This window comes from Colletotrichum jinshuiense, chromosome 4 (genome assembly GCF_051148585.1).
Source record: "Colletotrichum jinshuiense chromosome 4, complete sequence".
In the NCBI taxonomy this organism is placed as follows: Eukaryota; Fungi; Ascomycota; class Sordariomycetes; order Glomerellales; family Glomerellaceae; genus Colletotrichum; species Colletotrichum jinshuiense.
In genome coordinates, this window is record NC_139311.1 from 334,726 (window position 1) to 443,073 (window position 108,348).

The 108,348-nt window shown below is 52.6% G+C and overlaps 27 protein-coding genes across 27 annotated transcripts; 10 read left to right on the forward strand and 17 right to left on the reverse strand.

The window, feature by feature from the left end:
* Positions 1 to 1,077: 1,077 nt before the first annotated feature.
* On the forward strand, positions 1,078 to 2,337 carry EsH8_IV_000093 (glycoside hydrolase superfamily; the record flags this gene model as incomplete). Its single annotated transcript, XM_083264983.1, has 1 exon — positions 1,078 to 2,337. One exon carries the CDS (start codon positions 1,078 to 1,080, stop codon positions 2,335 to 2,337), a length of 1,260 nt encoding a protein of 419 aa, XP_083123878.1.
* Positions 2,338 to 8,451: 6,114 nt separating this feature from the next.
* On the reverse strand, positions 8,452 to 9,776 carry EsH8_IV_000094 (glycoside hydrolase family 28 protein; the record flags this gene model as incomplete). The annotated part of the gene is made up of 4 exons (XM_083264984.1): positions 8,452 to 9,196; positions 9,259 to 9,404; positions 9,469 to 9,621; positions 9,699 to 9,776. 4 exons carry the CDS (start codon positions 9,774 to 9,776, stop codon positions 8,452 to 8,454), a joined length of 1,122 nt encoding a protein of 373 aa, XP_083123879.1.
* A 2,140-nt stretch (positions 9,777 to 11,916) lies between these two features.
* EsH8_IV_000095 (zinc-dependent alcohol dehydrogenase family protein) lies at positions 11,917 to 13,095 on the reverse strand (the record flags this gene model as incomplete). The annotated part of the gene is made up of 3 exons (XM_083264985.1): positions 11,917 to 12,834; positions 12,885 to 12,904; positions 12,972 to 13,095. 3 exons carry the CDS (start codon positions 13,093 to 13,095, stop codon positions 11,917 to 11,919), a joined length of 1,062 nt encoding a protein of 353 aa, XP_083123880.1.
* Positions 13,096 to 15,858: 2,763 nt separating this feature from the next.
* Positions 15,859 to 18,072, reverse strand: EsH8_IV_000096 (M3 family metallopeptidase; the record flags this gene model as incomplete). The annotated part of the gene is made up of 3 exons (XM_083264986.1): positions 15,859 to 16,042; positions 16,102 to 16,305; positions 16,364 to 18,072. The coding sequence occupies 3 exons, from the start codon at positions 18,070 to 18,072 to the stop codon at positions 15,859 to 15,861; spliced, it is 2,097 nt and encodes a 698-aa protein (XP_083123881.1).
* A 3,914-nt stretch (positions 18,073 to 21,986) lies between these two features.
* On the reverse strand, positions 21,987 to 22,679 carry EsH8_IV_000097 (uncharacterized protein; the record flags this gene model as incomplete). Its single annotated transcript, XM_083264987.1, has 1 exon — positions 21,987 to 22,679. One exon carries the CDS (start codon positions 22,677 to 22,679, stop codon positions 21,987 to 21,989), a length of 693 nt encoding a protein of 230 aa, XP_083123882.1.
* A 2,832-nt stretch (positions 22,680 to 25,511) lies between these two features.
* Positions 25,512 to 27,367, forward strand: EsH8_IV_000098 (pepsin-like aspartic protease; the record flags this gene model as incomplete). Its single annotated transcript, XM_083264988.1, has 3 exons — positions 25,512 to 25,992; positions 26,066 to 26,974; positions 27,033 to 27,367. The coding sequence occupies 3 exons, from the start codon at positions 25,512 to 25,514 to the stop codon at positions 27,365 to 27,367; spliced, it is 1,725 nt and encodes a 574-aa protein (XP_083123883.1).
* Positions 27,368 to 27,743: 376 nt separating this feature from the next.
* Positions 27,744 to 29,745, reverse strand: EsH8_IV_000099 (HET domain-containing protein; the record flags this gene model as incomplete). Its single annotated transcript, XM_083264989.1, has 2 exons — positions 27,744 to 29,208; positions 29,330 to 29,745. The coding sequence occupies 2 exons, from the start codon at positions 29,743 to 29,745 to the stop codon at positions 27,744 to 27,746; spliced, it is 1,881 nt and encodes a 626-aa protein (XP_083123884.1).
* A 674-nt stretch (positions 29,746 to 30,419) lies between these two features.
* On the reverse strand, positions 30,420 to 34,108 carry EsH8_IV_000100 (DEAD/DEAH box helicase; the record flags this gene model as incomplete). The annotated part of the gene is made up of 10 exons (XM_083264990.1): positions 30,420 to 30,518; positions 30,580 to 30,730; positions 30,818 to 31,003; positions 31,061 to 32,015; positions 32,068 to 32,246; positions 32,305 to 32,338; positions 32,405 to 32,631; positions 32,682 to 32,783; positions 32,855 to 33,495; positions 33,593 to 34,108. The coding sequence occupies 10 exons, from the start codon at positions 34,106 to 34,108 to the stop codon at positions 30,420 to 30,422; spliced, it is 3,090 nt and encodes a 1,029-aa protein (XP_083123885.1).
* Positions 34,109 to 35,730: 1,622 nt separating this feature from the next.
* Positions 35,731 to 39,456, forward strand: EsH8_IV_000101 (C2H2-type zinc finger protein; the record flags this gene model as incomplete). Its single annotated transcript, XM_083264991.1, has 6 exons — positions 35,731 to 36,057; positions 36,165 to 36,363; positions 36,441 to 37,628; positions 37,691 to 37,802; positions 37,982 to 38,257; positions 38,394 to 39,456. The coding sequence occupies 6 exons, from the start codon at positions 35,731 to 35,733 to the stop codon at positions 39,454 to 39,456; spliced, it is 3,165 nt and encodes a 1,054-aa protein (XP_083123886.1).
* A 10,084-nt stretch (positions 39,457 to 49,540) lies between these two features.
* EsH8_IV_000102 (uncharacterized protein) lies at positions 49,541 to 50,037 on the forward strand (the record flags this gene model as incomplete). The annotated part of the gene is made up of 2 exons (XM_083264992.1): positions 49,541 to 49,607; positions 49,790 to 50,037. 2 exons carry the CDS (start codon positions 49,541 to 49,543, stop codon positions 50,035 to 50,037), a joined length of 315 nt encoding a protein of 104 aa, XP_083123887.1.
* Positions 50,038 to 52,126: 2,089 nt separating this feature from the next.
* EsH8_IV_000103 (uncharacterized protein) lies at positions 52,127 to 55,895 on the forward strand (the record flags this gene model as incomplete). The annotated part of the gene is made up of 3 exons (XM_083264993.1): positions 52,127 to 52,253; positions 52,444 to 55,761; positions 55,810 to 55,895. The coding sequence occupies 3 exons, from the start codon at positions 52,127 to 52,129 to the stop codon at positions 55,893 to 55,895; spliced, it is 3,531 nt and encodes a 1,176-aa protein (XP_083123888.1).
* Positions 55,896 to 58,701: 2,806 nt separating this feature from the next.
* On the reverse strand, positions 58,702 to 59,055 carry EsH8_IV_000104 (uncharacterized protein; the record flags this gene model as incomplete). The annotated part of the gene is made up of 1 exon (XM_083264994.1): positions 58,702 to 59,055. The coding sequence occupies one exon, from the start codon at positions 59,053 to 59,055 to the stop codon at positions 58,702 to 58,704; it is 354 nt and encodes a 117-aa protein (XP_083123889.1).
* A 3,671-nt stretch (positions 59,056 to 62,726) lies between these two features.
* EsH8_IV_000105 (anthrone oxygenase family protein) lies at positions 62,727 to 63,236 on the forward strand (the record flags this gene model as incomplete). The annotated part of the gene is made up of 1 exon (XM_083264995.1): positions 62,727 to 63,236. The coding sequence occupies one exon, from the start codon at positions 62,727 to 62,729 to the stop codon at positions 63,234 to 63,236; it is 510 nt and encodes a 169-aa protein (XP_083123890.1).
* A 248-nt stretch (positions 63,237 to 63,484) lies between these two features.
* EsH8_IV_000106 (amino acid permease/ SLC12A domain-containing protein) lies at positions 63,485 to 65,089 on the reverse strand (the record flags this gene model as incomplete). Its single annotated transcript, XM_083264996.1, has 2 exons — positions 63,485 to 64,884; positions 64,948 to 65,089. The coding sequence occupies 2 exons, from the start codon at positions 65,087 to 65,089 to the stop codon at positions 63,485 to 63,487; spliced, it is 1,542 nt and encodes a 513-aa protein (XP_083123891.1).
* Positions 65,090 to 70,080: 4,991 nt separating this feature from the next.
* Positions 70,081 to 71,106, forward strand: EsH8_IV_000107 (NAD(P)-dependent oxidoreductase; the record flags this gene model as incomplete). Its single annotated transcript, XM_083264997.1, has 2 exons — positions 70,081 to 70,196; positions 70,269 to 71,106. 2 exons carry the CDS (start codon positions 70,081 to 70,083, stop codon positions 71,104 to 71,106), a joined length of 954 nt encoding a protein of 317 aa, XP_083123892.1.
* Positions 71,107 to 71,397: 291 nt separating this feature from the next.
* EsH8_IV_000108 (uncharacterized protein) lies at positions 71,398 to 71,812 on the reverse strand (the record flags this gene model as incomplete). Its single annotated transcript, XM_083264998.1, has 2 exons — positions 71,398 to 71,490; positions 71,549 to 71,812. 2 exons carry the CDS (start codon positions 71,810 to 71,812, stop codon positions 71,398 to 71,400), a joined length of 357 nt encoding a protein of 118 aa, XP_083123893.1.
* Positions 71,813 to 72,591: 779 nt separating this feature from the next.
* On the reverse strand, positions 72,592 to 73,527 carry EsH8_IV_000109 (uncharacterized protein; the record flags this gene model as incomplete). The annotated part of the gene is made up of 3 exons (XM_083264999.1): positions 72,592 to 73,188; positions 73,322 to 73,339; positions 73,402 to 73,527. 3 exons carry the CDS (start codon positions 73,525 to 73,527, stop codon positions 72,592 to 72,594), a joined length of 741 nt encoding a protein of 246 aa, XP_083123894.1.
* A 1,965-nt stretch (positions 73,528 to 75,492) lies between these two features.
* Positions 75,493 to 78,074, reverse strand: EsH8_IV_000110 (uncharacterized protein; the record flags this gene model as incomplete). Its single annotated transcript, XM_083265000.1, has 5 exons — positions 75,493 to 75,755; positions 75,810 to 76,336; positions 76,394 to 77,299; positions 77,366 to 77,983; positions 78,031 to 78,074. The coding sequence occupies 5 exons, from the start codon at positions 78,072 to 78,074 to the stop codon at positions 75,493 to 75,495; spliced, it is 2,358 nt and encodes a 785-aa protein (XP_083123895.1).
* A 2,344-nt stretch (positions 78,075 to 80,418) lies between these two features.
* EsH8_IV_000111 (fungal chitosanase of glycosyl hydrolase group 75-domain-containing protein) lies at positions 80,419 to 81,385 on the forward strand (the record flags this gene model as incomplete). The annotated part of the gene is made up of 3 exons (XM_083265001.1): positions 80,419 to 80,587; positions 80,645 to 80,976; positions 81,038 to 81,385. 3 exons carry the CDS (start codon positions 80,419 to 80,421, stop codon positions 81,383 to 81,385), a joined length of 849 nt encoding a protein of 282 aa, XP_083123896.1.
* A 2,755-nt stretch (positions 81,386 to 84,140) lies between these two features.
* EsH8_IV_000112 (SDR family NAD(P)-dependent oxidoreductase) lies at positions 84,141 to 84,941 on the forward strand (the record flags this gene model as incomplete). The annotated part of the gene is made up of 2 exons (XM_083265002.1): positions 84,141 to 84,709; positions 84,761 to 84,941. 2 exons carry the CDS (start codon positions 84,141 to 84,143, stop codon positions 84,939 to 84,941), a joined length of 750 nt encoding a protein of 249 aa, XP_083123897.1.
* Positions 84,942 to 85,295: 354 nt separating this feature from the next.
* On the reverse strand, positions 85,296 to 85,625 carry EsH8_IV_000113 (uncharacterized protein; the record flags this gene model as incomplete). The annotated part of the gene is made up of 1 exon (XM_083265003.1): positions 85,296 to 85,625. The coding sequence occupies one exon, from the start codon at positions 85,623 to 85,625 to the stop codon at positions 85,296 to 85,298; it is 330 nt and encodes a 109-aa protein (XP_083123898.1).
* A 1,006-nt stretch (positions 85,626 to 86,631) lies between these two features.
* EsH8_IV_000114 (glycoside hydrolase family 43 protein) lies at positions 86,632 to 88,086 on the reverse strand (the record flags this gene model as incomplete). Its single annotated transcript, XM_083265004.1, has 1 exon — positions 86,632 to 88,086. The coding sequence occupies one exon, from the start codon at positions 88,084 to 88,086 to the stop codon at positions 86,632 to 86,634; it is 1,455 nt and encodes a 484-aa protein (XP_083123899.1).
* Positions 88,087 to 88,915: 829 nt separating this feature from the next.
* On the reverse strand, positions 88,916 to 90,201 carry EsH8_IV_000115 (uncharacterized protein; the record flags this gene model as incomplete). The annotated part of the gene is made up of 3 exons (XM_083265005.1): positions 88,916 to 89,396; positions 89,457 to 89,956; positions 90,028 to 90,201. The coding sequence occupies 3 exons, from the start codon at positions 90,199 to 90,201 to the stop codon at positions 88,916 to 88,918; spliced, it is 1,155 nt and encodes a 384-aa protein (XP_083123900.1).
* Positions 90,202 to 95,342: 5,141 nt separating this feature from the next.
* Positions 95,343 to 96,326, forward strand: EsH8_IV_000116 (uncharacterized protein; the record flags this gene model as incomplete). The annotated part of the gene is made up of 2 exons (XM_083265006.1): positions 95,343 to 95,648; positions 95,706 to 96,326. 2 exons carry the CDS (start codon positions 95,343 to 95,345, stop codon positions 96,324 to 96,326), a joined length of 927 nt encoding a protein of 308 aa, XP_083123901.1.
* A 1,196-nt stretch (positions 96,327 to 97,522) lies between these two features.
* Positions 97,523 to 99,004, reverse strand: EsH8_IV_000117 (glycoside hydrolase family 10 protein; the record flags this gene model as incomplete). The annotated part of the gene is made up of 1 exon (XM_083265007.1): positions 97,523 to 99,004. One exon carries the CDS (start codon positions 99,002 to 99,004, stop codon positions 97,523 to 97,525), a length of 1,482 nt encoding a protein of 493 aa, XP_083123902.1.
* A 1,320-nt stretch (positions 99,005 to 100,324) lies between these two features.
* On the reverse strand, positions 100,325 to 101,325 carry EsH8_IV_000118 (uncharacterized protein; the record flags this gene model as incomplete). The annotated part of the gene is made up of 3 exons (XM_083265008.1): positions 100,325 to 100,621; positions 100,680 to 101,024; positions 101,080 to 101,325. 3 exons carry the CDS (start codon positions 101,323 to 101,325, stop codon positions 100,325 to 100,327), a joined length of 888 nt encoding a protein of 295 aa, XP_083123903.1.
* Positions 101,326 to 105,645: 4,320 nt separating this feature from the next.
* EsH8_IV_000119 (uncharacterized protein) lies at positions 105,646 to 107,365 on the reverse strand (the record flags this gene model as incomplete). Its single annotated transcript, XM_083265009.1, has 2 exons — positions 105,646 to 105,917; positions 106,012 to 107,365. The coding sequence occupies 2 exons, from the start codon at positions 107,363 to 107,365 to the stop codon at positions 105,646 to 105,648; spliced, it is 1,626 nt and encodes a 541-aa protein (XP_083123904.1).
* Positions 107,366 to 108,348: the final 983 nt, after the last annotated feature.

A 108,348-nucleotide genomic window follows, 5' to 3' on the forward strand; every position in this document is an offset into this window, starting at 1 on the left:
AATGTTGGCCGTGGAGCGAAGGCGTTTGGTCCCTCCCCAAGCTACACTAATTGGTGTAGTGCACGTCTGAGGCCAACACATCGCACATGTCCGTGGAGAGGGGCATTGGCTGGGCTGGATGGGAGAGACACCATGTCTCCGATGGTCGACTGCAGCTGCAGACGCAGATCCGGCATTGGGCAGAAGCCAAACCCACAAATGCGCGCACACACACACATGCACAGCCTGGGGAGTGCGGACGAGATGACGGGTACGAGAGATGGGACGACATGTGTCTGTCAATGCAGCGTCCGTTCCCCTGCGTCAGCGGGTGTGGGCGTGAGCTCGATGCATTGGTCAAGACGGCACCAAGGCCAAGAGACGGCAGCTGCATGGGACGGAGCACTGCAAGGTACGAATATGTATTCATTCGCAGGCACGGGTGTCAGTAGCATCCATTATATTCGTATCGCGTGTAATTCGCAGCATACACATACACAAGCGGTGGCCGATCTTCAGAGACCTTCCAGCACAAGTGGAGCGGCCCCAGCGCCTTCATGTTCAGCCCCGGAAAACAAACTTGGACAGGACGGCCTGGGCGCTGCTTGAGAGAGGAGAGCACCCCCCAGGGGACTCCCCAGGGCCCCCCGTCTGTCGCACGTGACCCCGCACGCCCCCGTCGAGACGCCCCGTCGAGTCTCGACACGCCCCCTGGCCCGGCTCTCCTTAATTTCGAGGCGTGCCAATACGACGGCCGTCATTGTTTCCTTCTTCTTTGCCCATGCTGAATCCACTCCCTACTCCTTGTGTTTAATAGTCACCTTTGTCCCGCCGTTTGTCGAACCGTTGGACCTGGACACTCTCTTTCACTTTCCAGTCATTCTTTTTTTTGGTCCTCGACAAACACCAACCCAGTACACTCTTTTTTTATTTATTAGTCACAGCCAAAAACTGTCTCCGAACAGACGCTTCCCAGTTCACTGTTAATTAACCGCCTGGGAGCTCTTCTATATCTGTCGCACCAGCCAGCAAGAGCCCGAACGAAAAACGCACGATTCTTTACTTCCCCGGCCCGATAAACGCATAATCCCATCCAAAATGAAGTACTCCATCTCCCTCGCCGCCCTCAGCGCGCTCGCCGCCACCGCCGAGGCCCAGAACTACCTGGGTTTCAACTCGGGTGCCACCAAGGCCGACCGTACCGCCAAGTTCAAGGCCGACTTCGCCGCCGAGTTCAAGACGGCCCAGGGCCTCGTCGGCGCCCCCGGCGACTTCAACGCCGTCCGCCTGTACACCAACATCCAGGCCTACTCCACCCAGGACCCCATCGAGGCCTTCGAGGCCGCCATTGACACCAAGACGTACATCCTGCTCGGCGTCTGGACCTCGGGCACCGACAACATCGACAAGGAGATCAACGCCCTGAAGACGGCCGTCACCAAGTACGGCACCAAGCTCACCGACCTTATCATCGGCGCCTCCATCGGCTCTGAGGACCTGTACCGCAACTCCGTCACCGGCGTCAAGAACAAGTCCGGCGTCGGTGCCGACCCCAAGACTATTGTCGGCTTCATCAACGACTTCAAGACGGCCTTCAAGGACACTCCCCTCTCCAAGGTCTCCATCGGCCACGTCGACACCTGGGACGTCTGGGGAAACGCCACCAACAAGCCCGTTCTCGACGCCATTGACTGGGTCGGCGTCGACGAGTACCCCTACTACGAGAACGACAAGGGCAACGACATCAAGAACGCCGGCTCGCTCTTCGACAAGGCCTACGATGCCACCGTCGCCACCGCCGGCGGCAAGCCCGTCTGGGTGACGGAGACCGGCTGGCCCGTCACCGGCGAGACCTGGGACGAGGCCGTCCCCAGCGCCGCCAACGCTAAGAAGTACTGGGACGAGATCGGCTGCCGCAAGCTCTTCAACAAGGTCCCCACCTTCTGGTACAACCTCCGCGACTCCAACCCCGACAACTCGATGAAGTTCGCCATCACCAAGGACCTGTCCACCACCCCCCTGTTCAACCTCACCTGCCCTACCACCTTCGACACCCCCAGCAGCACCGCCTCCGCCTCTGCTTCCGGTACCGCCACCGTCAAGCCCAGCGCCAGCGCCAGCTCGAGCTCCAGCTCCGGCTCCGGCTCCGGCTCTGACTCTGATTCCGACTCCGGCTCTGGAACCAACACCACCGTCACCACCGGCTCCCCCTCGGCCACCGCGGGCAGCGACTCCTCCGCGACCACGGGTGCCGGCAGCTCGCCCACCACCGTCGACGCCAACGGTGCCGCGAGCATGCAGATCTTCTCCACCGGCGCCCTGGCCGTCGTTGCCGGCGTCTTCGCTCTCCTGTACTAGACGGGCCCGCATCTCTCGGGGGATGATGAAATTTTAGCGCATTGGCACGGTGTCTTTTGATTCTCGCTCTGGACATTTTTTTGTTTCTGGTATCATAATGATGGATAGACCGAGTATAGACTGAAGGAGAACAAGAAATATGTGATTAATCCATACACTCATTCAACCAAAGAAAAAAAAGCCATTCAATTCATCCCACCGCATCCTATCCCTATCGCATTCTGAAGACTGAGAGTGATGGCCGATGATGATGATGCCCCGGCCGTGCGTGTGGCCGGGCCGGGCTTGCTTGCGCAGATCACGTCACCGACGCCTTGAATCGCAGCCGTTCTTGTTTACAACACGGAGTACTCACTAATCGAAAAAACACTGGCTGACTCGGCGTGGCTCTGCGTCCCCGTCCATGGCCTCGACTCTGCATTCCAATTGGGCGGCGTGCGGCGTCCTTCCCTCTCGCGGGACTCGGAGATGAGGGCGCGCCGATCACCCCACTTGGGGAGGCCGCGCTGGGCCAGTACGAGTTCTGGGCCGCCGGTGGCTCGTGTCTCCTTTGGGCTTTCGTATTCTTCGTCGCCCAGGGAAGGACCCGGGGGTGGCGCTCGCACACACACGCACATGGAGTAGGTACGCTGAGAGATGGCATAGTGGGCAGTAGTGCAGGTAGTGTACACAATAGAGCGCGAGAGAGAGGCAGACAGAGAGAGGCGTCGGCACCACAAAACCGGGCGCAGTGCGAGCTAATTTTAGAGCTTGGACCCCGGGTCGCGTCGCCGTTCGTGCCGGGTGGGAGCCGCATACTCGGCACATGTTTTGCGCGCCGTCGGCCAGTCAGTCAGTCAGTCATTCAATCATGCAATCATTCAGTCGGCGGCCTGGTTTCTTTGTGGGAGTGTTCATACACTACAGCCGGGTCGAAGTTGGACGCCTGCCTGGTTGGGTCGAGCAAGGAGAGGGGCGAGGCGAAGAATCGAACCATGGAAAAGAGTCCGTCCCGAGACAGTTGCAAGCGACGACGGCGACGGGCGACGCCCCATTACGTACTAAATGTCTTGTCCTCATGCCGTCAACGGGGGTGGGGCGTGGTGGTGGTGGTGTGGAAGTCAGGTACGCGACGAATCACGTCGCTTCTGTGCCTGAAGCTAAAGCCGGGCGGAAGAGGGGGAGCTGCATAGCGGCGCAGGAACACAAAAGGGAAGGAAAAACAACGGTACAACCCAACCCACCTGCATGGACTATTCTTGACCATTTGGGGGTTCGAGTCGAGAGTTGGCTGGTGTGCAACTGCAAACTGCACACTGCACATGGTAAGCTTGGGTTGGAGATAGAGACGGGTGGAGATCGACACGACGTCGTTTAGACTTTTTTCCCTCTCTCTCTCTCTTTCTTTCTGTGCCGACTGCACTGACACACCCCCTATTTTCCCACTCCCCTGAACTTATTTTTATTTTTTATTCCTACATGTTCGTCCCATAGTTTCCCCCGTCCGAACCGCCCCCGGTCATTGGACGACGGCGGAAGAAGGAACGGACGAGGAAAATAAAATACATGGTTAAAATTAAGGAAAAAACTTGGCTCTCTCCCTCTCCCTCTCTCGCTTGCAAGGAGCTGGTGGGTTTATGTCTCGTGTGGCTTCCTTGCCGGTGATCATCTTCTCTTTTTTTCTTTCTCTTTTCTTTTTTTGTACTTGCTTTTATTGGACGGTGGGCCGCTGTCATTAGTGCATCTGGCCCGCCCCCTTCACCCACTCGCTCGCTCACCCGCTCGCTCTCGCCCTGGCCATCCATCCAATACTTTGATACGTGATTTCCACGGCTTATTTTTGGGAGATAATGACGTTCTCTGTTTTGATTTCCGCCCGCCAGCCCTCGCGGGAAGGGGTGTGGAGAATACAGGTTCACGGGGGAAATCCCCAAAATGAAATGGGAAAAGAAAAAGAAAAGATAAAACAGGACCCGGGATGCATTCCCCAGCCGGGGATAAATTCCCGGGAGGCTCTGCGGTGTAGCAGTGCAGCAGCGTGTACCCGTATGTATGCGTGCGCGTGTGTAAACAAAGTTGACTTTGGTTTACTTGGCGTCCCTTCGGCCTGCCGGCACGGGTAGGTAGTGATCATGCTGTTTCTCCCCCCGTGTGTATGTACGTGTGTGTACGTGTATGTCTCAGCCGCATTCTTCCGCGGACCGTTCCTCGACCGCTTCGAGAACCTCCAAGAGTCGGGTCTCCGAATCATGACGAGCTACCTGCATATGCCCGCTGCCGACGTTGCTCAAGCACCCTCGCCTGCCCGGGCTCCGCGGGGCCAGGCCCGGGAGGTTGTTAATCTCTGGGACGACAGGCCGCCTGCTCGCCAATCTTTCCTTTGTCGTCTGCGGCGCCGGCGAATCCCACCGCAGACGCTGGAGGGCGGCCTCGCCTTCATTTGCAGGGTCTCACTCATGCCCGGGCTCCCGGGACTCGAAATCTGGTTCTGCATACTAATCCCCGCCGGGTTCCATAGCGCGGACATGCACTAGAGAGGGCCTGGGACGGTAGGGGGGCCGCGGGCGCGACCTTCAGCTCCCCCCAAAATTCCCAATCTCCTCCCAGCCCCGTAGCCCTAAACCCGCCCACACCACACTCCCCTTTCCCCTTCGCCGGTCGGGCATATCAGAATCTTCCCCGGCCCTTTGCAGCATCCGCATCCGGTTCCGACGATCCCTCCGAGGAACCGTCTTCCGGGAGGGTGGCCGAGTTGGTTATGGCGCCAGGTTAAGGTCAGCTTAACATCTGTTTCCTGGTGGGGCAACCCGCGCGAGTTCGAGTCTCGTCCCTCTCATTTTTGTCTTTTTTGTCCTTCTCTCGGTGCTTTTATTCATCTATTTATTTAAAATCCCAAGTTATTAACAACGACCAAATGAGGGAACAAACAGGTTGGTCCTGTGAGCACGTCTCTTGCCATGGGAGATGTCTCGGGCTGATTGTATCGCATCTCCTGTTTTTGGACATCTCTTCGCACCAATCCCTTATGTCTTCTTTGTTTGGAGCGGCTTGACTTGTAAGAGATTTAGCCGGGAGATGCTGGAAAGCCTCAGCTGTCGCTCACTCACTGAGACGTTCGCTGGTTGATATGCCTCGTCTGTAGAACGGCCTTGATTGTTGATATAATGTGCCACAGAGAACTTGTCGGGTCGCCTGTATTACCGAGTCCTTGGACGGATCTATGTAGTTGCATGCCGTGCATATCTAGCCCGTACTTAGCTTTGGCGCTGCGTTATTTTTTCCTACGCGTGGCTGCCGCCTTTCAAACAGTCGCCTCTGTGTTGCCCTTGGATTCGTTGGTCGGGCAAGACCATCCCCATGACGGTTGTCGAGTTTAGTACCGAGTTGACGGCTGGCAATTCCTTGCCAGACTTCCCTCACGTGGCGAGAAGACTTGGCTGCAAGCGTTGGTTTGTTGCCACCCATGATAGAACCCTTGACGGCGAAGAGTACTTCTCTGTTTTAAGTAGTTATTGCCCCGCAAGAGACAGAAACTCCCAAAACGGACGGAAGGTTGTAGAGGAACCCCTGGGAAGACAACATGGCCATCCGGCCTCAATGACTTGAGCTTTGTATCTCAGGTCTGGATATAAGAGCTACAACATCAATAACAAGCAATAGCAGCGCATACGCAGCGTTCGGATGTGGGAAATTAAGACATTCGTGCCCAGCAGCAGCGGGTGCGCCCCAGAACGAGCAGACGAGATCCAGGTCCTACAACAATAGAGAGACTAGGACATTCCGGTAATAGACTTGCATAACACCTATCTTCTACGACGGAGATACTGAGCTCTGCGCTCCGCTTTCACAGCGTTGGAATACCGGCTACGGGGTTCAAAACACAATCTCCGTTAAGAAGGTAGAGATGATCAAGGTCCAAGCGAGGCGGTCAGAACCGCTGGAAATACCCAGCGCGGTTATTGGCATATACCTGTAGTTTGACTTTCATCGTTTTGTTCAACAACACTCTCTCATCAGAGACTAGCCCCTTTTCTTTCTTTCCCGCAGCCCCTCATCTTTGATCTCATCTCCAAACGCCTCGAACATTCGCCCCAGATTGAAACCCTTCATCCCTGGATCTATGAACTAGAATATGAGGACCTAAAGCAAAAGAAATCTCGAATAGAGGAGATGATACTTGCCCCCACGCGAGCCTATTTCGACTGGGCTGACGAGTCAGCCTGAAGGAGAGCGCTGCTCCGTCGAAAACAAAAGAGTGCCGAGGTAAATGGCACGAAGTCAAAGTGGTAGTGACCCCGAAAGGTACAGGAAACGTGACAGGTTGAAAAAAACCTTGTACAAGGCATATATGTGAAGATGAAGACCGGGGTGGTTGAAGCTGCTGGCGTCCTAAACTTTGATGCTCGTTGTAAGTAATCAAAAGGCGAGGAGCATGGCAGTGCATTGCTAACAAGTATCTGGCTCCGCTATGTCATTTGTTTTTGAAAGAGCGACAGCGGCGAACGCAGCGCTATGGTTTCTACATAACCTCAGTGAGTTGGCTGATGATCACCGAGTTTGGTAAGGTTTCTTGGTTAAGTAAAACGAAACTAGTCCGCTGCCACTGTATCGTCTGAACGATCAAGCTTATTGTCAATATGAGAAGTCGCCTTTCGTCAGAGGTTCAACACTGCAATACTAAGATCGGCGGCATAGCAGCGTGTATGTAAAGACGTAGATCAAGGATTAAGAGTTTTGAACGTCACCAATACAGATACAAGAAAGACAAGCTGTCCCAAAACCAAGCAGAGGAAGCGGATTTCAGCGATAGTCTTACACGACACCTGCCTACGAGGTCGAGGCTACTGTGACCGTCACTCTGCTTACAGCCCCACTGACACCTTTCGTCCCCCAGTGTCTTGAAGAGTTGCGGTCCAGCGTATTGGACTTGATTTTCGAGCTGCGGAGCCTGCTTCGTATGATGGAATTGTACAAGTACTAGGGGATCAGTTGAGTCACCCCTTCTGTGGCTCTCAACGAAAATATCGAATGTGTTCTCCTCCTCTTCTCGGTCTTGCAACATAGCCACCACTGAGAGTTGTAAGAAACTAAACTATAATCATCTACACCAAGGATGTAAGGCCCTGGAGCAGTGGGAGACGAAGCGAAGGGAGGGCGAAGTTGCTTGAGCCGAGGAATGGCGCCTTTAGGATCGCCCAACTCTCTTCGTCTTAGAAGTTTCCGCCTTAAATTACTGTATGTACGGAGTTATAGTAATCGTTGGTCACACAGAAAAGTAGGCAGATCGGTGCAAGGTACTGTACAGTCGTGCAGCAGAGGACGGTGTGTAGCTGTTATATCACACGAGTATCTTTCTGCCGTCTCAGTTTGAGAGTGTACGGGCCCAGAGGCCTCATCATCTGCTCAAATAGAGGTGAAACAATTGCCCTGTACCGAAAGACTCAAAGATCTTTTCACTTGGCGATGTCAGTCATATACCTAGAAGCAAGGGGCGCTGATTCTGTGTATTTGGCGGGATGGCACTTGAGAGGCCATACAGGGCAGTGAGCATATTCGCGGTCCAGCACCGGAGACAAAAAGCGGCACCTAAAACATTATGACACAGTGTTATACCTGGCCCCATGATGCGGTTCCATTCCAAACTCCTTGTCGAATAACGGGTCGGCTCGGCGGGCCAAGAACTTCCCCAGTCTTGGCAGCGGCCTTGACGAAAGTACCGTTCCCCCACGTAGCAAGGGTTATAGCAGGAGCTCGCAGCGATGCTCGTGCTACAGTGGAGTTTCGCTGTTTTTCTGCAGCCTCTCTCTCTCCTCTTTGTTGGTGGTTTTACCTCCCGCCGGGCACTGTTGCTTGCTGACTAGTGTCGAGAGCAATGTAAATAGAAAGAAGCTGTCGGTCTTGATAGGGTACTACTGAGCTAGGGGCACAACAAAGCAAAACCGTCGATGACGAATTGATATAGGGAACGAAACGCTGATGGTATTCATGGCAAGTTCTATGTACTTGGCTTTTGACTGATCTATATATACCAGCCTCTCCTGACCAAGGGAGCATGGCTCATTCTGACATCATGCATGTACGCTTTCATAAAATATTTACGGAGAGAAAATGAAAAGGGGAACGAAAATTATGCGCCTAGGCCGGGCACCCGCTGGCCGGGAAGTTGCAGCTGCCGCCCTTGCCGCCTCCGGTGATCTTGGTGTTCTCGAAGGTGATGTCGGAGCAGCTGCCGTCGCCGCAGAGGATGTAGTAGTTGTAGGCGTCGCTGGTGGCGGTGCCGGTGACGTCGATGAAGTGGACGCCGGCGATCTTGACGCCGTTTGTGGGCTCGCCGGTGGGGCCGCCGTTGAGGTAGTCCTGCTGGACGTCGATGCCGTAGGTGTCGATGTCGGTGAGGGTGATGTTCTTGTAGGTGACGTTGGAGACGGAGCCGGTGGTGTTCGAGTTGGACTTGATGCGGCAGCCGTTGGAGCTGTTGACGATCTGGGAGTTGGAGAAGGTGACGGTGTCGACCGTGTTGTTGCTCTTGCCGCCGATGGAGCCGATGCTCAGGCCGTGGCCGCCGTAGCAGTACAGGTTGTTCACGGTGATCTTGGTGCCGCTGGTGACGGCGACGCAGTCGTCCTGGTTGTGGACCTTGATGTTCTCCAGCAGGACGTTGTCGCTGGACGAGAGGTCGAAGCCGTCGCTGTTGTGGGCCGCGGCCTTGCCGCCGCTCTTGTCGTTGGGCGCATCGCCGGCCGAGTTGTCGAGGACGAGGCCGGAGAGCGTGAGGCCCTGGTTGCCGGTCATGGAGAAGCAGTGGACGGGCCAGTTCTTGATGTTGAGGTTGGTGATCTTGGCGTTGGTCGTCTTCTTGACGACGACGAAGTGGTTAGGCCTGATTTCGTATGTTAGTCACGGTTGTGCGCGCGCGAGTACGCCGCGGGCGCGACTGCTTACTTGGCACCACCGCCGTTGGATCCCAGGCCGTCCCAGTAGGCGGCGCCATTGCCCTCAATGACATGGCCAGCGGAGCCGGTAATCGTGATGTCGGTTCCGGAGATGATGATGGGGTCAAAGTTCGAGTCGAGGGTGGTGGCGAAGGTCTGGGCGTCAAGTCAGTACAATCATCGACGCAGTGCGGACTCGGGGGGGAAAAAAAGAACATACAGTTGTGCCGTCGAACGTGACGGTGGTGCCCTTCTGGAGCTTCTGCAGGTCGATGGTGCTGTTTGCGGGCGCGGCGATGTTGGAGAGAGTGATGTCGGTGCAGGTCTTGACCGCGTTGGCGATATCCTCGAACTTGGTAACGGTGCAACCGGTCTAGAATGGGCGAATCGCGGGTCAGTCTGGGCGCCGTTCCTTGGCAGATCGGATGGACCCGAAGGGGGCTGACTTACAGCGTTGGAGGCAGTAGGGGCGGCCGCTACCAGAACGGCGGGCAGCAGAGCCGCAACAGGGGCGAGAAACTTGGCCATCTTGGCGTGGGTAAAGAATGTGGTACTGGAGAATCGAATGGGGGTAAAGAACGATGAGGAGACTGGCCGGGAATATTTGCCAAGTCGGTGCCAAGGGAATGTTTTATATATCTTTCAGATCCAATATGCGAAAATGTAACACACAGAGAGTTTGGCCCCAGTGATTGGAGGACCTTTGCAGACCCTCCTCCGTCCGAACGGGTGATCGAGATATTAGGGGAGGCGACTGGCATGGACCAGCAGCGTGGGGGAGTGGACCTTGCTCGCTCTTTTCGGCCATATCCCATTCGGAATCGACGGGCTGCGCTGCGATGATACCTCCCGAATCGACCAACACCACCGGTGAGGGTTTGCGTACATGGTGCGCGGGCGGTTGCGTGGGTTGTTGACATATTCCCGCCGGCATTCGCTCTGGACAAAGAACGGCTTTGTGGGGATGTGGGCCCGTGTCTCTCAAATGACAGCGTTTCATCTCAATCAAGAAACCGTTTTCGATCACCAACAGGCCTTGGAGTCCGAGTTGATTTGCGGAGGAATTATTGTCTCCTGTCCATTAGAGCACACCCCTTGGTTATCTCCGTCCCCACCGACTAATCTCTTTGAGTCAGGCGCGCGTTTCTCCCGTAGCTCGGGGGATGCAGGGTACCCCCATCCGATGCCACGAATCCGCAATCAACATGACACTCGCTACAGGCCGCCGTGCCGAAGTCTGTATTTCGTGAGCCATATCGAGAAAATGCCTGCGTAACTGGCCCATCGTGTGTGCACGTGTGTTCGAGCAGGTCGCCTCACTGTTGACGAAATCGGTCGTCCAAAGAAGTCTGCGCCGAACTTTTCAGAGTTTGCTGTGCATGGCGCTTGGAAGGTATCGGAATGTCCAACGTCCGAGTTATTTCCACAACGATTGGTTGAGAAGTGCATTGACTTCCCAGCTAGACACGCGCACCACCTCACCTTCGTCCGGTCATGGTCTCTTCTCATCAGACCTTACTGTGTTTGTTTCGTTTGGCCGGGAGGCATGACGATCCGTTCTTCATGCTAGCTAACACCGAGCGCCAGCTGATTCTTTGCAGCCAGCTCGGACGAATGAGTTATTGGCCGTATTCGGAATCCCTGAAAAGCTGTCAGGTCGCCAGATTAGGCAGGCTTTACGATCATTGAAAGCGGGCTCGTCCTCGACGTGGGGAGCAATGCGGCCTTTGAGACTGCGGAACGATACCAATAGGAGGTGCAGGAGTTGACACAACCTGAACCTCAATGGCGCAAAGGCCCACGGCAGATAGAGAAACTTTGAGAATTGATTTGAAGTCGCTCCAGATTGATACAGGAGAGCAAGAGAAAAAACGTTTTTTCGCTGACCACAAGATTGAGTTTGGAGCTAAGGCGCGTGGTCTGCATGAACTCTACTTTTATTCAAAACAAAATGAATGCTTTTAGTTCTGTGGCTAGAATGACAGCCATCTAATAGACTTTGTCCGATTGCGGGGAGGCTCTTCTAAGAAGAAGCTTAGACTTTGTCCAACCCTTCTGTCGGCGTATCCGGTGTTAGGCAGTCTTAAATAAGTTAAAAATGTCATGGAAAGACCGACAGCGTTGGGAATTTTCCAATTGCGGCGTGCGAACGATGAATGCCATTGAAACTCATACGATAAAAATAATGAGATTAACTCTGCCCAGACGGGGGTTTTTTCCTTTTTTCTTTTTCTTTTTTCGTAGGTCATAATACATGTTGAACCAAGTTACGTGAACTTTAATCAAGCCAAGCTCAATTGCAGACTTGAGTAGAACACTCAGTCTTCAACATTTTCAGGATCACAAGTCTCCAAAATTTCGATGATTCCGAGAACTAGCTTAACCCAGACGGATTCTTGTAATTGCTGTGTGATCCACATTATCACTCACACTGAATTATCTCATAATTCAAGGAAGCCCGAAGAGTCTACAGTTGTGCTCGCAATACATATCATGTTAAGAAGTAGGCATCTTCCCTAGTTCACTCCGATATTACCTTTTGAGCAATATAGCCCAAAGAGACATCTACCCACTTTATCCACCCTCAACGTATTTTTGCTGTAGAAGTCGCGGAAGCCGCGGAGATTTCTCCAATGTCTCTCCAATGTTTCCAATAATTACACCGCAGTCAGTCAATCTCAATCCCAACTTTGCCCTGGTGTTTTCCCGACTCCAGATACTCGTATGCTTCCTTGAGTTGCTCCAGCTTGAAGATTTTGGGATCGATCACAGGACGCAGTTTGTCCAAGTTGGCCTCGATGGCCCTGCACATGTCCTCCAATTGAAGCCGGCTGCCAGTCCAGATTCCCCGGACCGTGACGAGGTTCAGCCAGGCATCAAGAAACGTAGGCATGTCCAGCCCTTGCGTCGTTCCGCCGGCAATCCCGGCCGTTACGATGGCGCCGTCAAGCCTGACGCTGGCTAGACTCTGTCCCATCGTTGTTGGCCCCGCAACCTCGACAACGACGTCGACGCCCACGCCTCCGGTCAGCTTCTTGGCCTCTACCCCCCATTCTTTCGTCTCGCGGTAGTTGATGATGTGGTCGACGCCGAGCTTCTCGAGAAGCTTCGCCTTCTCGCTGGAACTGGTCGTGGCGATGACTCTCGCCCCCACGATTTTGGCAAACTGAATGGCAAAGATGCTCACCCCGCCGGTGCCCTGCGTGAGAACCCACTGGCCGGCCGAGACTTGCTTGCCGGGCAGCCCGAAGAGCGCGTTCCACGCAGTCACTCCGGCGCAGGTCAACGAGGCAGCTTCGACGAAGCTCAAGCCCTCGGGCATCGCTACGAGCCCTTGCTCATCAAAGGCTCCGACGGTGCGCAGGGTGCCGTCTATCCCGGCTCCAAGGCCGCATTTTGGGGTTTGTGGACTGACGAGTCCCGCGATGTGTGTGTGGTGGATTGCCGTGACGACCTTGTCACCTGGCTTGAATCGGGTGACGTGCTTGCCGACCGCTATGACTGTCCCAGCTCCATCGGACCCCGGAATTACGTTCGGTTTAACATCCCAAAAGTACTTGCCCCGGGAGATGGCGGTGTCACGAAACTAGAGACAATGTTACCAAATGAAGCGCTTCTTGTTTTTACGAGTCTAACATTGAGGGCGGCTCCCTGCACTGCCGACAAGTTTAGTGTCAGTCAAAGGCTCTTAACAGGTCTTGGCGGGATGATTAACAGACTCACACTTTACCAGGGCTTGGTTATCGCCTATTTCAGGCACTTCTTGTTCCGTGAACTTGAGGGAGTCGAATCCATCCTGACCGATCACACTCCACTGTTTGACGGTCTTCGGGATTGCCTGAGCCATGGTAAAAGTAATACCGTTTGCCCAAAAAAGTTTCGTACGGCGGCGATACTATGCGGCTTCTTGCCGTTTGAAGTGAAATTCCTGGTTACGACTATATTATCGGGCCGACCCCTTCAAAGGACTGAGAATTTACTTATCATTGCTTTTATATGGGTTCATCCCATGCAGGCGGCGGGAAACAATCACTTGAGAAGTTCATTGATTCGTAAGCTCAACTGCCGGATTTATGCCGCGGCAATGATGATTACGCTCACGCTTACTTAAGGTACTATAACGTTATACTATCGACTGCAAGTTACACCAACACCAAAGATCAACTAGCATAGCTTTCCCCGCACAAGTCAGCCTTATAAAAATTTCTATTAGCAAGAGACATAGTTATAACCTTGTTAATTTAGTTTAGCCTGGTAGCTACTCAGGTGCCTGATGCCAATGGGAATTTTACAGCCAGAGTGACAATGAAGAGGACAGACAATAAATTCAAAGATGATATCGAAGTTTTCGGGCGACGAATAGCACCGTCGCCTAAAGGGCTGGACTTGGAGTTGACTTGAGAAGAAGAAGCAGAAGACAAACATGACCTGTTTCATTACTGCAAAATGCTAACATCAAAGATTGTTTGTCAGGTTACCGGTCGGTGTTGGGAGTGTATTTTGGTGATTTACTGCATGCGCTGTTGAATTTGATAACTGCGTCAAGCCCACAATAGCGGCATGTATGAAGTCGATGTCAACACAACGATTCAGTCAGCAATTTTCGAGAGCCTTTTAACTCCAGCCAACCCCCCTAAAATACTTCTTAAAAATGGAATGGAGTATAAAAACGGCTCCGAGGGCATCGCGAGGTGTGTGCCACAGCGACCCGGCCACTGAAACCACATTTGCACCCCTGCGAAGACAGCAAACCTCTCTAGTTTAGGAATAGCCTGAAAAATATCCATAAACGCATAGGAAATTTCACTCAACGCCTTTGAATCCTGTACAAATTGAATACGAGTTTGAAATGTTGTTTGGAGCCCCGAAAGGTGTTGTAGAATGTCACACTAGACTTGAAGACAAACGATGCCAAAGCCCGCAGCCCTGAGGCAAGGCGCCTGGTTCCAGTCATCAGTGTCAATTGTTTTACGACGTATGTGGCGGGACTATATTGGTGACATGATTTTCGTTGCGGAACTCAGGTTGTCCGAGACATATCCCGTTGCGTACAGTTGCGTGTTGGAGAACGTTACAGTGCAGGTGAGGCGTAGTCATAGCCCAAGACCCAACAATACTCAAAGGGGAATGGTCGAACGTGTATCCACAGCATCCTTCTGTGCGCCAAGGAGGCGTATTGTGTTGAAAGTCCATCTTGTGATTGAATAAATCTTGTTTAGGCTGCGTGCGTCGTAATAAGGATTGCGGGGGATCAGTACCAAGACGGAAGATTATTACCAAGACGGAAGATCTTAAGAAAACAAGATACAAAGAGAAATGGCACTAGATGACAACATATAACAACTATAAACGATGACAACATACTACAAAAAATGACAACATAAAACAACTATAAAGAGTTGCGGTTTCTCTTTCATTTATTTCCTCATCAGCAAGCACCCGCAAGCACCGGCAAGAAACAATACTTGACCTGTCCGTTCAGCATACAAGCCACGAAGCAGTAACTCGAGTTCTTCTATCAACATGAAGTTCAGCATTTTGACCGTTGTTGCCACCTTGGCTTTCCATTCTACGGCCCTGCCTACTGACCCAAACTTTGACGGAGGCAAGTTTTCTCTTAGAACACCTAGAAAGAAGAGCGTGGTATCACTAACTAGGCGTAGCGGTTGCCTCGGCTGAAGCAAAGCTTAGCAACCTCGCCTGCGACAACGGCTGCTACACGCAGTGCTACACGGACTGGTGCATAACCCCTGACCCATTCGGCAACCTTATCTGCATTATTGCTTGTATGGATGTTTGTGGCTGTCTTTGAAGTTACTATGAACCAAGAACACGGCCATGCCCCTGGCACATGGACGAAGTCACGGGAATACACGGGGCACTGAAAATTGGTCAAGAATCCTACAAACTAAAGCAAGGATCAGCGTGGAGTAAGAGGAGCGCAAGGAACGAGCATCGCTTCCATATGCTCATAGTGCTTCCAGAGGGGATACTACACAAGGATGCTCATTTATCCAGATAGCCATTCTTTACCTAAAAACTTCACATTGTTCTTTGTAAAAGTTACCGTTGTGCCCTTCCAGTCTTGGGCTGAAACCAGGTCTCTCTAGGAACGTTCTATTATAGTTGCACGTTGCACATAGCATCTACTAGGTCTTTGTTATCCATGGTAACTTTCGATTCTACTCGAAACGACGCAAGTCGGACGTTATATATACCGGCCAGTTCCTTTAGACTAGGCTTTCAACTAAGGCCAGGCCTTGTTGATGCAATGATTGTAACCTCAATTGTAAAGCTCGGATCTTGCTCGCCTGTTGATGATAAAAAGCCAACCATGCTTTGCTAGACATCTAAACTATTCAGCACCAAGGATGGTTTTATTCACATTTTGTCAGACTGTTCTGAATACGTAGAAACTTGGGTCCCTTTTCAGTATCATAGAGGCAACGGGCAGTCCTGAACATTTACGAAATCCACAGAGAGGATAGTGCGAATAATTAACTAGGCAGCTTGTTGACAAGATTTGGAAACACCTCAAGACCATTGATTGTTGCTATAAGAGGTCTTTTTGACACTGTGATGGTGTCACGGTACAATGACTCTAACTTGCTCACAAATTCCGGAACAAATACTCGGAACAGGGGCGATGCCCAAGAAACTCCTCCAACATAACCATTTCATCACGGCTTCCGCCGTATTCAAGTATACCGCGACGGTATTTTTCCCACGCCGTTTGGCTGCGGGCGTCTTGGGCAAATGTGTTCTGGTAAATATCTGCTGCGAAGACGGCCGCGCTGTTGATGTGCCCCTCAGTTATCAGAGCCGGAAAAGAATCTGAGAGCACCGAACATACCACAGATAGGAATAGTAACCAGCATCCATACCGGAAACCAAATGGTGAAAGTCAGCCTGGGGATGACCTTGATCTTCAGGCTTAGGGTTAGGTAGCAGTCGTAGTGTCTCCATGAACTCGTTGAATACTTTTCCGGGATCCATCTTCAAACCTTCTTCGGGGGTTGACAGATTGTGAACAGCCATGTCAAACCGAGCAAATGCCCTACACACGTCCGAATGAGAAAACATGACTCGATGGCCACAGGTAAAGAGATGCTTACAGTTGTCTAAGAAACCATAAAGCCCTATTCAAGCTTCGGCTTCTTACCAGAGGATCCAGCAGTTCGTCCGGAATTCTCTCAGACGGGTCGCTTTGTCCAGGATTTATTCGGCGCCATTCTGCTAAATATTCGGTACTGAGCTTTGTGTAGTGGCAACTCATCTGCCTCAATTCATTCTTGGACCAGCACCAGTTCTCAAGCATGACACTGGGAACTTCAAAAAAGTCGGGAGGCATCCTGTGTCCATGGAACCGAACCGTAGCAGTCTGTGAGACAAGGTCGTGCATACCATGCCCCAGTTCGTGGAAAAGGGATACGATCTCGCTGTGTTTGAGTAGCGCGCAACAAGAGGCTGTCGGACGGGGGAAGCTGCACATGAGAACAGTAGCGGGATATACCCTTGTGCCATCGCTTTTCAGGTAGCCGCATTGGAGGTTGACATTCTGCGAGCCTTGGTGCTTGTTGGGTCTCCAAAGCAGGTCCGCAAATAGGTAGCCAATAAAGTCGCCCTTCGAGGCCTCCCTCTCATCCCAAACACTCCATACCTGAACATCTTCATGCCAATTCGAGTGAGCGTCAATTTCTGTGCTAAGTGGGATGAATTGTAGTTGAAGGCAAGCGGCAAAGATGTCAAGCATAGCGGAGACTGTATGTTGTAACGGGAAGTATTCGGAAATCCGGGTGTGCTTAACGTTGAAATCTTCCAAAGCCAGGCGATTGTAGAATTCGTAGTCCCATGGAGGCATCGAGCTACCGCTGTCCGAGACGTCGAGGTTCCGTCTCTCTAGGAGCACCTGCATTTCTTGTTTCCCATGCTGAAGGAGAACTTGTTCCAGTTCGTCCAAGAAGCTGCTTACCCAGCTTGTGGACTTGGCAACACGATTCTCCAATCTGAAGGAAGCGTGGCTAGCATAGCCAAGCAAGCGTGCATTTTCATCCCTCAACATGATGATCTTCTTGAACAAGTCCACATTCTGCGATAGCTTGTTTTCGTTGGCGACATACATTTTTTTGCGCATAGCCGCACTTTTCGCGTGCTGCATGACAGCATTGATGTCAGCTCTCGTGAAACGAACAAATCTCATGTCCTTTCTGTTGGGGTCATCGGTGTTGTGGTTTTGCGCAAACCGAGCGAGATCCAGAGGTGGCACTCCGCCCAATTCCTCAAGAGACAGCCACAGACCACCTTCGTCGTTCCTAATGTTGCGATTGTACTGGCGTCGCAAGTCATCGATTTGGTTCCTCTTCTCCAAGTAGAGCCGTATTTCGACTTCACTGAGACGTCCGTGCCCGCTTCGAGTGAAATCCTTCACAAGGCTGTCCAGGTACTTGGTATACTCAAAGTGAAGATCCTCGGCCTTTTCTTTGACAGCTTGGATTAGAAGATAGAGATCATTTCTTCCCGTTATGTCCGAACCGGACTTGCGCATGTACATGATGGCCTCGTCCGATGCCTCGCGAGCTGCACGGTCGGGGGAGGCATAGCGCAACATAGCAATGACAGCAATTTGCCCCTGGATTCGATTTTCCACCTCGATGAGAGGTTTGACGACGTTATCGAAACATGCAATGGAAGGATGTACAGTTTTGACCACGTGGTTGAAGACAGCTTCTTGGTCCTTGAGGAGTTTTTTCATGATTGGGACAACCTCTTCTGCGGGCATGATTCGAGGCAATGCTTGCGGCGGTGTTCGTCTTGATGCTTCCATGGTCGATTGTTCAAGATTGTTGAAGTGAGAAGATGATGCGCGCACGATAAAGTGAAGAGAATTCTTTTCTTTCTCTAGTGCTGGAATCACAGGGTATCTGTTGTATACAATAGGACTGTCCGTATGGGCTGGAGCTCGCCGAATATCAATATGGTATATTCGGAAGTTGTATATCGGTATGTAGAAGAGAAAGTAAGAGGTTGGCAGCAGCGGCAGCGGAAGCGTAGATATAGCTGTTGGCAGCCCGGAGACGTAATCTCCGGGCTCCGCTGCTGCGCTCAAGGTTGAAAGCTCTAACGATACTCAAAGCACCGACACCAGCTTGCAGGATATAGAGCAACCTCCACACAGCATCGTGGCAGGGTAGAAGACGCTATCGACCAACATACCTATTGTGTAAGCGCTGTCGTTGGTTCCGCTGTGATCATGCCTGCAAGGGATCCGGCTATGACGGATGCATGTGTCGGCTAGACCCCACTGCGTACTATGGCAGTGTAGTGGCTCCGTATGCGACCCCCCTCCCCCCCTTCGTCCGAGTCACGCCAGCATCATGATCAACGAAGAAACAAGCACTTAGTAAGAGTACCCGATGTAAGCTTATCTCTACACAAGCAAAATACCTGGCTGTAACATACGGGCATCAAAGAAGCCCCCGGGGCGGATGGGCAGCTGCCGGCCTAGGCGAGGGTATATTTAGGGCTTTGATGTTCATCACATACGCACCAGGGTCATCGAACAACGGTAAGAGCCCCTCTCCAACAAATCAGCTCCATCAATCGATTAACCATTGATACCGAGCCACCAGATCTTTCAGTTCCTGGAGTCGTTCGGGACTCATTGGTCGGGCCTGATTCTCATCCGGATGCTCGTTTAGGGATTGACGACGCTTCTCCCTCAGGTAATCTGGGTCTAGTTGGACGGGAACTGGGACTTTGACACGGAGGTGGTCAGAAATACCAGGCCAAGTGTCAAGTCCATCGGCACCAGGGGTGACTGTTCTCGGAGGATATTAAGTTTGTTAACTAAAGCCTTCCTCGTATATCGCATTTGCATCTATTCTTCACCTTCATGAAGCTGCATCATACTTTTAAATGGGGCACGACCGATCTGGTCCTTGTAAATGCTGGGTGGGACCGAACAGTTTGAACGAATCGTTATAGGGGACAATTCGAGGGATGACTGTAAGAGCTGTGGCCGAAAAGAACTTCCTGTCTTTAAATTTGACCCGTAGGTTAGCCACCGGGGCCAGCTGGTATTCCTCCATAAAGCCTGAATTGTTAACCCTAATGTTGGTAGGAAGGTAATCCTGGTGGAAAATAATACATCGATATGGAAGTGTTTGGGTAGGTAGGTAAGGGTAGTTGGGCAGGCCCAGGTATAAACGTCATCAAGCATCAGAACTGCTGAAGTAGCAACGGTTTGATTGCGAATACTTCCGGACCCATTCGGCATAGTCATCCTCGACCCAGGCCAAGAAAGGGGGGTGATCTCCATGCAGGCCGCGCGACCTTAGTGCGGCGGGTGAGCCGACCACACCTGAGTAAGATCGAGGCAAAGGCAAAGACATATGTAAGTAACGCAAGAATACCCGTACGGGTGGTAGCTTGGCGGATAATCTCTGTATTCGAAAGCTGCGATCTGGTAGAAGAAAACGATGGAAAGGTAGACAGCGGAAGCAGTGATTGGTTGTGTTCTACATAGTAAGTAAGAGGTACACAGCGGAATATGTACGGGCCAAGGGGCTTGGTAACAGGCTTGGTAGAAGTGTTCCACTGCCACGCGCGCCTCACACCACGCCACAGCCCTCCGGAGCGGTCGTGACAACCACTCAGCATCTTTCTCCCGGAGCACCTACACTCTTCGAGTGGTCCAGGTTCCGTAGTTGAAATACAGAATACGGGCCACTCTTGGAATACGCTAGAGAAGCAAAAGAGCCAGGGATAGCGTGACGAAGACAGAGGTAATAAAACAGATCACAGTCACAGACAACAGGAAGAAACGTACTAGACACAAGAGATCTATTGATATAATAGATCTACTTGGTTAAGTATATAACCGCCAATTTATATGTGGCGGCCAAAATGCCGACCAAAAACACCGCTAAGAATAAACAAATGCCAAAAAAGGCCGCTCCCACCTCGAAATGGACTTGGGCCTCCACCCCCTTGTTGACATCGACCTTGCCACCGCCTGCCCAGGCCATAATGATCCACCTCGCCGCGCCCCCATTGCTTGGGTCCGTACCACCTCTGCCAGAGGTCGCCGCCCTCCCTGCGTTTCTCTTCCTCTTGGAAGGTCGAGGTCTACATGGGCATACATATTAGCGGGGTTTAAATGGAACAGTATACAACGTTTGTCGAGATGGAATACTTACGTGTTGACACGCAGAGAGGACGCCTGCTGGCCAGAGGGGCCGGTGCCCTCGCTCTGGGCTTGCTTTGAGGTTTCACCGGGCGAGGCGGGCGTCGATGGGAGTGGAGAGCCCCGGAGCGAAAGACTGAAGAGGCTGCAATGGAATACGTCAGAAAAGCCGGAATACTCAAACGACAGGGGAGAATACTCACATAGCCATACTGAGATGGATGTTTGATTATTGATAAATAATCAAATGATTGAATGATATTGGTTATTGTGTTTGGGTGAATAACCAAAAAAACGAGTGGTGGGATGAATGGTGGGGAGAGAAGACGGACAACGAGGGAGACTCGAGACGGGGAGATAAAGGACGTTGACGGAGACGCTAATTTTTCGTTCATGACTTCCATCTAAGTGTACTTGCACAATCCAGACCGGTTACGGAAGGAGTTGACATTTTCTCAAGGAAAGAATTAAGAGGGCGAGGGCGTGTAAGTCGCAATTGCGGCAAGGGGAGTCTACTTCGGCACAAGGTGTTTTCTGTCCTGAAGTCCAGGTGCCGGAAGTGTCTCCCTGAGAGATCCCAACTTCCTCCGAAATCACCATCGATAGCACATTTTCCGACTGTCCTTGGGTTGGCAGTTGCGTGGCTGCCTCGCACATGCTACGGTACTGGGGCAGGCGACGACCTCGTTTTGGAGGGTTGAAGTCTACACCGAGCCTGCCCTAAAGACCCAGGCCACGGTTCTGGCATTACCTACCCACGGCCAAGTTACGAAAAGAGGCAGTGTTTGGTCAACTGAAGGATGCTTATTTGATTCCCTTCCGCTGAAATCCGCTTGATGATCATGTCACTTTCTAGAATACGGGGCTGAGGCAGTACAGCGACGGGCCTGTGGCAATTTCCGGTTAGTATCTGCTAGTTCTGAGCCTTTTCCTGCGCAATTCAATGATGATCTGGTGCCCCGTGTGAGATTGCTCGATCGCAAGCTGTGCAGGCTGTGAGAGAAGCAGTGGCTGGCTGCACCTTGGATTTGCGTTGAAGGAAATGCGTCCTACCCAACACGCAACAAGCTTGCCGTCTAAAATTAAATTTGGTCTCTCTGATTCTACTCAGTTTTTATTGTGATCCTCTGGGCCTGGAGGCTGAACCCTATGGATTTTTTTCTATGATGGGGGATGGGAGTCGAGGTTTGTTATTTTGTTATGACATGCCATATGGTTTGGAAGTGTGGAAATATGGCTAGTCCGTCTCATCGAGGAAAAGCGGTGAACAACATTTGACTGATATTGAGAGTGCCGGGAAGATGTCCAGTCATGGTATCGCAATGTCTTTGAGATATCGGTACCATCGCTATCATCCCGGACGGCGGCGTGATCATTGTTTAATGAAACGTGTAATCTTTGTCATGGAGTCATAAGTCCACAAGTAGGACGACTATAATGAGACCACACAAAGGTGAACACTTGACGTGAAGTATGGACCAGGTGTATACGTGTTGAATTCTGCTGCCTAGTTATGTTGATAGGTATTATTTGCCTGCCCTGGGCTCCATTGTTTAACTCCCACCTGCCCTTCCAAACTCCAACAAGGTATCGTCATCGCGTTTGGGCCACGGCCACCACCCATCCAGCGCCATGTCGCCGTAGATGGCATTGAAGTTTTCCTCCGGCTCGTCACAATCCCAGTCATAAAGCCACTGCGTGCTGTCATTCTGTCCAGATTTCCTCCATGCAATCGCCCAGCTCATCAAATCCGGTGTCAGGTCGGTGATTTTGAACTTTGACAAGATGCCAGTGTTCTGGGCACAGACGACTAGATTTGCGACCCAGAGAGGGTCGTCGCCCAGGTCCGATAGGAAGAAGTTGCGGGAGCATGTCCAGCCAGACGTTCTTATGTCTTCTTCCTCGCAGCTAAGATCCGTCTGGATGTAGGTAGCCTCGAAGTCGAAATTGGCTGCGGTCCAGTGAAAACCTTCTCGCATGAGGCGTGGCAAGTCGCGGGCCTTGACACGAAGTCTGGCTTCCCACCCCAATTCCGTGTCGTCGTCGTCGTCGTCGTCGTCGTCATCGTCATCATCGGGCAACGTCGAGTAAAACACGAAGCAGGCGTTGGGTTCAAGGTCCTGCCATTCCGGCGAGTCGTAATGTTGCACGCGATGCACATGTGAGATGGAGTCATACTGAGGAGGTGCGGCTTGCTCTGGTGTAGCACCCGGTGCCCCAGAGATGACGACGCAGGCACCGCTCATTGTTCCAGCTGCTGTTTCGAGTTACGGGCAAGGCGGTGCTGAGGGAAGGAAGGTAGATGTGGCCGGGTTTCTTATCTCGCGATGGGTCTTGAGGTGCGTCTGGGTCAAAAAGAAGGAGCCGGGATTCTGTCCGGTGATTACTGAGGTGCGTGATTCTGGGCGCGTTGGAAGAAGTTCCAGAACACGAAAGAATTAAATGTTGCAGTCCTGGCCAACCGGAGAAAGGATGTGGTTGACTCTTTCCCGTAGAACCTCATGGACAAGGAAGGTTTAAGGGAGCCCTGGGGATAGAAGGCATCTCCGAGAAGTCACAGGAGTTGGATCTCTTGCTTTCTGCCTGAGTCCATGGAAGAGCAGGTTCAGAAGCGACTGCCCATTGAGGAAGATATCGGATAAGAAGAAAGCTTCACTTGAGATATTGAGATGATTCAGGAGCAGAGGTGCATGAATGCTTCATGCACCCACATCATTTGTTGAAATGGGCTTGCTGTTTCCCGAGGTAAAGGCTTATGTGGTTGACGCGTAGGACACATTTTCAATGATCAACTCATTGTGAGCTCTTCAATGATGCCCCGCCTGTTCTCCCTCAGCCACCCTCGGTCAGCCCGCTCACTTGACGCATCACCTCATCGTTTAAAAGCGGCCATAATAAGATGAGCAACTAAGTAAATGAATTATAGTTGGAGAGACATAGTTTCTCGCAATTTTGTAGTGAACTTGAACCATGGGCACCTTCTTTTACAACGCTTTTGTTTTGTAGGAAAAAAGTCGAATCTCACTTGTATGGTTATGTTTTCACCCGGGTCGTGGTCAGATTAGTGTGTGAATCAGAAAAGAGCACCTCTTGAACGGTTATAACAGCACGGCTTTCCCAGGTAAACATAAATATCAGTCCGAGCGTTATGTGGCTGGCGCGCAGGCATCACGCTCACATCCAAGTGGGGTTAGGCTATTGTAAGTAGGTTAGCTGTGGATACCTTCCGGAGAATTCCAGCTTGGCTTTCAAGCTATGGCAGATCAAACCATAGAGCCGTATTGGCAAACAAGACTTAAGAATACAACTCTGAGATGCCCGATGGCTGATTGTAGCGACCACTCATTTGGATCATTCCTCATGAAACCCGTCCCTGTTGAAGCTCATGATTTCTAGCCGAAATCTGGGGAGATTCTGCTCGGCACGGACTACGACGGGCACGGGGCATGAACAATATCTGAAGAATGAAAATGAAGTACGTACCAGGTCTGAGTCTTGTACCTGTCACAAGCGGCACGCAGCAAAGAGGGGCTTTAGAGTTCGTTGGCAATTCATGTCACGATTGACCTGCATTTAGATTTAGCAACAGCTGGTAATTCCCAATCTCTTGGTTTCTTGGCCCCCTCAAAAAATGTGGCTTTTCGGGCCTATGGGCTAAGGACACTACATCTATGGCTTTGATCATTCGATGCACCGGAGCAATTTCAATGCTGTCCCTGCTTCAGGCCGGACTCCACGGGCTAGGGATCTCTGGCACCGGATTGGCCAGCAGCAGCATTAAGCGTATTCGACAAGCAGCCTCAAGATTCTCAGATCCTCGATGTGCTGCTCTAGGGCTCCTGGGCCGAGTGCAATTGGACCGGACCCCATCGGCTCTGATCTCTCCCGCCCCCTCGGTCGCAGATATTCGACCGCCTGGGTTCCTTTCCCTCGTCGAGGGCTTCTGAAGAGGCTCACGGCGCACCATCTGGGCTTAGCGGCGTCGATTCTCGCACCACCAGCGTCCACTTTCGTCTCAGGGGTTTGTCTGATCTACGATTTCCCACCCCGGCTCGCCTGCGACCCCTAGCCAAATCTGCGACGCCAGGCCTGAGGTCACTGTTTGAAGTGTCCCTCGCGGCCACTCACAGGCCCTCTCTCGTCGTTCGAAGTGGCCAAGGCCGAGCTGCCAAGTTTTGCCAGTTTGCCTTCCTTCGCGAGGGTGAGACGAAGCAAGACTTTGGATGGAATGCCGCGCCACCCAAAGACGCTGTTGTTTCCGCCTCCGAGAACGAGAAAACCGCCCCAGACAGCAGCCATTACACTTTGCTGCTGCAGCATTCCGCAGGCTGTTTTTCCAAATTTGGATTTTGACTCGGCAGCACGCGCCAAGCGGGAAAACGTTCGACAGGGTTGCCAAGACTTCGACAGGGGAGTTTAAAGGGATTTGTGAGGAATAAACGTGCGAACCATGCAACTTTGAGACAGCCTGGTTCCTCATCCCCGCTGTCGTCCCCCCTTCCTTGGCGTTGACAGCTGGGACAGGGCGTTGGCCGATTCAGTCGTCTCCTCTTAGCCTTTCGCTCTCTCTTTTGGTCGATCTATTCCCGTTCCTGTTCCCAATCCCTATTCTTGTCACAGTCCTTTTTTTTTCGTCGTCTCTATTATCAATCTTCAATTCGTTCCCAATCGTTGTCTGTGTCGACGGTGGAGTCTGCTTCTATTCTTCTCTTTCCTTTAGCTAAGGCGTGTTTTGCATTGCGTTGCGTTCGTTCGCCGTTTGGGAGGGATCTTCTCTTCATCAGCTTGCGACCGGATCGTCATTCTGTTCATCGTCAACAACTTACCGGCTTCCTTTCTTTTTGATTCATCTTCGGCTACTTTTCTTTTGTCCTACGCAATCGGTCTTCGAGCCGGCTGCCCATTAATCCACAACTCGTTCGGCGCCTAGGAGCAAAAACTGAGATCGATTCTCATATCCCCCGCCATCATCAACGAGTCGGGTGCCTTATCACCAACCCGCCCGAGCGCCGTTCCACCCAGACAGTTCCCATGTGGCGACGACCGCGATAACACCCTCACCCTCTCCAGCGCCAGAAATGGCGCTCCTCTCCTCCGCTCTGCTGGCTCTCTCGCTGCTCACAAGCACTCGAGCATGGCCTCAACTACCGACCGACGACGGCGACTTCGGCGCGCTCATGACACTTCCCGTGATCCCTTACACTACGCAAAACAATGTCGAGGTTGCCCCGCGTGGCTTTTCTCTCCCTGTCGACGATGACTCCGACGTTATGGTTATGACTCTTCCTGTGACCTCAAAGTTGAGGAGGACACGGCGCACGCGCTCAAGGCGAAAGGTGCTTCTCGACGATATCCTCGGCGAGGACTTGGACGCCCTGCCTGCTGTTATCCCGCAAGTCAAGCCCCCAGTCTCGATGCGGGACTTGCCGGTCGACGACGATGCCAATGTGAACGCCTTTGTCACACTGCCCGTCATCCATTCCACCAAGCGCGGCGTCTTCAGTCGACAGGTCGAGGCGAAGCTTGCCAACCGTTCAGATGTGGCATACTACGCCCAACGTGAGCACCGCCCCTCTGTTTTCCAGCCACAGTGCCAGCCAAGAACCAACATCTCCAACTAACATTGTTTCAGTCAACATTGGCACGCCACCTCAAACAGTCTACGCCCAGCTCGACACAGGGTCATTCGAGCTCTGGGTGAACCCGGACTGCACTGTCCTAAGCGCCTCTGACCAACGTTTCTGCGAAGCTGTAGGCTTCTATGATACCACCCGGTCTTCCACCGCTGTCGCCCTCCAGACGACCAAAACTCTCCGCTACGGCATCGGTGCCGCAAACATCACCTACGTCCGTGACAGTCTCGCCCTCGCCGGCTCCCGTACAACAATGCAGCAAGTCCAGTTCGGCGTTGCCAGCAGTTCCGAGGACCAGTTCGCCGGTATCCTCGGCATCGGCTACGGCGAAGGCGTCAACACCCGATACAAGAACCTCATCGACGAGCTCGCCGCCCAGGGCGTCACTCGCACCAAGGCTTTCAGTATTGGATTGGGCTCGAAGGACGAGCAAGAAGGCGCCATCATCTTTGGCGGCATCGACACGAACAAGTTTTCCGGCGCCCTGGCACGTCTGCCCATCGTCCCCGCCGACCAGTCCCCCGACGGAGTCGCCCGGTACTGGGTGAACATGAACTCCCTCAGTCTGACCCCGCCGAGCCGCCGCACGCGTGTGTACCCCAACAGCTCGATGCCTGTCTTCCTCGATAGCGGCGCCACCCTGACCCTGCTCCCCGAGAGCCTCGCCAGTACGGTTGCAAGCGACTTTGGCTCACCGGGCCTCGACGCCAACGGATTCTACCCTGTCTCGTGCACGTTGGTCAACCTCAACGGCACCGTCGACTTCGACTTTGACGGCATGAAGATCCAGGTCCCTTACAAGGAGATGATCCGCGAGCTGCACACGACCCCGCCGACGTGCTACTTGGGTATCGTCCCGAATGCGGACTTCACGTTGTTGGGCGATACCTTTCTGCGCTCAGCATATGGTGCGTTTGCTACCTGCTTTGTTTTCTCGAGTGAAGTAAATGCTAACCGTTCTGGCAGCCGTGTTTGACCTCGACACCAACGTCGCTTACCTGGCACAGTACGCCAACTGTGGCTCGCGCACAATGGCCATCAACCGTCCGGAAGACATCACGGCCATTCGGGGCCTGTGCCCGGGTGCCGCCGGATCTGTCGCCACGCCGCCGGCAACCAACACCACTATCACCTCGCCGGGATCAGGTTCAGGCACGGGGTCTGGATCGAGTCTCCCAACCGGCCTCCCTCCGGGAATGTCGGGCGTTCCGGCATCGGACGCCGTGTCAGCGGCCTCAGTAGCAGGACCCAGCATTGTGGCCTTGTTCGCAAGCATGCTATTGGCGGTGAACCTCGTGTAAAAAGTTACGGTTGGGATGGGCATGTGTTCTTGTGAAAACGGGCTCCGGGCGTCTTTAGCGGGATAGGTGTTGAAAAACATGTGGCGTTTGTTGCAGCGGGACCTCAAAATTTTCGATTCTTGCGTATGACAAGGGAGGAGGAGTCTTATTTACTCGGCGCATGGAGTGCAGCGAGCATTGGCAAACCACCTTTGAATAGATGTTTAATGCAGCCGGCCATAACAGTGGCTATTGAATACGTATGTGCTTTGTTTTGCGTCCCGCATCAGTGAATCCCACCATCTGGGCAGTCTTGTCTTGCTCTTGTGTACGAAGCGAAACCAACTTGCCACACTCGTACGCAATATGGGCATCACAGCTACCCGTTCCAGAGTCATTATTGAAGTTTTATGTTTCGATGCCCGATGTCCTTCCAAGCATCTACGTCTTGAAACGTCGCCAAACCAACCCGTTGATAGAACCCTCCGGGCGCCTCAACCGCCATGAGCGCAACTCCAAAGCCCCTTTTGATGGTCCCCAATAGCAGATACTGTACAGACCTCTCCCCAGCCTCGTCCACGCTTTCATCTAGATCGTAGCACTCGTCCAACCACTTGTCTTCTCCCTCTTCCTCGTCGAATTTACTCGGGTCAATATCCTCATCCCTAAGAACTCTGCATGACAGCACAACATGCCTCGACACCCGTGCCTCCAGCAGATTCGCATCCTGTATTGCGGCATCCACTCTCTCAAACATCTCGGTATACCTTATCCTGCCATTCAACGACGCCCATGACCAGCTGGGCGCCCGCCTCTCCCTCTTCATCTCCCATTCCCCATCGCAATCCCTTTTCGACCATGCGAGCAGCTCAACAAACCATCTTGTCCACAGCCCAAATTTGTTGCTATCACGCCACAGCGTCTCCAGTTCCCTCGTTATCCCCTTGAGCGCGTTGAGCCTGTCATCCTTGACGCCCAGATCGCGATGGGTATACTGCTGGACAATCGTCTTCCAAATGTACCGCTTCTCCGTGTCCTCGTTCCCGAAATTGGACTCCGTCGCCTCGTCCCCGAGATTCGACTCCGCGTCCTCGTTGAACACCTTCCAGGGGAGGCCTTCCAGAGGCTGCAGGTACTCGAGGCTGCTGTCCGTGACGCCGCGCAGCTCCACCCCCTTGCATTGCCAGAGCAGCTCGTACTCGGAGAAGACGAGCATCCGCGACGACAGGAGGAACTCTTGGAGCACCCAGCCCCGCTCGTCGAGCGCATGCTTGGGGATGTGCGCTCCCGCTCTGAGGTATACCGCCCCCTTCTCCCCGTTTGACAAGGGCACGACGAACCTGTCTTTCGGCAAATACGTCTTCTCCATGTCAAGAAACCCGTCCCCCGCCCGCACCGCCGTCCCCGCCGCGAGAGTCATCGCGGCGTTCTTGTAAATTTTGGCCATCTTCGAAATCTCCTTCTCCTTATCGCTAGAGCAGTCCTGGATGATGCAAAGAGCGTCGACCCAGAGGTACCTGAAGCCCAGCCTTCTCGTCACCGCGACCGCGTCCCTGACCGTCCTCTGCAGGCTCTCGGGCCTGATGTCGCTGGTCATGCTGGTCAGCGTCCCCCTCCTCAGCAGGCTCTTCTGGGGACCGCCCCAGCAGTAGCTGAGCGCGAGGTACTCCCCGTGCTCCTCGGTGCTGTTGACGAAGAGCCTCAGCGTGGGGGATTGGACGGTGCCGACGTCGAGGACGCGGGACGGCAGGACGGTGTCTCGCGAGTAGCGGCACTGGGCGTGCGACTTCTTGCACTCCGAGAAGAGCCGGCGTGCCGCGGAGAGTATCCTTTTGCTCTTCACGTCCCGTTGAAGAGGCCTTCTATGTATCAGTGCGGCGAATGGATTACCTATGTCGCCCCTCGTCAGAGCTTCCTCAAAAGTGGGCAGCCGCCGGGGCTGGCTCTCAAGCAGGAAAACACAACGAACCTTCCTCAGCGTACGGATAAATGGTTATCACAACCACGCCGGATGGGAGGCGGCCTTCGAGGGTGTCTATAAACGAAGGCGGAGAATCGGCAATCTTCCCACTCGGACGATTCCAAAACGTCAGGGTATCGTCGCCGGCCCAGTCATGTTCATTTCTCTTCTCAATTGTGTCGATAATAAAGATGCATACTTCACAGCCCTTACTGGCAGACGCGGCACACTCTGCGTATGTGAGATGCCCGAACCCGGCGACTGAGCTGAGCGCTTTCAATCCATTCTCCGAGAACATCAGACGGCACCGGGAGCAGCACACCTCGCCGGGGGCCCTCTCCCGGTTCCTCTTGGGGCCCGAGGTGGCATCGTCGAGATCCGTCTCGGATAGGCGCCGGCGATGTGCGGGCCTCCTGGGCAGAGTTACGTTGTCGGCCATGCTGGCGTTGGGCCACGCTATTTCGAAGGAGAGACAACAAAAGTCATGAGATTTTCACGTAATACTTCCTTGAAGCGGGAAGGTGGCTAACAGCCGGCTCTAGTCAGCCTGACAAGGCTCTGGGGTGCACACTTATGTGCTGTCTGATGGGCGAAAGGGGGGAGGGGGGGCTGATGAAGGCCCATGTGGCTGAGCCTGCATGGAGGCAACCGAACTAGACATGCAGTGTTCCCAAACAAGGCGAGCAGGCAGACTTCCGGGGCTTGCCGTGTCACTCTGACTTGCCCTGCAACCAACCGAAGCCGCCTGTGGCTGTCTGCTGCTTTTCTGCTCTTTTCTTCAGAAACCGAGGTCACGCATATGCCGATTTCGTGCGGGGAGGGACATCAGAAAGCAAAATGCGAGAAGTGAGTTGTCATTGGGTATTAGTTTAATGGTGCACAGTCGAAGCTCAGCTTCCAGACTCGGCTTTTTTTACGTCTCGGAGAATCGTGGGCATGATGTGCTCATGCCGGCGTTGCAGGCTCGCTGCGTTGGCCCCAAAAATTAGTCTTTTCCCTGCCGTGAACCTCCCTCCCCCGTCGTCGTCGTCGTCGTCGCCGCCGTCCCAGTAATCCGCGAGAAAATGCAATTGCGCCCCCCCTCCTGCAAACCAGCTCGCCTCCCCCCCCGACCTAGCGGTGTGATTGATCCATGTAATCCGTCGAGCAAGGCTGCTCGTCGAAGCCAATCGCTGCGAGAGCCTTCTTCACGTTCTGCTGCGATCTCATTTCCTGTGAAAGGCTGGTCAGCGAGAAATGTACCTCCATGGAGCCCAGATCATGGGAAACGAACCTCTTCGACAGTGTCCTTGATGACATATCTGGTGACTAGCACCTTCTTGCCCTGGCCGAATCGAATAGCTCGGGCAATGGCCTGGTTTTCGACGCTGGGATTCCATTGCAGCTCGACGATGAAGACGCGGTTGGCGCAGGTGAGGTTAAGACTACGCGGAAGTAACAATGTCAGAACGTGATGGTCCGAGACGAAAGGTTTTCTCTTGCCAAATAGCACACAAAGAGACAAGACATACCCGAAAGCTCCAGTGCCGGTCGTCATGATGAGCACCCGCGTGTCTTCTTTTTTGGAGAATTGCTCGAGCATCTGCTGCCTCTTCAACAGGGCGCAGTCGCCGTCGATTTGGAGATGAGGAATGCCGGCCTCATGCAGGTGCTTGGACACTAGGTGCAGTGTTCTCGTCCAACAAGAAAAGATGATGCTGAGATGGTCAGTAAGGCCGAACAGCCCTGGCCGAGTAACATCGTCCGTGACATACCTCTTTGTGGTCCAAATGTCCTCCTTGACGTCGCGAATCAGTGCCTCCATCTTGGTAGAGTGCCCTACCGGGCTGAAGTAATCCTCGTCGTCCTCGGCCGAAAAAGTCCTGGCCGGCGCATCGGGCATGTCGACATCGCCCGACGCGCCGGGGCCGTCGACCCTTACCGATGGAAGCCCCGGCCCCGGCGCCAGCACACGCTGCTGCGCCTTGGGCAGCTTCATCCAGTTCTCGCATACAGGGCAGTGGCGCCTCTGAGAGCCGAACGTCGACATATCAGAGTCCTCGAGGCACTCGGAGCAGAAGACGTGCATGCACTGCTCCTCGAACTCGTTGCGGAGCCTGCTCGACCCGAGGATGGGCATGGGCTGGTGGCAGCCGTTGCAGGTGATCTCGGCGTTCTGCCCGAGGGCGGAGACGGCGGCCTCGCGCTCGTCGAGGGTGAGGCGGTAGCTCCGCCGGTGCCACGAGAAGGGCTTCTGGAACGTGCCGTGGTTGCACAGGATCCTCATCTGCAGGTTCGCCTGGAACAGCCCAAACTTGGAGCTCTTCTCGACCTCGCCGACCTTTTGCTTGATGATGCGCATGAGGATCTTCTTGGTCTTGTCGTACTGGTCGCGCTCCGCCGGGGTGAACTCGAGCTCCTTGACGCGCTCCTCGAGGCCGGGGAGCTCGAGCAGGTCCTTTGTCCGCCGCAGGCAGAGGGACTCGAGGAGCATGATGAGGCGTTCCTTTACCTTTTCCGGGTTGTCGCTGTGCTGCTCGAACGGGACTTCGATGTAGCGGCGGAAGGTGGCGGGTTCGTCAAAGGGCTTCGCGCGGACGAAGGCGAAGAGGGCGCCAATGTCGGCCAGCTTGTTCTGGATGGGGGTTCCCGTAAGGCACCAGCGGGAGTTTGCATGCAGTTCCCTGCAGGCGTGGTAGAACGTCGTGGCCGGGCGTCGAATGATGTGCGCTGGGATGCTTAAGCTGTGGTTCTCAATGCAACCGAGACGGGGAACACTTACCTTCATCGAGCACCACCCGATACCAGCCAATCTTATGCAGAATGGAAGACTTCCTCTCAAACTCCGCCGACAGGGTGTTGTAGGTCGTCACAACGATGTGGGAGTTTTTGATCTTATCAAGATCTTTCTCACGACCTGGGCCGTGGTACTTGACATGCGCTAAGCTTCCGTCTACGTGTCTGTGAATCGTTAGATTTCTTCTTCCCACTGTTGAATGGGAGGAAAGGCGTTGCTCACTTTTCGACCTCATTCATCCAGTTGTAGATCAGGACTTTGATGAGTTAGCTTCGCTCCGACGGCCCCGCAGAACCTGTCACCGCAATTCTTCATCACTTACGAGCAGACGACACGACTACCAGAGTCGAGCCAGAATAGTGCAGCTCCTTGTTGTTCTCATTGTTCTGCTCCTCCTGCTCAGCCCACTGCTGACCGTTTTCCAGAGTCTTGACAATGAGCGACAGGATGGACAGAGATTTTCCCATGCCCATCTCGTCGGCGAGGATGCCGCCTCCTCTCTCGTCTGGACGGGTCCGCTGCTTAACATGTGTGATCCTATGGCGAAACCTGGTACCGTTAGCAAAGCCTCTTGGAATCACAGCACCTGCAGAACCCACCATTCCTGGCCGTCATACGTGACCGGGTGCCAGAGACGATATGCTAGGTCGATGTTGCCGGACTCCCTCTCTAGCATGAAGGCGAGCGCCTCTTGTTGATGCCTGTAGAAAAGACGCGTAAGCCTACACCCTGACGATGCTCTCACTGCCGACAGATATACGTATAAACCTACCACAGCAAGTCGTTCTTGAGCCGGTTGTCGCCGAGCTCTCGGTTGAGCTGCCGCTTGTTCTTGATCGAGTCGTAAACCTCAATCATCATGCGCCGCAGCTTCTCCTCGCGCGGCTGTTTCCCGGCTGCCGGCGCCCCGCTGTTGACGTCCCGCACGACCTCGTCGGGCATATCCTCGCCGCCCCGGATCCGTAACACGTGCGGGTTCTCATAGTGGACGCCCCGCCGCGCGTGGTCCGACTTCTGCAGCCAGAGCTTGCCCTCGGACAGCTTCCTCCCGACCTCCTGCGCCGCGTTCCGCGGCCCGTAGACGTTGATGTCGACCTTCACCATGGCCTCGACGGGCTTCTTTGCCCGGGCAATGGTTTCCCTCAGGGCAATGGTCGGAGCGATGGGCTCGAACTCGATCTGGTTCTGGTTCAGTAGTTTCGAAAGGGTCTTGCCGGGGCCGGAGCGGAGGTATCCGAACTCGGTAGCAGTGTCGTCTCTGAAGGCCAGGAGGACGTGTTCTTGCTGCTCGCTGAGGACGAAGCGCTGATACGTTGTCCTCCCGGCCGGGAACATGGATGCTTGGTGGAAGTCGCGGATCTTGGTGTCGATGGCGCCCATGTCGCCTATCAATTTGACGTCTACATTGTAGAGCTACTGCTTATGAGTCGATCCGTGTCTAGGCCGCTGGGAGGGTGGGGAAAACAAAAAAGGAATTGGAACGGCAAAGAAGGAAAGTCGAGCAACTAACCATCCCGTAGCAGACCTTGTCCGTCTCATCATCTCCTACCGACGAGTACGTATCTGAGCCCGTGACACTGGACTCGGGCACGAGCGAAGGCGAGTGCGTCACGGGCAGGGAGTCTTGCGATGACCCAGAGCCGGGGGATGGCTGGGGAGAACTATAGAGCCCGGAAGCCGGTGACACGGCGGTGATGTTGCGGCCCCACGTTTCCAGGTCAGTTTCCAGGTCGTACGGCGCCCCCTCGGTGCCGTCCCCGAAATTGAAAGCCCCCAGCTGATCATCAGCGGTAAAGTCGAAAAGGATTCTGTTAAAGACCTCGTTTAATGACGAGACGTCTTCCAGAACGGGGGTTTCTTGTGGAAAGTCCGGGCTCTGGAAATGGGGCTGGCGTGGGTAGGATCCGGAGTAATCTTGGGCGCCCTTGTAGGTTGGCGGAATGGAGCCGTACGAGGACACAGACGACGGGTCGGGATAGTGGAGTTCGTCGTCGTCCTCGTTGAGAAGCCTCTTGAGGGACGACATTGTGGGGGTGAAGAAGGGCGATCGGCGGTGTGATTGCGAGTCGGGGGCCGGGTTTCCGGAGTTGTTGTTCGTCTGGCCCTTTCACTAGACAAACCTCGAGATGTTCGTTCGGGTCCTGTCTCGTCTCGTCTCTCGCGGATTGCGACAATGTTCCTTGAGCAGCCAGTGCTTGAGGAGCATGCATAATGAGGCTCGGCGGCAGGAAAAGGCGCCGGGCGAACCATTTTTGACCACATGATGGACGGTGACGTGAGGCATCAGAAAGGCGGCCATTTGCTGTGCAGTTGTCCCTCCCTCGTGGCGCAGTTGGCGGCCGACGTTGAAGGCAATCGTCATCCCGCCCGTGGTTCGCACTTCGCCGAAGCTTAGAGCTGCACTCAGGTGGTTTTTCCACTTGGTCAGTGACACTAGTGTTGTTTTTTGCACCCGCTTTGCACCGCCCCCCGATGCCCCCGGGACCCCGGTACACACCGACGGGTGCTCCGCCTCAACGTGCGCTCGGTGTCCTCCGGCCGGGGGATTTCCAAGAGCCTCACTAGCCATAACGAGGCAAAAAACATGGGGAATTCCCACCTGCCGATGCTTGTCTCGTGAGCTTTCGCCGGAGCCCTCTCCGACGGGGGCTGCGGGTGACGTAGATTGACGATGTTCGTGGAATCCGATATTGTGAGTCTTGTGATGCGGCATTTCCAGGGCTGCTGTGGACACAACACGTCGCCCTATGGCACCAGTTTACCCAGCGCCTTTGGGGGGGACGCGCAAATGCTCGAGTTACACGGGATGCAGAGGAGAGACCCCTGACACCGGCAGCGAACAATGTGTCGACTCGCCTCCAACGCATTCCCATACAATGACGAGACAGCCTAACGGCCCTAGAAAGGGACACTGCAGATACAATCGAGCGACTGAGCAAGACAACCACCCCCTCCTCGCGGTGCCCCTCACGAGGCGTCCGGCGGGAGGCGGGAATCCGACATCAGCCTGCGTGTCGAGTGGACGCGGGACTCGTCGCGGTTGGTCGACTGTCAGGGGTCGAAAAATGCACTGCATACCAATGCAGGTCGAGTGGCTTTGGTGGGCAGAGGCCACACCCAGAGAGGACCGCAAGGCCACATAGATACCCGTATCCAATACCCTACCAGCATACCCAGCCCGCCAGCCAGCCAGCACATGGCGAGGATGGAGAGGATGGAGAACGAGAGTGTGGCAGTGCTTGGGCTGCCTAGCGCCTCATGCATCCCATGTTCCCCCCCCTTGTGTGCCGGGGCGGGCCAGCGTCGACAACTCCATTGGCGTTCCTGTCTGTAGGTGGAGGGCAAGGTTCGTGCCGAACAGGGTAGCATTTTGATATACGCCTGGCTGCCTCTTTTTTGCTGTGCATTGCGGGTGCATCAGCCTCAACGTCGACTGCTGGTGTGCAAGTGGACGTTCCCATCTTCTCCAGACACTTCGTTTCCTGTTTAGCTCTTTGAATCCATCGTCTTCCTCCGGCCCCAATTGCCTTTTTTTGCGTCTTGTTGCGAAGGGCCCGGCGAACTCGACAGTCCCTAACCCGCAAAACCCACAGCGGGTGCAGCTCAACCACCCCCGTTTCCGGCCGCCTGGAGCCCATCGCCAGAGCCATGGCCCAAGGTTTCGGCGCCTCCCGGGCCCCGGACCTCCACATGGACGTGGAAGCGGCCATCGAGAAGAGCGCCAAAGACTTCAAGGCCCTCTTGAACACGAATCATGCCGAGGAATTCGAGAGTAGCACCGCCCACGAGGTCTACAGGGACCTCCGCGCCATCCAGTTCCAGCAGCAGGAGAAGCGGACCCTGATGAACCTCAACCGGGTCCAGATGTTCCTCGACGGCATGGACGCGCTGCAGAACGTTTTCGAGGACCTGAACTTTGGAGATGTGCACGGCATCATGGCTTGCATCTGGGGGCCCATGAAGTTTCTTTTGAAGGTGTGCATGTCCCGTCCATGATAGAGCCCAAATAGCGTTGAATGCTTGGCCTTGTGACTTGAGTTGTTGGTCTTTGACTGACACCGTCCCTCTCTCCTCCCCACCAGACCACAAATGTCAACGACAGGGCCTTCGATCACCTCCTCGAGGTATATCAGTGTCTGGGGATTAACATCCCGCCTCTGTCGGACTACAAGGAGTTTTTTGCAAAGTCGTCGGATGCCAAAAAATGCCTTCTGCACCTTTACCGCGACATCCTCGAGTTCCACAGGCTAGCATACAAGCTCTTCTCTCTCCGTAGTTCATGTAAGTCCGCATCCCTCCACACCACCGCCGTCTACACACAAAAAAGCAAAGCTGACAGCGCGCCCACCCTCCTCCAGTATGGGCCAAGCTGCACAGGGCGACATGGAAAGACCTGGACGCGACCTTCCACCATCTCGCATGCAGCCTGAGACTCCACGACGACTTCATCCGAACCTACGGCCGCCCCCACCGCGACCACGGCGCCTTTCGCGGCGTCGACTCGGGCTTCGACTCGCCTCCCAGCAACCCACCCTTCGAAGACGTCAATGAGGTCCGCCGCAGGTTCTACGAGTACGAATACAACTACGACTCCAAATGGACCAGGTTTCGGAGCGACGAGGAGGAGCGCAAGCGCAAGCAAAAGGACAAGATCCTCAAATGGATCGCCGCGCCCAACAAGACGGAGATGCTCCACGACACCTTTGTCAAGAAGCGGGACATCTGCCCGGAGAACGGCCGCTGGCTCTACAAGCGCTACGACCCGGTGTCGAACTGGATGCGCGAGGACCCGCCGCAGGACTCGACCATATGGGTCCACGGGCAGAAGGGGATGGGCAAGACGATCCTGTCGTCCCTGGTCATCACCCGCCTGCAGGAGCTGGCGGCCGAGGGGCGCATACCGCGCGACGTGCAGGTTTGCTACTTCTACTGCCAGGAGGGCGACCAGGAGATGGCCACGTACTTGGGGATCCTGAGGGGCATCCTCAACCAGCTCGTCTGCGCCGCCGACATATTGACCCCCGAGCCCTCCGACGACGAAGTCGGCGGCCATGCGTCCCGCGCCAGGAACAACAACGCCACGATCCTCCCCCTCTGCGACGACAAAATCACAAACAACGGCGGCTCGACCCTTTCGAGCCCCGAAGCCGCCATCCCGCTGATCGAAGCCTTCTTCGACATCAACCCACGGCAGTACGTCGTCGTGGACGGCCTGGACGAGTGCGCCGCGGCCACCGAGATCCAGCAGACGGTCGCGTTCCTGACGGCGCAGGTCATGCGGTGCGAGGACATCAACCAGGGCCAACTACGCGTGCTGTTCATGGGCCAGTCCGGGGTCGAGTTGCGGAGGGCCATGCTCAAGTACGGCATCCCCGGCGAGGGCGGACGGGAGGTCGGGCTTGATTGGAAGGACAATGCGCAGGATATCCGTAACTATGTGAAGAAGAGGATGGAGCCCGAGGAGCTGCAGAAGGTTGGCAAGAGGTTCAACCTGACGGACGAGAATGTGCAGGGCATTGAGGATAAGATTGCGGATCAGAGCGAAGGTTCGCCGACCCCCCGAACTGAAATGCTCCTTTTGTCACCCGGGACTGACGCAAGACTGCAGGCCTGTTTCTGTACGCCGAGCTCGCCATGGAGTATCTCGTCAAGCAGACCACCAAGGCGGATCTTCTCGAAAAGGTCAGACCAGGAATGCTCCCCGACGGTATATCCAACATGTACGTGCCTCTTTCCCCCCGTACTGTCTCCCCGATCTCCTCTTCGAGTCTCGTTCTGTATCTTGCTTCTCAATCCATTTATCCCTTCCATTCTCTCAGCTCTCCTGCCGCCTCTCCTTCCAGCGAAGCTCGCAACCCATCTGCCATCGCACATGCTCGTGTAGTAACACCCCTCGCAGGTATGACAAGCTCCTGGGTACCCTCAAGGACAACCTCACCCGAGAATCCCCCGCCCACTGGGAAAAGGCCAAGCTCCTCCTCGGCTGGCTAGTCTGCGCCCACCGACCCCTGAAGTGGCACGAGATCCAGGCCATCCTCGCGTTCGACCCGGTCAACCAGGTTGTCGACTTCGACCTGCGCATGATTCGCTCCGACAACATCTCGGACCTCCTCGGCTCCCTGGTCCAGGTCTTGCCCGGGGATAACATCCGCCTCATCCACTCGTCGGCAAAACAGTGCGTCCCCTCCCCCTCTCTCTTCTAGCAGAGCCCCCCTTCTGTCTTTTTCGCGTGTCGTGCTCTCGCTGGGACTACCGGCGTGGCATTGGGCGAGCTAAATGTCCGGTTGCTGACAAGCCAACCCCCCTTTCAGGCATCTCGTCCTCACGCAACACATCAACTCGAAATTCGTCCAGTGCGACCTTGCGATTCTCTGCCTCCGCTACCTCTCCCTCCGCTGCTTCGCCGCTGCCGACTACACCGAGGCCGAGCGCCGCGACCACATCCTCCAGGGCTACTTCTCCTTCCAGGACTACGCCATGTCGCAGTGGTACAAGCACATCGACACCGTCATCGCGGACTGCCGAGACGTCTTCCCGTTCCCGTCGCCGTACCCGTCCCCGGCCCCCTCCTCCTCCTCCGACACACGCCAACTCGCCCCGGAGGCAAGCGCGGCGCAGGAGGTCTGGCGCGACTACTACACCGCGTCCTTCTCCTCCGCCCTCTCAGCCTTCGTCTCCGCCTACGACTTGGACCTCAAACCCCCCGCGGAGACCCACCCGGACCTCCCGCTCGACTCCCTCTCGGCGTACGCCAACCTCCCGTTTCACGCCCACCTCGGCCGCCTCTGGAACCACATCTTCACCCACCAAAAGTCCCCCGTCGACGAGCGCAACAAGCCCGGCATCCGCCGCCTCGAGTCCGCCCTCGAGTCCCACCGCGCCGCCATCGAGAACGACTTCAGGCCCTCCATGGGCACCGTGGGCGACGACACCATGGAGCACTACTACGGCCCGAACCTCTTCAAGTGCCAGCGCACGCTGTGCAAGTTCTTCCACCAGGGCTTCGACAACCGCAAGGACCGCGACGCCCACCACAACCGCCACGACCGGCCCTACCCCTGCCCCCTGGAGACGTGCGGCTTCGCGCCCGTGGGCTTCTCCTCCAACAAGGACAAGGAGAGGCACGTCCGCAACTACCACCCGGAGCTGAGCGACGCGCCGTCGGCCTTCCTGCAGATGAGCAGGAGGGTCGAGACGGCAAAGTTCGAGTGCAAGATCTGCAAGAAGACGTTTACGCGCAACATCAACCTCAAGGGGCACGAGAGGAGCCATTTCGGCGAGAGGCCTTACGCGTGCTCCAACTGCGGCAAGGCGTTTGCGAGGTTGAATGACTGCCGCCGCCATGAGCGGATTCATACCAGGAAAGGGATGTAAGTGGCTTGCACTGGGGGTTTTTTATTTTTAAACTTTTATGGCTTTGGCATTGGCGTTCGGAGCTCACGGAAGGGGGGAGGCACGGTGATATTGTAGGTTATGTACATAATGGTGAAGAGAAGCTTGAACATATATCAAGCAGTCCTTCGTCTCCGATAGAGAATCGGCTTGGTCTACCATCGAGTACATACCAAATGGTCACAGGATCCAGATGGAAAGATATAAAAACATAATCACAGAAACCAATACCCTTCAGCATAACGTGGCCGGTATGGAATGCTCAGGCGAGCGGTTCACAATTGGCATCAGTAGTGCCAATACGAGGGAGATGGTCCTACATGATCAATTTCCCATGCACCGGGGCCTGGGTGCGAAGCAAGAATTGAGATTTCCATCACCTCGAACTTTCGTAGCGTGCCTGCGTAGTTTCACAAAGGATTAAAAGGCTTCAGTGACGTAGCACTGCCGCTCAAATTGACCATGGACTGCCGTTGCACAGTCGTTGTGCAGTCAGACGATCACGACAGCGATCGGCGAGTGGCCAGACCAATCCAGGAGATTATCGAACTCCCAACTACCGATAACCTCCGGGGATCAACTGAACCAAGATGCCAGATCAATTCGAAAAGCGACCCTGGTAAGTCGCCTCGCCCGCGCCACACTGACCATGCTACATACGGTACTGCTATGGCTGCATACGAAGCCGTGCATCGCATACTGCGTTAACGCTGTGGTGCCGAGCCTGTTCCAAGAAACACGCGGCAACGATCGGCAGCGATCGACAAACCCGAGGGACGGCCGGTGAAAGTGTTCACGGCCTGGGAGCATGGCCGACCTGCTCCTCCTACCGGTAGTGCAGCCGTCCAGCTGCCCGACTCCCTTTCGGTCGTAGCCAGCTGGGACAAACGAGACCGAATCACAGAAGAGCGTGGTAATGCGATCCCGGGAATTAGGAACCGTAGAGGTTGGCAAATGGACACATGGAGGGTACGGGATTCAAGCTTCACATTGCGGCGAGCAGTTCAGAGGTTATGGGCAGACAGCGATGGTCGGTCCGTTGTTGAGCAACTTGGCGGCTCCGCAGGCAAAACTGGGCGGTGCGGCGGCAGATGCTAGTTTGCGGGATATTATCGATCCCCTGAAGGACGGTTTCTCAGGGCTCGAAGAGCAGAACAAAGGACGGGTCACTATGACCCGATGTGGCGTGGTTCAAGCGGACGCTGAGAGGTGGTCAATTCCAGGAACGGCAGTTCGCGGGCCACCAATGATGAAGATGGCGCGGAAAGCATGGCCAGCGGCGGCCTTCTAGAGCCTGCACCAGGCCGGCTTGGTCGAGCGATATCGAAAGGGTGACACTCTTCTTCTGCATAATACCCGACCTTGTCGTTAGTGACGCTGCCTAGCAGCGGCAAAGAACAATTATCCGCGACATGGAACGATGGCCAGAGACTGTGACTGCATCCTCTTTGTGTGGGTGTGTGGGCCTAACGGCATAATGAAGCCACGGCGGGTTTTGTTTGAGCCAAGCGCAGCTGGCAACATAACCAATCATGTTTTTTGTGGCGAAAAGGGGATTATCAACGCTGCGTTGTTTTAACCGATGTAGGTAGTGTGGCAAGTGCAGCTCAACGAAATGCGGATTGAAGAATTTGCGGTCGATCCCACTGTACGGTTGAGTTGTGACGAAGACCAACCTTTGGCCTCAAGTGAGTTAATTAGTACCTCGCTGTATGCGGTGGCGCACCACAGCAGCTGGATGTCATCTGGCGAATGACGCCGACGACAAGACCAAGCTGCCGGTACAAGTGGGAGCAAATGGTGTGTGGTGTGGTGTGTAGGTGGTTGTGACGATGGGCCAAGTCGATTCCTCCATCGGATAAGCAGGATCATCAGAAGCTCGACTTATTCCCGAGCTACATGACACCGGCGGCTTCCTTCCCACTTTCCGAAGGTGTCTCTCTCGGCGGCCGCTCGAGTCCCAGAAAACACCTTTACAATCAGACGTACAACGCAGTTCCCGTTGCAACGGAGACGGCATCCAGATTGCTCGGCGAATGGGCCCCAGCCTGACGAAGGCGGAACAGACGGCAAGATGATCAGCAATGCCCCGTGGTGACCGCCGGCAGCCGTGCTTCGGCTCCAGATTTCGGATTTCTGATGCCAATCAAGCACCCGGCGCAGCTCCCACACAGTGACAAAGGGCGCGGTGGGAGTCGTCGGGCTTGGCATTGGTGCGACAGTCAGTTGGTTTCGTCGCAGCTGCGGAGGAGGCTGAGCCCGACGGGATGCTTTTTGGGGACTTGACTTGGCGTGTCGGTAAACCAGGCAGGGAGTTGAAAGGTGTGACGAAACTTTTATTTCGGTTTCCGCTGCTTCTCAGTAGGCAATTCCACGGATTTGGATGGATAAGCCCTGACAAACCAGAGGCGAAACATAGCTGCGACCCCGATGGTGATGGTTAAGCCCACAGCTCCGGGGCGAACCCGGGGCACCTACGTCACCGGCACGAAACCCAGCGCACGTTACACACGCAGGGCTTTTGGCATAAGCAGCATGAAGCATGCAGGCTGGCGGCGTCAACAGCACGCACAGTAGTAGCATGTTCGGGTACGCGAGCTTCAAGGCCACGCAGTAACGGACTGCCGGGTAACGCCCTCAGGAGGTGGTATCATGTCCTAGCCCTTTTCCGTGGTGCACACCAAACCTCTAGCATCGAAATGTAGGCCCAATTGGCCAATATGGCTGGAGCAATAACTGGAAGGAAAGGACTGATCGGCAAGCAAGAACGAGCCAGAGATTACTTTACCCAATGCTCCGAAGATGCTTGCAAGGCGTGGTTGGTCTGAGAGCAGACAGAAAAGTCCGGGGTAGACAGGGATAGCACCCAGCCGGGGCCATTGCCAGGGGTGTCAGGTGCGCACGCTCGGGGATGGCGGCCGGCTACTTTTGAAGGGAACAAAGGAGCTTTGGTCCATTTCAGTTTGATGGCGTTGATCCGAGTTGCTAGACCGGTCGATTTGGGGTAGTAGTTGGAGACTGGATGCTGGCTCGGTTGGAGAACCGTCCTCGAGCAGCTTGCTTGCTTGATACTTGTCGTACTGTGCGAGTCTCTCACGTTGGAAATGGGCCAATGAGCAAGCTTGGATAATATGGAAGGCCGATGCTTTCATCCTACCCACCCATCCATCCTGAAAGTGTGAGCGGATTTGGGGTCAATGTGCGTGGCCCTAGTTGTCATGCAGGGTTCGATAAACGTGGAGGTAGGACGTGGGCCCAGGAACGCTGCTTATTGTCACTGATGCCCGAGAAGCGTTAATATTTGAGACGGCCGATGAGAGATGGCATGGTAAAACTGCGGGACGTGACGACCAAAGGCAACGCCGGCGGGTAAACGGCAGAGGACCGGCTTCTTGCCCTCTCCGTTGTTCAACCAGGGAAAAGCCGACGGGCTATCAGAGGGATGGGATGGGTGGATGGATGGATGGATGTCCATTTGCACAGCCTCAAAGGCGACCCTGATTCTGGGTGGTAGGCCAGGCCCAAGACCTGTGTGGATCGGCAACGTTCATCGACCAAGACGAATGAAATGGCGGCTCATCTTCAAGCGGCTGTACTAGGTATGCGGCACTCCGTTGCTGTCGACGTGTGGGCCCCTGGGCCTCGGCGCACCTGATGCATTGCAATTTTGCATTGCTGCGTTGGCCGAAGTCCAAAGGTGGCCGGAGATACGCACCATTAGGAGCAACCCTCGTAGGCCTGTTACGTCCTTTCCAATGGACCACGGTGGGTCGTTCTGCAGGTTGACGCAACGAGACTCGATAGCAGTTGGAAATTCCAGCCCAGGGGGAGGGAGGTCTCCTTGATCACTGGGGTACGGTTGCAGTAAGCACTTGCAGTAAGCAGCAGTAGCATCTCCAGCATGCGGCTAGGACACAGTCCGCTTTCCCTCGATTACCTAGAGTGGGTTGGGGAAAAGTTGGAGAAGCTTTGCAGCCCGGCGAAGGGTGACAGTGCCGAGCAGCGAAGCTATGTCGTACAGGCGGACAATTCAATGAAGCGCTTTCTGCCGGAGCAAATCAGATTCTCCTGCAGTCCTATTCTCCGTGTTCCCAAACAAGCTCAAATCAAGCAATCAACAGCTTGCGCGGTTTTCGCTCCAACCCATGCCTGGTGCTTGGGCTTTTGAGGTGCCGCGAAACTTTTACTTGAATGTCTCTGGCAGTTGGGGGAATAAAAAATCGTAGTGGCGTGCAAGGCACTGGTGGAACGATATCGGAAGGTGCAGAGCTTGCAGCGTTAAGCAGCGTTGAGCAAAGATCCGCTGTTGGCCAGGCTTCGTGATTTATCATGCGGAAGCTCCGCATGCTGCCTGTCAGGGGATTTGTCGAGGCCTTGCGTGGAACTGCCACCACACCACATGCCACCTGCTGCTGTCCCACCGCCCTTGGGAAGAGGATAGTGCGTGGTAGGTGCTGAAATGGCTAATGATTGTCTCCCGTCGAGGTCAGGCACAAGAGACGCAAGATGCACATCACCCTGCTCGCGACAACGTGCGAGAACTCTTTGCATTGCGGCGGGCTTTTCATCAATGGCCCTCGAGATCAATAAAGTTCGACGCCGAGGATAAAAACCTACTGCAGTATACTTGACGTGTGACGGGGAAGCTAAATTGCCCTCGGTGTGCACAAATGAAATTCACTTGACCGTGGTGACGCTGTCCGACAAGTCGTCGCGGAGTGTGGCATCTAGTCTCAAGCATCCAGACTATTGGTATCCGTTCCTGGCACAGCACCGACGAGTCACCATCATTTGTGTGGCGGTTAAATAAGCCATGCTAATCCTCGATGCCTTCGCGTGGCATGTCAAGACATTTGCTCACCGTCTTGTGAGAAACCCTGGACCTGGTCTTTCGATAAAGGTGGTGTCTGAGATAGAAGAGCAGAAACGGCACCGATATCCCGTGACCAGTGCCGTGGAAACACTTTGGGAACTAGTGTAGCGCGCCGCCGAGGTAGGTAGCCAGGCAGCTAAAACAGTTTGCGTGCATCCGTGCTACAGCTGCATGCTTGGTCACTTCCAAGGATGGCAAAAATGCATTGAATCCTTAGGTAAGCAGGTGTTTAACCTCGAATCCCTGAGATGTCAAGTTGCTGGAAGGTGTCACAAGGACAGCAGACGGGGGTGTGGGACAAGGGTGGCATGCTAAGCCGTTGATACCCCATATCGCTAGGCTCGCCGCGGTGCCCTGACCGGTCCGGGCGTCGCCGTGGGAAAAGGCGGTTGTGGCATGGGCGCTGTCAAGGTGTTGGCGGCTTTGCCGGCGTCTACACTAATACTGCCCAGCCGTTTGTTGCTGGGATGGCAAGAAGATTCGTTTCAACATTGTGGGCTGGACAGCGCAGAGTAATGGGTCCTTCATTTTGTAATCAGGCAAGGCGGTCGAGATAACCGAGCTCGGAGAGAGTTTCGACAATGTTTGGTTTTATCGGAAAGCGCGCGTGAGCGAGCCCTGCCAGCATAAGTCTGGATACTGACGGGCTTTCTTTCCGGCATGACCTGTCGTTAACAGGAGGTTGTTACGAGGGTTCCTAAGGGACCACAGAAGCCCACCCGGGCGATTCGCTGTTGGACAACCAAGGCGGATAGCCAAGCGTCTCTACCCATTGACTTGCAGATAGGGATGATTGCGCTTTTCCCGTTGCTCAATTCTCGTCTGCAACCTCTGAGCTCCACCGACGTAACAGCAGCGTGTGAAGGTGTGCAGGCATGGCCCCCGACCCATGTCGACGACGCACAGTGAGTATCGATAACGAAGACACTGTCAGAGGTACACGACAGGCGGGAGGCTGTCAGTACCTGAGGTCCTCTTCTTGCGTCTCCGGGATCAAGGCGGCTGGATAAGATCATCGGGTGTGTATGGGTCTCGAATTGTCGCTCTGGTGTTGGCGTCGATATTAATAGAGTACTGATCGGAGGTTTTTTTCTTGCCCGAGAAGCACGACACGCAATGTTTAATGTAAGACGGCCGATACCCGTGCCTGGATGCCAACGCGGCTTGCACCCCGCGGACGCTTTTGCGGTTGGCAAGACTGCGAGAGATGCCGGAATACACGCCGGCTTCCGCAATGGGTTGATAGTGCAGCAACTCCGGGCAATATAGAGGATTTCGGTGAGTGGAAAGGCAAGGAAGGGTGCGTGGGAAGGTTCGTGACCCACTAAAGACGCATCCAAGACGATGCGATCTCGTGTGTCGCCTACTGGGCGCGACAAAGGTACTTGAGCGGCGGGAGGTAGTTTAGCTCCCACTGGCAGAGGATATTGATGCTTAGTTTCACCGGCCGCGACTGTTCTGGAAATGCAAGAGATGAATGGAGGCTCTCCCGAAACCAGATGACCACGGGAGCCAGCTGAAGCCGGCGTCAACCCTGGGCAGTCCGTCTCAGTGTATCTGCTTCTCTCTATTCCGCTCTTCAACGGTGGCTCGGCAAGGGCCTTGTGCAAGCATGCATTTATTCATGTGAAAAGATCCGATGCTGCAACGGGGCTCGTGGCGGACCGGATGGATCTGAATCGCAGGTACCACTGGCAGGCCCTGTTAGTGCAGTTCCGTGTGACTCTTCTTCTCGCGATTGAGGCCCTTTGGGTTTTTGTCGGTCCCTCTGGCTGGGCATCTGTCTGTGCCATTGGCGCATATCACGGGCGGCGGGCACATGTGGGCACCTGCACCTGGGCGGAGATAAGTGGCATCAGTGTCTCGCGTCCCCTAGTCTGTCCATTGATAGCGAGACAAAACCGTCATTGTGTGCGAAGGGGTTGAATAATACGATTGTGACGAGAGGCCGCCGCTGGCGAAGTAAGGGGACCGACGAGAGAATGACGAGCTGGCAGTTCGGGTACCAATACCGGAGAAGTGACGGTTGCAGGAGGATTGGGGATCGAGTGTGGCAACGACTTGCGAGCAGTGTACCTGGTAACGGCGAGGCGATCCAGCGGGGACGGTAACAGAGAGGCCAATCAACCGAGCGAAAGGAGGCAGCGTTATTACAGCGAGCTTGGGCTGTTTTCATTTGGAGGTTTCGTCGTCGTCTGATTGTTGTTTACTGCTGGCGTATGACTGCCCCTTCGCCAAGTGATGTAATGCTAGTTGAGGTGAAGTCAATGTGTGGTACGGTGCATAGGACGACCTGTTATAGGCGGTGCTCCGTGCTCGGAAGCCTTGCACAGATGCATATCCGTCCCCCCAGAGGTATGGAGTCGGAACGGCTGGCTGGTTGGGTAGGTCTCGCCCGCAAAACATTTGGATAGGCTCTCTGCTCTGCACGATATTACAGAGTGCCCTGCCTTGTGGTGTGCCCGCCGGCCCCTTGCTAGATGCAGGGAAGCAGAGCTCAACTCGGACGGGAATTAGTGCAAGATAGACCAAAGCTGGAAGCTTCTTTGCAGTGGGCTGATTGGGTCTGGGCAGGTTGGGGTTGGCCTTTCTGTTGAAGAACTGGTGGTGGTAGTGGCGACGATGGATGGAGATGGCGACAGGGACCTGCGGCGAGATGTGGATCGAGGTTGGTGTTGGGCCGTGTGAGTGAAGACATGGACTTTGATGTCAAGGGCGCGTGAAAAAGGGCTTTTGTGAGCCCGGCGCGAAGTGACATCGCAGTCAGTCGGCTGTGGTGTGTGGAGTGGAGTGGAGTGGATCGCAGTGGAGACTGGAGAGAGCCCCAGTCCCCAGTCTGGAGACGGGTGAGAAGGAAGGCCCGAGAAACAAGGCAACAGGGGTCCTGCGCTTGTTACAATTGAGGTGAGGTGGTGGGCGCTCCTTCTTGCCCTTCCGTGCAGTCATCGTGGTTGTGGCTGCTCTGTTCAGTGGTTGAGCAGCAGCAGCGGCTGCGGCAGCAACAACCCGGGTCGAGAGGAAGCCACGCCTCCACACTGTGCTCGGTGAGAAGGTGTTGGGACAGGCCGTATCTACACCACCATACATATACATATGCACATATACAGCTACATACATACATATATACCACGTAGTTATTAGCAGTGCAGGCTTGGTTGGTCTGCTGCGGCTGGTGGTGGTGCCGTTCATCTCGAACACCACCACCACAATGGCAACCACAACCACCACCACCACCACCACCACGACTACTGCTCCTGCACATGGCCCTGTCTGGCCTGCACCTGCCTTGCCTTGGGTAGCTGCACTTGCACTTGGGTTGCAGCTTTCTGAAGCGGCGCTAAGGTACAAGAGGCAGGGCGCCGTCTTCTCACGCAGCCAGTCAGGAAACAGCTCGCGACAACGCCCCTGCAACAGCGGCGGGCTCGCAAATCGATCGGCTCATTCTGATTACGGCATGTTCCCATATTTCTCCCGTCTGGCCTTGTCAGACCCTCGCGGTCCAGCCCAGCCACTCGCTACTGTATCATCCAAGGTATCCATATCCGCAGTGTGCAGAGTAATGTCATGTCTGTCGAGATCCCTTTACCTGGCCTTGCCTCCAAGCACGAACCAGAAGGCGCCTGCCCTGCCTGCCCTTGCGCCTGCTGCGCGTTATTATTGACCCAATATGCCCGTATGCAAAAGCCGGAGCCAGAGACAGAGCCAGCAGCGCCCGCGCCAAATCGGCGTTGAGCAACGAAGCCATGTGGGCCTTCTTGACGTCGGCTGGACCATCAGATACCCGACGCACTGATGCAGTTGTCTGCGTTGCTGCAGCATGCGAACAGAAACGGGCCAGGTGCAGCAACGAGCAGACGCAAGCAATCCGAGCATGGGCTGCGCTGCCTCCCTGAGCCCTCACCTTGCCTCCCGTACCTTGCAAAGCTACGGAGCTGCACTAGAGGAAGATATACGGATACCATCAGCATCCCGCAGACCAGACCTCGTCTCTTCAGCCCGGCCTGGCCACTGCCCCGTTCTCCACGACGTGTGACTCCGTCGACGGGCAGCGCGCCTTCGCAGTTTGCATGAGCCATCGTACCGAGACACGAACCACGGGCCTGACCTGACCTGGCCTGACCTGCCCTCACCTTGCCGCTTCAATGATACCTCACCATCTCTGCTGCACTGCAGGTAGTAGAGCTTCGTTGCTCTGGATTGGTCAAGGAACAGACCCCTACCTCACATTACCTGCTGGCTGGCTGGCGGCCTACAACCCTACTGCATCTACGACGACAGAGACTTTGGTACCTGTTCTACCCGAGGAGTCCATTCGCGTGGCCCGAGGTACAAGCCATCCATCTCTAGCCTCTGCAGAGAACAAAGTATCCATACCTACCTAACTACCTACCTGCCTACCTGCTGCCCCCCCAAGCCCGGGTGACCACGACCTCGACAACGACCGCCGCCGCCACGAGGGCACCGTGCTGGATACGGAGAACCCTGATCGGCGTCATTCGGTACGTATCCAAGTACCCAAGTACCTCCCTCCCAGACGTGCCAGTTGCAGCCACTGGAATTGGCCGTTTCTTTTTCCTGGCATGGACTGCTTCTTCGTCCCCCCCAGACTCCCTCAGGTCATCAATCCCAGGCCAGGGCCGCCGTTTCTGCCTCCGGCTATCGGTCTTCATCTGCCTCGGAGCTGGTTGCCATTGGCTGGAGTCGATCGCCGCAATTGTCAGCACGCAGGCCCGAGAGAGCGACTGCGGCCAGAGCTAGTCACTCTTGTTTCGCAATTCCACGCAATTGCACCGGTGTGGATTGGCGGCCAATTGCCAGTAATGCCTTCCGAGCAGCCGCAGTTGTGATTTATACAGCACCACCACACAATTCAATGCCGAGCAGACCGAACCAAGTCCAAGAAATCAGAACCCAAAAAACCAAAAACCAAAAAAGTGTGTTACCTGGGGGTCGTACGTACCCGCCATGCCACGCCACCCCAGGCAAGTGACGCTACGCAGTACAGAGCATACGTTTGTGTGCGACACTCGGTTCACACTTGGCTTAGCTTAGCACTCAATACTCACCGACCGGGCTTTCACACACCGTCTTTGCTTCGGATCATGTCCCAGCTTAGCACCAGTGGGAAACTCAATTTCACAGCGGACTCTGGCCCGAGCCAGGCTTGACCTGGCACTGGAACAACCCCGGGCTATGAGCGACCAGACGGGACCCTCCATCCAATCCACCCTCCCGCTGAGCCAGCCAACGAACTGGCTAGGTATGTCGAGTGATGCGACTGGGCGCGGGCTACCTTACTTTACTAAGGTAGGCCGCGGGTACAGATACTTTGGGCTCCGTGCGGATACCGGAAACGACGTCTCAGAGCTTGAGGTACTGGCAGACGCTCTATTTATGAATTCCTCTTTTGCATGCGGGCCGTGAAGAGACATCGCACAACAGCAGCATCAACCTACTTATGCGGCGACTTCTTGGGCGAGCCGACCAACCACGGCGGCGGCGTTAACAAAAGACGCGCCGAGCCTCGAATGACAGTGACGGCCGGGCTCGACGACGGCGGTGACGACGATTACTGGGCCGAGAATACTCGTCATCTTCTGTGCACTCCGGAAGGCTGGGGTGGCCGGTTGACATTTAATAGGAACGGCTTCGTGCCGACCATGGCGGGCAAAGGTGGTCTGTCCATCTGATTCCCCTTTATGCCCTGCCTCATTTCCTCTCATTGTCATCGGCGAAATAAGCTCCTGAAGACTCACGCATCGGGCCCAGGTCCGCCTTGGTGCCGAGCTGTCCGACACGCACGATACAGCTGTCGCACGTCTATCTCGCAATCGGCCAGTGCGATAAGCTACGGCACAGACAGAGGGGCCCTGTCTGCGGTTGGACGAGATGCCTTGGAGCCACTTGCCAACCCCAGCATTAACCACCAGCCAGCCAGTACGGCAACGGCAAGACAGAGAACAGACGTCGCTGCGCACGGGACATACTCCCCAGACCCGATTGCGTAGGTATATTGGAACACAAGACCGAGTTCATGCCCATGCCCATGTCCCGGCCCCATTTAGATTCAGGCTTCAGACGCCTGGTTCCGCGCTGCTCCAGCCAGTGTTGAAGACTGGAGCGTGGTTGTAGTGCACGTATTAGCGCAAGTATGCTGCTTTCAGCCTGCAACGGTTCCCCCCAACCAGCCTCCCCTTGTCCTCTCTAGACTCTGTCACCCCCCTGACCAGTCTCTTCTGGGGGTTAGCCCGGCCGGGACTGTAGCCTTGTAACATGAAAGCGGGAATGAAGAGCAGCAGACCCAAAGCAATAGGCACAAAAGACAGGGAGTTGCAGGCGAGAAGGAGGAAAGTATGATATTTTCAGACAAGATGGAACGCAGGACCATTACACTACTTTGGCGGACGGAGGTGGTAGACAGACAGGTAGGTCAAGTGACTTGTCTTTGAAGCGCGGGAAAGATCAATCAGCGTGCTGCTCCCGTATGTATTGTATGTATTGCATGTATGTATGTGCTTCTGGTCTGTTCATGCCACACAGCCTGCCTGTGCTTGCTTGCTTGTTCCCATGCCCTGGCATGCACCGGCACGCCGTTCTTGCCCTCGCCCTGTTTTCCCTCTGCACACAGATAGTAATTGTGTCCGGAATACCTGGGGGGCTCTTTCCCTCTGCATCACCTTACCGGCGATCCTCCAACCCAAGCCGTGAGCCTCGATGCCCGTCTAGCAAGTTTCGCCGTGCCATCTCCAAGGACAAGGTGCCTTCCCCCACCCTCCCATAATTACGACACGACGCTCATTGGTGACGGGCCATCAGCACTGAGAGCAAGGGAAGCAAAAAGAGGGAAGGAAGCAGCTAGGACGGAAGGAAGGGAGGTACCTGGGCCTGCTCGGTCAAGTCAGCCCGCCACACTGTGCTGGGGATGCTCCTGTCATGTACATCTGACCTTGCCGTACCGAGCTAAGCAGACAACGTACCCACCCTGCCTCACCACACCTTGCCTCCTCGCTCTTGCCTCGCTCACTACGCTACGCTACTCTCTCTCTCTCTCTCGCTCTTTCCCGTCAATCTCCCATGCCACCGAGTGACCCTGCTTCTTTCTGTGGGCTACTTGCACCTGCCCTGTCGGTCTGCGCACAGTGAAAAGCGACCGAGGAACCTCCCTGGACGTACCCATCCCATCCTCGAAGGTACCTCGCACTAGGTACCCGCCCACACGCCCACACACACACACACGCACACACGCACAACGCACACACACACACTCTCTCTCGCTCTCTCTCTCTCTTACTTTCGCCCACACACAACGCACCAGATGCGTCGGGCTGGGCTGCGACCACACTTTACCTAAGAAGTACCTCAACTTCCCCTTCCCACCACTGCTTTGCTCCCCTCCTTCCCTTCTCTTCCTGTTTCCTCAAGCAACTGCTTCGACCGGTGGGAATTGTTTGTTCGACGAAAGCCTCAAGGCTCCAACCAAATACTGCTGCTCTTTCCTCGACTGTTCTCTTCCTTGGAAATAGCATGCGAGATTCGGCTTCAGACAACAACCTCTCCCTCTTGTCTTCTTTTCCCTCCTACTAAACGCCGCTCCCCAACCCGGGCACTTCCCGTCCAATTCCACCCCGCCATCCCTCCTTTCTCGCTTCCCACTCTTGCGCTCTCCCGACCGCCGAGCTGCACCCAACCAACCCAACATCTCCTTCCACCCCCCCAACCACCCCTCCTTCTTTACGATCACGACCGACGACGACGACAACGACAACGAACGAGACGACGATGGCAATGAACGACAGCGAGGTCAAGGTCGAAAAAAACACAAGCATGACTACATCCGCCCCTTCCTCCACCCCGGCCGCCGCCGCCGCTGCTGCCAATAGCGCTGCTCCGGCCACTGAAGATAGCGGTATGAGTCGCACCTTCCTGCACTGCACACCCCTCCAAAAATGCCCCTCATGTTCCCACCTGCGTGTCCCGTCCCGCCATTCGATCCAAATCCATATCCCAATCCCAATTCCAATCCCGCCCTTGGCTTCCCGAGGAATGCACACGCTGGGCTGAGCTGAGCTGAGCTAACCTCGCATTGCACCTAACAGCAGCTTCTACCATTACCGTCAACACGAAGACTCCTGCCACTTTTCCTCCCCCCAAGACCGACAAGCCCCGCCCCCATGTCTGCGCGACTTGCCAGCGCTCCTTCGCCCGCTTGGAGCACCTGAAGCGTCACGAGCGCTCCCACACCAAGGAGAAGCCCTTTGAGTGTCCCGAATGCACGAGATGCTTCGCTCGTCGCGATCTGCTGCTGAGACACCAGCAGAAGCTGCACCAGACCACCACTCCGTCCTCGCGTCCTCGCAATCGCCGTGAGAGCGCCAGCAGTGCTGCGCCTGGAGCAAGTCGGGCCCGCAAGAACAGTGTCGCCGGCCCCAATGCCGCCGCGGCTGCAAATGCCGCTGCCTCGATGCGCCCGAGGGCCAATACCATTAGCCATGTGGACGGAAACGCCATGCAGATGATCGCGGCCGCCAACGCCCAGGCAGCGCGGGGCATGCCGCCCGGCACACATAGTCGCCATCCTAGTCTCGCCGGGCTGCCCGTGCACAACATGGATTTTGGTGGCATGTCGTCCGCCATGGGCCAGAGGGGCATGTCTCACGGGCTGCCAAAGCTGGAGACCCATAGCATCAACAACATGGACTTCAGCGGCTTGCGGACCGCTCCTCCCATGGCCGTTTTCAATCCAGACTTCGACTTCGAGGGCCTGCTGTTCGGGCCCGGCTCCACCATCAACCCTAACGCTCTCCACTACAACGACTCGCCGCAGTCCATGGCTCTGGACCAGGCCTCGCCGTTCCAACATGGCCTGACAGGCGACATGTCTGCAACGCAGCTGGACGACAGCTTCGACTGGCTGACCGGTTTTGAGCACCAGATGTCGTTCCAGGGTGCCGAGAACGCCGTAGACGGATCCAGCCCCTCGGCCATTAGCACCACCAGTCAGAGTGGCATTAGCGATGTCATGGTGGACGGCTCCAATCACCATGCCCCCGCAGGCACCAGCTCAATGTGGCAACCGGCCGTGATGGGTCCTCCCCAGGTCCCGAACCCGTTTGCCATGGATCTAAATGGTTCGGTCTTCCCAGATCTCTTAAACGGAGCTCCCGTCTCACCACAACCTGCTGCGCAGAAAATGAACGATGCCTATTTCTCGACGCCGCCTCCCTCTCTTAGCTCCCTTAGTCCGTCGATGGTTTCCGGACTCAACACGCATAACCTCAACCAAGCGCTCAATTTCAATGCAGGACCAGAGACCCCTTCGTCTCTCAATGGCGGGAACCACGGTGTGTCGCCCGTCTCCACCATCACGGATACGACCCGGGGCGCCATTGTCGGTGCGCTTTCGCAGTGCTCTCCATTTGGTGGACGGAGATACTCATTTGCGACCCCAAGCTCGCCGCTGTCGCCGGGCTTTCAGAACACGGCCAACAGTGTTCCAGACCATGTAAAGAATTTACCTAGCACTCAAGACTTACAACGATATGTTGGCGCTTACCTTCGTTACTTCCACCCTCATCTGCCGTTTTTGCACATTCCCACTTTGACTTTTGAGATGCCGCCCTCCGCTGCCAACCGATCCAACAGCGTCGGTGGGAGTGGGTGTCTCATCCTTTCCATGTCTGCCATTGGAGCCTTGTACGAAATGGACCATGTCCAATCCCGGGAACTGTTTGAGATGGCCAAAAAAATGATTCAACTGTACCTTGAGGAAAGGCGAAAAGCCGACGTGAGGAAGGCAGACTTGCGCAGAACTCCAGCAGCTGAGTCGAACTCTCACACCCAGGAATCCTCCGTTCATACCCCGGTCTGGTTGGTGCAGGCCATGCTTCTGAACGTCGTCTATGGCCATAATTGTGGAGATAAGACGGCCAGCGACATTGCCTCGACTCACTGCGCTGCCCTCGTCAGCTTAGCCCAAGCCGCCGACCTCCTCCGCCCCATTCGCGTGGAGCACAGTGAGGCCCGCGATACCCACATGCATGACGATATTACCTGGAGCGGCCTTAAGTCGGATTCTGAGGAGCAAGCAGAGTGGCTCCAGTGGAAGGCGATGGAAGAGCGCAAGCGCACCCTCTATGGCGTTTTCACCCTCTCAAGTCTCCTGGTAGCTGCGTACAACCACACGCCGGCACTGACGAACTCTGAAATCTTGCTCGACCTGCCTTGCGACGAGCAGTTCTTTGCTGCCGAGAGCAGTACGGCATTCGCGGCCAAGGGCGGTGTCCGCGCCGCCAACCACAACCGAATGACTTTTCACGAGGCCCTGGGAGACCTGCTCAGGACGAATGAAAGACAGCAGAAGCAGTTTGCCTTCCAAAATGGACAGCAGGGGTTTGGCCCCGGCGGTAACATGAATGAGCTCCCAAAGAGCGATCTTAAACCGTCGACGCTCGGGTGTCTGATACTGATTAACGCGTTGCACAACTACATTTGGGAGACGCGTCAGCGCCATCACAACAAGGTCTGGACAAACGAGGAAACAGAGAAGATGCACCGGCACATTGAACCAGCCCTGAAAGCCTGGCAGGCTGCCTGGGCAAGCAATCCGAACCACAGCCTGGAACGACCGAACCCCTTCGGCTTGGGCCCATTATCCGCTGACGCCATCCCGCTGCTGGACCTGGCGTACGTGCGACTCTTTGTGAATCTCGCCCGCTCAAAGGAAAAGTTCTGGCAACGCGACTGGGACGCCATGGCGGAGGAGCTATCCCGAGGTAGCGAGATAGTCCAGCACGCGGAGCATTCACCTGCCTCCAATACGGAATCGACCGGTACGGATCACTCGGACAACTCTGTTTCAAGTTCCGTGTTCGCCGAATCGCCAGAAACCCAGTCGTCGTCTCCCGAATTCTCCGCTGCCAAATTTCCAGCTCAGGCTGCCCAGTCCAACCCGAACCGGTCAACCTCGCGCAGAGAGAAGCATCTTCGCAAGGCCGCTTTCTATGCGGCGGACTCGCTCGCCATGTCCGACAAACTAGGCGTTACCTTTGCGGATTTTTCCAGTCGGGAGTTGCCTCTTCAGTCAGCCATGTGCGCCTTCGATTGTGCTCAGGTCTTGGCGGAGTGGGTGGCGACCTTGCAAGATCGGGTTGGCCGATACCTGGGAATCCTCGGGCAAGACGATGTGGATCTGTCACAGGTTCCTGCGATCATGTTGCTGGAGGAAGAAGACGTCAAGTTGCTCGGAAAGGTTCAGGAAGTCTTGGCATCTGCAGAGATGAAGATGAACCTGGAGCTTGTTCAGACCAGCGTCGCTGGCGTTGACACTAGGATGCAGATGGACGACCACGCAGGCTATTCGGCGAAGATTCTTCGGGTTACAGCTTACATGCTTGATAAAGCTGCTGTGTGGCCAGGTAAGTATTGGTGTAACAAAACTTTGACCGGCGACTGACTCTGTACAGTCACCCATCTGATGGCCCGATGTCTCGAGACTCACGCAACTCACATGCGAGCCCGAGCCGAAAAATCTGTGATCACCTGCGAGTAAAATGGACACCACCAGAACGATGTGTGGGCTGCGGCTCGATATGAGGGTATTGCCCGAAGTCTCCGATCTCCTTTATTTCGAGAAACAACGATTGAGGATCGCCGGCGATTACTCTTAATCGCTGGGGTGAGGGTGGGGTTTATCTCAATGAGCACCAAGAAAAACAAAATGGGAAAACACCTAGGAATTGCACAAAAAATTTGGCAGGATGCCGAAAAAGGAAAATCACGACACACGGAAGCGATAGCAAAAATACCCCGACACGCTTATAGGAAAGAAGCAAAAAGTTTTCAAACGACGTTACGACATGTCTTCCGACGAAGGAAACATTCAAAGGACGGCACAAAAAGGAGCCGCCATTATTTACGTTAACGCCGTTGTTGAAGCGATCCGGACAACAGACGGAGATGCGAAGCGGCGGTTTTAACAGTGTACATCAACATGCCAGAACGAATCGGCGGGCTTCTCCGAGATGACCCGAAGCCTGGTTTCACAGTCGCAGCATTGCAGGTCAGAAGCAAGAATTTGTTTCAAGCCAAATCGCGCGTGAAAGAACTTTTTTTTATTAGGTAGTCAAGGTCCTGGCGGGCGGGGAGTTATTTGAATTTGGATGGGGGATGTATGGGAAATGGCGTCGCTTATTGCTTAGTTCAATTCTTGCACGAGTTTGTGTCCTGGCTATTATCTAGCTGCCCCAGCGGGGTTCTCATGAACCTCTATGCGGAAGTCTTTGGTAATCCGAGGATATGACATTCGCGCGCTCCACCGGTCTTGGTCCATGACATCGCCTCACTCACTATGGCAACTCAACCTACGATTGCTTCTTGCAACTGTCGTGGTCCAAAATCTGTCCTTCAAACAGGCCTGACTCAACGACGTAAGGGCACTCAATCGACTGATGGCCTTTATGTTGGCGAGCGGCTCTTTCTGTCATTTCGAACTTGGTCAAAAAGCTTTGGTGTCGGGAGGAGATCGAGGTCGAGACGGGGCGGTCCATTTGAGGTCACTGCGCAGGGAATACGGTGCCTGCTCGGGTATGAGACACCGGATTGGAGAGTTACTGGAGAGCATTGATTGCTGTTGTCGGTCTCGTCTGACTTGGCAAGCAGGATACAGAAGAAGGGGGGCTGTGGTTGAGTCTTTGGACTGAGATACCGGCAGAGACGGACTACAATGGACTGGGAGAGGGGGTTGGCCCTGATGAGGTGGTTGTACCAATTAAAGAATCAAGATGAAAAAATCCCCAGATGCGGTGTCACACGCGTGTAAACTTTGCGGAATTTGTATAAGCCCCGTCAATGCCGGTGCCATATGTTTTCCTCGGTTGTGTCAGGAAAAACCATCGGGCAGAATTCTCATCCAATGGTATCATCAAGTGGAAGATTTCGGCTCAGTAATCAAATTAGCAGCACGCGTATGTGGACATATGGAGATAATGCCGTCCCTCTCTCTCTCTTTCCCTCTCTCTCTCTTTCCCTCTCTCTCTCTCTCTGTGTGTGTCTACGCTCTACGGGAGTGGGTGTGCTTGCAGTTAGTTGGTCGTGCGCGTGGTTTTTCGTTTCTGGATAGTTATTACGCAGGGCGGTGGGCATCCCGGGAGTTAGCCCCCCCCCCCCATGAGAACTGGAGCATTTCGGGCGGCGTATTGGCCATGCTTGATGGAGCATACTCTTTTGGCACGGCATGCCCGTCTCGTTAGAGTCTCGGGCGAAGATGGGTCGTCTTCCTCTCCGGAGCGGTGTGTACCCGCGCCGATATGGCTGCCGCTGTCGCCGCGCTCGTGGCGGGTGTTCTGTGCGTGTGTTCACCGCTGTGCGCGGCAGTCTTGGTCGGTGGGGCAGGATGTTGGTTGCGGAAGGCATGCCACTCCCCCATTTAATTCGCCTGCTGAGAAGCAGCCGGGTGGTGTTTTCGGTATCAGTCGTAAGCTGTGTGCTGGTTGTCTGGCGCTTCACCCTACCTAAGTGAACGGTATCGATGGTGCAAACGTCTCGATTGCCCTGGCTTTGGCACGGAGTTTTGCCTTACAGCGCTAGCGAGCGTACATGGGACAAGTGCCTACCAGAAAGTCTGAAAACACCTCCTAATTGCCCCGCCACATGAGCGGTGTTTTCCAACTTTCAGGTGGGCACTGTACCGTCCGCGCAGCCGGGACTTCACATCTAAAAAGGAGCAGACATCGATTAGATGAAGCCCATGTTGGCGCCCAATTTCATGGAAATATTCCACATATTTGCCCCCTTGGGCACCCGTCCCGTCTAAATTGGATAGTTACTGCATATGACTAGTCATGGAGAAAAAACTGAAAAACTTACAACCTCCTCTTGTGCTGCCCTTCGCCTCCAGAGCCTTAGCTTAAACATTGAATATTCACAGGAGGTTTCAGAACATCAAAGAGATGGTAACCATACATCATGATCTGTCGCCAAAGCGCTCGTTATTTAGACTTTGTGATGCCCGCGTAACAGGATACAGTTGGCCAGGTTTAAACTTAATACGTTGGTAACACTTAGTTCAACGCATTTATAGTATCGAAACATGTGCTTGCATTCTCTAGTTCTAACCAAATCTAAATGAAAAACGAAAACATCCCAGTTCTATCTGCCAGTAGTAGCCTCAAGTTGCGATCTTAATGCTATACTATGCACGCTCAAACACCCTTCTCAATTGACAAAGCACTCCATCAGCCGGTTTATGCGTGGCATCAACTCCTAGAATCCAAATGTTAGTCCCGTATCTCATTGGAGACCAGCAGAGTACTGGGCGCTTATGTGGGTAGCAGGAACTCACCTGGGCCGTTGGGAGCTTAGCGGCACTTGTGGCGGCCGTTGTAACGGGTAAGGTCGATGCACTCATCCGGGAACATGCCCGTGGGGCAGTCGCAGAAGCCGAGGGCGACGCCGCCGGCAAAGTTCTCGCAGGCCAAGGCGCAGCGGTTGCCCGGGCCGCCGTCGGTGCCGGCCTTGCCGCACGAGGCGAAGCCCGAGGCGCAGAACCTGTCCGGGAAGTTGGTGCTGGCGTCGCCGGCTCCCTCCTGCGGCACTCTGGCGTTGAGGGCGGGAGCGGACTCGTCCCTCTTGATGTCGGTGGGGATGCTGGCGGCTGCCGAGAGGGAGGCCATGGCGCTGATGGCGAGGGTGATGGTGGCGAAGAACTGCATTTTGAATGTTGCGTTGGTGGGAGAGTGGTGAATGATTGTGTTGAAGTTGGTAGTTGCTGTTGTAGCGAAAGTGAGAGTGAGAGTGAGAGTGAGAGTGAGAGTGGTAGTTGAAGTGATTGTGGTAGTGATAGTGAGACTGATGGAGTGAGTGATGATATTTGAAGATTGGCGAAGATATCACCAGTCTTTATACTCGGTGAACCTGCCCCTGAACGTGCTCATTTCTATTCTCGACCCAGCAGTCCGTTCGCATGGTGCCCAGCATTCGAAGCTATTCAGGTTCTACAGGAGGCACGGCATCTGAATCGTGGCTATAGCATGAGCCCGTTGGGCGTAATAGATTAAGCCAAGTCTGCGTTTCTCTACATCGTGACAGCGTTGATCAAAGCGCCGTCGATTGGATACACGCCGAGCCCGAGTTTCCTTACACCGCGAGAGTGTTCATCAAAGAGCCGTCGAAAGCACATCATGCCTTGCACTTGTGGTCGGATCCGAAGCATCGATGCCAAGGTCCGGCTTTCGGAGAAAGTATCCCTTGAATCCAAACACGGTATCTGACGTGCGGATTGCCGTTGCCAAGCCAGTTTCCCGTAAATAGCATTCGGCACAAGGTCCCAACTTTAAAGTTAAGTATAGAGTTTTTTTGACTGCCTGGACGCCGCCCCACCTCTCTGCCGACCGGTAAAGACAGGTATGCCCAATCACACTACACCTCCAATGCGGCATTCACGCAGTGACAGTCTACGATCGTCAAGTACACCGCGGCGGTGATAATAGCATGGCGTACGGATGCTATGTTTGTTGGGGGGCGCCTTCTGAAGATCATTGCCTCCGGCAGGCCCAATTTCCTTTTTTTTCCGATTAAGAAGGGATGCGGCCCGGCCGGTCTTTGACTCCAAGGGTATTGGGTTGAGCATCATGCGGTCCTCCTGTTAAGCAAGGTAACCCTGATTCTAACGTACGGCGGAAAGGGCCGTTGCTCAGGTTGAGACGAAAACCGGGCTAATTTGCTTCGGTCCATCACTAAGGCAGGGTGCAAATGCTCCGCTCTTCGTCGCAGACCCAGGGACTGCTGCCGACCCCCCACGTCCAAGTTGAATGAAGGCACGACCGCAGGGCTGATAAGCGCGCTATGCATCACGAAACCCCGTCTCCAAACGTCCCCTAGCTCCCTGCTGCACGGGCGTGGCGGGCGCAGTTGATTATCTGGGCGCCCTTACGTCAGCTGTCAGGTCCTCCAAGGCGAGACGCCGAGGCGAGCAGCTGTCCTAAACAAGCGTAAGCGCTGTTTAGACGCATGGACAGTACTATAGCTTCGACGCCATTCCAAGAGCGTTTCTCAGGAATAGACCCGGATGCAGAATATCTCGCGGTTATACTTGTCTGGAATCTGTGAACTCTAGCAGCGGCCACCACCGCCTGGGCATGTGGCGTAGTCTATAATGGTACGATTGCTCCACCACCAGCTAACACATGACTATTCTGATATGACAAGACTTCTTTCTGTAACAGAATGGTTGAATCGCCCGGGGCGGTGTAAAGAGAGACTCATAGGATGTCCCTCGTATCCTGCGAATTTAAGAAACCAGGGCCTGTTTTGACACATGTGAAGTCGAGCTCCAACCCTCACCAGTCCATGGTCAGCATCAGATTTCAATATATCCAGAAAAGGAAAAGGGATAGGAGACAGGTGACACTGCTAGCAAGAAAAGATTCACTCCTTCTTTCTCGTTAATGTTATGAACATGGGCCGGAATAAGAAAGCACGCACTCTGAAGTCTGGGTTGATATAGCCATGCCCGCATGAAAGTACCGGCCCTTTGTTGGCCATTGTCTACCTGGGTCGCTGAACCATTCGTATGATGTAATTTTACCGCAGGGCTCAAAACAAATCCGGAAAGTTTTGATCATCATCTCGAGTTTACTAGAACAATAAGACTGGTTACGTTATGTTGAATGTCTGTAATAGCGTGGCTATTGTAAAATGTAGATGCGCGATAGGATACAAAGTTAAAACCAGGTCATTCACAACCACCCAATTGAGTTGTCCCGGTCTTCCATCGACCTGCTAAGATCCGCCTCCCAGAACTGCAGAACCTGTATTGAAGGAAGAGGGTCCGGATGATCTGGGCCGAGAATATTTTGTCGATGCTGAATGCAATCGCCCATCATCGCGAAAGCTTGGTCTCTTTGGTCGCATTCATACCATGTCTTGGCTAGGTCGTGTAGACTGGAAAGAGTAGAGGGATTGCTTACCCCTAGTATCCTCTTGCTCACCTCCATCACTTCTAAATCCAACTCGCTGGCATCACTCCATTGACCTTTTTCTGGTATAAGCTGACATGTTGACCATGCCGCCCAAATTGATAAGATTCTCATCACCGAGCACCCTTTTCTTGTCTCTACCACCTGCACACGTAGCTCTTCGGCATCTACCAATCTTGGTTGGTGATATAGATTAATGCTAGGCTGGCTATAGCTCCTATTGTGTCGGGATGTTCATCACCTAGGACCATTTCTCTTCTCCCCATCACTTGTATTTGTAGCACTTCCGCCTTATCTCATCTGCCTTGGTGACTGTATGTTAATGCCAAATTTGCCGTACTATCAAGGTATCAGAATGACCCTCACCCAGCACCCCTTTCTCTTCTCCATTAGCTGCAATTGTAGTGTCTCAGCCTCCTCATATCTGCTGTCGCTTAAATATAGCAAATTTGAAAACTGCCTACGACCCACCAGCCGACTCGAGTTCGAGATCGCCATTATCTGCGCCCTATGCCGAAACCGAGGAACGTGAATCGCACCCGATATATCAGTAGCTTTTGGGTCTTGTCCGTAGTAGCAAACCTACAAGTTTTATAGAATGGTTTAGCTTGAAGTCTACTGGAATATAAATGAGTCTTGAATATGATAGTATCTAGTTTAATAGGGCCGATAAAGATGATTCTTACTCGAGAACCATAAATAAGATGGAGGCAGGAGGAGCTATATTTGTCTTGAGGATTCAATTAATAGTGACGTGGAGATCCCGTATGTGTCTGCCTTAACAATGGAGGTATTCCAAACCCACACGCACATTGAAGTTTCTTCGACGAAGACGAAGATACATAGCAGAAAAGATCCAATGATTCCAGGTTGTTGACATGTTTTTACCATAGATATTCTCTCCGGCGGATGCTTTTCAGACGGCGCGGGAGGGGACGGGAGAGGTGGGCTGCTCCTCGATCACCCCCACCTTGGGGGTACGTACCCCATCCCTTCTTAGCTAGGTACTGTAGGTAATCCGCACTTCACTGTGGGGAAACTGCGTTCCAGCGGGCGCTTACACGGGAGCTTACATAGTACCGCCCAAAGGCACCTGAAGGGGCATCGTAATTGCCCCACTGTGTCCCGCACTGCACACCCGCGCCCCGCGCCCCGGACCTCGCTCCTTCCTCCCGCAGACAGCCAGATCTCGAACTTGAGCTCGGCCTCGTCCTCCACCTCCCACCCTTGTCACTCTCTCACGTAATCTCAACCTCCAGCTCCTCACCCTTCTCTCCTCCGCGCCAATTGCACAACTTCACATCGTCCTCGGTCAACAAGACCACCATCAACTCACGGACAACGACTCTGCACCACCGCTTCGTCACCAACGCGACTCAAGCCTCCTCGAGAAGAAGCGCTCCGCAATGTCGTCTCAACCAAACCCAATCCGCAACATCCAGACGTCGACCGTCTTTGTCAACACGACCCTCGCCGGTCTCAATCTAGGCCTGTCCGTCTTTGTCATACCCCGCTTGCTCGAGTCTCCAACCCCGCTCATGCTACGACAATGGAGCAACATGTACAAGCGAACCAGTCGCCTCTTCCCAATCCCAGTCCTTCTCTGTGGGTTGAGCTACTGGTACATGGCCTACGCATCCCGCCACCTACCCAGCAAGTCGAGGCTGTTGGCCGCCGCCGGCGCACTCTGCTTTTCCATTGTCCCGTGGACAAAGCTCTTCATGCTCGGCATCAACAAGAAGCTGTTCAGAAAGACCGAAGAAACAAAGGATATGGGTATCATGGCCATTGGCCTGACCCAAGAAGAAGAAGAGGGAGCCAAATACTTGGTTGACCAGTGGGGGCTGTACAATCTCGGAAGGAGTCTTGCCATTGGCCTCGGTGGTGCTGTCGGACTGTACACTATCGCCTCTTGAATATGTTGAGTCTTCTGCTTCTGGGTTGCGTACCTCTGGTTTTATTTCCTGTATCGGCTAGAGCCTTGTTGCGGCAAACGGCGTCTTTTATGTGTCACATACCAATTCTCTCTTGCCAAACTTTTGAACTCATGGGTATCATCATTACAACTATTCTACTAATTATACATCGGAATGCTGGTTTCTACCTCTTCCGCCTCCTCTCGCCGACCATCTTTTTTCTTCCCTCCACAACCCGTTCATTATGCTTACGTTCGCAGGCTACCAGTCGTCACATCGGCATCAACCGCTTTCAAAGGCATGGTGCGGTTGAAGATCTTGTGGCCAACCAGCAGAACGACGAACAGGATGACACTGACATAGGCGGTGAAGAAGTCGCTCGTGTTCCACTCAATGAAGACGGTGAAACCGTTCGTCAAGATGATAAGAACGTTGAAGAAGAGGCCATACCAGGACAGGTACGGCTGCAGCGGAGCCGTGTACGGCAGGATGTTTCGTGAAATGTTCTGCGCCTTCAGAGCCGCCATGAAGCGGAGATGGCAGATATTGATGCAAGACCAGCTGATGAAGCCGGCGACGGCAGTGACGTTCAGGAGCCAGTCGAACACAACACCGCCGTTCTCGGACAGGTTCATGTAAGCAAGCAGACCGACGGCAGACGTGGTAGCGACAGCCATGTAGGGGGTTCCGTTCCTGTTGGTCCAGGTCATGAACTGCGGGGCGCACTTCTCGTTGGCGAGCGAAACGAGAATGCGGGAGCCCGAGTAAACATTAGAGTTGGCAGCGGAGAGGACGGCGGTCAGAAGCACAGCGTTGATGATGTCGGGCAGAGCCTTAACGCCGGCCAAGTTCGCGGCGATGACCAGAGGAGACGCCGAGGCGTTCTGGGAGTCGAGCAGAAGCGACGGGTTGTCGGACGGCACGAGGAGACCAACGAAGAAGATGGTGGACACGAACAGGGAGAAGATGCCCCAGAAGGTCCAGCGGACAGCACTAGGCACACTCTTGGCGGGGTCCTTGGTCTCACCGGCACCAATGCCAACCAACTCGGATCCCTGGTAACTGAAGCCAGCCGTGATCAAGACGGACCAGAACCCGACAAACTTGCCGACGGAGCCCTCGACGACGGACTCGTTGAATGGACCCGGGTTGACCCAGTACTTGAAGCCAAGGTAGCCCTGCTCGCCGACGCCTGCGTTGATGCAAATGGCGAAGATGATGAAACCAATGATGGTGACGACCTTGATACTGGCGAACCACATCTCGAACTCGCCAAAGAGGCGGATGGGCATGAAGTTGAGAGCAGTGAAGACAACCCAGAAGACGGTGATGAAGATGGCGATGCTCAGGCTCTCGTTCCAGTACTGGATGATGACACCGGCGGCAACCAACTCGAGAGCGAAGGTGATGGACCAGCTGAACCAGTACATCCAGCCCATGGCGAAGCCGAGGGTGGGGTCGATGAACCGGGAGGCATACGAGGTGAAGGCGCCGGGCACGGGGATGAAGGTGGCCATCTCGCACAGGGCCGTCATGACGGAGAAGACGATAGAGCCGATGAAGATGAAGGCGATCAGGGTACCGACGGGGCCGGAGGTCGCGATGGCCTTGCCGCTACCGAGGAATAGACCGGTACCAATGGTGCCACCTACGGACGATGTGTCAGAACAACTGCGACCCTGGTACTACAGGATTTCGATCAGTGGCATACCAATAGCAATGAACTGCAAGTGACGGCTGGCAAGGGCTCTGTGAAGGCCGTCCTCGCCATTCTCCAAGTCGGTCTTGGAGCCGTTGTTGGGAGTGACCTCGCCCTCACTCGCCTGGGGCGTCTTCTCCTTGGAGCCGAACATGATGATGAGGTTGTGGTCGGGGGCGAATACCGCACGGGACGTTCACAGACTAGAGCGACAAGTCTCGTCGACCGCGGTCGGATGCAATGAGGACACGAGATCGGGGGAAGAGGGAAGCTTGTTGATTCGCTTCTCCAGAAACCACCAGGCGCATGAGCAGACGTAAACCTGGGGGAGACAGGAAAGGTTCCGCTACGACCAGAAGCTCGTGGCATGATTAAATACAATACGGGCCTTCTCTTACTCAACGGGTTCCACTACGCGTCGACTCATCGCAACCGGTAACGGTGGCCACTGTCGAAAAATCTCGAGCAGTGGGCTCAAAGGCTCGCTCGAGACCCCCCTCGCTTTCCTCGTTGCGGGTTGGCCGATGGAGACGCGGTGGTCTCACGGTCCATCACGCCCTGGTAGTGCGACTCGGGAGTCGGCCGGCCGCGGGTAACAGCGGCGTGGTCCAGGGGGTATCCATTCACCTGCACACGACCATGAAAATGGAGCAGCAAGCAACGACATGCCATTCGGCTGCACCACGACAACGCCGCCGCCGTCGCCGCAGCTCGCAGTTCGTCCGATTGCCCCGGCATATGTGCATGGCTGTTGGTGCTAAATGCACGCAATACGCCAGGGGAGACTGCCACTGGGCAGAGAGAATGGAATGGGCGCCTTCAAAGGCTCGAGTTCCAACGCCGTCGCGCCACCCGATTCCCACCGAGCTTGGCCCGAGCCTCGATTTCCCTCTGTGAAATCTCCGATTTTCTTCTCCGCCAAGCCAATCATGGCGGCTTAATTCCTGCGAAGCCAATGGTGTGTGCAGGCCTTGCCCAGCCACTGGACGGGTAGAATTTTTCTCGAACGTTTTTCCCCCTCTGATCCTATCCCATTTCAAGCTTCCTCCAACCGATGTTGGGTGAGCTTGTCGCCATCCGTTGCCAAGTTTTTCTCGACCTCGTCGGACAGCCGATCTCCACGGAACGGGCGCGTCCCCAGCCGGGGCCAGACATAGAGTCACACGAGTACACACTACTACGTTGCAGCGCTGCGGTGCTCTCGTCGCGCATCCACCCGACCCTCGTTGCCGTCGTCGTCACTGATGCTGTCCGTCTGTCAATATCAGCCCTACGGCGCCTTGAATGACACACACACACCACCACCACCAGGCCGCGCTAAACCGAGCGAGCGGCGAACTAACTAACTCGACAGAAAATTTTCCTTGCCTGTCCGTCTGGGCGTTCCCGCCCGTTTCCCAGTCTGGTGATGGGCGACATCCTAGCGAGATTCGTGCCTCGCGGTTTCGCCCCAAGCCTCCCTTCCATCCAAGGATGAGAAATTTCCTGCCCTGGTTTCCATTACGTCTTTTTGTGGGACTATTTGCAGAGTTTTTCTCTTGGTCGGAGGAGTGGGCGAGCCGTTGAAGTCGGTCTCAACTTATCAATAAAGTTGTGTGTTTTCTTTGTGTCAACTCCGTGTGCGATTGGAAGCTCCTTTGTCGGCGCGTTTTGGTGAGATTGGTTGCTTCTTTCGAGATGCCGTCGCGGCACGCACCTCACCTCACCTCCCCCCCTCCTACCCGGCCCGCCCCACCCATGCATCGGATGCTGGTGCCGGGCCCCCGTTGAATGATCGGAGATGAGGACATCGCCAGCTGCCGGTTCCGCGTCGGCACTTGACCGTCTAACCGGCACCAGCCTTTCCCTTTCCTTACCTCTCGTGCATGCCGCCCGAGTCGTCCCTCTCTCCCGCCGGCACTCCGTTGCCATTCGGGATGCAGGACTCGGTGCCGGTTCCCGAATAGGTACTTCCGGGCGCGCGTCCACTATTGTCTCTCTTCTGTGGCATCCACTCGGCACATAAGTCGCCGGCGGGTGTGCACTGCACCTCCACCTCCACCTCCTCCCACCCTACGGAGTCCCGTCGTCCCCCCACATTTTGGTGATGTGTTGGGGGGAGTGTGTTTCGCCAGGTCAACGTCGACGGGCTTTGGGCGGCGCAGAAACCTGTTGCACGGGCAAACTTGAACCCGAAGCTTTGAGCCTAGATATTTCAGCGGGCTGCATTTTGTCGTTGTCTTCACCGTCGTTGTGGGTGGTTGTTGATGTTATCGAACGAGTACTTTTTTTGAATGCATCGTGACAAGTCGTTGGTAATGATACACCAACCGAGGAGGAGGCGCGACAGCGCTCGCTTCCTCTCAGCCGGCCTTTTGGGGGCGGGGATGCAACCGTGGTCAGCCCGTGAAAGCATTGCGCTGCCCCATGACCTGGGGTGCTTATGGGCGAGGAGGCCGCCTGCGATGGCTTCGCAATGCCTCTGGAGGAGTTAAAGTTGCAGTGAAAAGGAGGCAGAGAACGCCTTGTGAGCGAGGAGGCGGCCTGACTCGCCGAAAGTGCGTTGTTTTTGGTGTCTTAGCAGCCAATAAGGGGATACAATCTGGGTTCGCCTACTGAACTATTGGCTCTCTGCTGGGGTTTCGTACTGCCTCTGGAGGGCTTAAAGTTAAAGCACATCAAAAACGCCTTGTGAGCGAGGAGGCGGCCTGCAATGGCTTCGTAATGCCTTTTGACGAGTTGAAGTTGCAGAGAGGGTAGTTGTTTATGGGTGGTAATTTCCGGTGAGCTGGGGGGTTTGATTGTCGTGCTGCCTTTGGGGGGGTTAAAATTGCAGTGCTCAGTGCACCAAGTGCTTTTTCGGTGTGTTGGTAGCCAATAAGGGGATGCAATCGGCGATTAGCCTAGTAGCATATCAGCACTCTTGTGGGGTTAAAAACGCAGTGAAGTGACCTACGGGAGTTGAATAGTCAATAAGAGGATGCAATCGGCGATTGGCCTAGAGCATATCAGCACTCTTGTGGGGGTTAAAAACGCAGTGAAGTGACCTACAGGAGTTGAATAGTCAATAAGAGGATGCAATCGGCGATTGGCCTAGAGCATATCAGCACTCTTGTGGGGGTTAAAAACGCAGTGAAAGTGACCTACGGGAGTTGAATAGTCAATAAGGGGATGCAATCGGGGATTGGCCTAGTACCATATCAGCACTCTTGTGGGGGTTAAAAACGCAGTGAAACTGACTTCGGTGAGTTGAATAGCCAACAATTGGATGCAGTCAAGATTAGCCTAGTAACATATTGGCTCTCTGTGATGCCTTTTCACTACCTATGGAGGGCTCAAAGTTGCAGTGAAAGGAGGTTGGTCGCCGCGTTGCCTTTGGGGGCCATTGGAAATGTAGTGCTTACCTTTTCGGCCGGGCGTCGGGCTGTGCAAGCCATTTTTCGGTGTATGTTGTCAACCAATAGATGCAATCGGGATTAGTCTATTTAAGATGTTAGCCTCTGGGGGGGTTAAAGTTGCAGTGAAGTAAAATGAGGCTCTGCTCTGTTGACCCCTTGGATTACGGCTCACCGCACCAGCGCCCATAGGCCCATGCGGTACGGCGCCGAAGAATCAACTTAGGAACTGGGTGGGCGTACGCAGGTGTCGACACATCGACGCCTAAATTGCCCGTTGATTTCACCTTTCAACATGCACTCCCTTTTGGTTGGTGGCGGGCAGCTGCAGAAGGCGGGGAACGAATGGCTGGAGCGTCGAAGCACCTCTTGCCAAAACCGTCATTGATTTCATGCGGCGATAATGTGGACGTGCACATTTTCTCTTCACTGAGGAAGTATTGTAAAATAAGAATGCAGTGCATCGTGTATTGGTATCTCATGGCGATCTCTCTAGCACCTCGGGAATTGCCATATGAAGAACAGCTGCATTGACAGGGGGAGGCACTCGGCCGTATACCTAGCGAAGAGAAGTGCGGCATCACGATGCTTGGTGAGATGCACGCAGATGAGCTCGTTGCTGGTAAGTATGAAAAGTACGTCGTTGTAGAGTAAAGATTGCCGCTCGAGGGACCACGGTTCTCGTGAACAACTTCAGAAAGACGAGACTCGGAGCCGCCCTTTAAAGCATGGTCCGTCCGTCGTATTGTACTTGAAAGGGGTGGCGATCGATTTCGGTGAGTAGGGTGTTTAATTGGCGTGATGTCTTTAGGGGGGTTTAAAAATGCAGTGCAGTTAGGGGGGTGCGTTGCTCCCCGACTCTCTCGATTCGGTATATTGGTAGCCAATAAGGGAGATAAGATCGAGATTAGCCTACCAAGATATGCCAGTTCTCCGCGCTGCCTCTGGGGGAAAGTTGCAGTGAATTGCCAATTCCTGTGCGGCTCTGCGCTTGCGCTTTGCAGCGGACGTCTCCCGCGCCGGTAGGCCCATGCGGTACGGCGCCGAAGAATCAACTTGGGGATAGGGGTGTACGCAGGTGCCGATACATCGGCGCCCAAACCTCCAGGTGGTTTTGCGTTCTAACTTGCCTTCCCTTTCGGTTGGCGGCGGGCAGCTGTAGGTAAATGCGACGGAAGGAGAGGTACGTGGGGGACGTGACGCCGATGCTGTAGCGTCGAAGCATCTCCTGACAACACCGCCACTGATCTCATGCAGAATGCGATGCGACTGTTTAGACTTGCACGTTCTATTTCCACACAGGGACCATCCCAAAATGCTGTAAATCAGAAGGGACAGAATAGAAAGAGTGACGTTTTGACGGCATCTCCTCGCCACCTCCTTGTCAGTCGTCCAGCGCCCAAATCACCGACCGATGAAACTTTGCGCTGACAGCCTACTTCTTGCACATCCTGATTATTCGTACTAAGAAAATATCTAGGAGTCATTTTTAGGTTACTGGCAATTTTGGCTTGATGACTACAATAGGTGTCCTGGGTATGAATGCGGTTTCGGTAACAATATCCGAATGGCCGTCCGCCAATCGGCGAAAGTGGAGCTTTTGCCGCGATTCAACCTCTCAACTGAAGCGGGTGCTGGACTGCTGATTCACGACACAACACAGTCATCGCGTAATAGAGTACATCGGTCGATTGATTGTTCAAGACGGACCCGGAAAAAGCAGACGGGCCAGAGCTTTGCGTCGCCAAGGAAACCGGCAACGTTGTCCATCATGGCGCTCTCACTGCCGAAGATCGGGATCCTCTCGATCGGGGACATGGGCATGGGCATCGCCAAACTGCTCGTCTCGAAGGGATTCTCAGTCGCGACGAATGGCGAAGGCAGAAGGTCAGAACTGATCAAACAATTGCCTCGTATTGTCCCGCTCGTTACGATTGGCCGCTGATGCCCCCCAAACAGTGAAGCAACCATCGCCAGAGCGCGCAGCGCCAACGTCGAGGTTTTGAAGTCGGACGTCCATCTTGTTCAGTCACGACCATTCATCTTCTCAGTCGCACCTCCCAGAGACGCCCTGAGCATCGCGCAGCGCATCATCAACGCGACCAACGCGGCGAAGCTGGAGAAGCCTCTCTACTTCACCGACCTCAACGCCGTTTCGCCGGCCACATGCAAGCAGATAGCCGGCATGTTCGAGGAGGCCAGAAGCCCAGTAAGGTTCCTCGACGGGTGCATCATTGGCGCGCCGCCGAAGCTCAAGACCGCAGGCGCCGGTGACGCGGGTGCGTGGAGCGTCCCCAACATGCCGACATCCGGACGGTACCCCATCAGTGAGGCATGCCCCGAACTCGCCGAGACGCTGAACATGCGGCACATTTCCCCCGAGATCGGCGCCGCCAGCGGGCTGAAGATGTGCTTCGCGACCACGACCAAGGGCTTCTTGGGCCTGGCCATCCAGGCCTTCACCACGGCCGCCAAGCTGGGCGTCGTCGACGAGCTGCGGAGCGAGATGCGGGAGGCCGTGCCCGGCCTGCTCGAATTTGCCGAGACCACCGTCCCCCAGGTGCCGCCCAAGTCGTACCGGTGGGTGCGGGAGATGGAGGAGATCTCCGATACCCTCCGCGCCGAAGGCGGCTTCGAGAACGACAACGATGTCTTCCTCGGCATGGCGGAGCTGTACCGCACCATGGCGGAGGACCCCGTCTTGGGCGCAGAGAAGATCGGGGAAAGGAAACGGGGGACGACGGTTGACGACCTGGCTGCGGCGCTGGCAGAGGGTTTGGCTAGCAAGAAACATTAGACTACAGGTTGGTGCTGCAAAAGCCACTATAGACAATCCAAGCATTTGAAACCCAGAGCTCGTGGGCCACTGGTGGTTTTCGGTGGCTTCGCCTTGTATCATCTGGCAAGGGAACGGAAGCGAACAGGGTAAGCAAGAAATTCTCGGGTGGGATTCAACGCCGCTTTAGCCCCTTCTGTTGTAACATGCGTGACGCTGCGAAATTCCATTGTTTGACAAGTTTTACTATTGTACAAGTACGGCAGGTGAAAAAAACGTGTACCCATTATCATTTCTCATTGCAAGAGACCTTCATGATTGCTTGGCTTTGGCATTCTCATCAGCAAGCGCTTGTGCATGCGCTGACGCTGACCCTTTCGGTGGTCGACCACCCAGCACACGTGCCTGTTTCATAAGTTAGAAGACCATCATCTCACATGCAATTCATGGTGGGAAATCTTACCTCTGCCTTCTGTACCTGCGCTGCGTCCTCCCTTGTGACCTCCTGCGCCGGCTTCCGTGCGACTTCCCCGGCTGTGGCAATGAAGTTCTGCTGCTTGTCGTGGATGCTCTGCGCTGTGGCTGCCGTGCCGCCCTTGATGGGGCCGAAGCCCGTCAGGTCTGTCTCGGCGGATGCAAGCGTCGAGGCCTTGGTCTGGGTGATTGGCTCGCCTTCGGCGGCCTGCTCGCGGATTTCGTTCTTGTTGGGGAGGAGGTGAGATTCCATTGTGGCTGAGGGCTGTTGATTTGATTGATGATGTGGAAATGTTTATTGATGAGCTTGGACTGCCTCTGATGTGTTTGTGTATATACTGCTAGAGGCTTGGGACGAGTATTGCACAGTAATTGCTTCTTTTATTGCTGCACTTCGGGTCCGATGATATCATGCTGATGATGTACCCATCTTCTACTGATCGTCCGCGGCTGACGTTGTGGTGGGTCGGAGGACCGCAGTTGGGATTATCGATGGCGAATAGCCTACAGCCCCATATATACAGACATCTAGACAAACATAGAAACCCATCGAGCATTTTGTTAAGACTCGGGTCAGCTGTTTGAGAAACAGCTTAGACATTATCGTTGGCTGCTGGGACTTTGAGTGGCGCTAATGTGAGGGCTTCGAATTGAGCTGTATGACCTCAAGTACAGCCGTGAGTTGGGAGGGCACCAAGACTAACACAGCATTTGTAAATATACTATGTCTGAAGCATCATGGATCAGAAAAGGTCAATCTTTAGAAGAAAAGACGCCCAGAAGCGGTGAGAAATGATTGTGTAAAACCCAGAGTTGGTAGGGTTATTTCAAGGAAATATATACGTTGAATACAATTTAGAAGACTTCCTTGCTGCCAAATTCCCTCCGTCCAGAGTCATAATCTTAATCCGAGGTAAAGAAAGACTGGTGAAACAATGTTGCACCTGAATCCCTCGCATGATGTTGTTTACTGATAGTTGACGAGTTGGCTTAGCCTCGTCATCCCACTGGTACTGGGCAATGTCAACGTTTTCAAAAGCTCTCGTCGCGGCGCCAGGGGCCCTTCTTGCCGCCCTTTCGACCTCCGTCCCGGTCTCCTCCTTTACCTCCGCACTTGTTGCCTCCTTTGCAAGCGACAAAGTCGTCATCGCCTCCCTTTCCACCATGCCCTCCATATCCGCCTTTGTTGAGGCCGTCGTCCAGCCCGCCCTTGCCATGGTCATCCCAATCGTTACCGCGCTTGTCGAGGCCGTCATTCTGGCCGCCCTTGTTCGGGTCGTTCTGGTCGTCACCGTGGCCCCCCTTCCCACCGCCTTTTCCGCCGCCTTTTCCACCACCTTGTCCACCGCCGTGGTCCCAGCCAGGACCCCAGCCCGGGCCACCGCCTTGGCCGCCTCCTTTACCTCCGCCATAGCCGTTGCCTCCGCCATAACCGTTGCCTCCGCCATAACCGTTGCCTCCGCCTCCGCCTCCCTTACCCCCGCCTCCACCTCCATAGCCGCCGTGGCCACCACCCCAATCACATAGATCTTGTCCTCCTTTACCGTCGCCACGCTTGCAGTTGTCTCGATACTGATCGTGGTTGTCGTCGTCCTTGTTGCCGCGCGCCCGAATGACGTCGTTCAAAGGCTGTTGTTAGTATGTCAGCACTCCTGTCTTTCAGGAACTTTTCATGGATATTTCGAAGTTGGAGAGACCATGGGTACGGCAGGATTTGTGGAATAACTAAACAGAGATGCTGCGCAGATAAAGCTTCACTTACAGCTGTTTGAGGGGCACGCTGATTAATTGTCAGTAAAAGATCTATTCTCAGAAGACAACACAGCCAAACTATAGGCTCACCTCAACATGGGCAGCTACATCGGCTGCAGAGCCTGCAACTGGCTCTGCAACGGGTGCAGCAACAGCAACAATGGTATAGAATACCATGCCAACAGTGGCACTTTGAAGGAACGGAAGGATATGCATAACTGCGGTAAATAAGGGAAGACAGAAAAGAAGTTGAAAAGCTGGAAGGTAAAGAAGCTTAACTTGTAACTGTATGAATATGAGGCAAATGTGGATGTGATGAAGAACAAGATGGGTAAAGGTTGGGAGATTCTATCCGTTATTTATACTTGAAGCCATCTCCGAGAACCCGAGTATTGATGACAGTAATACTCTTCTCATTGCCATTTGAATGGCGGGGAAGAGTCAACTTGGACTGTACCCGGAGAGAGTTGCTTATGCCCCCCCGCCTTCATCGGACACCAAGCATGGGCAATCAGCACAAATCAACGCGAGATGCTGGCAGACACGTAGTTCTGGTCATAGAATATATGACAAGCAGTCCAGGTATTCCATGTCGCTGGAATGTGATCTGAAAAGCTAATATCATGAAAAACAAAAAGTATCGTGATATCCGATGAATTCGGACGGTTGCTTACTTGGCGACACAGCGCCACCCAGGTCTCCATTCGTCTGATTTTGCTCGCAAAGACGTGTTGGATGCACGGTGGTTGCTCCCTGTGTTCGACAGGCCTTGACATAGGCCTGAGACACCCGCGATTTCACCTCGCATTTAGACGAACAAAAATGGGAGAGCCACTGAATATATATCAATGCTTTTTGACAGGTTCAATGACAGCGCTTCTTAAAACAAACCAAACTGAGATTTTGACGGAATGCACTTGTTAATGAAGATGACGAAGAGAATTCCCCATGAGTATTGGGATGCATGGCGTAGTAGGCGCCGACGACTCCGCATTTCCAAACTTTCGCAAAGCGAGCATAGGGATGCGAGTATTCGCCATCATTCTCAGCTACTGCATGTTCTGGGCTAGTCTAAATTCTTTCTCTCCGCTCTTAGCTATAGAACCCGGAAATATACCTCCGAGTAAAGGGCTGAGAAAAAGCTTGAAGATACTCTTCATGCTGATCAAGGTCCGTATGTGGAGGTCGCCACCCGCCAAAAAGCGAGGTGTCACGAAGCTCGCCTATGACAAAACGACAGTATTTGCCTTGATTGCGCATCCATTAAATCTCGCAATCCGCATTCCGACGGGTATCGAAGTTCGCGAACAGGACAAGGCTGGCTGGCCAGGCGGCTTGGTCCAACTCTATCCTGATGGCGCACCTATCCGAGGTGTGCTCCGGGCAAAGTTTCCAAACACTAGGGAACAAGCCACACTAACGCGCCGTCAACGATTAGTAAGAGACGGAGGCGGCGTCCTCGGGATGATTCGGCTGATCTTTTACTTTATATGATTTGATGGCAAACGAAGGATCTCATGTCGTTTGTTTCAGAGTTGCAAGCTGACATGGCTGCGTCAAGTGGTATTGTTGGAATAGAGTTTGCTCGGACCTCCGAACCATTCGGCACAACTCCTTGCACCCCCGCTCAAATACGACGGCGGAAGATCTTAGATTTGCGTTAACTTGGCAGACGTCAACGCCAGTGATCAGCAACTCCCGAAAGGCTGTTTTTGCCGGGCGGCATCCCTGGTGATCCACACTTAGAGCCTCGACATTGCCGTCGAATACCAAGGGCAATGCATTAAATCAACTGCGCAGCCGCATTGAGAATCGAAAGCGAGCCGCAGGTGGCGGGGAAGTCAGGCCGTCATCATAACCGCTTGTGAGGGCGGTGATGGTCCAGGCCGACCACATGCCCCCCGACTGGCCGGGGGCACCCTGATCCAGCTGACGGGTCTCCTCGCTTTCCGGTCTCCGCATCTACGAAATCAACCTTGCCTCATCACAACTTACTCAGTCTTCAACAGCGCGATCTTTGATCCAACAGTGCCCTTAGCTCTTAGACTTGGCTTCAATACAAGCACATGTGAGCATGCCACCAATGGAACCTTCTTTTCCTGTGTCCCCAAAGTTTCACTGGGAGCTTCTCATCTAATTATCATCCATTTGTTAGACAGACCTTAATGACATCCTACATGGTTACTTGTATTTCAAGCCTTCCCTAGGCAACTTCACTGTTTCTGCCGCTGCCGTTGTAAAGGCACACTTTCCTTCCCCACCTGACATTCTCACAACCCCCCACTGCACAGGAAGTAAGTAACCGCTGTCTCGATCCTCCTCTAACACATGGCAAGCGGCGCTTATTGCGAGGCTGTTCGTTGAGACCATTCTCATTGTACCTTCGTATCGACGGAAACTGATAGCAATGATGATGAGCACGAGAACCAGGCCACTAAGTAATGCTAAATCAAGTCAGAGACCTATTTTTATTGCGATATCGTGACGGTGAAACTTACTGACAAATATTGCGATGGGGCTGTATCCACAGGTTGAGAATGAGTTAATCTCATCATCGATCCCGTTCGCCGAGATCGCTCGGATTCGTGCCAAGAACAGACTCTGCGATACCAACCAGTGCATAACGCCCGAGCTGGCATAAAGAGGAATCCCGTATCTTAGTGGAAGTGAGATGAAGTAGCTTGACCGCTGGATGCCAATGGGCTCAGATACACGCAGAGTCTTCCGGTACTCTATATTGCACATTCGGCTAAACTCTCTTTGCACCAGGAATGTGCTAAGCATAGTGTTGTACAAGATGTACAGAATCGAGAGAACTAATTGTGGCAGGTTGGCCAAGAGAACGTTGGAGATCAACCCGCCTGGATCCCTGCGGGGAAGGTTGATGACCAGATAGGTGTAAGGGGTCAGTGCCCCAAAGCCCAACTTCCACAGTTCTCGCAAGTTGACTTTGAAGTTGCGGTGTCGTAGACTGGTAAATGATACTACGAGAAGGATAGCTGCAATTATGATTACAAGCAAGCACCTACGGCAAAGCTTAGTATTGGGGTTTGGGTAAGACCTATCAGTTCAGCTCGCTTACATCAAAAGCAGAATGATCCAGCGTCGGATACTCGCGGCCGATCTCCATTGTTTAGCATGAAGCTTGAAAGTCTGTGCTTCCGGTTCAGGAGCAGGGTCGTTCTCGCTGTTCTTCAAAATTGAAGGCGGCTGTCTGACGAAGCGATTTTTTAGGGTCCTGGTAGTCAAGAACTCGTATTTTGTCGCAAGGCCCATGTGGGCAGTCTGCTTGCAGGGCTCTCTCATGAATGAGGCAATTGCATCGCCGAGAGTATATAAGACGTCCTTGGCTTTGTCCCGCCGCTTCGAGTCCTGCCATCTCCCAAGGACCCAAATCGATAGCATGATGACGGCTTTGATCATGTTCATGATGCAGATGGTGAACATTATTGGAGGTGAGTATTCAAATCGGCATTTTGCACTGAGACCCTCTGGTGGTTGAACAAGACAGCTAGAAACTTCGTAATGCTTAGGCCCGAGAAACCATCTGGTAACTGGTTTTGGAGGCGAAAGAGCTACAAAGTTGCCAGTGCCATTTCCCAAAGCCCACATGTTCTTTGACCAATCGTCTGAACGGGGTACGATTGAAACGTACATTAGCAGGCTATCGTTTGGTGGGCTCTGCAAGGTTTCGTTTTTTACGAGGATTATCAAGTTTCCCTGGGGCTTCCAATAATCGTCGTAAAGATCGAAACAGGCCGAAATGTTCATTTCTGTGTAGGCTGGTGCAGATTGCTGTATTCCCCGAATAACCGTTTCATAGTCCAGGTTCGGAGGATTAACCCGGCTTTCGTCCCATCCATAATCTCCAGCACGGTTTGCCTCGGCCGTTGCTAGGGACCATGAGCTATTGCTAAGAAAAGAGTCTTTCACAACGGCGACTGTGTAATTATGTGATGACAATGATTGAAAGACTGCTGAGTTATATCTGATGTCAATCTTGTCAACAAATGTTGAGATATACTAATCTGGGGGGCTGCATCCAATGTCTTACATCAAATGTATTGGAATAGAAGTGAGGGCCAAGAAAGCCCACGATGCTCTTCTCCAATTGCTGAGATACTTCAAGTTACGTAGGCTGGGAATGCCTATGTCCAACCACTTGCCTTTTTCATGCGCGCTGTCGACATTTTCGCGAGTCGGGGCAGCTTGCAGTTGCATGCAATAATTAGAGGCAGAAAGCATCCCCGTTCCCAGGAGGTTGATGAGCAAGTGCATCCACTGGTCCAGTCGCTTTACTGTCGAGCAATTGCCTTGGTAAATCAGGCCCACTCCATTTTTGCTGCCGTAGCTCGAAACGGCAAAGATTGTCACACTGAGGTTCGTGATCAGGATAATGCCAATGATGCCAATCTGGACCATGAGCGCACGACTTCTCCTCGAAAACCAAATCCGCCAATTGTTGCTCTCGTCGCTTTTGATCTGGGGAAACCATCCAGACAGTGTTTTTCTGTCGGCGAATTGCCGCACTCGGAAGCTCGAAGCTCCTCCAATATCGCTGAGATTCTCATGCGAGATCCGATCTTCGGTTGAGACATGGGAAGTAGTTGGTACAGTTGTGACTTGATTTTGATCTTCGTAATCGATGGCCGGCGGCTTAACTGACGCAATACTGAAATTTGTTAGCCAGATTGAGAAAGATGAATTAAATATGCGCACTGGTCTGTGTCTTGCGGCGGCAAAGCCATGACGTGTTGTAACATATAGAAGCAATTCAAGACTCGCAATAATTAGCTCGGACTTTACATCGCAATTGTCGCAAGGGGAAAGCGGGAAATAAGAATAGGGGAAAAACCAGCACCATTGAATGCAACAAGGCTCTGGGTAATATATCTTTTCAGTGATGGACTGAAATCTAATTTGAGACGGCAGGTTTTCAGCTGCGAATGCCAAGTAAGGGGTCATTATGCAGTGCCCCGAGACCTGCATCTGTATCCAAGTGTTTATTGGTTGATTACTGTGACGGTACTTGCGAAGCATCAGATAGTAGATGATTGGTGGCCTGATTGGATCAGATGTGTGGTGACACTTGGAAAATGCGATAACAGCCTGGCAGTGCGATAAGTAGCTGGAATAACGAGGGTACTCTTACGAAAGCGTTGAGAAGCTACGATGATAGCTGAGGAGATCTGGCGACGTAGTTAGATTCAATACTATTAAAACATACTAACAAATAAGAATTTGACAAATGGACGTATTAATTAGCCTTTAATATGCCGGGGAATACGTATTTTATGTTGAAAATGCACGAGCGGAAGGGTTGGGCAGGCCCGACACAAATCTGTGGGTTTGGACTAGCCTGCTCATCTGATTACAGGCTCCTTTTCCACAGCCTGATTTGCAATGAAACTAATGATGACCAATTGCATGGCTGGATATTAAGGACCCCTTGTAGTCATATGTACTTCAGATGTTACCAGAGAATTTTAGAATCGATTATATTTTGATCGCTTATCTTCACTACAAATCGTGTATTAGTACGCGTATCAACCCAACAATAAACTATTTCATAAACTCCAAACATTGGACCTTGCTCTCATCATTGTTCATTTGCGGGCGAGGAAGTGGCCCACTAGTATATGTTTGCAAAGGGGGCCGAGTACACGATTTATGATCCTGACTGTATGTAACAAGATGAGCTGCTGTAACACGTAACATATCGCACCAAGGTCTTCATCGATTATGAACCGTATAGAATGAATCTGATACACTTCCTCTTCTCAGTCCAAGGTGTATCGACTTCCATCACGTATCAGGTCGCCGATTTTACTATCATCTATAGGTAAGCTATTGTCTGCCTTGCTATATTGCTGATGAAACAAGTACATTCCGAAACTGGCATCAACAAAAATTCCAGTAGGGTGCTAGATGGCAATCATGACACATATCCTATCATGGTAATGGGATTTAGATGCATGAAGGAGATTCGTGGACTAGCGACTCTCGGTAAGGTTGCCAAAGATGCCAGCCACGATTAGGTTGCCGAACACCCTATTGGCCAGAGTCCCTAATACAAGAATGTATATTTGCTCCCATGAAACAATTTTTAGTTCACCTCTGCCAGTAGTCCCCTGCGGATAAGGTTATGGGCATAGGCCTCGTTGATGGGCTTCACTTTCATAACATTGAAAACGTATGCATGTAGGCATCGTATGTGAACGACACAATATCGATGCCGATATCAAATTAATGTGGAAAGTGAGAAGCAAACACTTGGGGCTTAAGAACCCTCAACTACTCTCCGTTAAATTACATACCAGTTCTAGATATGTAGGGTAATGCGGGCTTTTCTTTTCTGCTAGGGGTCTAGAAAGGGTTTCAAGATTGTCCAGCCAAGACTTTGCAAGTACACGCAGGTCGTATGACAAGGAATAGGATTATGTACGCGAAATATACGTCGAGAAGCCCCGAGATTTTATTTCAATGTCAAAAGGAAATACCGGATTGATGTCGGAATAATTCAGCAAACCGTGTGACAATGAGGTCTCTATGGCTGAAATGCCCAGCTTGGCATGACTGGACCTCGACCACAAATAAGCTATGATGTTCCCCGCCTCAATTAATGTTAGCGTATGCTGCACAGTTGATGTGGACACATTTGATTAGGTCAGTAAATCAACCGAGCGGGCCGAACGTTAGGTCCGAGTCAGGCAGGTTGCGCCTCAACTTTAACGGAAATGTCACTGAAACAATGCTTGGAGGTTGTCTTATGTAGGTAGGATAACTGGGTCGACTGCTTTAGTTTAAAGCAAAGTTGTCAATGTTTAATTGCGGGAACAGCGCGCCATCCCACATTTCTTTTCTGAGCTCTGTGGCCGAGTTGCTTGAGTCTCAGCCAAGACTTCGTCGGGCCCATGTCCGTGTTGGAGTGTCTAATTTCTGGGCTGTGCATCAACTAGTGCTCCATTGGCACCGCGAGTGTGAGAGGCAGGTGATCACGTGGTTACCAGAGCGCAGCTTATCATCCCTGCTGACCCTGCCACCCCCGAACCTGCCGTCTCACCTCATTCATTCTTTCTCCTTACCACGGCGGTCCTCCCATTCATCATGATATCTTGGATCAATCTGGTCGTCTTTTTGACAATAATAGCAACACCAGTACTTGCGCTCGAAATACCAAGCAACGTTCAGGACTTCTACAAATTTGTCCGCGGCCGGGATCAATGCAAAAATGTCTTAGCCAGTGGGTTTCACAGCAGCGACGGCGACAGCGGTGGTAAGAATCACAACCACAGCCTATGCGAGACGGAGACCGGTATGCTAACAACCCCAGATTTTGATTACTGCGGCGACTACTTGGATAAGTATAACATCATCTATCTTCAAGGGAAAGATGGGCAGCTCGTCAACATGGACGTCGATTGTGACGGAGCTCAAGGCGAAAGCGATGGACGTTGCAGCAGCTCCACCGACACTCAACCTGAGACGACGTTTCGGGACGAGCTGAGAGACTACCGCACCAGTCAAAGGGACCTCAACGCCTCTGTGCATCCGTTTGTTGTTTTCGGCAACGAAGGAACCAAAAAGGGATGGCCTACTTTCGACCCCCAAAAGCACGGCGTTGAACCACTCAGTGTCATGGCCGTTGTATGCAATAACAAGCTGGTATGTTTCTTTTCTGGCCGCACCTTGTTCACAGTGGCTCATCTGATCTGTTAATGCATAGCTATTCGGCATCTGGGGTGATACAAACGGCGATGATGGATCGCAGGCAATGGTCGGCGAGGCGTCCATCTCCCTTGCTACTGCTTGTTACGGTAATAGTATCACTGGAAATTCGGGACACGACAACAATGATGTTCTTTACATTGCCTTCACTGGTAGTGATGCAGTTCCTGGGGCAAGTGGTGCTAAGTGGGCAGCTACAAGTTATGAGGATTTCGAGAGCAGTATTAATGAGCTTGGCAATAAGCTTGTTGAGCGCATAGGTAGCGGCTGCAACGGCAGGCCGTCTACAGAGAAATGGCTGTGGTTCATTGCGTTCTTGGTTGGGAGCATTCTGCTAGTGTTTTAAGATGTAGAATATGTTTTGGTGTAAGAGTACGTGCTTCCGATGAATGACACTCTTAAACTGCACCGAGGTAGATACAGAGCCTCGGATCATAATATTATAATAAAAGCGAAGCTTTAAACCCTAAGAGTTGCTGTGTTTAGCCCAGCGAGCGATCGATTTTCTGCGCATTCAATAATCCCCAACCCAAACATCATTATCACTGATGCCACCATAAGGAGAATCAGATTCAAAGAGCTGGGGGTTTCGGGGGTCAATATGCACCAATAAAGTACTTCTACGACAGGTTTATGGACGAGACATGGTTGCTGAGTTGCCACAATGTAGGCAACGCCCCTCCTTGAAAAGTCACCATACAAACATGAATCGAGAAACTACGTAGTAGATTTAGTTTAAACACAAAAGGGAAACCATCAATCAGGCGTGATTCACCCCTTTGAATAAATTATAATGACTGATGATTGCTTACTGTCGTAAGGCTGGTAGTCATCACTTTCGTAACGACTCGCGATGCTGACAGACAACCAAAGGGGAGGCACCGCACTGGGAAGCTGCCGGTTTGCTTCGGCTTTTCCGCTATTTCAAAAACCACCCCGCCTCACCATAAATCTCCTACCAATTTTTGCATAGCTGCTGACATCCAAAACACTCTGCTATTCCTAAACCTTCAATACTTCTCCAATCGTGTTGCCTGCTTCATACTACGCGGCCACTGAATCAGGGGATTCCTGGGTAACAAGGTTGATATATACCACCTTAGTGCTTAGACCCAGCATTAAAATGTTGAAATCCATTAGAAATGATCTTAACGATATTGTGTGCCGTGGACTATTTGTTGACCAAAAGTTCGTTTCACATCATCAAACTTTGGCTGAGACGAGAACGAAACATTTCCACAATCCTAACTAATCCATCTATCCACTTGAATGTCCCAGCTTTTCAGAATTTTTGGATGTGATTGGCTCATTTATCTTCGAATTTCTATCGTCTGATTTTGTGGACAGACGAAATATTGGCACCGGCCGAAATGTGCCCTCTGCACTATCGCGTGTTTTTGGATTGGGCGGGAATTGGCAGAGCTTGAGCTCAATGGTGCAGCTTCAAAGTCTAAGTTCCATCATCAGCCTCGCTGTAATCAGGTACCGAATCAAAGAAGCCTTTGCTTTAACTTCTGAATTGTTCCAATAGTACGATAACTTGTTAAGTAATTGAATCACAGGCCCTCTAGTGGTGTTAAAATGCTGGTCTGTCGCTTCCTTATTGCAGTCTCTAGCGGTCGCAGAAGTCCTTTCAACAATGGTAATTTGGCAGGAAAGAATCAAAAATCTAGCGAATATGCCAATCACAGGTGTTGTTTCTGCTATTTTGGGCCTTGCCTCCCTCATTGGAGTTGCAAACGCCTTCGTAGCTGACTTGTCTATTCTTGCCTTCGCTGGAACACCTGTTGGGAACGTGGTTTCGTTTAACGGACGTAAGTACCACTGTCAACACCCAGTTATACGCTCTGTCGTATTCAGCTGACCACCTCAGTCGATTTATATGTGTCGATGCCGCCGAGCAAGAATGGGAGTACCCCCGACGCACCACCACAAGCACCTTTCGGGGTTCTCCTCCTGACAGATGTTTTTGGGATCCAATCAACAGAGAACAAGCTGTTCGTCAATATCTGTACAGCTATTCTGGAGTCCATAAATATTCACTGATTAATATATAGCCTTGTCGACAGCTTCGCTCGTGCGGGTTACGTAACCGTTGCCCCGGACCTGTTCGACGGCAAGCCGAGATCTGAAGGCCCAATGTCTGGCTTCAACGGGACCGATTTCTTCGGGTCACACGGGCCTGGTGTCACCGACCCGAAAGTCGAGAAATCCATCACGTATATGCGTGACACTATGGGCGTGCAGCAAATTGCTTCGACTGGGTATTGCTTTGGTGGCCGATACGCATTCCGTGCACTCGGGATTCCTCAACAAAAAGGTGTGCAAGTGGCTTTCGCGGCACATCCGACCTTGCTTGGAGACGATGAAATCAAAGCCATCCAAGGCCCAGCCAGCTTGGCTATTGCAGGTAAATCTCAACTACACCATCTTCAGGTCACCTGTTCACTTCAACCACGGAAAGTTTTATGCTAATTGTTATAATTCAAAGAAAATGATACCGGTATGTTGACCAAGAGACGAGCTGAAATTGAAACCGCAATGAGCAGCACTGGCCAGCCATTCACAATGGCCCTATATGGTGGAACACCCCATGGTTTTGCAGTTCGCCCTGACCTCAATAACCCAGTGCAGAAGGCTGGAAAGGAAGATGCATTCCTGCAAGCTGTACGGTTTTTCGAGACCTGGTTGTGATAGCGCCATACTGTACCATCATTATTTTACTGTGGGCAAACCCATCCATTTGATCGGAGTACTCTGATTTAGTAATAAAAAAAAGGAAAGAAAAAAGGAATTCCCTACACCAAAGCATTGCTGCGTAGTTGTACTGTTCACGCAATACCCGGCGGCCCAATCTTGAACTCCAGTGTCAGCAGGGTGCATTAGCGTCCCACTTGAAGAAATGGAACCAATCGCCAACCATTACACGCCTCAGCTAAGACGATGATGTGCGGTATTCAAGGCACCCAGCATAACTGATCCGGATTGGCATTTTTGGCCATTTAAACCTGCCTTCGGACCTCGACACATTTTCAAGTCTTCGTTTGTTTAGCGTTCTTTCTTTCATGCCAATTTTCCATCCGCCTCATCTGTTTCCCAAAATGTCTTCGAGTTTTAGCAACAAGGTCATCGTCGTAATAGGCTGTGCATCGGGCATGGGATTAGAAACGTCGAAAAAACTCCTAGCCGAGGGAGCTCAAGTCGGAATGTCTGACGTAAACGGCACCGCCCTCGAGAAAGCCGTCAAAGAGCTAGACAGACAGCAGCAAAGTCGAGTATTTTCCAAAACTGCGGATGTCACCGACCGGCAATCTGTTCGCAGCTTCTTGGAAGAGACAAAATCTCACTTTGGCAAGGTCGACGGCGCCGTTAACTTCGCTGGTTGCGGCGGTCATGAGTTGGGGACTCAGTCAATATGGGAAACAAGCCAAGAAGAGTTCGAATTCATCACGAGTCTCAACATTAGGGGAGCGTTCAATGTGCTAGCCGAGGCTCTCAAGCCTGGCTTCCTTACATACGGTGGCAGCTTTGTGCATGTTGGAAGCATGTTCTCGCTCCAGGGTTTCCTCAAGGGGGCGGTTTTTGCTGGTTCGAAGCACGCCTCCTTGGGAATGGTTCGAAGTGCGGCCAAGGAAGTTGGTGGGAGAGCTAGGGTCAACTGTGTATTGCCGTAAGTTCCACCGAGTTTTCCTTGTTTGGTAAAGGAACTGAACCTGAATAGTGGTGCGATTGATACGCCAATGCACCAAGCCAATCTTGCGAGGGTGCCGCAGGACTTCCCAGCACCGACGCTTGTTGGGAGCGCGCAAGAGGTAGCAGATGTTACCCTCTTTTTACTCAGTGATAAAAGCACGTTTGTAAATGGAGCTGCTTGGGGTGTCGATGGAGGCGCCAGTCTATAACGTACATGTTTAGCGCCGGTTTGCAACTACTATTGTCCCACTTAGGCTCACGAGTTGCCATAAGCTCTATTGTGAACACGGCCGTTAGAAGTTCATTTCAACCCAACATCCTTGCTGATTATATATCATTCTACAATCATCGTGTAGTGGTGTTCTTTCTCACTGCTGTCACGCTGTAAATAGACACTCCGTTTTGAGTTATAAACTAAGATGTTTCATATGCAAATATATTAATTGCATTCTGTTAGTGCGGCTCCCTTGTAGGAACTGATCCTTTACATTGTTCTATCCGTGGCAACGTTGCCCCATGAAATCATTCATACCCAGCATAATCCATCATATCCAGTGTAGGCCTTAAACAGTCGTAGTCTTCGCGTCCTCTCCAATCAAAAATACAGGCGTCTTGTTGCTGAAGTTGGGGACATCCTGCATAACAGCCTGTGTCTCGGGGGAAGCAAGCGCCTTGTGGATGGACTCGATGCTGTCAAAGTTGAGAATACCGGCGAAAACGTACTGCGGCTCCTTTCCATCGGGAGACGCTTGGTACTTGGTAACACTCCAGCTCTTCAGACCGCTCGACTTCCATTGGGCGGCGGCCAGAGGCATGTGACGGCTGATGTAGTACTCCACGTCGTACTTGGAATCCGGCTCGTTGGGGTAAAGAACAGAAACAGTGGCAGGCATCTTGGCGGTCGTGATGTAGTGTTTTGGAGTGATGTTTGGATCTCTTAAGGATAGGCTAATAGCTTAATTGGTTGTTGGTTTTGATAGAACAGTTGGTGCAGTTAGAGTTGTTGCTTCATCCGGGTCTGAAGGGGATAAATACCTCGCGCTTATCCCCTCCCTGACGTAATATTTGAGCACGGATTCCACTTGGCGGAGACTGCTTACCAATTTGTAGAGACCTTTGGCCGTGGATTATTTTTTGGGTTCCACCTCCGGGGTATCCGGTGCGAATGGAGACCCTAGATATGGTGGGAGGTGGAGAAGACTCGGATGGTTGTGCGGCCGTGCTCCGTCGCCAGTTGCAGAACATCGTCCCGAACCTCGGCACCGCTCGGACATGAATTGAAAGGGAAGGGCAACCTGTGACACCCGCAGAATCTCGCCGCTTGTCTACCTTGATTAGTTTTTCAATCGGCACAACTCTAGAACCCGACCTGTTCAAATTTGTTGTTTCCGTTACAAGCTACCTAGTTGAAGCTTTGATCACGCTTGATAACAGTGCCTGTGAGTAAGCACCTCAAAGTAGGTTGCAGAATTTCAGGAAGAGGACTCAACCAACTCTTTCCATCAAGAAACTTGAAAGTCACTTGCAGAATGTCTTATTGGCAATACAATCTTGAGAACATTGAGTCAACAAAGTGAAAAAGCCCAAAGAGTTCAGTCCTAATGAACCTGGGTCAGACCACTTGTTTAAGAATGTCGGGGATAAACTGCAGCAAAGGCTAATATTTGATGCAAGGCGTAACAATCTCTGGCACAAGGCATCTTGCTTGAATTTTTATAATTATCCAATTGAACTAATGTTAACTTAAAACTCCCATTTAGCATGGTGTGAATACTTATTGGATTAAACTGATTCCGGTTGGTTCAATTGCTTCAAATGTGATACAGAGCATTTCAAATGACATGGTACGATCTACACCGCAAGCTGTGTCTTAGTAAAAATCCCCCTTGCCTGTATACATTACTGCGGATGCGCTACCGACAGGTTATCGTAAAGCGCTCCGGTACGAAAGACCCGTACACCTGTTGTTCCTTTCGTGCTTGAAGAGACTGTGTAGGTGATCTTTGAACTTTCCATGTCGTCCACGAAAACCTCAACTTCCTTGTTAATTGCGGTTACGCGTAAGTGGTATTTTGTTCCTGCTTTGACAGTCATCTTAGAAGATGCCAGTTGGGCCCAGTTCTGATTCATTTGCCCCAAAATAACTTCCCCCGATGCTTTGATGGCCGCATAGAAGCCAGTCACATTGTCAATTCCGGCCGAAGCGCTGGTAACCCCAAAAAGAACACCCGCATCGCCTGATTCACGGGCGTTAGAGCATACATCGGGATCAACGAGGATTATGTCTATGTCAAAGACCAAATCTTCGAAGCCGGTATTCTGCAGGATCTTGCCACTCATCACCTTCCGCGCGTTGAGTTGTCCATCTGTGACAGAAAAGGATCCCTCATATGACATATTCCAACCAATCAAGTTTCCATCATCGAAGTTGTCTTTGACAAGCATCGTGACCTGCCTGATAGTTCCGTCATCGTTGAAGTACATCCTGTCGTAAGCTATCTGGCGATGGTTGCCATCGCTATCGCCCAACGGCCGGCGGTGGTAAAAGATGTACCATATATCAGTTCCAGGTACGTTAACGACGCCGTTATGACCCGACCCGGTTGCAACAGCTGCATCCTGCTGCAGAATCTTGGCTTCGCGGTTGAAAGGTCCGAGTGGAGAATCTGAGATGGCGTACGAAACTGAGTAGTCGGGTCCGGTCCAACCTCCTTCGGACCACATTAAGTAGTATTTACCATTGCGCTTGAACATCAATGATCCTTCGACATAATTCTCTGGCGTGATCTCCTTGAATTGCGTCCCGTCCGAGAAGTTTCCGACGCTAATCATGTCATTGTTCAGTTTGGCGACATTTGCATGTCCGTGGCCGCCGTAGTAAATGTACGCCTGACCATCGTCATCAATAAAGACGTCCTGGTCGATAGGCTGCGCACCGTTGTGATATTCTCCAATGAGAGGCTTGCCAATGGCATCTTTGTATGGCCCCTCGGGGTTGTCTGCTACGGCGACGCCGATGCCGCCTACTTGTGTCTCTCCTTCTTGAATGTCGTTGGCAGCAAAGTATAGATAGTATTTCCCGTTGCGTTCAATGTGCGCAGGTGCCCACATTGCCCGGTTCGCCCAAGACACTTGATCTTTAGTGAGAATGCTGGCGTGCTTTGTCCAGTGTACTAAATCGGGCGATGAGAAGGCGTCAAGGTAGGTCTGCTGGTCATATGCGTAGGAGGAAGTTGGAAACACCCAGTAATTTCCAGAGTATACACTTGCGTCAGGGTCAGCGTACCAGCCTTCAACAAATGGATTGCCGGCTTCAGATGTGGTGAAGTCAAGAATGGAACGTCTCATCTCCATAGCTGCTGTATATTGCGGCACTTGTAAGGTTTGCGATATTGAAACGTTCGATAGTTCGTGTCGAAGATCTAAGGGCCGGTCTCTTTTAAATATTAGTCATTAGTGGGTGGCTGGCAAGGGATTACGGACTGAAAGGAGGGGTACATACCTGTACCTGCATATGTCTTGTTGGGAAACAGACGAATGGTAGGTGGGGCTCGATCACTGTATATTCGTCATGTCCCCCTCATGATCGAATTTATTGCATGCCACTTCTTCCCGAAACTGATGTACAAAGTCACATGGCATACTTGAACGAAAACAAGTCTTTTGAATCTTTCTTCTCAATTTGAGGCCTAAGAACTTTCGCATTCAATTCAAAAAGTATCGATCGCCCACAGATGGATATATGTCAGGCTCTGCTTGCGAGGACCAGGTTAGTAGTGCAGTATAGCCAGTGTTTCGTCTAATGCGGCAGACTCGTCAATGAAGTGTCTTCTGCAAGAATTTGACAACGAGGAATTGAGTCCAGATCAAGGTCAGCCTTGGTTTATATATGTGTCTTTGAAGAATTGTAGATGGTGTTCTCGTAGTGGCCCCGGGTGCCAATAAAATGGTGACAGACCCCGTCACGGGAGTGCACAATGTTGGTGTCATACCCAAAACCTGTGATGATCTTCGCATTTATGTAACTAAAAATATGATCTAGGTTACTACAGTGTTTGGATTCTACAGCGAGATTACAATACTCGATCTCACAGGCATGCAAATACGAAAAGCATCTAATCTGCTCAAGGAGAAGAAGGGTCAAAAGGGTAAATCGAACACTTGGAATAAAATTGTAGCGGTACTAGCCCAACCTTCGCGACAATTCGTTGGCCCCGCTGTAGTAATGCTCATCGTTGCCTCTACTAAAAGCATTGGATGAAACCGTTACGTCTTCCCTCCTTGGATCAAATTTTGCATCCCGCAATTTCGATGACCATAATTCCATGCTATTTCCATTCCTCTGATCCGGCGCTAACGTTCTATCTTTCCACTCTATCAATTCAAGATCTGACCTTGATGTTCTGATCATCGCTGTTGCTACTGGTGCCGTGGCCAGCGAGGCTGCGTCTAGCCGGCGCACCATCGACTCCTCGTCACTTGCGAACCGAGCAGGGGGTGGCTTGAAATCCCTAAACAAAGCCCTCAGGATGGGTATTGTTGCCGCGACGATGGTTACTGCGCTTTCTGCCGCCCCCCATATTACCAACTCAACGGTGTCGATGATATCAAACGCCCCAATTGCAGCGATAGTTCGGATCTTGATGAAGGACACAGCACCGGCACTGATTTGAAACCGGAGTCAGCCAAGCGTTTAATCAATCAGGCAATCATTTTCTGCTCACAAGACACCCATGCTCATTGCAATCAACACTCCAAACTTTTCTCTTTTTGTCATGGTAAGACTCCATATCATCTTCCATGGTAGAATCGCGAGGACAATATCCATTGCGCCAGAATATGATGCGGTAAACACGTTGTAGTTCATCATTATACTCTTGGGCCAGCATGTGCCAGGTGTTGACGCTGTTCGCCACGTTTTCTCGACAGGCCAACATTGGATCCATGTGAATAGGACGGCAAGCCCAAGAGTGATGTTGATCGATAGTATGATGAACCACACCAGGTACTTCATCCAGCGCTCCGACGACTCTCGTGTGATGCGCAGGAGAGTCAGCGCAAAAGATGTCTTGCTCCAGGCTGCCGCAATTATGGAGAAAGATCCAGATAAATTGGCATACAAGAGAAGCCAGGACCAGTTTCCAGGCGTAATGTCCCAGTTATGCTTTCCAAGGTCATACGACACGTCGATAGTGATGAAAACGCCTAATGCCAGCAGGGCGCACTGTAGAATATTAGATCAAATCGAGAGAGTAAAGTCGCTCTCGGAATCTCAACGCTGTTGCAATGACTCACCCAAGATGCGACCAAGACGTAATCGTCCGCCCAAAGCCCTCGTCCCCGCGAGAGCTTGCAGTATATTCGCAGGCCGATGAAGCCACCGGCAACAGCAGCAAGTCCCCATACGGCAGCCAGCAAACCTGGGCCGTAGTCATCGTGGGGAAGTTCTTCCCAGGGTATGCCGTCCATGTTAAGGTGTTTTGTCCGTCACAGTGTCGGATGACGCCGCATGGGTGGTGTGTTGCTGTAGCCCCAGCTTCCTTGTGCCCAAGGCATGGTGGCATAATATGGTTCCAAAGATCGAGTGATCCCCAGACAGGGACCCAGTCGGGCGATGCCTGGCTATAAGAAGCCATCATGTGGCCATCCCGTTCCCTGTCCGGCGCGCATCACCCTAGAAAGGAGTCCAGACTGTCGACAAAACACATGCACGACAGAGTTCATGGTTGGCGAAAGGCGATCCCCAGGGGTGCAGTTCAGCATCATGCATGGTCTCAATACGCCGTCTTGCAATTGGAGAACAAGGGGTGCCCCTGAGTATCGGAGCCAGGAAGCGAGATGAAATAGTTAGCATTCAAGTGTGTCATCCCCCGCAACCCGCCCGGCCGAGAGGTCAAAGCGCAGCCGTGGTTCGGGGCTTCCCGCAATGTGACAGGTGCTGCGACGCATGGGCATTCGAAAGGGATCGATCCATCGTGGCGAGGTTTGTACGTGTGATAGAAAATTTTCCACGAAGGCCATTGGAGACGGCGATTGAGCCGTCCATGACGGGCCATCGCCAACGCACGCTTGGACAGTTGCCAAGGGGTTCATCCATGGTTCAGTCTCATCGATCCCCCGGATTTCGACTTGGTTTTGCACAAATGACAGCTTTTGAATTCCGATCTGCTAGGCGGACGTCTTCGACGCAGCCATTGGTGTCCGGGGATTATAAGGCGTAGCATTGCTCGGAAATATCCTGTCTCCAGGTCCTTTGTTTGGGTGATGTGGAGATTTTGTCGGCCCAGTGCCCAAATCAAGATCAGTGGGTGTGCGAACCCTTGACAGCTCCCCAAGGCTGTAACGGATGGTGATTGCTCTGGCCGCTACGTTTAATCAAACGAGATCCATGGATCGTTTGATGGCAAGCAATGAGACGTCAGTTGAATCAGGTTCACAAACACAGCGAGACAAAAATATGCTGTCCCCCGTATTTGGATGCTCTCAGTGATTATCGTCGCCGCATTCGGCAAGCTGCAGTTGCTCCGTCAGACTACCACCCCCTTTTCGACCATCCTTGAGCCGAACCCTACAACTTCCATTACTCAGCTACCTCTACAGCCCTTCCAGTTTTGTAACTTTCGAGTTTTCCGAATTTTTTGTAACACATGTGTGCCGCTCAATATCAATACCAAGCGCCCCGGCCGAAATTTGGTTCCAATTTTCCCAACAACATCCCGCTCTCTTCCACCGGTTTCCTATTTTGTTGCTCACAGCACCACAAACAGCAGCTAATCCCGGACATCCTGGAGGAATACCACCCTCATTGCGCCGTGAAATTGGTCTAGATCTAGTTCATGATTTTGGTCCCCAAAATTCACGTTAGCTCGGAAAGGTCTCTCTATAGCTTCATCCGGATTGGCGAGCAAATGTCCAGTTGAAGCGCTCTGTGTGTGCTGCCGACACGAGCTGCTTTCCTGGAATGATTAGGTCGCTAATTGACATCACTCTGTGGATTCGTTTACTATGTTGAGATATCTTCCGCCGCGATACTACATCAAACCCTCTTTGGTACCCCGAGAATTTTAAAGCATACCTTACCATCTAGCCACTGGACGAGTATTTGATTAAGAATGTACACGGCTTGATCGATGCCGCGAGGGGATTTTATCCGCATACAGCCGAGTAAAAAAAAAACTGGGCGTATTCTCTGGCTTAGCAAGGGACTTTCATCTTTGCTCAATGGGTGACAGGTTGTTGCCGCTGCCGTTGCCGATCCCTGAGAACGCCATTATGATCTCAAACTGTGACCCAATTCTGCATCAATAATCAAAACCCCGACTCCAAACTTGCTTTTATTCGTCTCATGGCAACCATACTGTTGGTATCTCAGGATACCCGTACGAGTGGAAGATAGATGGAAGAGCAAAACTGGTACTGTATTCTGTAGTTCTGTATGTAGAAGGAAGAAAAGAGAGGCGGCCAGCGGAAGCAGCAGTTGTGAAGATATCACCGTTGGCGGCCCGGAGGTAGAATCTCCGGGCCCGACTGCTGCCGCTTCCCGCGGCCTGACCTCCTGCCCGTATTCTGGCTGGGCAATCCAACACATACGCTCTCCATCTTGTCTCCGTATCGGAAAGCCATTTGGCGGGGACGTGATAGCAGAAGTTGCACCGGGCGTTCACGCTCGTCTTAGAATGTTGTTTGTTCGAGCGTGCTCGGTAAAACACCATAACATACAGCAAAATCACAAATGATAGCCCTCTTTATCATCACCAAGGCAGGAACTGGATTATTTTGCATTTTCACGACCAATTTGATTGTGGTATACGTGAAGTGACAAGAGGGAAATTGCTTCCAAGCCATTTTTGAGGCAACTAATTTATCCCAGACCCATACTCAAGGTTAATGGTATTGAATTCCATAGAGTAAAATTGCGAAAATTCTCGCTTTCTGGAAGATTTGCCTGAGTTAGGGTACACTAGTTACTGCAATATGATGCGCAAAATAGCATTAAGAGTGGATGGGACTAGATGCAGCCGCTTTGTCCATAACCCGCTGCCGAAATACGGCGGTGATCCAAGAGTTTTCGAATCCTTAAGATACTATACTCTGCGCCTAACCTATTCACCAGCCGGATACCTCGTTCACCAACAAGTCGTTGGACGTTGAGGGCACTTCTTTGGGAGTTTTTGCCAAATATTGAACCCATCATTTCATCATCGTCCAAATATACAGAAAATTTTCATGTACATTTTTGTCCCATGAAACATAGTTCATAAGTCTTTCCCATCCAGGACTTACTCCGTGACAATCCGACCTTCTCGAACCAAGTATCAACCTTGTATTGCGCATTGAAACTATGAGAGCTATCTCTGATATTATTTGGCGATGAATTTTTTCAAACCTTGACTTCTTAAGTGAAGCGTTAAATTGGATTGGCAGTGGGTTTAACCTTCCAGGATATAGAACTTTTGGCTTTAAATGCGATGTTCTACGGCATATAAAGGAGGGGCCGAGGGGCTTCGCCTTCGGTTAAGAGGAGAACTACGAAGGTTTCCGGAAAGGATGATCAACTATGAATACACCATGTCTCTGGGTTATGAAGAAAAAGGGAAGAGATGACGCTTTTCTGCAGATTCCGTTCTTTAGGTCGATGAAGCACCTACATCTTTACATATCTATTTATGTTCTATCGCAGCAATAACTGCCAAAATCCATGTCATCACAGAACGTCCATCAGTGCCTTTGTCGGCTTCTGTTAGATTAACCAGCCAGAATACGGGCAGGCGGTCAGGCCGTGGGAAGCGGCAGCAGTCGGGCCTGGAGATTCTACCTCCAGGCCGCCAACGGCGATATCTTTACAACTGCTGCTTCCGCTGGCTGCCTCTCTTTTATTTCTCCTACACATCTACAGCCAACAGAATGCAGTGCCAGCTTTTCTCTTCAATTGATTTACCACCCGCATAGGTATCCTGTGATACCAATAGCCTCGTTGCGTACCATACTTAGCGTAGCGCGACCCGGGTCGTTCGAGGTAAGTAGTGAATGAATTGCAGATTGGTTGATTTTAGTTTATCATGTCAAATATGCTTTTAGTTTTCCATTTCAAGGCGAACCTTGATGGAGTATCTCAAGCTCTAGCTCTTACTTATCAAGCTGGCTGATTTCTAGATATATGACAATGGCATCGATTTGACAAGGTGTTTGAGGATGTGACAGAGTTCATTAATATAGGATGGCCTTAGCTTTTACAATATTATCCCAGAGAATAAGAGCCATTGATTCGCGTATCTAGGTGGTTGTGGGAAAGGTTCGTGCTCGTAAGAGAACTTTGCAGGCTGCTACCCTCAGGGCGATCTAATAGCAACCTAGTCAGACTCAGTGGCTCGTAATAATTAGTTCAATATTATTTGGGAACTTATACAGAAGTTGAAGCGACGGTTAGGAGCACTGAAATAATCCCAGATATCAAGCTGGCCTTCATGACGGCGAGTATGGCAATAGGGCCTTCCTCAAGAACGCCATACCCCGATATGGCGGGAGGGTTAGCATCTGTTCGAGTCCAATGACCAATAACGGAAATAGCTACGCTAGTACAGATATGGCAACGGCTGTGAGGTGTGGCAGTAGAAATCGGCACAAGAATAGCAAAGATAGCGTTGAATTATGGAGCAGAGCCATTTAAGTGGCCGAGGATGAGTTGCTGCTTACCACCCTCAGCACCCTAGAAACTTGTGGCTAGATTGGTCGCCAGAGAGGTAAGCTGACAAGATGCGCCTTTTTACAGAAATCTTCAAGCAAATTTAATCCTTTAGTCGGCCACATCAAAAGAAATGCATTGCCCATTTGATCAGTATGGGTTTTGTTGCCGTGGCAAAACATGATCTGATGCCAGTTATCAGCACACTCTACAATGTTATCGGGCTGGAAACAAGCAGTATTTGACAACCAAAGGTGAGATCGAGGCGGCTTAGGCGCGAAACGGGCAACTTACTGAGCTCAAAAACATGCCCATTCCGACAATGCCAGTTTTGCGTATCATCGCGCCCGCCACCCGCACCTGGCCATGTCGGCTGCGGCCCCCCCTCCTCTATCTCAGACACAGCCGCCCAATGTGCAGCTGTTTCCCATCAGATTGGCTGCCTTGCGGTACGATTCTCGGCTCAGTCAGCTCTGCAGGTGTGGGTCAAATTTTCCATCATCTTATTTGGTCAGATTTGCATCCTGCTTCCATCGGTTGGTGCAAGTGGTGGATTGGCACTAGACAATTGCAGCTCGCTTGCCTATTGCAGATAGGTTGTGGACCTGTTGGCCGCAGTTGTTGGTATTGAACATCAAAAAGTGCAAGCATTTCATATGCAAGTATGACCGCACCCCCTGTCATCTGCCAGTAAGATATGGCAAGGATTGGGAGAAGGGAGTAGGGGGAAATGGCAAGCAACGGGTATGTAAGGGGGTCCGTTTGCTACATAGGTACTCTACATAGAGACAGACAGGCCCCCGTTCTGCCTGCCCATTTCTTCGTTTCCTGGGGTTCGGTTGCTTTTTCCGTTCTTTCTGTTCTACACATCTAATGCAGTGTGTGATCCAGTTTTGAGCGATTCCATCCCGCCCACGTCTTCGTCGGAATGTTGGTGTCGCTGCTAGCAGTCGCCTTGGGCCTCTCTCTTCGTGTTTTTGCACAGGAAGCGTCTTGCTACGCACCCAATGGCGACCTTGCCAACAATGAGACATACGTTCCCTGCAACAAGCTCGGCATCAATCAGGCAGGTGTCTTCTCAAGCTGCTGCGCTCTAGATGGACCGCCCGAGCAGCGAGATATCTGTTCCACGTCCGGCTTGTGTATCAATCGCCAAGGTCAACCGCAGCGAGGTTTCTGCACGGATAAGACATGGAAGAGCAAGGCTTGTGTTCATGTTTGCGTGGATGCTCAGGTACGGTCGCAACGGCTACGAGAACCGCATAGACTACGTGACCTAACAACTGAACAGAGTGGCGGAAATGCTTCTAGTTTGAGCTTCATGACCGCTTGCAACGACGGCACGGCCAAGTACTGCTGCGGGAAATCAAACACGACCTGCTGTGGTACCCCGGAAGCGATCTCAATCTCGCCACAAGATTCCGTGTGTACAGCGAACTCGACAAGCACTAATGGCGGCACCGGAAGTAGCTCCTCGGCGTTCAAGGGCGCTACCATTGGTCTCGCCGTCGTCTCCGGCCTGAGCTTGCTGGCTGGCCTTCTCTCCACTCTGTGGTTTTGGAAACAGAACAAGGCGCTTAAGCAGCAGTTGGCCGAGAAGACAGAGTCGACTCAACCACCAATAGAACCGCAATACACGGGCGCTCCGAGCTCGCATGTCGGCAGTTCGCCGTACAACCTCTACAAGCCGCCATATAGCACATCACCGCCCCCACCCATGTCGCCGAACTCGGAGATTCACTTTGGAAATGTGCAGAGATATTCAGAACTGGATGCTTCCGCCGTTACAGCAAGGAGTGAGATGGGGTCGCCGTCACCATATGATCAGCAAAATCATGAGCAAGGCCGCAACTCACCGTTACCAGCACAGTACGCGACTCCAATGCACTCGCCGAACTTGCCGCAATCGTAATCTATCGGGAAATCGGATCGTAGGAAGTGACATTGGTGGTGGGAACTAAGCAATTATGCTGTAATTTCGTATGGAAAGTGCTAAGCAGGCGTTATGTGAGTTGAGCAATGCGGGTTATGTCCTCGCCTCCGTTTGGTCATGATATCTCGGGTAGGAGATTTGAAACTCTCCACTGTCTTTCTCTCGAAGCAAGAAACTTGACCCATAAATCCGAGAGCGACTAGTGCCAACAAAACCAATACCATGGCAATAAATTTCAGAAAGTTGTTTACTAAACGGCATCTAAGATGACTAAAAGCGTATGTTGAAAAGCGTAGATCGTATGGTGTAGCGTTCTCGAGCCATAACCATTCACTCCAACGATGAAAACATGATCACTCGAAATGAAATCCCATATCCCCAGTATCTAGTTGATCGTCGTGGACGGCCGTCATATACATACCTTTTCCACAGGTTCAAATTGCCCACGACGAGAACGCGAACTACATCGACGCCATTCCGTCAACGGTTCATCTGGCTTCAATAGCCATATACGTACAGCAACCCATACATCTGTGTGAGCAAACCTTTTTATATGACCCCACGCAGACTCGGTGCAGTTTCCTTTTGATGACGCAGAAATATCTGTATCGAGGGCACTTGGCTCAGTCACTCAAGTAGTTCAAACCTTGTCTTTCTATTCTTCATCTTCCCTAGTTTTCGAACAGAATAAGCAGAGCAAATATGTGAACACCAGCCCAATCATTTGCGGCTCTCGAGGGTGAAAAAAGCAATTATCCATAATCACCCAACCAATGCTTGGTAAACTCGCCGTGTGGCAGCTAGTAATGCGGAGATGAATGTCATCAACATAGTCTAGGCTGCCTGAGACTTTTTTGAAGTATGCTGGGCCACAATAACTATGGCTACGTGGAGTCTCTGTTTCGGACTTGGCTGCTTGCTGGGAGCCGACCCAGGCTCTCTGCAGCACCGCTGTGTTGATGGAACAGCGGTCACGCGTTTCCGTCGGTCTCGGCATCGCCACCAAAAGGGAATCATGTGAATGAAGATAATGAGAAAAAGTATACATAATAGTATATGTACCTAAAGCCTTGAAAGTATTTACACGAAATTCGTCACCGTCTCCTAGGGACGCTTTCCGGAGCAGTCTCGTTCATGTCTCCACGTTCTACTCCCTCGACGCCACCTTCATGTCCTTAGATGCATTGGCTGTAGTAGTCGTTCTGCTTCTGGCAAGTGAGACCAGACTGGCAAGTGGTAGCGCCAGTGAATCCAATACCACCGCACTGAGCCCAGCGGGCTGCTCCGCCAGTGGCGGCAGCAACAGGAGCGCTGGAAGCAGCATCGGCGCTGGCACCGCCGGCACACTTGCTCTTCACGCTCGTGACCAAGGTAGTGGCGGGCGCGGGGGTAGCAGCAGGGGCGCTGGAGGCCTTGGCAGTTGTGGCAGGGGCGGCAGCGGCAGAGGTCTCAGGGGTGGTAGGCTCGACGGCAGGGGCAGAAGACTCGGCGACGGTAGGCTCGGCGGCGGGGGCAGAAGCCGCGGGAGTAGGCTCGGCAGCAGCAACCTCGGTGGTCTGGACCGCAGCGGCGGAAGAGACGGCGGCGCTAGTGGCAACGGCGGCGGCAGAAGTAGCTGGGGCAGCACCGCCCGTGGCAGCGGCAGCAAGAAGGCTGGAGATGCTGGTGTAGGCGGGCTTGGGCTTCAGGTTCTCATCCCAAGGCAGAGCCTCGCCGGTACCGGGGAAGACAGAGGGAATCCACGAGTACTTGTCGGTGAAATCCCAGATGGTGACACCAACACACTCAGCAATGTCCAGGCAAGCACCAACCACGCTGACGTAGTCAGTGGCCTGTTGTTCTTGGGCAGCGGCATCGGCAGGGATGCTCTTGTGGCGGATGTCAAGCTCGGTGTAGGCGACTTCAGTGACGCCGGCGTCGACGTAAGACTGGAGGACGCTGCTCAGGGCAGTGCGAGAACCAGAGCTACCGACGATAAGATGGGCCTGCAGGCCAAGACCGTCGATGCGGGCTCCGGAATCCTTGATGTTCTTGATGATGTTGAGGACCTCCTTCTGCTTGTTACCAGCGAGCTCGATGTTGTAGTCGTTGTAGTAGAGTTTGGCGTCAGCGTCAGCAGTGGCGGCAGCCTTGAAGGAAATGGGGATGAAGTCCGTGCCAAGGACCTTGTAGAAGACGCTGTCGCGGTAGGTACCGTCCTCGTTAAGGGCCTCGTTCACGACGTCCCAGGCGTAGCACTGGCCCTTGTAGTGACCAGCGACGTTGGAGATGTGCGTCTCGATGATGGAGGTCAGCTGCTCCTTAGTCCAGGTGCCGGAGGAGACCCAGGTAGGCAGCTGAGAGTGCCAGACGAGGGTGTGGCAGCGGAGAAGCTTGCTGTTGCTCGAGGCGAAGTCGGCGATCTCGTCGCCGGTGGTGTAGCTGAAGACGCCCTGGCTCTTCTCGGTGAACTGCCACTTCTGGCCATTGCCAGGTGTGATCTGGCCGAACATTTTGGGGTCCTTGAGGATCGCGACGACGGCCGTGTCGGTGAGCTCCGAGTTGTCGGTGGCGGTACCAAAGTACTTCTTGCCGGCGGCAACGGCCAGCTCATGAAGGTTGGCGCTGACGCCGGGGAGGGCGAGCAGGCCGGCTGCTGTGAGGGCGGAGAAACGCATTGTGATAGATTTTGAAAGGAGAGACTAGTAGAGAGAGACTGATGCGAAAGAACGTGAATGTACCTCAGGGTAACCAAAAAAAAGAATGGAAGTGAACGGCAAAAGACGACGGAAGAGACATCAAAAGGGAACCACCCCGATGCCCGGTGGGAGTAAGAGCCGTTTATCAATGTTTCCCCTGACTATGTCCCCGGTTATTTTCATCACCAATACTGCTCCAATCTATCCAAGGCGGTTAGAAGCTTAACCCATGGTGGCCGACGATCCGGTAACCTCCTGCCCCTGTCTATGGGGAACAATCGTATTGGCTATAAAGCTTCGCTTCCCTCGGCCGAAACGATGAAAGGGGTGGAGGACATGAGGGGTCAAAAAAGGATCTCCTGTTTTGTTCTGAGGGTACCACCACATAACAGGGCTCTTGCTGGCGCGCGGATGTATGGAGGTGGGCATGGGCCTTCAAGTGGCCTTTCCCGTGGATACAGAAGGCTTTCCATGTTCTTAGAAGAACCCAAGAGTGCAGAAAATCAGCTCGTGCATGCCACCTTGTGTCATCCGAACTAATGCGGCTTAACCGATGCCCCGCTCCGCCCCTGAATTTCCGGGTATCGGATGCCCCACATGACCTTTTTGCGCCTCTGAGCCGGCAGGTATTTTGTTTACGCGAAACACGCCATCCTTTACGCTTCCAAGCACATCACTTTATTCACGGCACGACACAGCCCAACAAACAGGAGAAGTCCAATGATCTATACGGATATAAACGTTGCTTTTCGGGTACCTCCGGATACAAACTAATAATTAAGCACGATTATCATAATTCGACGTACATCGGTCTTCACGAAGAGCAAACATGAAGCACAACCCACCATTTACAGCATTCCTAGGTTACGATAGACCTGTTGAAACATGCTAATAGTAGTGAAGAAAGCGTAATAACCTTAAGCAATTAGAATTGGTTTTAGTGTTCGCAGACGTTGCTAAAGCAAGTCACTACAATGGAGGGCAAATAGTGTAAACACCTCTTTTGTGATACCAAATTGCATTGTAGTTAATTGTAGTATTAATGATAGTGTTAAATATTACTAATTAGTTGTAATTAAAAGTTCGTCTGGTAGTGAGCGTAATCCCTTCGCCATCATGTTATCGTTCATTATTATCCCATCGTAGCCGGGCCCGAAAATTAATACCGTCTCCCAAACCGCCTCCGTGTATACTACTTCGATGTTGAAGTGCTTTATCCAATTGTGTCCGAAGCCATGAAGACCAATTCTGAATCTTGGGTTCAGACCAGAAGAAGATTGCAGCATGCGATTAAATTGATTAAAATGTGACATCGGGGACAACACCGACCACAAGGACGATCTTTAGCTTAGCCTGGGCGTTGCGGACGCGATCAGAGACACCTTGGAGAGTGCTGGTGGCAGTAGCGACAGAGTCCAATGCCTGGGAAGTGATGGATTGCAAGTTGACAAGAGCGTTGTTTAAGGCAGACTGGGTCTGGGTCAGAGTGGCGAGATACAAAGCTTTGGCGAAAATGTTCAGGTTGTTGTACTGGGCCTGAAGGGCGTTGAGCTGCGCAGTAATCGCTCTGGCGAGCGCCTGGGCTAGACGAACAAGCTAAAATAGACAGATTAGCAAAGTTCATTCACGTCGACGGGGAAAAAACTGTTCTTACATCTTCGGCAGCTGCGCCAATATCAGGAATAGCACCTGGCGCGGTAGTAGGAAGAGGAACAACAATGCTGGAAACAGTAAGGCTAGGGATGGGGATAGAAACGTCGGGGACAGAGATGCTGGAGACGTCGCTGCTGGGGACGGCAATGCTGGAAACAGTAACGCTTGGAACAAGACCAAGAATGCTGGGCACGGCAGCAACTACACTGTTGACCACATCGCCGACCACACCGCCGACATTTTGAACAAGAGTGTTGAGAGTGCCGACAATTGTATTAACGTTGTTGCCAATGTTGGCAACGTTTGTGGTAACTTGGCCGGTCACGAGCTGGGCTTGATTGAAAACCTATAGAATTTGTCATTAGTAATACATTCTTCAAAAGGTCTATAGATGTTCTCACGTCTTGCACATTACCAGTGGCGGCTGATGTGAGATCTTTGACAAGATAGGTAGTTACGGCAAGATTGTTCTGGAGGATTTGGAGGGCTTCAAAAGCTCCCGAAGTAAAATCGGTGGGTTCGAAAGTAACTGTAGGCAAAACGATTTTACCCCCATTGATGGTTAAGGCTCTGGGTTGGATTGCAGCACCCTCAACTGATGACAAGGTAAAGGCAACAACGGCCGCGGCGAAAACCTTGGTCTGCATTTTGAAGCTTTGACGTCTTCTTTTCCAAAGGAGATCAAATAAGAAAAGCTGAAAGGGCAAAAGAAGACTAGAGGAGACTTTTTTCTGATTGTCAAAGACTAAGTGGGACCGTTGCAGTACTAGATGGGAGATGATGTGCAAGCTGATGAGGAAGAGAGGATTAGCTATAAGGCGGGAGATATAGATGCCTCTTATAGAAATCAAGAAGTAGACTTCACACTCCACGATCCCAACTTCGTTAACGTTGCAAGAACTGCAAAATGTCTGCAAACGAGAGTGAATACACTCATGGCCGGCGGCTCGGCAAAGGAGTGGCTTTCTGGATGAGAGTCCCCCCTCCCGAACGGAGAGCTCCATCCGGAGGTCCAGCATAACACACTCGCACAGCTTTTCGGGTTCTTTGTGTTGAGAACCATACGCTGCTTCAATGGACATCCAACCTATGTGTCATTTGTCCCTTGTGTCCGCCTTCAGGTAGGTGAAGAGCGAACAGATTTGATGGTGAGGGTCGAGAAGGCGAAGGATGTGGCGGTCACCCGCTAGAGTATCGTCCTAAGTTGACGTCGTTAGAGGGGCTGGGCCGACCCGCGCTACTCGCTGTGTTTCCTTCATCATCAAAGCGCTAGTCAGAAGGCATATTCCGCCGCTGGCACCAACTGATGTCTCATCTTTCCATGTTGATAAGGTCTGCCAAGGCGCCAAGCTGGCTCCAAAAAACCTCGAGGCATCCTGTCTTTCCGAGAGTAACTACCAAGTAGCACTTCGATGGTGAGTTCGAATAATCCTCCAACACTCACTTGGGCTTTAGCGATATCTATCACAAAACATTCGTTCCCTATTATCTTTTTCACTTTCTAGAATCATCTGATTGTATTCATCTTGGGCCTGTAAGCCATTTCTGCGTGTAGGCTAAAAGCCGCTCTTCCCTAAATCCGTGTAACAAGGAAACTGGCGGCCAGCGTGCCTTGTGATAACGGTCTTGGAAACGCACCTCCAAGGCCCAACTGAGACAACCCAAAGGAATTAGAGAAGCTAGCAAACAAGGAATGAGGAGTGGTCATGCTTACAAGGAAGCCTGACTGATAAGTCGGGGTTTCCCTTCTCATTCTCGGCATTTCTTGCCTTTCATATTCTAGAAAAGTCAAGAGTTGCACAAATGATGCTGGAAACAGCCACTCTGGCTAATTCTTTTGATTTCCCACTCCATGGAGTACTGGTCCGGCTTGTTGGCCCCGGACGCCACAGGGTTTCCCGCAGCCGATGTCTTAGACGTTCAGATATCCAGCGAATCAAGTGTGCTCCGAACAGCCGGGTCGCCCCACATTCAACGGGAGCAACCCTTTGCAAAGGCCCCAACTCAAGCATCAATGGAGCTCGGAAGTTTCCTAGTGGCCGGAGCTAGATCAAGCAAATAGCTTGGCGGGTGGGCGAGGCTGCGGGAAGTATGTCGGCGGATACCCTCCCACCGGCCGCATTCATCGACAGCGGGGTGCTCCTGCCGGCTTTTAACCCTCGGATTGGGCTGACTCCGCAGCGGGTGGCAGAAGATCAGCCTTTGTTCTAGAGACTATTTCGTCAATGACACTTCGCGACAACGTTTGCGGCCGTATGGAGGAAGGGAAACCCCGTTCAATGTCAGGGTAGCACCTAGATGCTGAACAAGCTGACTCAACACCATGATACCTTACCAAAGATCGCATCTCGATTTTTGCGATGATATCATCTTGCGGTTCGATTTCGGCATTCCGAGCCTGGTCATCAACTTTTTGGCAACACGTGAATATTGAAGACATCAGTGGCAGCCTATATGAAATGTAATTAACCAAAGGCAACCACGCGAATTGATTTACATCCAGTCAAGTACTTTGGAACTAATAATTACCGAGAGTCAACATCAACGGTTTGTTATCTTCCTTTCACATTGATAAATCTCTAAGACTGCTTTAAAGACAAAATTTGCCAGAGAAGATCGACATTCGTTTAAAAGCGTAATACAGGCCCAATTCCGTGGTTCTGGGTGCCCCCTTCCCTTCCCTGGTTTGTGGGACATGTTCGCAACTTGGAATGCATGTTTGCGGTCTAGTGCTAGACGGAGGGGCCGTAACATCATTGATCCTTCACCGCAAATTGATATTGTTCTACAAATATGTTAGTCGTGTATGACCGCAATCCTTGGGGCTTTTATAGCATATGCCATGCCTCTTGGCAAGCCACCGTCGTTATACCTTCCTTTTTTTGAACGACGCCATCAACGGGGGATGGGGTGGACAAAGAAACTAGTGCTTGCTTCCGGTTTGTAGAAAGGACATGTGAAATAACTATTTTCTTTCATGACCTGAAAAGAATCATGGCGAGTTCGGCACTTCTGCGGATATGGGAAATGCCGAAATATAGATCAATCAACACATGTCGAGGCTTTCCCCATGCGGGGGTAGTAATCTTGGCACAGACTCAACCTCGTCAATATCATCATCGTACGGGAATTTCCGCAAAATCGTAGGATCATACCAAACTTCTCTGGCTGAAACTTACGGCCGGGTCCTTGGATCACTTTGGCGCGTAGGTGCGAAATCCTGTTTTCGGCTGACCTTTGATAGCAACCATTTACACCTGTTCTGTTTTTTCGTGTGCTTCCTGGGGTTCAAAATGATCTGAGCAAATCGCTTTCGAGCGTTATATTACGAGACACAGCAAAGTGTACCTGCAGTGGAGAATAGGAACCGGCACCAAGCAAAATATATTCCAACCCATTTACTACGGTGTCCCACGATCCCCCGTCCACTTAGCACGCTTGATCACCCGCACCCTGTCTTCCCCATGCGTTGATGGAGACCAGGGTCCAAATGCTTGAGTTAATCTGAAACTGTGGCAAAATACGGATATCATTTTTCATTGCTGTCAATATCTTCAATTCTTAAAAGTATGTGCGATTTAGGCTCAGCTTCTGTTGGTATCATAGGATACCCGTACGGGTGATAAATCAAACTAAACTAAAGTGGTAAACTGGTCATTCATTCTTCTTTCTAGAAGGAAAGAAAGTAGAAATGTTCACAGCAGCAGCGGTAGTGAAGATATTGCTGTTGGCAGCCCGGAGGTGGAATCTCCCGGTTCTGGTGCCACTGCCGGCTGCGGCTGACTGCTGCCCGTATTCTGACCAGTTAAATCTAACAGCTCCTATAGATGAGCAAAAACTAGCGCAGCTCTACGCCAAAGAGTTCCCTCAAATGCGGCTTTCGTTTTCACCACTGTATAGTGAGAGGTTCTAAATAGCTTCCTACATCAACCTGGGTTCTAACAGCGTAATGATGTCCCTAACCATTTATGACAATACTGCCGTGTCACCCCATCCCCAACAAGCAACTGTAACTGGAAATTTAGGCACTCACAGAATCAGGCCAACACGGCGGGATTCTTGCAAACATGATTATCTACTCTTTTGCATAGTCTTTGAGTGGCTGAAGCCTTCCGTCAACAAAAAGAACCCTCGACTTAACATGGAACCAAATGAAAGGGAATACGTCCAGCCTGGGGCTCGTGGTAGGTGAGTAGTCGATGGGTTTGCCAATATCTGTCAAATTATATTCCACGACATTAAATGTGACATGCTCGTCGTCTTGATTGAGACAGGCAGGTTGAAGCTCATGTATCGCTCTTCCGGCAGGACCCAAGGAATAGGACAGCCCCGTTCTTTGGTGATAGCCCAATGCAATTCAGTCATGTTTTCGAACTGGCAAAAGGTAACTTGACTGACTTCTCAGCTGCGACTGTCAAGCCGTAGGACACATGTTTGGTTCTGGTATTTCGCGAGCTGGCAGGACCCGTACATCTTTTCCGATGAGGTTATTATAGTGGGAAAGGATGCCGAGGACACCTACTGGATTCCTGGATATAGGGAGAAGGGGCTTAGGCAGATGTTATAGAAGGAGATGGCGCGAGAGATATGATAATCTTTCTAGTTCAAAAAATTCTTCCCTTAATGTGTTTTGTTGTGAGATGCTGCAGTACGTTGCCCAGTGTGCTGCCACATGGCCTGGCATGTGAACATACGCTACTCGCCCACTCACCATCTTGCAAGGTTGATCACTTTCATTCGCAAGCTCACTCCCACTCGTTGTCTCACCACTTTCTCTTTCATGTGCAAAGCCTTTTTCTAGTAAAGGCATGCTTTTAATCAATGCATTCGCCTGGTCACATATTATATACTGCGTTGCGCATCGTACATCTTTTTAAAATAAGCGGTATGTACCATAGGTTAAACTTGTGTTGTCGTATTTATGAGACCTTTAATGCATTGTCTTCTGATACTTAAGCTAGAATGATTTAAAAGCTACTCGCTATTCCACCCAGCGTGTCCACGACTTCAGAAAAGGTTTCAACAATGCTAAGCTTGTCCCATTTCCCCGTCAAACAGGCAACTGTAATCTTTTGAATAGTATCTCCAGCATAGAATCCCAATCGCTGATCAGCGTGCTTCAAAAGCCTGGCCTTCACCGCAAGTGGGTTGTTTGCCATACCAGATGTAACCAAAGCGCCGTTATCAATCTGGTCAGCACGGGACCAAAGACCAATTTCTAGCAGAATTACACCGAGAGCTAAGAATTATCAGTACGAACACATAATTTCTCAATATCCTCTTAAATATGCAGGTAAGCTGGCTTGAAGGCATACTTGTAAAAGCACACTTACCGTAAATGTCGTGTATCTTCTCAAACCTGTTGATCGGCTGGCGCCATCTCGTCGGGTGACGATAGATGTTTCGGTTGATTTCTTCCTCTCCAAATTGGTTCGAGAAATCAGATTCTCGTCGTGAGAATTCAAACCCAACGAGCTTCGGGTCATCAAACGCCGCCCACAAGGCCGACTGCCCGTCGTCATCCGGGAAGAGAAGAATATTTTCCGGCCGCAATGATTTGTGAACCCATGAATATATATGGAGTCGTTGAAGGGATGAGACGATTTTGTGTGCAAGCCGTATTCTCGAAGAAAGGGACGGCCGCCCGCCCTTGTACTTGGCATCGAGGACGCTTGCCAACGTAACAGGCTGTGATAACACACCATTGACTGTCGGAAGACGGTAAATGAGTCCAAACCTAGACTTTGGTGTCTCCTCGAAGAAGTGGGTACATTGCATTACCCTCAATGCCGGGTCTGACAAAGGAGCCTCCTGTAGTAAGGCAACCAGTTGAAGTACGCGCTGCCGGATGACCACATCGCTGACTGAACTCCTACCATCTAGTTCATAACCCTTGTATTCAACCAAATAATAGCCATCAGAGTCTTTCAAAGTTCCTATTTCGAAATCCGCCAGCTGTGAAGTGGCTGTAAAGTCTTTTGGAAGTGCCTCTTTCGCTTGTGAATGGGCAGTAATAGTTGACGGAGGTGTTATGAGCAGCTTCCGCACTCCAATGCCACGCAGTAGTCCAACCGTCTTAGCATCGTTGTCTTCTTCTAACTTTCGCATCCTTTCAACTGTCTCGAAAAAGGAAAGGGGCCACCAAGCTGCTTCCAGAAGGGTCTGTGTTCTTTCAGCCCAAGCCTCGAACTCGGAGACGAGCTTCTCCATGCTGCTCTTATCAAACACAACCCAAAGCATTTTCCTTGCCCACCCAACAGCTTTCTGTTGAGCTTTGTCGGATTCCTTCTTCTGCAATGTGAGGTTTTTGATGCGATCATCAGCAGTCAAAGACGCTAAGCTACCGACATCCAAGCTATCAACCGGCTCTTGCATTTTGTAGTGAGATCTCACTGCTGAAAACTCGATCAAGAGCCCATACAGTTGCCTGAGTAGCGCTAGGATATCGTTACAAACTCTCTCTGGCAGGTGTTCAATCAGACGGCCAGGCATGGCTGGCAAGAATTTTTTGTCTTCGAACAAAACCCTCTCCATCGAATCTAGCCTGGTTCGTTGAACTGCGAACCGAAGACGAAGGCGCTCAGCATCTTTTCCGAAACTGCTGTAATCCGTTAAAGCTTCGTCAATGGTTGCGCAAATGGGTTTGACAATTGCGACGGCGCCGAGAACAAGACCAGCGGCCTCCATAATGGTGCCAATAAGGGTTGATGAAGATGGACTGATTGAAGTGGAATAACGGGAACGTAGATGATGGCACAATTTGATTTATTGACAGAATATTGGGCAACCCTAGTTCACTTCAAGACTTCTCACTGGCTCATGATCCGCGCTATTCCTACTCTGTGCATGAGATTAGGCTGCAACGCGTGTCAGGTGGTGGTTGTATTGACTTAACTGGGTGCGGCTGAAGATCAAATCCCTCAAAGAGGCAACCGGGGGATGAGCGGGGTCGAAATGAAGCTTAAACATAGCTCTACCTCTATCAATCCGCGACCTTAATTCGAGTTCCTAAGCGTACGACAATGGTTTTAATTCGAAAATGAGTTTGACGTGGGATCTTCGCACGGTGCTCATCTCTGAGGCGTTCTCAATCTCCAATGACCGAGACAACGAGGAGGCAAGCCGACACGGAATTGCCAAACTTGGACCAATCGACGTCTGGAACTATCTAATCAGCTTGAGTTATGACCCGGCACCCCAGGGCTCAGAATCGCCCGAGAGATATTCCAAGCTCCGGCATTTCAAGGCTGCGGACTTCGACGGCAGCTGGGATTCTGCACCCAAGCATCTTGGTGACGGCGCGTCTTACTCCGTCGACAAATGCACACTCACTGTAAAAAACATCGATGGAACCCCGTTGGTTGTAGCTGTCAAGAAAATCAACGCATTCAAGAGTGCCAGTATACGAGATGGCTATAGTTCCGCCGCTCTACAAAGATCCGTGGCTATCATCTTGAAAGAGCTTCGCATTCTCACCCATCCGCCCCTCGAGTCTCATCCCAATATTGTCGGGTTATTTGGATATAGATCAGAGTTCGCGCCTGCATCTTCTCGACAAAGCACCAATGTTTCTCTGGTAGTTGAGTACGCACCGTACGGAACTCTCCGAGATTTCTGCCAAGGCCACTCGGCCGACAAAGCCTCCGAAGTCCTTCTCAAGGCACATTTCA